General features: G+C 46.9%; 1 long non-coding RNA gene across 1 annotated transcript; it reads right to left on the reverse strand.

The window, feature by feature from the left end:
• Window positions 1-22307: 22307 nt before the first annotated feature.
• On the reverse strand, window positions 22308-108325 carry LOC146858979 (uncharacterized). Its single transcript, XR_014979719.1, has 3 exons — window positions 107449-108325; window positions 40775-40867; window positions 22308-24595 (listed from the first exon to the last, which is right to left on the reverse strand). It is a non-coding gene; the product is annotated as an uncharacterized LOC146858979 (long non-coding RNA).
• Between the last annotated feature and the right edge of the window lie 35854 nt (window positions 108326-144179).

The following is a 144179-nucleotide window of genomic DNA, read 5'->3' on the forward strand; positions in this document are numbered from 1 at the left end:
GAAGTTTAGACTTGCAATTGCCTTTATATCCACTGTGAGGGCTATGCCCAGTTAATTTATTTTATTTTTTACTCTTGGGTCTTGAGAATTGTTGTTCCACTCTAGGATTTCTGTTTTTGCTTGATTTGTTAGGTACCCTGATACCAGTCCATATATTTCCAAAATGTCTTCTATTTTCGGTAGAGAGACTTCTAGATTGCTTGTAAATACCATCAGGTCGTCCGCAAAGAGGGCAACCTTCTTCTCCCATTCCTGATGTCTGAACGGTATTATTCCCTTTCTCTCTTCTTATTAATTCTACTAATGACTCTATGTACAGATCAAACAATAGGGGGGATAACGGGCACCCCTGCCTTGTTCCTCTTTTTATCATTATATTTTCCATTAACATTACGTTCACTAGAACCTTTGCTGAAGGGCTTTTGAATATCTGTTTGATTGCGCTCGAAAAGGTGTCTCCCAAATTAAATTTAGCTAGAGTTGCATTTAAGAAGGGCCAGCTCACCCTAACAAATGCTTTAGCGGCATCCAGAGTTAAAATCGATAGTGGGATTGCGTGGTGTGTTGCAATATCGATTGCAGTAATAAGTTAATGCGTACGTTCTTGTATATACGTACCTCTGATAAAGCCTTTTTGATTTGTGTGTACCACTGAGCCTGCAATCTTTCCGAGTCTTTTCTCTAAAATATGCGTAAAGACCTTGTAGTCAGCATTTAAAAGTGAGATTGGCCTGTAGGATTTGCTTTTAGTAGAGTCTTTCTCGGGTTTGAGTATGACAGTAATGGTTGCATCATTCCAGGAGGCTTGAAGAGTCCCTTTCCCTATAAATACTTCATTTAAGAGTTCTGTCAGGGGGGTGGCCAGTACTTCTCGCAGATATATATATAACTCGTTTGGGAGTGCATCCGGACCTGCCGCCTTACCTTTTTTGATCTCTTCAAGGTTTCTAGGACTTCCTCCCTGCTAATACCTAGATTAAGTTCTGCTCTTTGTTCTTGTGAAGATTCTGAAAGTGTTAGTTTTTCCAGGACAGATTGTATTGGCTCTTCCGTGACCATATTTTCCTCTGAGTACAATTTATTAAAACATTTCACAAACTCCTTCCTGATATCTTCCTCTTCTGTGGTATATTGTTGGTCTTCTTTCTGTATCTTTACTATCCTATTTCGTGTTGCCTCAGTTCTCAATTTCCACGCCAGTAGTTTCCCACATCCTTCCCCGTACTCGTAATGTGATATCTTGCTTGCCTCCCATTTGTCTTTTACTATTGTTTCAAGAAAGTCTGCCATATCATTTTTTAAGGTTCCCTTCTCCTCTATACTGACTTTCTCTTGTTCGGTATTAGAATTCCTGTTAAGTTCTAGCTCCTGGGATGTTATCTCTTTTTTTAGTTCTCGGATCTTATTTTTTTTTTAACTTGTTTTTATATGCTGCGAGACTGACTATTCTTCCCCTGATAAAGGCCTTATAGGCCTCCCAGGCAATTAGTTTCGTTGTCTCTTCTTTGTTTGTTAATGCTTCTATACAGGTTTCGTCTAGAAATATGCCTCTATCTGCTGTCCATCTAGGGGTAGGCGCGAGACTATTTAAATTGAGGTGTAAGATCACTGCGGAGTGGTCTGACAAGTGTGCTGGTACTTGTGCTACCCCTCGCGTAGAGTTTAATAGGCCCCTATCTATTAGGAAGTAGTCTATTCTTGATGCAGGCCCCAATCTCTTGTTTTGTAGCGTGAATTTATTGGTCTTATGACCTTTTACCCTCCATATATCCATGATCCCTAGATCTTTAACACAAAGTTTCACCCACTCCCTCATTTTAGGTAGGTTTGGGCCATTCTTGGTTGGGAACCTGTCTTTCTTCAGATCCAGAATAATATTAAAATCTCCCCCCATTATTACAGGAGCTAGTGCTGATAGGAGTTGCGAATCAATTTTTTTAAGTGGTTCTGGGTCATCCAGATTGGGACCGTAATATCCAACCACTGTATATAAGTTGTTGTGTATCTTCACTTTCACCACCACCCATCTCCCTTTCTTATCTACCTCCGTGGCTTCTATCCTTGCTCCTAGAGATTTCTTAAAAAGTATCACCACCCCTTTCACACAGCACTCTTGGTTTGTACACACCCACATATCCATCCATTTCTGATTTTTAAGAATTTTCTCCCATTCTTCTTTCAATAAATGTGTTTCTTGCAATATCATGATTTCACAGTCCACTATTTTTAAGTATTCCAGTATTTTTGCCCCTCTTTTCCTTATCCTGAGTCCGTTAACGTTCCATGTCATTATTTTAACAGACATTTAGATTAAACCCCTTTTCTGCCCATCCGATTTGGTGAAACCTTCCTATTTTCTTTAAAATTTGTCTGGTCCCCTTCTCCCTCACATTGCTTAGCTGGGACATTTTTATTTCTTTTTTTCCCTATCTTGCTCCCCACCTTGTACATTTTTTTGTTTTTACGGATTTTACTATGTGATTCGCCCCACTCTTTCCCCTCCCAGGAGAAGCCTCCCCTGACTCTTCTTGGGGCATTCCTTAGCCCCTTTTTGAGCTCCTCACTCTTTTGTCGCACCCTTTTTTAATTTAATTTGTCATGCTTGAGCCTTTGATTCCGATTTAATTTGTTCTACGGAGCACTCTACCTCCTTGGGGTCTCTCATGTTGTGCATCTTATTTTGCCACATTATTCTCAATGAGGCTGGAAACCGCATCTGTACTGTTGCTCCTAGTGATTTCAGTTGTTGTATATATTGGCTGAGCTGCCACTGCCTATCCTGCATTGTTTTTGAAATGTCTGATCTAATTCTACATGTCCAGTTGCTTTGGGAGAAGGATCCTGCTTTCAGGACCTCACTTAGAATTCTTTCTTTGAGTGTATAGGTTTTAAAGTTCATGAGGATCTTCCTTGGGTTTTTGTTTCTCCCAAATGGGTCCCGATGAATTCTCTGAATGTCTTCTGCGAGATCAATGAACTTCGTTCAGGGAAGTAACTCTTCTAGTAGCTTGATCGTGAAAGTTTTAATATCTTCCCCTTCCGAACCTTCTGGGACATTGAGAATTCTAAGATTGTTCCTCCTTGCCTGGTTTTCCATTGATTCCATTCTGTCACATATCTCCTTGTCTGTTGATTTAAGCTGGTCTATTTCTTTTCTATTTTCCTCTACCTTTTTGTTGAGTACTCCTACTTCCAATTCCACTGAAGTTACTCTCTCCATGAGCGTATTTATTTTCTGATCCATTACCTTGCATGCTTCCTGAATTTTTATCAGATTTTTCTCTGATATCGCAAAATTGGATCTCATTTCTCTCATCATGGTAGCCATCATTTTTTCCATGCTGTCCGTATTTTCATGTGGAAGTAGGCCGTCATCAGGCACTCTAGCGCTTGTGGCATCCGCAGCTAGCTCTTGTTGGTCCAGTGTCACTAGAGCACTGTACCTGTTGGTGACCGTTGACATTTTTTTTGCTGCCTCCTCTCCTGGAGTTTCTACTTGTCTTTCGGTTTGGTTCTTGTTGTAATACTTCTCTGTCTTCTGTGATTCCTGTATTCTAAAGAAGGACTTTAAGGAGGGTGTTATCTTTTATTTTGTCGAGCCCAATGTTTTTAGTTTGGCCTGACTTGTTCTAGACACAGGGGGCTGTGATTTCCCTGCTTCAGTTTGTCTTTTCTTTTTCTTTGTGCTTTTAGGGACCACAGGGGGAGATGTATCAGAGGCTGATGAGGAAGTTTTAATCTTTCGGGGGTGTGCTCTGCCTCCACTTCTTCTAGCGGAAGATTTTTGCTCCTTAAACAGTAACCTGTGGAGCAGGGACCGGGGCTATTGGTGCCTTGGGTTCCCTGCTCCCTTTAGCGTTTGCCACCTTAACTTCCACTTGCTCCAGCTCTACAACTTGTGGTTCAACCTGATCTGTGTAGTTTGTCGCAAAGACTCTTTTAGTTAGCTTGATTATTTTAATGCCCCGTCTCCCCTCACTGTGTTGTTTAGCCCCCCCCGTTTCACTTACCCGAAGAGATTGATGGTTTCCAACTTTCTCACCTCTACTGCGAGCAGCATGTACTACCGATCCGTCCTCCTCGGTTTGCGGTAGACTCTGTGGGTCGTTCCTTCTTTTTGGTGTGATGTGCAGTCCAGGCGTTTTCCCCCTGTACAATACTCTTGCCGCAGCTTTCCTGTAGGTCCGACACGCCGTGGCCGCCTCAGCCCACACTGAAATCGCGCAACAGCGCGGCACTGCCTCCACCTCCGCTTATCGTCCTCTTTACTTCCATGCGTGTATTCCAGCTCACTGGTGCCTGCTGCCTGCGTTGACCTGGAATGAGTTCCCAGCTCCTGTTCTCTACATGCTCCGCCCCCTGTGCTCCTCTCAGGTAGTTGGCTCCGTTCACCCGTTTTTGTTGAATTGTGCTTCTTTTTTCTTTTCATTTAACCCCTTGCACGCTCATGACGGAGCCGCTCCGTCATGAGCCACGGTTGCCGTGTGCTCATGACGGAACGGTTCCGTCATGTCACGGCCGTTGGCGGCCGCTCCGCGTACGCGGCGCTGTTTCCCCGCCTGTGCGGGGGGACAACGCAAATGGGCGGAGTCATGACGGAACCGTTCCGTCATGAGCACAGCTCAACCGTGGCTCATGACGGAGCGGCTCCGTCATGAGCACAGCGCCACCGCGCTGCCCCCCCGCACCCCCCAGCGCTGCGGCGGAATTCCCGCCGCAGCGAAAGGGTTAATATCAACGAGTGTTCACCTCATCTTCGCAAATCAGGATCTCTATTTTGGTTCTTGTTTAGCTGCTCGATTTTTGTGTTGGTTTCATAAGAGTGCGGAGCTCACGACCGAGCTCTCTAGCCGGCCGCCATCTTCTCCAAGCTCCTCAAGGGTGTATTTTACCTGAGGACGATAAAGCATTCTATAGATAACATGGTTGCATTCTGGGTGGACAGGCTGGTTTTACTGTTCTCACACATTAGTAAAGCTTGTATTGTCTTTTATTTTGTGTCCACTTACATTGAGAAAACCGTAATACTAATAAAAGTTTCTTTCTATAGTGCCTCATAGTGCACTTATGTCATATCTAAGTACTGTAAATAACATGTTAGTATTCCCCAATGTAATAGTACCTCCTTTGCTAACCTAGGAACAATGGAAGATTTGAACTTACTATCTGCAGATCACCACATTATAGCATTTAGAAGACAAATGACTGAGTTATCTTGCGTACGATAATGGTCAAGATATTCTTGTAAATCTAACTTTAATCTAATATCTATAATAATAGCATAGCAGTTTAGATGTTTAATCGATACGGAGAGGCGGAAAAACGCGTGTCTTTGCCTGTTGGAAAACCGTTCTTCAGATCTGTACCTGTCAAAACGGTGAGAAAATGTAAGTTATTTTGTTGAAAGCATCTTTTTCGAAAATACCTGCTGCTGATGTATTTTACTTCTCCAATAAGTGTCATTTAAATAACGGTGTCAAGTGTTTTAAGAAGAATCAAGTGGGCTCCCGTAATGAAATAATAGATTTATTGTAATAACAACCCTAAGGACACATCACATAAACCGTCCGCTTTTCTTCCAGCTCGGCCAGATCTCCTCTCGATTCCACACTCTATAATCCCGAGAAGATCTTGCACGAGCACCAGAACATTGCAACATAGACACCAAAGTAAAATATAACACATCCCCCCTTCCCAAGAACAACCAAAGAAAAACAAAAATAAAATAGGTCAACATATGTATACTAGGCACAATAATAGTCTTTATGCCAATTAGGCTTACAAACAATGCGACCAGATAATCTTCTGATCCCCAGGTTATGCGTGACTGTTGAATCAGTCACAATTATTTTTGTCACATCAGGAAGATTAGAATCATTAGCACTTGGAACACCAACATTGCATTTCTTATTTAACCAGATATTGCGTTCAAGATCATTGCATAAAGTTACTTTCCTTATGTTCCACCTCCGTCCATCACTTAGCCATACACAATTGCCACTATCCTTCAAAACCTCTTTGGGTTTGGACCACCTGGATGAACCCATTTTAGGAATGCCTTCCAGAGAAGTCCTCACCCAGTCTCCAATTTTGAACTCACGAGTACGACCTTTAATTCTGTCATTATGTCTCTGAACATACTTGCATTGGTAGTCATTTACCCTACGCTCCAAAACTTCCCTGGGAACCAACCTCGAGGTTGCACTACGCATCCATGCTGGTGTGACTTTACTACACGCCATTCTGCCCTTGAGAAGACTGAAAGAGGTCTCTTGAGTGGCAGAATGAGGTGTGTTCCTTGACAGAAGATTTACAATCCACACCATCCATTTCAGCCAACTCTATACATTCTTTCAATACTCGGCTGAACCTTTCGACCATTCCATTTTCCCTCGGATTATAAACAGCTGTAGTATTATGTCTTACACCATGCTTCTTAAGATATTCTTGAAATTCATTAGCTAAGAATTGTGGACCATTGTCAGTGGTGATGCTTTCAGGATAACCTTCCCTATGAAAAATTTCCTCACAAAACTTGATGACATTGGATGATTTGATTTCCTTCACAAAAGCTACCTCGGGCCATTTTGTATAATAATCCATTAAAACAAAAGCAAATTTACCAGCTATATTGTTGGCATTAAATGGACCACAAATGTCCATGGCTAATTTTTGCCACGGCTTCTCTGGAAATACAGTGGGAGTAATGGTGGTGTCTTGTGATACATGAGATTTGTCACTACACATGCATGCAGTGCAGTTCCTTACACACCTATCAATATCTTTATCCATGCCAGGCCACCAGAAATCACATCTTGCCCTTCTTTTCATGCTTGACATACCAGAATGTCCTTCATGCAAAAGTTCTAACAATCTAGAGCGTAATCCCAAGGGTACAACTAATTTATCTGTTCTCCTAACAATCCCTGTTTTTGATTCAACAGATAATTCAGACCAGATCATTTTGTATTCCGATAAATCCTCGTCAGTAGATTAATGACGATTAGAATGATCAGCCAAGCATGAAACTACACGTTGTAACACGCGATCAACCAAAGTGGCCTGTTTCCATTCCTCCACACTGATTGCACCGTTGCATGCTTCATCTACCGAGGCTACCAAACACTCCTCATCAAAATCTTCATGCACTACATCATCATTGGAATTTTTAGGTAGAGGTAATCGCGATAAACAGTCTGCATTGACATTTTTGAAGACCAGGTACATACATTACTTGGAAATCATATTCTTGCAATCTGTATAACCATTTTGCGATTCTGGGAGTGGCTTTGCCGGCTCCTTTGGTAGTGCAAATGTCTACTAATGGTTTGTGATCTGTTCTCAATTCAAAATTTGTGCCCCAAATATAGGTTTTAAAGTGATTGATACCCCAGAAATAGGCAAGGACTTCCTTTTCAATAACAGAATAAGTAGCTTCTGCACCTTTTAGCGTACGAGAAGCGAAAGCGCCTACCCATTTACTGTTGTCTTTCCTTTGCATTAAAACAGCTCCCAAACCGTATGCACTGGCATCCACAACTATGATGGATTTGTTGTCGGGATCATAAGGTTTGAGAGCCACAGCTTTGACAATGTCATTCTTTATGCTATCAAAAGCTGATTGACTTTCAGGGTTCCACTTAAAATTGGCACCTTTCTTCATTAAGTCTTAAACAGTGGACCTTTGACGCAAAGTATATCACAAATTTTGAATAATACTCTGCTAGCCCTAGAAAAGAATGTAATTGTTCCTTGTCTGAAGGCGGCGGAGCATTTTTAATGGCGTCAAGTAAATGTTTTTAGGCCTGACCCCTTCTGCAGATAAAGTGTGTCCCAAATAACTAATTTGTGTCACAGCAAATTTACACTTCTCAGCAGAAACGGTCAAACCAGCAAGTTGTAATCTCATCAAAACTTCATTTAAAATAGACCCATGATCTGTTACATTTTCCCCCGACACAACTACATCATCTTGAAAAACAAGCATATTGTCGATACCTTTTAAGAATGCTGCACATAAGTCTTTGAAAGACTCCAGAAGCAGAAGCCAATCCAAAGGGCATTCTTAAAAATTGAAATACACCCTCTGGAGTGATGAATGATGTAAGGTGCCGAGAGTCGGGGTGTAACTTTATTTGATGGTATGCATTAGATAAATCTATTGATGAGAAATATTTGGCATCCTTAACAGAAGCAATCATCTCGTTAATGCGTGGCAAAGGATGGCGATATATCCAGATGTTTTTATTTAGGTCTAAGTCCACACACATGTGCAATTTTCCATTAGGTTTGCGTGCCAAAACCACTGGACTGAGCCATTCCGATGATTCAATAGGTTCAATAATATTTTCTTCGCATAACCTATCCAATTCTTGCTTTAATTGTGGTCTTAAAACGAAAGGTACATTACGAACCTTGTGAACCACCGGGAGGGAATTTGTTTTTAACACAATACGGTGCTCAAATTTATTCAAGCAACCTAATTTTGGACTGAACAGATCAGGATATTTCTTACTCCATTTAGAAACAGTACAGTCTTCTGTTAGAAGAACATGGTTGGGATGATTGGGATCGAGAATTATTCCTAAACTCTTCTGTTCCTTCCATCCCAACAAAGCCCTACCCTTTTCAACCACATATATGTTGGCTTGTGCACTTCTTCCTTTATTTAGAATGTTGCCAACAAAATATCTTAAAACAGGAAGCTTATTCCCACAATACCATATGGGTTCAACATCGGATGGCAAAAGATTACATTTGCCAATGGACCCCCAGATATTTTTGTCAATTATAGTAAACGGCGAACAAGAACCAGCCCATAAGGAGACATTGACCTGGTTGATAGACAAAGTACATTTGGGTGGTTGGTATGTACCGGACACTTCATCAACTTCATTGTCCCAAATGACGAATACTTTGATTTCACAATTTTTTATTTTATTTGTATTTTTTTTATAGCTTTATTCGGTTAAAAATTTTAAAGCCATCAAAGCATACAACGATATTTCATGTTGCAAATAGTTACAGTTACAGTAATCTGAAAAGTCCATTAATACAATACCAAATAAACACAATTAACAATATTTCATAAATAGTAAATAATACAATGTAATTGGCACAAAATCACAATTTCACTATCATTATTACATAAAAGTGATTCACAAGTGTCATTAACTACATTCACAGAACGCTTCCAGAATTCACGATCGCCAGTTCTGCACATTTTAGAAAAATACCCTGTTTTGTTGCATTTAAAGCATGTAATATTGATGGCAGGACACCATGGGGTATCTGCAGAGTGTTTGTTACTATCACACCTGAAGCAAAAACGTTTGTTAGCTGTAAAATGCGTACTTACTTTGGAGAATTTAGTACGTGGATTATTATTCTTTTCATTAACAGAGTTAAACTTTGGTTTAGGTTTGACTACATTGCTATGATTTTTGGGTACATCACCTATAATTCTGGATTTGTGATTCTCTACAGCACATACATCACTAAGGTTTTTGGTGTGTTCATTGTTCAACTCTTTTACATATCGTGAAGTATTTTCAACTCTCCTAGCTACACTTTTTTGTAAGGACGGATCTTTAAGATCTAACAATCTTTCTTGAATTTTGGAATTATTGGTTCTGTTAATGAATTGATCTCTGATCATTTCTTCATGAAGATCTTTAAATTTACATTTCGCAGCTAGTGTCCTTAAGACTGCAACATACTGTTCAACGGTTTCACCTGATAATTGCGCTCTGGAAAAGAATTTGTGTCTTTCGACAACAATGCAGTTTTTTTTACCATAATTCTCCTCTAAAGCTCTTAAGGCTTCTAGATACTCGTCAGTGACAAATTGTTCTGCCTTAGAACTCTCAAAAACGATCTCCTCATCAGTGGAATTACCATCTTCAGCACCTTCAGCATTTTGGGTGGAAGAATTGACTATTACAGGTTTGGGTAAAGTTTTTAAAACTTTCCTTCCTTTGACACCTAAATTATGCTTCAAAAGAGCTAATTTACGCGAGGCCAAAAAGGTCTCGCCACCAATTGCCTCAAGATAGGTTTCAAAAGATTCTTGCCAATCTTCCCATGCCATAGGAGGCATACCAGGGTTTTGTAAAAATTTTGGAGGAGCTAAAACAGAAGTAGTTTCCATAGCTACTAGGTTTAATAACCCGAGGATGAATGTAGGGAAGGTAAAAAAACACAGTTAAAACATTAATATATATATGATTTAGCAGTTATACAATAGCTTGAATGATGACACTTAAAGAAAGAAATACAATAAACTAAAATAAATAAAGTGGTCACCGCTGTCACAAAGTTGTTAGTCACTGTAATGCTGCAATTTGATTATTCTTACAGTCACTGTTAACATAATAAATTAACATTAAAAAAGTAGACACTGTTGTCAGTTAAACGCTGTGCACGTCAGACACACAGCACTGCTCCCTGCTCACATCACATGGCCAGGGTATATCCATCCCTCATGCAGCCCGGGTGCCACACTCCACATATGCACCCACCCACATGACAGGGGACTTACACACACACCGATGTCCAGGGTACGAACACATCATGTGGACACTCTCAGCACAGGTACACAGAACTAACACACATCTGTGGGTACAGTCACCTGTCACACTGGGCTGACCACATAATCAAATGAGGACTGTAGAGGCTACATTCCCAGGAGGGTAAGACAGGCAGAATGTGGCATGCACCATGCAGTGATTGTCACAGTAAACACAATGCAAGTGAGGACGGCAGACATGCACCACAGCATGCTCTGGCTGGGAGACATCAGGCATTCCCCCCCCGGGACCCTCCCTACAGTACATAGCATGTGTGCCACACCTGGACACAATGCCAGAAGTCACAGTCACAAAAAAGGGACACAGTCTGTATCAGTGGACTCTGCACTCACCTGATACCCTGGTCGCCCATACAGCATGGGGTACTGTGGGAGGATCACATCCAGCAAAGCCAGGTTCTCCTCCAGGGTGAAAGGCTGTGACCTCTCCACAGACCTTGACATGGTTCCAGGGAATCAGTAGCAGCAGCTGGGTCGTGGAATACAAAGATGTACAGGCAAGTGCTCCCTCATGGGACCTGGCTGCCTTATATCTGCCTTGCTGGCCTGTTTCATGCACAGGAGTACAGAGTGATTGGTCACTCACATTTGCATCCTATGTTTCCTCCAATCCCTTCAAACCTAGCACAGTCAGTGGGTTCTTATTGTGTTTTTTCTTCAGCATGATGTCAACTCCACAAACACATTGCAACAAAGTAGATTCATTCCAACTGACTTCTGCTGTGCACCTTCCGGAACAAATTCAAACTTTAAACTTGGTCTCCATGACAACCAGCATGCATGTAGGCCTTTATCCTTGTCCCTCATGTGTCCCCTATGTAATTTGGAGCTTCACACACAGGTATGGTGCGTTCCGGGGCCCTAGGGCACCCCAAATGCATATCAACGGCCCGTACAGGCGTGTGTACGGTCCGTACCACTATGGGTGTTCTCGCGTATGCGTACTCATGGTGGTACGGACCGTACACACGCCTGTACGCTCACTATCACTATGAGTACGCATACGCGAGAACACCCATAGTGATAGTGAGCGTACGCACGCGTGTACGGCCCGTCTCACTATGGGTGTTCTCGCGTATGCGTACTCATAGTGATAGTGAGCGTACAGGCGTGTGTACGGTCCGTACCACCATGAGTACGCGTACGCGAGAACACCCATAGTGGTACGGACCGTACACACGCCTGTACGCTCACTATCACTATGAGTACGCATACGCGAGAACACCCATAGTGAGACGGGCCGTACACGCGTGCGTACGCTCACTATCACTATGGGTGTTCTCGCGTATGCGTACTCATAGTGATAGTGAGCGTACAGGCGTGTGTACGGTCCGTACCACCATGAGTACGCATACGCGAGAACACCCATAGTGGTACGGACCGTACACACGCCTGTACGCTCACTATGTGTACGCATACGCGGGAACACCCATAGTGAGACGGGCCGTACACACGTGCGTACGCTCACTATCACTATAGGTGTTCTCGCGTATGCGTACTCATAGTGATAGTGAGCGTACAGGCGTGAGTACGGTCCGTACCACTATGGGTGTTCTCGCGTATGTGTACCCATAGTGGTACGGACCGTACAGACGCCTGTACGCTCACTATCACTATGGGTACACATACGGCAGCACTCCCATAGTGATAGGGAACGTACACAGGCCCTCTTTGCGAAAGTACGTTGCTTTTCACACATCACAGTGGTGACAGGCAGCACACAGGAAGGAATAGGGCTGACATACTTGTCCATGGATGGACATCAAGGCATTGTCTGGGCAGTACTACATGTGTGGGGCACAGGTGTGAAAGGCTGTGATGTGGCACATTACTCCTGAGTCGAGAAGGCACCAGATGTATGATGAGATGTGTACACATGTAATGTGTGACGATGCAATGTGTGCCTGGCATGCCCTTGACTCCTTTGACATGTGTGCATGTCGTACTGCACACTTGGGATGAGCGTCACTGGCATGGCACGGTCAACAACACACGCAAGTGTCCCCTGAGGCCCGGTACAGGGGTTACCACACCAGACATTTATTTATTTTAAGGTTTTTGTAGAGCGCGTAGTAACCCTTGAGCATCCCAGCGCTTGAACCTGACTTCGGGGGGGAACAGCAGCAGGAGGGAAGAGGAATCAGGGAAAGAGAAGAGTTTTCAGTGCCTTCCTGAACTGAAGGAGATTTGGTTCGGTTCTTAGACTCCGAGGGAGGCTGTTCCAATGTTTGGCAATGTGGACCGAGAAGCGGCGTCCTCCAGACCGAGCTTTTTTTACTCTGGGAACCGTGATGAAATTCTCTCCGTTTGATCGAAGAGTTCTTGTCGCTTTGTAGGGGATGATAAAATTATTGAGGATGGGTGGGTCTTTGTTATGGAGAAGTTTGTGGGCCAGACAGAGGGCTTTGAAAGCAACCCTCTCTCTGACTGGGAGCCAGTGAAGGAGCTTCAAAGCTGGCTTTGCCGAAGATCTGGCTGGTGTGTGAGTGAGTAGTCGGGCAGCGGCGTTTTGGATTCTCTGCAGGGTATTAAAAGTAGCTTCCGGGGCACCCAGGTAGATTGCATTGCAGTAATCTAACCTTGCCAGGATGAGGCCCTGGATCAATAGATTCCGGGAAGTGGCGGGAAGCAAAGGGAAGACCTTCCTACATGCCCTGAGGAGACCAAAGCATATTCCTGCTGTCTTTTTGGCCTGAGTTCTGAAGCTCAGATCCTTTTCGAGCCATACGCTCAGGCTCTTGACCTCCTCCTTGGGGGCAGGGGGGTCACCTAAACAGTCGGGCCAGATGTTAGGCGGCAGGGAGGGCTCTTTATGTCCGAGCAGCAGGATATCGGTCTTGGACCCATTCAGTTTCAGCGCTGAGGTGTTCATCCAGCTTTGGATTTCGGTGAGACAGCTGTGGAGATCGGAAGGATCTTGGTGTGGGTGTGAAAGGGTTACCACCAGCTGGGTATCGTCGGCGTAATTGATGATCGTCACGCCGAACGGGGTGACCAATTCCTCCAACGGAGACATGTAAACGTTGAATAACGTAGGGCTAAGAGATGAGCCCTGCGGTACTCCACAGCGGAGGGGGATCGCGGGAGAGTGGCTGTCATTCTCCCAGACTTGGAAAGAGCGACCATCTAGAAAAGACATGAGCCACTTCAAGGCCGTGCCCCTTACTCCAGAATCTCTCAGCCGCTGGATTAAAATCTGGTGATTTACAGTGTCGAAGGCCGCACTGAGGTCCAGGAGGATCACTGCCACTGATCCTCCTGTGTCCAGAATGCTTCTGGCCTTCTCCACTGCCGCCAGGAGGGCGGTGTCAGTGCCCTGGCCGGGGCGGAAACCAGTCTGGGAGTTCCTGAGTATGTTGCTGGGAGTTCCTGAGTATGTTGTTACTTTCAAGAACCCACGGTGCACGATGTGACTATGTCATGTATGTGTGGGGGGTTCCCATTAGGTTGATGTTGGAGCTCCCTCAAAAGCATCAGCTGTTGCAGCAACCAACATGTGTCTGTGTGTAGATTGACATGGCACACTGTTCCGCACACCATGCCACATGTGGTATCGGATGTGAGGTGCGTATGTATGCATGGGACACAGAGTAGCGTAACAAGGACATGTCTGCATCCTCTCTATGAATGTGTGGTGAGTCATGACATGTACACCTTCATGGCAAGGTGTGTGGGCTGTCCTAGTGTACTGTCATGTGACCTGTGGCTCTAGTGTTCCGCTACCAGTCTCTGCAATCGACATCCTACTTCTGCTGATGTGTGGATGTATGTCACTCCTGTGTTGCGTCTGGCTTGTCACTTACACTGGGACACAGCTAATCCCATGCCATGGCATGTGGAGGTTCACAATCTCCGTGTGTAGCTGGGTCTTGGTAGGAGTGTCACCAGGCAGCCATACGTGTCCAGGGCATGTGGCACATAACTGACTCCGTATGTAGCATATGTGTATTGACAGATTAACATGTGCTCAGTACAAATCAATAGTTGTTGTGGTGCACTCACTCTTCCTTCTCACTTCCAAATTACTGCAGAGCGCCGCCTCTTCCCCGACCAATTCCGGACTTGGCTGCCATGCGGGAGAATGACTGTATCCGGTGCTACCGCTTCCCCTAACCGTTGATTCTGGAGTTGACGGCGAGACTGGCACCACACCTGCAACCGCTGCACAGGTATCCTACGGCACAGACACCCAAGCTGAAGGTAATGGCAGCCCTACATTTTCTTGCCACAGGTACCTTTCAAAATACCATAGCTCATGTTGGTGGCATGTCCCAGAGCATGTTCTGCCGTGTGCTGCATGATTTCTTAGAGGCCATGTTGCTTCACCTGGATGACTTCATCCATTTCCCAACCCCTGAAATGTTGACTGGGGTCAAGCGTGGATTCTATGCCCTGGGAGGGATGCCCCATGCCATTGGGTCCATAGATGGGACACATGTGGCTTTGGTACCACCACAGGCACAGGAGGTAGCGTACAGGAATCACAAGCACTACCACTCCATCAATGCCCTTGTGGTGTGTCAGTCCAACATGGTGATTTCACATGTCTGTGCTCGTTTTCCAGGATCAGCACACGATGCCTACATCATGAGGCGTAGCAGGATGCCTGAAATGATGACGCAGCTGCGCAACGAACGAGCATGTGTTGTTGGTGGGTACAGTCTGTCTGTCCTGTATTTTGCGTAGACTTCCTGCACGACCGCTTCTCCTGTCCTACTTATGTCCATGTGCTTTCCATGTAGGGGACGCTGGCTATCCTAACCTGCCATGGCTGATCACACCTCTCCGCAACCCCATCACGCCGGCCCAGCTCCGCTACAACACCGCCCATGGCCGGACAAGGCGAGTGATTGAGAGGACATTTGGCCTCCTGAAGAGCCGATTCCGGTGCCTCCACAAGACCGGCGGCACGCTCCCATATGCCCCGGCGAAGGTCTGCAAAATCTTCATGGTCTGCTGCATGCTGCACAACATGGCAGTTGAGAAAGCTGTGCCACTCATCCTGGATCAAGATGATCAGGACCATCCACCCGTGGAGGACGAAGGGCTTGGCAATGGGGCTAGTGATGTGGAGGACGTGGTTCAGCAAGAGGACATCCGGAGTCGGCTTATGCGGGACTTCTTTGCTTAGTGGTGAGCACCAGTGTCTGTGTGTGCACGCATTGGTCCCCGTGTGGCATGTGTTGCGATGTGTGTGTCCATCTGCATGTATGCCACGCGAGTCAGAGGTGTGTGTGGATGTGTCACTTGAGTGATGGTGGCAGTGATGTGTATTTCCCCAGTCATAATTGTGACCTGGCATGTTGTCATCCTTACATGTGTCGAGTACATGCACATGGAAGTGGCTGTGCTTTTTGTGCCTGACTTCTTGTGCGTCTCTCATCCCCAGGTACTTGCGCATGCCGTCTGCTGGTTGCATTGTTGTGGCACTGCTATTCCTCATGGACACGTCATCGTGTGCTGACTCAGCGTTACACGCACGGACAAGTTTGGAAGTCTCCTTAGGGTAAGGGATGCTTCAGGGGTGTATTGGGTGTGGCAGTTGTTCACGATGTATGCACACTGCCCCTGTCGATGTTTGGTTCCTCTGCAGACATGTCGCATCACCATGGTACACATTACATGCAGCTGGGTACACCTGAATAGATGGTCAGACTTGTTGACAGTCATCAGTGATGGGATTGTGGAATGTGATGATGGCATCAATGTGTGTTACACTGCCCTCGGACACATACGGTTTGCCTTGGCTTGACATGGTGTGGGACTTCCACATCAGCGGATCAATGGTGTATGGCAGTCTCTCCGTGAGCAGCAGGGGGTGTTTAGCTGTTAGCCGACACTTGTGTGCCAGTTCCATGGCTATCACGCATTTGGGCTGCAGAAGGGGGGTGCTAGTGTTGGACCCACATGTTACTCCACATGACCCGTTCATGTGTACTCCGAGTTGCCTCAGCAATCCCGAATACATGACTAATAAAGGTGTCCCTATGCCTCCAAGGTGCCTCTTCTCAGTCAATGCTGGTGTGTTGCCACGGTGCATCCGGCATGTCTGGCATGGTTTTCCGTGATAGTGGCTATGTGTCTATGTGTAGAGTAGCAAGATGCAAGCTGTTTGTGTGGCATTAGTCTCTGTATTGTGCATGATGTCCATGACTGTGTGGGTATTGTGACATGTGCCATCCCCATGCATCCAACGTTGGCCAGGCCACCATTCACTGCATCCACCTGACTCAAGCTTGCAGGACATGGTTCTGCCACCTGTCCACACATACCTGGGTGCCCCCCAGGACACTCCACATGATCCCTGACCTCTGCGCATGGCTGTCGCTGTACTCAATCTGTCTGTCGGCACGGTTGTGCGGCCACCCCCTCAGCTGGTTGGGCCCATCACGGGTGTGTATGGTGCTCCATGTCTGTCTTGCCTACTACAATGTGACCCATGTGTGTCCTGTGCCAGACTCAGGCCCCAGGGTATGGATGGTTGAAGTCAAATGAGAACTCAGGCATAGTTAGACTTTACAAGACACATGTAAGGTAATAATGCAAATGTAGGCATCTTCTCTTTATGGTGTGACTTTTTATTTGGGTTGGGGTGGGGGGGGGGGGTTTGACATGAGGGGCTTTCCGGGTGTGTGGAATCCAAAGTTCACTAGGGGAGTTGGTGTCCTTGCCATTTGAAATCCTCAGAGTCCATGCCACAGTCTTTGTCAACATTGGTCAGACAGTGACCAGCAAGTCCATGTGGCAGAGAATGTCTTTTGCTGCTGTGCTGCTGTTGCTCCAGTGGGCCAGGTCCCAGGCCAGGTGTCCTGGGAGATGGTGCTGTTGCGCCGACCCTCACGGTCTTTTCCGTGGACGACCCGCCCTCCTGCGGGGACCCTCAGAAGCAGGCCGTGACGATGTTTGGGATGCTCCTTCGGATGTCTCCTCCTCCTCCACCTCCTCCCTCCCTGTGGGTGGTGATGTTCTACGCCTGCTGGCACAGGGAGGGTTGCCCATGTTGTCGGCCATCCGACGGAGTGTACTGTGAATTCCCGTGAACACCGTCACGAGCTCAGCCTGTCTGTCCTCCATCCTCCGTTGGTGTTGCAGTAGACAGGCATGTTGCTGGGCCTGCTGGGTCTTGATCCCCTCGAGGATGGACACAACCTGGGCCATGCCCGTGGTGTCCTGCCGGTATGTGTCCAGGATGTTTCGGACATGGGAATATACCGGTTCCCCAGCCAACTGGTCAGGCTGGTGCCTCCGCCGTCCTCCACTCCCACCACCCCTGCCCACTTGCACCTGGCCTGCCCTTGTGGGCACATCGGGTCTCCGGGACCCCTGAGGGGTGGCATTTGCGTTGTCGCCTGCCTCCTCCTGGGTGCCCGGGACACCGTGTCCCTCCTGGCCAGCCAGGCTGCATTGTGGTGGTGGGCCAGGGATCCTGGGTGTCTCCTGGGATGTGGCAGGAGTGGGGGTGGTGGTTGGCCCAGTTGTACCTGACGCAGGTGCTGCAGGTCGTTGGACACCAGAGGGGCCAGGTTGGTCGGGTCGGGTTCGTCCACAGAGTGATGAGAGTCGTCGCTGCCGGTGGCTCCGTCATCCCGCCGAGCCGGGTCCTGTGAGTCTTCCCCCCCAGTGTTGGGGGGTGATCCACGACGTTGACCTGTGTGTGAGAGAGACAATGTTAATTTTGTTCCATGCAACAGCCATGTTTCATTGTTTTCGATGTTGGCACGTTTCCTCTGGGAATTTGGATATGTCTTGCATTCCACTGACAGTGCACTTGTGCATGGGTATGTCCCTTGGCCACAGGTTTTGCGACTTTACCTATGTGTGGCACAGTCTTACTTGCTGCGTCAATTGTGACAGCAGTCAGCAGGGGAGTGGGCAGGTGTGGCGAGCCATGCATTGGCGCCTTCCGTGTAGCACTGTACGTGTGCACATGGAGTGGTTCCACACACTTATATAATGCAGGTAGCTGTCGTTGTGCTCGTGCACAGGTTGTGACATGGCCCTGTGTTTTGCCATGGAGAAGAGGGGGGGTTCTGGCACTGGCCACCGTTGTCTACATGCACGCAGTCCACCTGCTGAGGAGCAGACATCCCCACACCCCACAAGGCTGATTTGCTCTCCCTGTGTGTCCCTTTCTCGCTCCCTCTCTGTCCCCCTCTCCCTCCCTCTGTGTGTCAGCCTCCTCCCTCTGTCCGTCTCCCTGTGTCTCCCTCCCTCTCTGTCCCCCTCCCTCTGTGTGTCACCCTCTGTCACCTCAGCCCAGCTTCCTGGGCACACACTGTTAGCAGATCTTTGAATGGCCCTTGGATTGTTGATGTGAGTTTGTTTCTGATCTCCAGGCACCCATTGGGTGTAGTGTGTGTGTCTGCACTGCTGCTGTGGTGGTGTGTGCTGCCACTCTTTCACAGTGTTGGCTGTTCATTAGCTGCTGTCATGTGCAAGAACGTGCCGTCACCCCCATGTGTTGATGCAAGGCGTCCGCCATTTGCTGGCGAGTCTTTCCTGTGTGGGGACACACTGTTTGTCTGGCTGTGACCTAGGCCATATGGGCAGAGGGCATTGTTGTCTGCTTCTGAGTTGCACTATGTGATTTTTGGGGCCCACACTCCCGCCATCCGGGTTACCGTGTCTTGTGTTGGTGTTTTCTGTGGCCTGTGACTTGACATTGTCCAGCTGGGTGCATGGGGCATGGTGGCGCTAGTGGCATGTGCGTGTTCATGGAGTGTGGTTGAGTCATGCGATAGCTTGGGGTGGTTGCGTGCCTGTTTGTGAGTTTGGTTGTGGATGACGTTCCCCCCATGTGAGGTAGGTTGTTTGTGTACTCACCCGGGTCTCGGAGTCCTTCTAATCCGTCGACTGCCACCACCGGCAGTATGGCCTTCACCCTCTCCTCCCAGGGATGGTAATCTACGCGTCTGCGGGGCGGCCCTCCTCCAGTGACGTTGGCCTGGTTGTGTTCGTCCGTCATTTTGGCTCAGACCCTCCTCCGCAGATCGTACCACCTGGCTTGGCATTCATGCCTGGTCCTTCTGGTGTCCGCAACAGCATTCACAGCATCGACGATGGTCTGCCACATGGATGTTTTTTCTGAAATGCTGGTCTGTCTGACCAATGTTCCAAAGAGGTGTGGCTCAACTCTGAGGATTTCATCGACAAGGACCTCCAACTCTCGGCTAGTGAACTTTGGATTCTTGTTAGTGGGCATGGTGAGGGGTGTGGGTGTGGATGGTGGGGTGGGGGTGTGGATGGTTGTGGGTGTCTGGGTGTGGTTGTGCAGGTGTGTGTGTGAATGTGATGTGGGGGTGTTTGTGAAGCTGTGTGTGTGAAGGTGTGCAAGTGTAAGGTGTGGTAAAGGTTCTAGTATGGTGCTGTAGGTTGTCTGTGGGGTCTGGCAGCAGTGAGTCTGTTGCAAAGGCTCATGGTTTGTGTGTGTGGGCCCTTTTTATTGGTCCATTGGTGGGTGTGGCTGTGTTTGCACTTTGGGTGGGTGTGTTATAAGGAGTGGTTGTGTTTTGGGCCTCTGTTTTGGATTTGGCAGTTGCAGGTCAGTGATTGTGTTGTTTTTGAGCTTGTTGGACATGTTTAGTGGCTTTGTGCCATTCGAATGGTGTATTTTTGTGTTGTTTTGCTTTGTCCTGGTTGTGTACGTGTGTTTTTAGCGTGTGTACGGTGTGTACTTCGGGCATTTTGTTGTACAGTGCTGTCCTTGTGTCTGGCTTGGTACGACTCGTACATGCGCGATGTTGTGTGAAGGTGCTGGTGTTGGGGCCTGGGGTACGCTCCATACGTCCACGGATGAGGGTACGGGTCGTACATACACAGGTCGGGGTACGACTCGAACGTACACGGGTGTACATGCACGGGTGGGGGTACGACTCGTACACGGGTGTACATACACGAGGGGGTACGACACGGACACAGGTGTACATGCACGGGTGGGGGTACGACTCGAACGTACACGGGTGTACATACACGGGGGGGTACGACACGTACACGGGTGTACATGCACGGGTGGGGGTACGACTCGTACACGGGTGTACATACACGGGGGTACGACTCGAACGTACCGGGTGTACATACACGGGGGTGCGACACGTACAGGGGTGTACATACACGGGGGGTACGACACGTACACGGGTGTACATGCACGGGTGGGGGTACGACTCGTACACGGGTGTACATACACGGGGGGGTTACGACACGTACACGGGTGTACATGCACGGGTGGGGGTACGACTCGTACACGGGTGTACATACACGGGGGTACGACTCGAATGTACAGGGGTGTACATACACGGGGGGTGCGACACGTACACGGGTGTACATACACGGGGAGTACGACACGAACGTACACGGATGTACATACAGGGGTGGGGGTACGACTCGAACGTACACGGGTGTACATGCACGGGGGTACGACACGTATACAGGTGTACATGCACGGGTGGGGGTACGACTCGTACACGGGTGTACATACACGGGGGGTACAACTCGAACGTACAGGGGTGTACATACACGGGGGGTGCGACACGTACATGGGTGTACATACACGGGGGGTACGACACGTACACGGGTGTACATACACGGGGGGTACGACACGAACGTACACGGGTGTACATACATGGGTGGGGGTACGACTCGAACGTACACGGGTGTACATGCACGGGGGTACGACTCGTACACGGGTGTACATACACGGGGGGTACGACACGTACACGGGTGTACATGCACGGGTGGGGGTACGACTCATACACGGGTGTACATACACGGGTGGGGGTACGACTCGAACGTACACGGGTGTACATGCACGGGGGGTACGACTCATACACGGGTGTACATACACGGGTGGGGGTACGACTCGAACGTACACGGGTGTACATACACGGGAGGTACGACATGTACACGGGTGTACATACACGGGGGGTACGACTCGAACGTACGGGGGCTGGGGGGGTGTTGGGCGCGTATGTGGACACTTGTCTCCATGGTTGCTATGGGAGTTCGGTGCGGACGGTGTTTTTTCCATTCGGTTGTAACATCGGACGCACGGGATGGATCGTGATTCCGCGGTCGGACTTCACTTTTCACATTTGTACGGTAAATCGTCCGGGGACGTGTCGGACACATTTTCCGACCCGAGGACGTGTGGGGAATGATTCCCAATGCGATTCGTATGGTCTTTTTTCCATGCGAATCGTAATTGGCAGTTTGTACGGCACTTGTACGATTCGTACGGTAAAAAGACCCGATACGACTCGTACGGGCCATTTTTTTACCGGATCGTAATCGGCACCTTAGCGTCTGCGATATCTATGTACAAAGGTAAATGTTTTCGGCCATAATCACACAATGAGCGTGACACAGCTGCGCAAAACACCCATTCCACATAAATGTTTGCCGCTCAAAGCATGAGATATTTGCATCGCAACATGAAAACTCCAGTATTAGGACACATTCTCGGCAACCACAACAACACTAGCATCCCACGATGTAGCATGCGATTTATATTAGATCCGGAGCACAGACGCAGCTGGGACCGTCTTTTCACATCAAATATTCAATCAAATATCTCTTACTGAATTTCCGCCGAACGTTAATCTTCGTCCCAAATAGCTCTTACTGAATTTCCGCCGAACGTTAATCTTCGTCCCAAGGGTTGTACGGGTCCATTTTCAACCTGCTCGTCGCCACTTTTAACAAGATACAAGTGGGCTGCCGTAATGAAATAATAGATTTATTGTCATAACAACCCTAAGGACACATCACATAAACCATCCGCTTTTATTCCAGCTCGGCCAGATCTCCTCTCGATTCCACACTCTAGAATCTCGAGAAGATCTTGCACGAGCACCAGAACATTGCAATATAGACACCAAAGTAAAATATAACAAAGTGGTAAATCATTTTTAGTCAAATAAAACAAATCCCTTCAGGAAAAAGTGATTATTTGTATTCCTCGGTGATTCGGGTTTGTATTTGCCCCCCAGAGCAAATACATGGAGGTCCTGAAAACAAACTAACTGTTTACAAACAGCAGTGCTATGTTATGGGTTTTGGAAAGGACTACTGTTATGCCATCATGGGCAACCCGGAATTACCTTCATGTTATTGTATCTATTCAAGTATTTGATACCCTAGAGTCAGTTGCGGTAATGAAGGGTCGAACATTGGAATGGTTTCTTTTTTTGACTCAACAAGTCAGTTTCGATCCAGCAATCGGTTTCTTTCTTCGATGTACCCTTAGGTTGTGCCCTCTCCCCGCATTATTTAACATCTACATGATTTGCCCCTCTCATCTAATTACGGTCCGTAGCCTTGGGTATCAAGTGTCAAGGCCTAAGGTATCAAATGTATGCAGATAAGACACACATCTTGGTGACCCAGTTTATCTGAGTGTGAGTAAGAGATAACTATTAACATTTGGCAATAGGAAACTGTCATGGAGTCGCCGGTAGACACAACCAGCTGAGGCTGTCAGAATGGTGAGTGTGCTGTTTGATACATGTTTATCTTTTGACTACCAGGCCTTGTCATTTATTAAGGCTGCACTCTGTTATTTTTATGGTCAGACTCAAAGTCAACAGCGCTGCTGTCACCAGACAGTTATGTGAAAATCGACAAGAGAGGGGCTTTGGTTCCACCCACATGTTGGGAGCTAGAAGTACATGTTTTGATAGGGCCAAAGGTGTGTGCTTCCACAAAAACAGTGCTTGCCATCCACACAGCGTTGATCATTTTGTTTTTATATCCAGCTGCTTGTGGTTGAACTTTCGTAGTCACACATGTGACTCTGTTATGCTATTAAAGTGTCTTAAATAGCTAGATAATTTATGGTGTTTTTTCTTTGGCAGCAGCACAGATGGGAAGAGGGCAGTCATTACCTACATGGTTTTTAGGTCGAGCCTAGCGTTGCATAGCATGCGTTGCTCGCTTTGCGAGGCATGCAGTATTGAGTATGGCGTGGAAGCTCCGTCCACTCTCCGCCCATCTTTTGTATTGGCTTAGGTCCTAAATGCTGCCTTCCCATTGGTTTTAGGCTTGTTAGACCCTCCTCCTGACGGCCATGTCGTCATTTGTGTCCTTCCATGGCTACTGGCCCCTTTACTGTCAACACTGTTTTGTTCCCGTGCCTCCCCCGTCCCCTCCCGCAAGCTGTGACTTCTCAACCAATCAACACCCCCCCACGCACTCCTGTTCGTGCCTTTTTGCCCGCCCGCACTCCCATTTCAAATGCAATAAGTCTTGCATAAATGCAAGTCCTATTGCATTGCAAAGACTTGTTTGTAAAGTAGTTTGTGCTGACACAGGATGGTAGAGTGTCTGTGCAAAAGCATGCGCAGTCATTTAAATTTTACATGCACACGATGCCCGGTCGCTAATTACATCATACACATGTGCGCCAGAAGGTTACATTCCTGGGAAAAATATTTTTCTTATTACAGCCAAGAGAGTTGCATCAGAGCCGTGCTATGGGACAGATGCACTGTTGAGTTTTGTGCTTGGGCTAAGGATCGGCTGTTGTCAAAAGCTGACATTGAGAATACTCAGAGTTAACTGAGAGTTCTGACCCACTACGGCAGCCTTCCGGAGGCCTGGCCCAGTCGTGCTGCTCGGTGCCTTCTCATCATCGGATTGGTGAACTTGTGAGTACATCATGGTCTTTTATTATATGTTGTTTATAATGTTTGCAGATATTTCAGGTTTTCTAGCTCCGTGCGCGAGTAGTAAACTCGGTTGAGGGTTTTGCTTTGCTCTCTGGGACTTGTAGTCCCTGCTATATAATAGAATAAACAGCTCATCTCGCCTAATACAAAAGATGAACTGGGTAAGCGGCTCAGATATGGGACCTCAGAAATAAAAACAATCCCCGCTGATCTTTTAAAGCATGGGCTGACAAACACCACATGAAGCAACAATCCAGCTTGCTTGGAACTTAAGTGCCGCCAACACTTCAGCTACCGCGGCTCTTGTCTCACCTCCAACGATGCACATTATTGTTTCTTGGCAGATCTAAAAAAAATAAACACATGCCACTGTCAGGTGAAGCTGTTTCTGGAAAGAATCAGGCTGCGATTATTTACGTGACAGTGAGTCTATCATTTTTGCCATGGTCTCTCCTCTCGGTAATCTTTTGTGATATTTTTCACCTCAGTTGCACACAGATTTGCGGACCTGCACGGTGTTCAGTGAAAAACATAATGTCGCTTACAAAGTTCGAGGTTAGTCGGGCCTAATTTCACAATCTGCTGCTAAATCCATAGTGTCAGACACAGCAGGCAGAGCGTCTCCTGCAGGTAGCCTGTGTGCTAGCCCAGTGATTGTTGTAATCTGAGCCTAGCTGGCCACCGTCGAGCCTCCTGCGCCCCGTTGGGGCCAGGCCTAATGCTGTGCCAGTGCGTCTGGACCAACCACAACCAGACACGCCAATGCGAATCATGAGCCCTGTCTGGATGTCGAAATTATTAAATTAAAGTGCTTAGTGGTGAACATCTTCAAGCTGTTTTTTAGGTCTCGCCTAGGCAGCGCGCATGCGCTGCTCTAGGAGATGACCTTTAGAAATTGGTCAGCTCTTTTCAAGCACTCATGCTTGTGCTGGCATTCACCTTGCGGGAGCGAGCAGCGGCACGCTCGGCCACGCTAATTGAAAACAGATGGCCCGCGCGCCGCTGCTCGCTCCCGCAAGGTGGATGCCAGCACAAGCATGAGTGCTTGAAAAGAGCTGTTTGCATTTGCCTGCTTGCGGCCAAGCTTGTTGTGTCTTATTCTGCGTATTGAGCACTGAGGTGGGGGTTATCGTGCTATGGTATGCAGCAGTGATGACAGCGTATTGGTGTATGTACTAGTGAGGAGTCTCCTACCGTAGAAGGTCCAGAGCAGTAATGACACTGGGCTCAGAACTAATACTTTCATTCTCAGGCTCCTCTAGGAAGTTCGTTCATCATTGTAAATTTGTAATTTTTTCTTGTACATTCCTCACCCTTGCTTGCTGTGCTGGATACTGTGTTTTTGTACCCTACCTTTTTCTAGTCTCCTTTTTATTTTTGTAACGTTCTATTGTGTAACACTTCTCTCATGTAACATAACTGGATCTATTGTACAGCGCTCTGACACCTTTGGGTAGTGTCCATGCTATAAAAAAATGCATTAAATAAATATAATAAATAAATAAGAAACATTGTTCTTCTCTGCCCCATCCTGAACACTGCACTGGCTCTGTGGCTAGCCAGAGCAGGAGCGATAAGCTATCACATACCGACCTCCTTCCAATTCAGGTTACGGTAATCGTCTACTGTGTACTTCATTGAAGAGCCTGAGACTAGTTGTCCATTGTTACTGGGTTAAGGGTTGTACGGGTCCATTTTCAACCTGCTCGTCGCCACTTTTAAGAAGATACAAGTGGGCTGCCGTAATGAAATAATAGATTTATTGTCATAACAACCCTAAGGACATATCACATAAACCATCCGCTTTTATTCCAGCTCGGCCAGATCTCCTCTCAATTCCACACTCTAGAATCTCGAGAAGATCTTGCACGAGCACCAGAACATTGCAATATAGACACCAAAGTAAAATATAACAAAGTGGTAAATCATTTTTAGTCAAATAAAACAAATCCCTTCAGGAAAAAGTGATTATTTGTATTCCTCGGTGATTCGGGTTTGTATTTGCCCCCCTGAGCAAATACATGGAGGTCCTGAAAACAAACTAACTGTTTACAAACAGCAGTGCTATGTTATGGGTTTTGGAAAGGACTACTGTTATGCCATCATGGGCAACCCGGAATTACCTTCATGTTATTGTATCTATTCAAGTATTTGATACCCTAGAGTCAGTTGCGGTAATGAAGGGTCGAACATTGGAATGGTTTCTTTTTTTGACTCAACAAGTCAGTTTCGATCCAGCAATCGGTTTCTTCCTTCGATGTACCCTTAGGTTGTGACCTATCCCCGCATTATTTAACATCTACATGATTTGCCCCTCTCATCTAATTACGGTCCGTAGCCTTGGGTATCAAGTGTCAAGGCCTAAGGTATCAAATGTATGCAGATAAGACACACATCTTGGTGACCCAGTTTATCTGAGTGTGAGTAAGAGAGAACTATTAACATTTGGCAATAGGAAACTGTCATGGAGTCGCCGGTAGACACAACCAGCTGAGGCTGTCAGAATGGTGAGTGTGCTGTTTGATACTTGTTTATCTTTTGACTACCAGGCCTTGTCATTTATTAAGGCTGCACGCTGTTATTTTTATGGTCAGACTCAAAGTCAACAGCGCTGCTGTCACCAGACAGTTATGTGAAAATCGACAAGAGAGGGGCTTTGGTTCCACCCACATGTTGGGAGCTAGAAGTACATGTTTTGATAGGGCCAAAGTTGTGTGCTTCCACAAAAACAGTGCTTGCCATCCACGCAGCGTTGATCATTTTGTTTATATATCCAGCTGCTTGTGGTTGAACTTTCACAGTCACACATGTGACTCTGTTATGCTATTAAAGTGTCTTAAATAGCTAGATAATTTATGGTGTTTTTTCTTTGGCAGCAGCACAGATGGGAAGAGGGCAGTCATTACCTACATGGTTTTTAGGTCGAGCCTAGCGTTGCATAGCATGCGTTGGTCGCTTTGCGAGGCATGCAGTATTGAGTATGGCGTGGAAGCTCCATCCACTCTCCGCCCATCTTTGTATTGGCTTAGGTCCTAAATGCTGCCTTCCCATTGGTTTTAGGCTTGTTAGACCCTCCTCCTGACGGCCATGTCGTCATTTGTGTCCTTCCATGACTACTGGCCCCTTTACTCTCAACACTGTTTAGTTCCGTGATGATCACTGGAGGGGAAGTTCGGTGGCGCGTCATTAATTGACCCAACTCTTATCCCAGGATTGGTTGTTGGGGAATATCTTGCCAGATGTTGATTGGCGGAGAGACTAAGAAAATGCGTTCTCACCTTGGATTGGCTGGGAGAGCTCTTGTCAGTTGCCCATTGGTTGTGAGGCCCGTTAACCAGACTCATGGAAATGTAGTTCAGTGCACTACATCTTCCGTCAGTGGACAGTGTTTGGTGTCATGTGTGTTTAATTCTGCGTGATGTCCTGTTTGAACTGAAAGGCAGCCTGGGCCCAACAAGCTTGCTCTTAGGGATTCTGCGCTCAGGCCAGCAGGTTGCCTCAGAGATCTCTGAGGCTAGTGGTGGTGAGTAGACTCGTCAGTAATGCAAAATCAGTATGAGTCTGCTCCGATTCAGGCCCACAGTGGCCTCTGGAGCACTGACAGTCGCCTGAGAGTCACCCGATCCGTACTTCGCCTGCAGAGTGTTGCGTTCAACTGTTTCCTTCCCTTCCTCCGCCCTATGCAATGCCTTGTGACTGGAAAATGACATATGAACAATTGTTACTTACCTGTAAACAGGTGGTTCTCCAGTATTGGTGTCTTTCATAGATTCACATGCTTGAATATTCCCCGTCGTCGGAGTGGGAGTCCCACGGTAAATAATATAGCAATATATACAGCCATAATATATATATATATATACATAAGTAATCATATAAAACAGAGATATAAGTAAGTAATAACATCAAGAATGTCCCTATATGAAATTTCCATAGAGATACATGGAAAGAGAAAAAAGACATTCGTAGTCTATCTCTGTCATTATGTTAGTCCGAACTCCGGCCAATCAGGCGCCAGCTCCTCTCTAGAACCTTCTCCTCAGAGCTCCTCACCTCAGATTTTCGTAGCACCATAGTGACTCAGAGTGTATGAGGAGAAGAGAGCCTCTGAAGGGAGGAGGGAGGGTCGCATGTGAATCTATGAAAGACACCAATACTGGAGAACCACCTGTTTACAGGTAAGTAACAATTGTTCTTCTCCAGTATTGGGGTGTCTTTCATAGATTCACATGCTTGAATATAGAATAGCTAGCAGTAACAATATCATTGTTTCCATGATCACACAGCTTCGAAATTGTAATGACAATCAATCTTCTTATGCATATGACAGTACTGAATAACTAACAGTATAAATGCATCATTATGTCAATTATAAATGGAAACAATATGGAGGAGGGAAGGAAGAGGCTCATCTTATTTAAAAAGATTGCGAAGCACTGCCTGCCCAACTGCAGCATCCTCCTCGTTTAAAGTTGTCAAGCAATAGTGTCTTGTAAACGTGTGTCTGCTCGACCACGTAGCTGCTCTGCAGCTCTGATGCAAAGGCACTCCAGCAAATAAAGCAGTTGAGGAAGACATTGCTCTGGTGGAGTGAGCCCTCACTGGTGACTGCAATGGCTTGTTTGCCTTTTGATGGCAGAAGACGATGGCAGCTGAAACTTAACGTGCAATAGTTGGTTTCGTCACTGGACGACCTTTGTGAAAGCGTCCATAAACTATGAATAGTTGATCAATCCTTCGTAAAGCAGCCGTTCTGCTGATGTAGAATGTTAAACCTAGTTTCACATCCAGGGAATGTAATCTCTGCTCCGTAGGAGTTTGCGGATAGCAAAGAAAGTTCTTAAAATCACTGGTTCGTTAATATGACAGTCTGAAGGCACCTTCAGCAAGAAATTTGGATCTGTACGCACTACTACAGAATCTGGTTTGAACTGTAGGAAAAAGGTGGATTTATTGTAAATGCATGAATGTCACGGACGCAACGTGAAGACGTTAGCGCCCGAAGAAAAGCCACCTTCCATGTTAGATACTACAACTCGACCTTGTGAATCGGTTCGTACGGTGGTCTCATTAGTTGAGCCAATACGATGTTCAGATGCCACAATGGAGGAGATTTACAAAATAACCCCTAGACGAATTGATGGATAATCCTTGAAGAAACAAAAAGGAAGTTGAACCATCCTGACGGAAACGGAAAATTGCCGCCAGAAAAAACCCCTAAAGGTTGCATGAGAGAAACCCGGAGTTAGCTAAATGCAAGAAGAACGGTAAAAATTGTTCTGGTGTGGAGTGAAAACGGGTGCACCCCATTAGATGCACACCAGTGGGGAACACTTTTCCACTTTAATTTGTACGTTTTCACCGTAGAAGGAGCCCTCGCCTGAGCTAAAATGTCTCTACAGTCCTGTGGAGTATCCAAATGGGCAAATTCACAGTGCTCAGGTTCCAAGCTGATAAGCTCAGTGAGGAGGGATTCGGATGACCAATTTTCCCCTTGTCCATCGTGAGTAGATCTGCACGAGGCTGTAGAATGATTGGTTCGGATTGAGACAATAGGAGTAGTTCTGAGAACCATGCCTGCCGAGGCCAACGGGGGGCTATAGAAGTAGATGGCAAGGTTGCCTCCGCATCTACCACAGAAACTCGAGGTACGAGTGGGATTGGGGGAAGAAAAAACGTAGTCAAACAGATCGTACCAGTCCATCAAAAGGCATTGCCCAGAGATCTTTTGTGGGGAAGCCAGCTTGCGTAATCACGGCATTTCCGGTTCTCTAGTGTGGCAAAGAGATCCAGCTGTGGGCGACCCCATCGTTGAAATATCCTCTCTAGAGTTGGTTGATGCAACTCCCATTCATGGGTCGATGAGGAGGACCCGCTCAGGGAATCCGCCAGGATATTGGATACCCCCGGTCGATTAACTGCTGCATATCGTGATGCGATGGTTGATAGACCAATCCCAAATCGACTGAGCTAGTCGAGACAGTTTCGGAGATTTTATCCTGCCCTGCTTGTTTATATAGTGCATGCAGGTTGTATAGTCTGTCTGTATCAGGACTGATTCTCCTTGGATTAAAGGATGAAAAGCTTTGAGAGCCAGCAATATATAGCCATGAGATCCAACCTGTAGAAGTGCCAGGTTTTTTTTTTTTTTTTTGACATATTGACCATTTTCCTTTTATTGATAAAACCTCCAAATGAGCACCCCATCCTTCCAGAGAGGCGTCTGTTATTGTCATGTCTGGTACCATTGTCAGAAGAGAAATGCCTTCCGTTAGATTTAACAGTTGCGTCCACCACCTTTGCGCCAACTTCATCCGATCTGTGATGTTTACAACATCGTTCAAAGAACCTGTAACCTGGCGTTCTTGGACATCCAGTACTCCTTGGATGGGGCGTGTCTGTAATCTGTAATGAGGGATCAATGCAATGCATGATGACGTCATTTTCAGAAAGGACTTCAATATTCTTACAGAAACGGGTCTTTTTGATCTGATAAGGGTTACCAGTCGGAGAATTTTTTGAAGACGGTCTTGGGAGAGAAGTGCCCTTGCTGACACTGTGTCTAAAGTTGCTCCCAGAAAATCCGTGCGATGAGAAGGCAGTAGATGGGACTTTGTGGTATTTATGGAGAGCCCTAAGGCGCGAAACCACCTCCTGTCAAAGATGTGTGTGTTGTAGAAGTTGAACTTTCGATTGTGATTTTAGGAGATAGTCGTCCAGAAATGGAAAGATCTGAAATCCCTGGAACGTAGGACGCTACCACAGGGGCTAGCACCCTTGTAAACCCTCGAGGGGCCGAGCGCAGTCCGAATGGTAAACTTTGAACTGGAAAATCCCCTCGACCCACTCGAAAACGAAGAAATTTCCGATGTTGTCGTAGTATGGAGATATGTAAATATGCATCTTGGAGGTTGATTGTTTCCATGAAATCTCCTTGTGAAAATAATCGCAAGATCTCTACATGCGTTCGCCTACGAAAAGAATGTTTCTTTAGATACCTGCTGAGAGCCCTCAGATCTAGAATGGGCTTCCATTCCCCCTTCCTTTTGGTGATAAGGAAGAATCGGGAATAAATCCTTTCCCTCTTTTGAAATCTTGGTACTACTCCTATGGCTCCCTTGTGTTATAGAAATTGAACTTGTTGTAACAGTTCTTTGATATGAGCCGGTGGCAGTCCGGTAGGTGGTGTGGGTGGAGGGAATTCGATGAACTCCAAAGTGTGACCTCTTGCTATAATTTCCAAAACCCAACGGTTCCTTGTATGGAGGACCATTGAAAATAGTACCGATAGATTCGATCTCCAATTTTCTGGGACTGATGGAAGTCATGTCTCTTAGGAGTGTAACCCTTGTAAGAGGATTTTCCTCTGTAAGTCTTGGAAGACTGCTGTCGAGAAGTTTGCTGTTGGTTAGAGGAATATCGGTTTGAACCCTGGTTATAAGGTCGATATTGATTGATTCCTCTTCGAAAATAGAGGTGCCGCGTCCGCGTGCACCCCGAAAGGGTTGTTATCAAAATTGCAATGTGCCCAGAGAGCGAGCAGTATCTGTATCTTTCTTTATCGATTGGAGAGCTTCATCCACCTGATCTCCGAATAAAACCTCTTCTTCGTCATATGCCATGGTCTTTGACGGTTCCGGCAGTTGCTCAACTAGTGTTGACATATCCGCCCATACTTGACGGTCCTAACGACCCAGGATGGCCAAAGCATTAGCCGCTCTCACCATGGTGGAAGCCATCGAAGAGAATTTTCACCCTATGGCATCCAAACGACGTCCACCACGATCAGGTGGTGCAGTGATCGTAGATGCAGGGTTTCTAGCCCGGCGTTGCTCTGCCTGTGTGACTACAGAATCTGGCTTCGCTTGACCAGTGAGGCACGCTGGTGCTCCTAATGGTGATTTGTACCTTTTTCTCCAATCTAGGCACCCGTGCTGGAAGACTATGAGGCCTCCATAATCTTTTTGCCTTCCTCCCCAATAAATTCGATTATAGGGATTGTATGTGTTTGTTTAACAGGCTGATCTTTGAAATCGTACAGGAAATAATCCTTCGTTAATTTGAACGTTAGTGCTGTCCTATCCCTTAACTGGTGGAACTTGCATATCAACAGGTGGTGAGTCACCAGGTAGCACCGGAGAGGGAGATGGTGTTTGGGCATGATAGTTATCCCACTCCGCCATACCATCATCATCATCATCAGCATCGCCACCATCATCGAGAATCTCACCATCCTCCCTGTCCTGAGGAATTTCTTCTTCTTCAGTATCATGAGGAGGTACTGTCCGAGTTGAAGAATGTCTCAGCGGTACTGTAGGTATTACCACAGAAAGTATTGGAGCCGGTACCGGTTCCGATATAGTTGTTGGCACCACTGGAGTAAGCGGAACCACAGACACTTGTGGTGATAAAGGAAAAACCGCCGATTATAGTTGTCACAACCGATTCAGCTAAACCTTCTTCTGAATCTTGATCTGAGTCAGTGGTAAAACAATGGTTAAGGAAGGCGGGAATCCTCCACCGATATAACTTCACCCGACCTTTGTCAAGTACTCGGTGGTAATGGTAATAAAGGAACAGCAGCAAAGGACGAAGTAGTCGCTGTATATGTCGAAGAGATTTGGATTTTTAATGACCTCTGTGCAGAAGTCGTCTTTTTTAAACCCTTATTTTTACCGATGAGACTGCAGTCAACGGGCTCTGAGGCATAGAAGGCTATTGAAGAGATCTTTGTAGACGGAATCGTCAACGGAACCATCGTCGACGGAAACCACCATCGAAAGATTCATTGCCGATGGAACCATAGTCGACAGAACCATCGTCGACGGAACCACCGTCGACGGAACCATCGTAGACGGAACCACCGTAGACGGAACCACCGTAGACGGAACCACCGTAGACGGAACCACCGTAGACGGAACCACCGTAGACGGAATCACCGTAGACGGAATCATCGTCGACGGAGCCACCGTCGACGGAGCCACCGTCGACGGAGCCATCGTCGACGGAGCCATCGTCGAACGGAGCCATCGTCGACGGAATCACCGTAGACGGAATCACCGTAGACGGAGCCACCGTAGACGGAGCCACCGTAGACGGAGCCACCGTCGACGGAGCCATCGTCGACGGAGCCATCGTCGACGGAGCCATCGTCGACGGAGCCCTCGTAGACGGAGCCATCGTCAACGGAGCCCTCGTAGACGGAGCCCTCGTAGACGGAGCCCTCGTAGACGGAGCCATCGTAGACGGAGCCATCGTAGACGGAGCCATCGTAGACGGAGCCATCGTAGACGGAGCCATCGTAGACGGAGCAGCCATCTTTGAAAAAACTGGAAAGTTGAAAACCTCACTAGCCTGAGAACTATGTCTCGTGGGCGACACAGCAGTATTCAAAGAAGAAGAAGTGGCAGATGTCATAGTCAGAGACATTTTCTTCTTTTAAGGAAGGAGTAGGTAACTCCTGTACACTACTGCGTTTTGAGGCTGTGTGGGAACGGCCAGAAGTAAAGTTTTCTACCTCAGAAAATTACTTCATATTTATCCTTAAGTCTCTGGAGCCACAACAAGAGACGGCCTTCCCTGTCTTTCAGAGTTTTTGTAGAAAAAATTCTACAGAATTTATATTCACCCACTTCATGGTAGGGTAAAGACAGTAAATACACTTACTGTGTGGATCTTCTGAGAATAACGTAGCTTTCCACAAAAGAACAAGGTCTAAACAAAGACTTCTTACTTGAAGTCATCCTGAAGAGAAAAAACTGAGCAGAGCTCAGGGAGACTCCCTTTCACACGACGTGCGGTAGAAAATCTGAGGTGAGGAGCTCTGAGGAGAAGGTTCTAGAGAGGAGCTGGCGCCTGATTGGCCGGAGTTCGGACTAACATAATGACAGAGATAGACTACGAATGTCTTTTTTCTCTTTCCATGTATCTCTATGGAAATTTCATATAGGGACATTCTTGATGTTATTACTTACTTATATCTCTGTTTTATATGATTACTTATGTATATATATATATATATTATGGCTGTATATATTGCTATATTATTTACCGTGGGACTCCCACTCCGACGACGGGGAATATTCAAGCATGTGAATCTATGAAAGACACCCCAATACTGGAGAACTAAAATTCAACCGTTATGCCATGCGGATAAAAGAATGTTCTTAGATGGCATTCTTTAGTACTGGCTAGGGGGTTGTCTACCCATCGGCATTCATGGTTTGTGGAAAGTGTATATTCGTGCATATCATGCAGCAGTCGTGCCGAGCGCAACAATAATTAACATAGCCGCCAAGTGTTCAGATTTGTGTGATATTTCTATGGTTTCAGTTGGCGTATGAGTGACATTCTACTTACTGTCAAATGTGTGAAACTTGGAGTGACACCTTTTTACGACCAAATCAAAGCTACGACCTGTATCTGAGTGCCTCCCTGTGAGTTTTGATATTGATTCAGATCTACCACACAACAGTGAACATCTGTTTAACACAAGCTAGACCTTTTGGCGTTGCTAATGAGCAAAGGCAGTGATAAAAATATAATTGTAATAACAATTATGTTGTCCATGATTAGAACTGAAAATGTTTCAATTAGGAGAAAACTAGACCATATATTGAACATTACTAGGTATGTGGAAAGGTTTGTGGTCTTTAGAGTCTCGCAGTCACCCTGTTCTCCTGTTCTTAGTAGTTTCTCACTCTGTTAGCCACATTTTCACCTCACTGCTTTCTGAAATGCTCCATCTGCACATCTCACATGTCATTTCTTCCCACGGTCTTTTCACTGTCTTTCTGCCTGTACTTGTGTCACCCTTTTTTCCCTATTCTCGGGCACAAGGCCTCTCTCTGCCCTCATCTATGAATACCGAATTTTCTTTCCCTTAGTTTTGTGCTGTCCGTATTTTGACAGCTGTGAATCACCTTCACACTCCACATGAATTGGGAATGACAATTGGCACTTATGTGACTCTGTATGCCCTATAGAAAGGCTGCGGATTGGATTAGTGTGAAATCAAAACTTTGACCCATCAACAAAGAGTGTGAGAAACTTTCCCTGACTTCAGTCAGACCTCCAGAGCTTTCAATCGCTGCCCGTCATGAACCCCCGAGTATAACTTGAACCTACCCAGACACCTGGAGCATTGGAAAAAAACATAGAAACACTCTATTTGGAAAAAGCATATGCTTTTAGGTAATGTAAATGAAATGAAACCTAAAATGAAAAAGGTGATTGCATCACTTTCATGGATTACCTTGAGGGAAGAGTTTACCATGGTGCTGTGCACTCTGTGGAGACATCAATAATTAGGCGAGCGTGTTGTCTGCATACACTTGTAAGCCACCAATAGGCACTGTGAGAAGCCCTCACTTCCTTGATCACTAACTCCAGAGCTGTCAATCTTGGTCTATCATGCGCCCTCACCTATAACCTAACCTTCCTCATACACACAGAGGAGACTAGGTTCACAGTTCGTGCACAAATACAAGATTTACACGTTGCCTGAAATAAACCGCCAGTAAAAGCATATACACTTAAAAAATGCAAGGCACAGTAAGACGTGAAATGTAAACAGTACTGCATTGCTCACATACATTTTCTGGTTCACATTTTGAGAGGTCAGTCTGGATATCAGCCCCAGCAGGGGGCTGCTGCCATGACTGCCCTGTCTGTCGCAGAGCTTCAGATTGGGACTCTGAGCGGGGGGCTTGTGGCACAGAGCCCTTGGCTGGGCATCGGTACTGCATACACCTTCAAAACGTGCCCTCAAAAGCTGTTGCTTAGTCTGTGTGCCTTGAGAGAGAAGATGCGATGATTCCAGACATATCGATTCATTGCAGCAAGCCGGCTCCAGCACAGGTTTCTACGCCTCTTCTCTGTGCTGCGCTCTCACTGCCCTGGGCCCTGTGCACATTCAGACAACTGATCCAGCTTGAAATCAAAGCGCCTCGAGCAGTGCTCAGAAGAGCTAAAAATGTGTGAGAATGCATTTGAGTATGGGAATGTAGGGGCATGCACTAAAATGCGTTATACCATGGTAGGTAGCAGAACAGAATCGCGGAATCAGGGGTGATGGGGAATGTGGCCCTGAGCTCCCATCAAAAGTGTTGCTTCGCCGAGCAGTATCAAAGCAGATTGGCAAGGGCTCATTCTGTGTGCCTGCAGCGCCCACATGCAGCATGTTGGACAAGGCCAAACGCCGAAGGCCCCTGGGGCAGTTGTGGAAGATTTTTAAATAAAAAGAATTTGCCTGGATTCTTTAACAGTCTATCCTGCAATTATAAAAAAAGATCTCCAGTCATCTTCTGGGACTTCAGTTTTCTGGAAAGTCTTAGACGCTGCCATGGATGGGCTCCAGTGAGTCTGATCAGTCAGCTTACTGTACAGCCCGAGACAACTCTCTTGTGCCCTCACCAATTATCCATGTTGTCTATTTTTGGATTGAGGAAAACTAATAGGTGGTGAGCCTAGTTTGGAATGAACTGCAGCCGGCTATGCACCCAGACTTCGACGTCTCCCCATTACGTCGCTGTGGAGCTCCCCTCGTGGAGGAGGGTTGTTGCTAAAAGGCCACTTTCAGTGGGGGCCAATGACAATAGTAACAATGTAAATGTGGGATGGTGGAAAGGATTGAATGGTTTTGGGTGCATGAGTCGTACTGCTGTGGTCTCATTCTCAGGAGTGACGTAGATGGTTGGTATTTCGCAAAGGGCTACTGGTAATTGCCATGGAGATTGTAGGCACCTTGAAAATGTCATCTTATTAATGTACCATAAAGCCTACCCAGTTGGCAAATGTCTGGAAAACACCCAGCCCCCCCATGTATGTGTATGTCAAAGTACTACACCTTGTGGGAGAAATGTGGTAGGGACAAACCCGCATGCATGCCGTCTGACCAGCAGTGCAGTCTGCAGATGGGTAGCAGGCCTCCACAACCCCAGTGCAGTCCTCCGCTTTATCCCTTGTCAGCTGATGTGTCTCGTGTTGCTGGGGTGGGTGCACCTCCACATAACTGGAAGAAACCAACCTGAGGGTATCATAACAACAACAATTGCTTCCTCCATTAGGCAGACTTCCGATTCTCTTAATTCCCACCAGTGGATTTCCTCAGCACGTCTCTTCCCCACCTCAATCGGCAGAGATGTTCACAGCGTGGTCATCTTGCTCTGAGGCATGACCCGCCTCTGAACCTATTAAGACATCTGACATTCATTTAGTCTTCACCAAATCTCAGCAGTAGATACATTTAATCTCATGTGACAAATAATTTATAATTTAATTTTCCTCTTATTTACTAAACCGAGAAATCAGCCAGTATTCAGTAGCTTATTGTGAAAAAGTGCACGCACTGATTCGGAAATTTGTGGAATCTATTTTTGCATCAATAACTTGAAGTAAATGTTTCCATACTACAGGTGATGTTTGAGAGCATTTGTTCATGTACAGCAATCTTCAGCAAGTATCTGAGACTTACACCGCTGCTTAGAGCCACATTGAACTCTCACCTAATGAAAAACAAGCATTGGCATAGCCAATAGGTCTCGCCTTTGGGACCTTATAAGTATTTAGTTATGCAGCACAATATCCTTGGTGCAAAAACATCAACAATTGCATGGCTAAACACTTATACAGTCCCAAAGGCGAGACCTATTGGCTATGCCAATGCTTGTTCTAACAGAGATGGATGCTTAGCTGGTTACTTTATTTTACCTTAAAAACATCATTCATAATGCTACCACACCATAATGTTTCCGTATCTTCCAAGTACTTTGAATAAAATTAATTATGGTCAGGCAAGCTTTTTCTGAAGCTAATTGTTGTAAAGCCCTAGTTATCTTTAAATCAAGCCATAACCTAGATTAAAATAAGTATACAATGTCCTAAAAATGACAAAGTGCAAAGGGCTCTGTGCATTATAATTATAAATGTGCTGGGGTATTCAACGAGATATTCAAACCAAATACCAAAGTTAGGGACGCAAACAGGAAGTGCACAGTATTTAATCTAAAACGCGTTAAAATCTGTGTTGAGGCTTTAGGAAGGCATTTCGGGCCCCTCGCTGTCGTTAAATCAAATTGGTATTGAACTGAGTATTTACTTGGATGCTGTGCTAGCCTGGCGTCCTCGAGATTCGCACAATGCGGCCGCTTTACCATGCCCCTATTTGTTGACTTTAGCAGAGGTCAGTAAAATAACAGAATCACTTTAGCATTCTCTAGTTTCCAGTCCAGAGAAAATTTTTCCTCAAACACCCGGAGACAATAATATTTTTTTAAAATCTTGTATTTTCAGTGATATGACCACCGAAGGCCCTGCTTTTATATTAAAAACAGAGCTTTGGACTATACCACTTCCCGCTGGAAGGCAACATTTCTCTCCATGTGGTCCCATACCTGGCGTGTCGCACAGTTTGGTGCTTACTTTCTCTCTATGTAAAACAACAGTAGATGTTTCAGCACCCAGGCTAATGTGCTGCACAGCTAAATACATAGAAGGTCCCAAAGGCAAGAGCGATTGCATTGCAAATGCTTGTTTAGATCTGGCTTGACATTCCAACTGTCACCTGACCTTTTAACCTACACCAATATTATTCTATATTTTTTATGCTTCCAAAGAAATATATATCCAATTCCATGCTGTCTGCTTATAATGCTTCACTTTACCATACAACATTATTTTAAAGCCAGACCTATTGGCATTGTCAATGCTTGTTTATAATTTGTTCAGAATGTTCTCCATTGCTATACACGTCCATTTGAGTCTGTTGATATATACAGTAGTCTTCTATAGGCAGCTTTTTTTCAGTTACCTATTTGAATACCGCCAAGAGCAATAGTATGTGGTTTTAGGAAGCCGGAACATCTGTCAGGGCATTTACACCAAGGAGATTGCTTATATGGAAATCTGCTCAGAGTCCAATATATTTGAGTATTTATTTTATTTTATACAGTGGCATAGCAAATGGGAAAATGGGGGGGGGGGGAGGGCGATCCGCCCCAGGTGGCACTAGTGTTGGAGGCATCACCCCCACCATCCACTCCCCCAATTATGTGCTCTTAATCTGATCCTAAATTCGCTCCTCTTCCTTAAAAGAGTAACACTTTTGGTAGTGAAATATTAATCGTAACAGCTGTTGCACTTTGGAATGCTCTGCCTTTTTGTTGCCAGCAGGTCAGGTCATAGAGATTAACTAAAGCAGCTGTATAAAGAATGAAAACAAAATGTTGCTGGTCTTTCTTTTGCTTCAGCTATTCTAGCTGTACCATGAGAGATATTTACAACAGCTTGATTACCTATCGCACTCCTTAGGTAATTATAGAAAAGTTTTTTTTTGCATGTTTTTACGCATTTTGAGCTGCTACACCTTAATTTTTTTAAACGGACTTGTATTAAACTAACCTCTTTCTGCAACAAATATCTAAAAGCCTATTATAAGGAATAAAGTACCATCAGCTGTGCATGACAGGCATATTGCCAGTCAGCTCTGAGTTCCATAAACTTATAAAGGAACTCGGCCTTCTGCCTCATTCCTCTGTAAGCTCATGGAACTCCTGGGTGATTTGAAATATCCTTATAATGTTTGAGAGGGGGTACCTTATCCCATATATAATTAGATTTTCTCACATTTTCGAGGTTATGACTGTGTGGGAGTAAAACCTGCCCCCAAGGTAATTTTCCCTATTCACATTTCACCAAGCAAAACATGCCAAATGTGATTGAGAAACAACTGGTATCCCTCGTTCAAGGTGCAAACGCTTCAAATGAAGTGGTTTTGCTGCACCGGGGAAACAACAAAATTACCACATCATTCTAGGGAACCGGGAATGAGAAGCAATACAACCCGCCACTTTTTCCCAGTGTTATTGTGAAGCTGGTCACATCCTACTTGCTGGCCTAAATTAAATCCTGCAGTTTGTTTGATCCTTGTTGATCAGGCGTCCAGTCCAGTGGGGTACCAACACCTCGCTGCCCCCAGAGAAAGATTACTCTCTTGAGGCTGCTGACTATTAACTTTTTCTGTCCCCTGCCTTTTTACCTTCTTTGTCGCTTCCAAGCTCACTATTACGCCCTGCTCCACCTGGGCTGTACACCGGTCCTGGTTAGAAAGTGTTTGGGGTGTCGTTCCTTAGAAACACTCAATATGTTGACCCTTAGGGCCCACCGCTTTTGTATGCCCATTGCTGCATTGTATGCCCATTGCCATGCATGTGCCTGTGTGAACCACTAGGTTTGGCCCAACTTTTCCTTATGTGGCTTTTTAGTTATTCCCAATTCGACCATTCGGCCATCATCACAGCACAAAACCAAGTCTTAGTTCTTTTCCAAAAGATCCCCAAATTTCATTCTACTTATAAGCCCCGTGTTCTAGGAAGAGCCAAAATCTTGTGAGATTTTAGTCTCCTTCAAGATTCGGCGGCCATCTTGGGTGTGGTAGTATAAATGCCACGCCCTCACTTGAAACCACACTGGGCTCCAATAATCTTACCAAGCAGCGGTGCAGGCTCCTGTTTCCTTCCCTGCCTACCTTTCTCGAGCCGGTAAGTCCCGCGTGTCTGCCTCGTTTTCACTCCTTCCAGTGAGTACTCCTCTTTGGCACAGTTGATGCCACCTGCGGCATCTGAAAGACAAAAAGAACAAATTACACGGGTTACTACTTTTCAACCTAAAAGGTCAGTGCACTGAATTTAACGGGACGCAACAGTTTATATTTAAACAATAAATGCGCAGCAAAGTATCACAGCAATCTGCATTCAAGACTTCCTTTAACGCATTACTTTCAAGTTGCATCGATAACCCAAGACTCAGTTCCCAAGATTTTGTATCTAAGTTGGCTGCAATTTAAGACGCTCAGTTCCAAAAAACCATTACTCTTGGTAAAGCTTTGCAACAAAAATAATCTAGCACAGGGTAAGAACTCTTAGTCTGCTCAGGTGATGACCGGCGTTACTGGGGGCTCTAGGAACTTTAAACTAGTTGTGAGCTTCAATATGGTGAGTATATTTAAGGGGCTAACATATTAATGATGTACCTCCCGTGACTAGCGTTGAATGATCGAATTGCTTCTAAATTATGTTTCTGCTCTCATAGGAAACGAAAGCTGCAACGAAGCACAGAGCTTTCGTGCAGGTCAAGTACGAACTGCAAAGGGAACCTGAAGGTCTTGCTACCCTGTCCATCCCGTCCACTTCTCCTACCCCATTTCCCCCTGGGAACAGTCGCCAGCCCTTGTGAACCGACACGTGTTGAGGGTTGTTCTTGGAGGGCTTGGGTGAATCATTATCGCTCCTGCGGATTCCTGCTCTTCAGGTGAGTGGAGTCTTGACACTCATGAGCCACACACTCCATGTCGATCCATTCTTTTTTGTACCATGAAGACAGGTTGTGTCTCATAGTGATCTGGTCCCTTCCTCTCCCACAGATCACAACACAAACAACAGGGTTCTTTATCTCCATCCATCTAGGTTTGCCACTTACCAGCAGAGTCACCAAGCAGATGTCACGTGTAACCCCTTTTCCCTACACACACCTTCGCTTGATAAGGTTCAGTCAAAGGAAAATGGAGATCTTCGTAGTGCTGGCAGACACAGGGTGGCCTTATTGGATCCAGCAATTAACTATAAACGTAAACAAGAACATAGTGCCTCCTCCTGGATTGTCTGGCCCAGGAACTGGCACATCCCTAAACAGGCACAGTGTTTGAAAATCTCTCTCCCTGTTACAGATAAGGATTACTAAAGTGTAGGAAATTCATCAAAATAAAGTGAGCAACTAATGAGAGGGCCATTTAGATAGCTGCAATCTGTAGGCATTCACTCTGCAGATTGAATCCCCTCCATCACTTACTACACTGCCCCTCATAGTCCTTACACATTCTAAATCTCAGTTACTTCATTACCAAGATGCACATTGGCAAGTGCGCCTCCTCCCTCCTAGGAGGTCTCCATTTTTCTCACTATAGGAATGCAAATACAGTAGGTTCCAAGGTAAAATCCCTCCTGCATCCCAAGGGTCCCACAGGCTCACACCTCTTAGAGGTGCAACCTCCACCTGCGTGAAATGAAGAAGTCCTTGCTTCTGACCCAGGCTGTGTGCTAGGAGTGAATGAGACCCTTCACCTGGCTAGAAGTCTAGAGACCAATCATAGGCCTCTCACTCGCCATTGATGGCCCTATCGCTGACCTGACTCCCGTCACCCTTGTGCTGGTCTGAAGGGATGCTTGTGGATCTGGTTCCATTAACCTACTTGTCTCCAGAGCCAGGGTGGCCCAGTGGACTCTACCCGCTGGCATCTCAGGACAACATAATGCTAGCCTCCTCAGCCCTTTGGTCACAGAGGGCCTTATCCATTTTGTCCCCTGAGGATCCATTTCAGACATGGAAACTCCAGCTGGAACTCTCCAATCCTGCCACTCTTGTGAAGGTGGAGCCTGGCCGGAGGCCTGTACTTGCTGCTGCGGACAAGCCAATGCCTCAGTGACCTCCTCGGACACCTCACTGCTTCTCATTGTAACTGATTAAATTCCCTCAGAATTAACCTACACATGCGCTTGACCAATGTGTGCAAAAACCCTCTGTCATGCACATAGCCCACAGCAACGCCCTGCCCATGGTCTGAATATCTGCACTCCTGCAGCCTATTTCCCTCATGAGGTCCTGTCTCATCACATGCTCGCATAGTCTTGTAGGAATGTTGTCCTCAAACCTCCTTCTCTTGCCCTATTCCCATGCACCTACATTATTTGTTACACTATTTACCCATGTGGAGTTCCTTTGCTATCTTGTAACAATGTTTCAGATTTTTACTTTTACCCTCCTGCACCAATTTCTCATACACCATGATTCTCTGAAATTAACTAAAACATTAATCAATGGCTGATCAGTTTGTTGCAACTAAACCAGGCAAATCTGAGTTCAAGGGACTAAGGCTCAAGTTGCGTAAAAAGGAATACCTTCAATCAAACCCAAAAGTGACAGTTATCTACCTCTGGAAGTGATGTCACACCTAGGTTACATGACTATGGTCTGAGGTCATGTGACTTGGGGCTATGATGTCACTGTATTCAGTTGACTGGGCCGTGATGTCTCCAGCAAATTCTGCTGATCTTGTGAGTTGTAACAGCTGTAGACTGGAACATGACCCCAAGCTTTGCACAACACTGTAGCTTACGCCTCTTGGGGTCGCATCTGCTGAGTACAGTTTGCAGGATTTCATACCAGCCGTATATGAGAAAGTGTAGGGAGAGCTGCTGTAGGTGTATGCAGGCATAAAGCTGCCTTAAGGCCTAGAGCACCAGACAACGGTGCAGCCACAGCACTATCTGGGCTATTACAGGGTACATTGTATTGGTCCTTATATGAGTCCTCCAGCGCTTTGCACTGTAAGTGTGGTGGAAGGAACTGAGTCTCACAGGTTGTAAATATGTGTCTGAACATGCACAGGCTTGTTTTGCTAGTGGTACACCATTCTATTACATGGGGATAGCTAGGTGAGGCTTGCCAAATACGCTTGTTTACACTGGTATGTGTGCGTGTATTCCCCTTCCAACTCTTGTGTGTCTGTGTGAGTAAGCAAATCTGACAGCATCAGCTGTGGTGCTTTTATTAGTTTGATGAGACTCAGAACTCGTCTCTGAAAGGGTGGGGGGAGGGCTATTAGGGTAGAGTGAGTCCGAAGTTCGACTCTAGCACTCTCTTTCGAGCACAAAGGGTCTCATTACATATGCAACTGGCTGCTGTCTGATAAGACAAGGAATATGGGACAGAAATTCAGAAATAGAGAGTAAATGAAAAGCTTTTCAAAGATACACAGCTAATAGAGGCAGCCTCTTTTGTTGCAGATAGACTGCATAAATTGAGACCCTCAGATGAGGTGATTCTGTCTCATTGAGACATGCTGTACCTACAATATAGGCTTCGAGCACCACCTATCTATTAGATTGGTTCCTCATACAGTCCTTCGGCTTTGGAAGTGATTCTGTGAAGGACATAGCTCGTCCCAGCATTCAAAAAGGTGATTCTGTGAAGGACATAGCTCGTCCCAGCATTCAAAAAGGTGATTCTGTGAAGGACATAGCTCGTCCCAGCATTTAAAGAAATTAGATGCAAATCAGATGCACTTGAAATGCACTCAGAGGAGGGGTGAGGGAAGCCCTTTTGTTGGAGAGGGGGCACATACATTAAGACCATGGGACATCATGATTATAAGGAGACCCCTTTTGTTGCAGACAGACCACATAAATTAAGACCCTGGAATAAGGTGAATAAGGTGATTCTAAGGGAGCAGTTTTGTTGCAAAAATGTCTGCATAAATGTAGGCCTTCATGCTGACTATCACGGACACTGAAAGTTAACATATTCAAAAATACAAGTTTGAGACAGCAAACCCTTGGGAGACCACAGGACTATGGCGAAAGCTGACAGAGAGACCTATCCTTAAGACACAATCTCTAGAGACAGCCCTCGCCCCTGATGTTTCTCAAGATATAGATGTGCAATCAACGTGTCTGGTGATCAATGGAGGTAAATTCTAGATTATATCTTTACTATTTAAAAAAAAATAGTTGTATTGAGCTCAAAAGTTTCTGTTTTTGACAGAGCATTATGTTTGAAAAGCTGCTAGCCCTCTGAATGATCCTGTGAAGTTTTGAAAATGTGCATGTTATCTTAATTATTTAATGTTAAAAATGGACAGAGTATTTGTTTTACATTTCCTTGTCCTGAAAGAAAAAACAAAAAAAGTCGTCACCAAGTGGTTATGACAGATTGGAGAGGAGCCAGCTTTTTAGGTCTCGCCTACGCAGAGCATGCGCGCTGTCTCTTCGAGACATGCTGTATCTTCGAGACATGCTGTATCTAAAATATGGGCTTCGAGCACGGCCTAGCTATTTGATTGGTTCCTCTTACTGTCCTTTGTAAATTCCGGCTTTGGTTTGGTGAATACACTTACTAGTCCATCTTTGACTTTTGTAACCTCCCATGAGGACTGCCCCTTTTGCGTGTGCTCTTACTCTTATTTAAGATTCTCTGAGAGCACTCTAATTTTTGTTTTTGTTTCTTGCCAGGTGCTCATTTTCGTTCCCAGACAACAACTCGCTTTATGCTCGTTTTGTTTAGTATTTACTTTTTTTTTTTTTCAACCATTGCCGGGTTCCGTCTCTATTTTGAGTCTACCATTGTTAATTTTATTGTTACAATCAAGACTCTAACCTGGATCCCCAATCCCAAAGTCAGCAGCTCTTTATGTTACGTCACATCCTCTCAGTCCGCTAACCTAAAAAGTAAATGTTTTGTTTTAATGACAGATTGCCTTTAGTGTCATAACAACATCATTTTGGGGATGAGCTTGTTTCAGGTTACTTTTCTTGGTTTGGGCTAATTGTGGGCTTGTTTTTACGAACTCTAGTGCTTGTTAATATATGCCATGACCACAAACCCAGCTCCCAAAGTGGCCAAGCTGACAGCGGACTGCCTGGTCTGCATTTTTCCTACCTAAATGCAAAAGAACTACTTACTGCAGCCATCGTCACCAAAGTGACACTATTTGTGGAGGGGCTGAGCAAGTACCACAACAAGGGCACTCTAGTGCGACTTGTATAAAAGTCAAAAAGAATAATTGTGCCAAGGTCAAAGGTAAGTACCAGCGATTGTCCATTGCCATGTGGGCCCCTCCCTCTCTCTCAATCTTTCTCCTTAAGAATAATTTTCCTTTTGTAAGACGTCATGCTTTGGCACTCATAAGGCTCATTGATAACTTTAGTTGCGGCGCTGATTCGGGGATCTGATGATCTGAATAAAAAATAAAAGTGACATTATCCCCCTGCCCCATCCATACCCTTCCTGTTGCTTGTTACATTTGAGTTCACTCAGGTGTGCTTGGGCAGGGTGTAATTTCTCCACTGGTGTGCTCAACCCCCTTCCTCTGGGCTGCTTTACACCGCCTCTGCTGCAAGGCTGCTTTTTCTTAGGTGAGAGGCAGGCACACTGCAGGTCTCTCAGAGGCCACTGCTTGAGTCCCACTCTGAGAAGTTGGGGAGGGGGCATGCCTTGCTGAGCAGAGAGCAGATCAAGTGGTTTTTGGTGTGATAGCACCCAAGATAATGGGCTGCATGGCTAAAAACATATACGGTGCCAAACGCGAGTCCTATTGGCTGAGTCAAAGCTTGTTACTTTTGCTTGAGAGGTCAGTATGTTTCATTTCAGTGAGTGTGGCATTGTGGAGTGCGGATAATGTATTCTAGAAATGTTGCAGAAAGTGGCATGGTCGGTTGATCGTACTAATTGAGACCAACCTATTGTGCAGCACATTAGATGTTAAGGCCCGTTTTTTCTATTTCTGTGAATGCAAAGGAACACTGCAGTTTAAAAAAAATTAGCTTGTCTCATGGCACCTGCATTATGCCTTTATTGTACTTTCATTGCTCGTCATCTTTGATTCGGGAGCTTTCTGATGAGGTGAAGTATTCCATTATTGATACTCGCGCTTTAGACGTGCTGAGACTGTCGCTATTTTCAAATTGCATAGTGATGCAGAAAATGTAAAGGTTTTATGTGCGCACCTGTTTGTTAGGCCTCTGCGGCTATTGTGTTATACCAATATTGGGGGTTTTCAGTAAAATACAATGCTAAAACACAGTACTTCATGCCAAAATGTAGGCCACAAATTGTATACTAACATTCTGCTACAACCTAGATGTTTGAAGCTTGACTTCATGAAATTGGGGTGTGAAAGTAGCATCTGGTGTATCATTAGGAACTGTTAAGGTCTATTTTGTCTAACTAGGTCTGCATTAGATTTTACCTTGTCCAGTATTTTGTAAAGCGCAAACAATTACCCGAAGATTTCAAGGCTCCGGGGGCCGTCGGGAAAATTAAGCGAGATATTGCCAGAGTCACATGGTGCTGGGCTGATCTGCCGCCGGTACCGGGGATCGAACCGTGAGCCCATGGGTTCCGGAGTCAGTTGCCCTGGCAGCTACGCCACACCTTGCTTGTAAAGAAATGCTGTAGCTTTCAAAGAATAGCGTGTGTTGAGGCATTTGTATTCAGCTTTATTGTTTCGGTTTTTCTTAAATGTTCTTCCTCAGTAGCATAGTTTGACTATATGTGGTTACAAACTACAAATTTGGGTAAAATACGACAAACCAGGGGGCGTGGCTTGGAGCGCAAGGAAGATGACGGTGTGAGCCTGCAGCTTTGTCTTGAAGGAACGCTTGATTTACCATCACCCAGTCTGAGTAGAAGAAAATACAGTTAGCCCAGACGAGTAATGGCATATGGAAGAGAGGAAGCGAGATGACAACAGACAAAACGGTTGCTTCAACACCCTTATAACAGAACGAAGATACTGGCATTTTGGGACCCCACGCCGCATGGTTAGACTGCATGGTTAGGCCGCCGTAAAGACCCCAGCTGGGCTTCCGAAGCTGAAACCCTGCACCAGACTGTTGCAAAAAGGGCGTAAATGCAGTGGATGAAGATATTCCACAGAACAAGAATCAAGTAAGGTACCTACTGCCTTCCTCTACTCTGGAGATCAAGGAGTGTGTGAAAAGCTTGAAGTCGAACACAGGTGCTTGACCCTAACATGGCGGCCATTTCTCATTATTCTCATGCGCTAAATGCACTGGGGCAGATCCGCACCTGAGACAGGGATCTGCTGTTGGTGCATGGATCACAACTACTACTTGCAACCTCTATTCTGTGGATCAAGAGATGAGTGGATGCCTCAGAGAGTGAATACATGCGAGGTGCCTGACATCAACCTGGCGGCTTAATACGTCCTACCACTGATCATTCTCCATTCTTCATAGCTGATGAAAATAGGGTCTTATATCTGCACGCTCTGGAATCGCTTTACCCCTGATACAGGTGATGTGTGCGCCGTTTTGCCCACAAATGAGACATGTGAAAATGAGGGCATACATTTCCGACAGAGCGTAATGCAAATAGGCTAAGGAATCAACTCACATGCCTGACTTAATGATGATGGTGGAGTAAGTCTATGTAACGCTATGTAAATGCGGCATTCATAGATCAGGTTTCTATAAACCCTGATGTGCACTCGGCCCTGAGCTAGGTCTCAAGTAAAGTCTAGGTCTCATTTAAAAAACGCGATACCAAAGGGGATGATGGAGGGAACGTTTGAGCAAATCAAACACTCTCCCCCAATCAACTGATCTGAACAGTCCAGCCCGAACTGCCAAGCCATGTCTTCCCTGGACCGGAAACAAGCATCCTGGAACCGGTTTCGGGTTCATAACCCTCATCAGCCTGGCTATCTTGAATCCAGTGGCAAAGTGAGCAAGGGACCCACGTCTGGGCATACCCTGCCAACTTAGGGTGAACAAAGCGATACCAAAGGGAACGATGGACAGAGCGCTTGAGCAAATCAAACACTCACCCCCAGTCAACTGATCTGGGTTTAATCCATCATCATTCTTTAGCTCACTCCACCACCCCAGTTCAGACATGGCCATATGCAAATCAGTCTGACCCTGGGCCTCATGGGAACAGTCCAGCCTGAACTGCCAAGCCATGTCTTCCCTGGACCGGAAACAAGCATCCTGGGACCGGTTTCCAGTTCATAACCCTCATCAGCTAGGCTATCTTGAATCCAGTGGAAAAGTGAGCGAGGGACCCACGTCTGGGCATACCCTGCCAACTTAGGGCGAACAAAGCGATACCCAAAGGGGATAATGGACAGAGCGTTTGAGCAAATCAAACACTCACCCCCAGTCAACTGATCTGGGTTTAATCCATCATCATTCTTTAGCTCACTCCACCACCCCAGTTCAGACATGGCCATATGCACATCAGTCTGATCCTGTGTCTCATGGGAACAGTCCAGCCCGAACTGCCAAGCCTTGTCTTCCCTGGACCAGAAACAAGCATCCCATGAGGCACAGGGTCAAGACTGATTTGCATATGGCTGGGTTCAAACTGGAATGGCATGGTGAGCACAAAAACGATGGATTTAGGACCAGATCTCTGTACTGGGGTGAATGTATGACATTGTTCTGCATTCTGTCCATCAACTGTTGTTTTTGCATTTGTTACCCCGAGTGGGACGGGTATGCTCAGACATGAGTCCCGTGCTCTCCATGCCACTGGAATCAAGCTATTCTGGCTGAAGAGGGGTGAAACCCCGAAACCGGTCCTAGGATGCTTGGTTCCAGTCCACAGAGGACCTGGCTTGGCAGTTTGGGCTGGACTGTTCCCATGAGGCACAGGGTAAAGACTGATTTGCATATGGCTGGGTTCAAACTGGAATAGCATGGTGAGTAAAAAAACAATGAATTTAGGCCCAGATCTCTGTACTGGGGTGAATGTATGACATTGTTCTGCATTCTGTCCATCAACTGTAATTTTGCATTTGTCACCCCGAGTGGGACGGGTATGCTCAGACATGAGTCCCGTGCTCTCCATGCCACTGGAATCAAGCTATCCTGGCTGAAGAGGGGTGAAACCCCGAAATCAGTCCTAGGATGCTTGGTTCCAGTCCTCAGAGGACCTGGCTTGGCAGTTTGGGCTGGACTGTTCCCATGAGGCACAGGGTAAAGACTGATTTGCATATGGCTGGGTTCAAACTGGAATGGCATGGTGAGTAAAAAACCAATGGATTTAGGCCCAGATCTCTGTACTTGGGTGAATGTATGACATTGTGCTGCATTCTGTCCATCAACTGTTGTTTTCGGATTTGTCACCCTGAGTGGGACAGGTATGCTCAGAGGGACGGGTATGCTCAGACGTGAGTCCCGTGCTCTCCATGCCACTGGAATTAAGCTATCCTGGCTGAAGAGGAGTGAAACCCCGAAACCAGTCCTAGGATGCTTAGTTCAAGTCTAGGGAGGACCTGGCTTGGCAGTTCGGGCTGGACTGTTCCCATGAGGCACAGGGTCAAGACTGATTTGCATATGGCTGTGTTCAAACTGGAATGGCATGGTGAGCAAAAAAATGATGGATTTAGGCCCAGATCTCTATACTGGGGTCAGTGTATGACATTGTTCTGCATTCTGTCCATCAACTGTTGTTTTTGCATTTGTCACCCCGAGTGGGACGGGTATGCTCAGATGTGAGTCCCATGCTCTCCATGCCACTGGAATCAAGCTATCCTGGCTGAAGAGGGGTGAAACCCCGAAACCGGTCCTAGGATACTTGGTTCCAGTCCAGGGAGGACCTTGCTTGGCAGTTCGGGCTGGACTGTTCCCATGAGGCACAGGGTCAATACTGATTTGCAAATGTCTGGGTTCAAACTGGAATGGCATGGTGAGTAAAAAAACTATGGATTTAGGCCCAGATCTCTGTACTGGTGCGAATGTTTGACATTGTTCTGCATTCTGTCCATCAACTGTTGTTTTTGCATTTGTCACCCCGGGAGGGACGGATATGCTCAGACGTGAGTCCCGTGCTCTCCATGCCACTGGAATCAAGCTATCCTGGCTGAAGAGGGGTGAAACCCCGAAACCGGTCCTAGGATACTTGGTTCCAGTCCAGGGAGGACCTTGCTTGGCAGTTCGGGCAGGACTATTCCCATGAGGCACAGGGTCAAGACTGATTTGCATATGGCTGGGTTCAAACTGGAATGGCATGGTGAGCGAAAATACGATGGATTTAGCCCCAGATCTCTGTACTGGGGCGAATGTTTGACATTGTTCTGCATTCTGTCCATCAACTGTTGTTTTTGCATTTGTCACCCCGGGAGGGACGGATATGCTCAGACGTGAGTCCCGTGCTCTCCATGCCACTGGAATCAAGCTATCCTGGCTGAAGAGGGGTGAAACCCTGAAACCGGTCCTAGGACGCTTAGTTCCAGTCCAGGGAGGACCTTGCTTGGCAGTTCGGGCTGGACTATTCCCATGAGGCACAGGGTCAATACTGATTTGCAAATGTCTGGGTTCAAACTGGAATGGCATGGTGAGTAAAAAAACTATGGATTTAGGCCCAGATCTCTGTACTGGGGTGAATGTATGACATCGTTCTGCATTCTGTCCATCAACTGTTGTTTTCTCATTTAAAAAATGACATCCCTGTTTCAGAATGCTTCAAAAATATAGCACGCCCTGCACCAATTGCTGCCGTCAGGCCTTTGCCTTCTTACACCTGATCTAAACATCATACTCAGGAGTTCAAGGCCGTGTTGGGGTAGTAAGTGACATTTTAATCCTTGCATCGCTATGTCTATAAGTAACACTCACGTTTATACGAAACTACCGCCCCAGGAAAAGTGTCTACTTAACGATGGCTGAAAAAGAAAACAAAACAAATCTCAACAGAGTAAAAGCCAACCCGCTGACTCTGGACTCACTGGTCAAAAGTAAGCAGGATATTAACACTACGATGGAAACAATTTTAGTGAAACTTGCAGAGGTTCACAACCTGGCAAATTCCACCAAGGAAATCACTGATTCTATGCAAACTGAGATCTCCACAATCCACAAAGACATCAGAGAAACCAAAAGAGGATCTTAGAGGCAGAAAACAGAATAAGCCAACTAGAATACGGATCGTCAAGTACAAATGAGACAGTAACGAAACTTGAATCTGTCTCAAATGCATTCTCCAAATAACTAGACAAATTGGAGGATAGGAATAGAAAATGAAATCTACGCATATTTGGTATGCCGGAGGGCATTGAAGATGAGGCCGGTTCATGCATTATCTTTCTAGAGAAATGATTACCCCAAGTTACAAAGCTGAACTTCGACAAACCGTTGGAACTCAACAGAGCCCAGACCTCCCGCCAGAAGAATGGTGAACCACATACACCCTAGGCCAATTGTATGCCAACTGCTAAGATATTAGCACGTTGAGCTTATCCTGACATGCCGTGACATTTCTCGGAGGCGACTGGGATTACTTGGACCTCTGCTCTCCTCTCTTGCATTTCACCACGACTCGCGGCCCCCGCTTCGCGGGTGCCGCTCGAGGTACTGGGATTTTGTTGCTTGCTCCCGGGGTGACAGCGGCGATTGGTTCCTGCGCCGTCTGCCGTGACTCCAATCCACCGAGGGGCTGCTGCTGGATAATTGACTTCTGGGTGTGCTCGGGACTGCGAGGACCAGGGTGCTGAGCGAGACGCAGAACAGCCGCACCTGGTCCTCTTCCCGACTCCTCCCCCTTTACCTTTAACTGCTGGTGCAGCCTTCGCCTTGCGGGTTCTGCCGTGACATTTCTCGGAGGCGACTGGGATTACTTGGACCTCTGCTCTCCTCTCTTGCATTTCACCACGACTCGCGGCCCCCGCTTCGCGGGTGCCGCTCGAGGTACTGGGATTTTGTTGTTTGCTCCCGGGGTGACAGCGGCGATTGGTTCCTGCGCCGTCTGCCGTGACTCCAATCCACCGAGGGGCTGCTGCTGGATAATTGACTTCTGGGTGTGCTCGGGACTGCGAGGACCAGGGTGCTGAGCGAGACGCAGAACAGCCGCACCTGGTCCTCTTCCCGACTCCTCCCCCTTTACCTTTAACTGCTGGTGCAGCCTTCGCCTTGCGGGTTCTGCCGTGACATTTCTCGGAGGCGACTGGGATTACTTGGACCTCTGCTCTCCTCTCTTGCATTTCACCACGACTCGCGGCCCCCGCTTCGCGGGAGCCGCTCGAGGTACTGGGATTTTGTTGTTTGCTCCCGGGGTGACAGCGGCGATTGGTTCCTGCGCCGTCTGCCGTGACTCCAATCCACCGAGGGGCTGCTGCTGGATAATTGACTTCTGGGTGTGCTCGGGACTGCGAGGACCAGGGTGCTGAGCGAGACGCAGAACAGCCGCACCTGGTCCTCTTCCCGACTCCTCCCCCAATTCCACGTTGCCACACCTTAAAATTGGCCCGACGCCCATACGCGCTAGCGGGACGCGCGCGGGTCTTAGCACGGGGCTAAGACCGGGCAAAGAGCGGGCCCTCTGAGGCCCTCAGAGACACGAGGAGACCGGACTGGGGGAATCCCCTTCATTTCCCAGCAAACGTGAATTGTGTGTGTGATAATTGTAGCATTTACCATGGCCGAGACTGTACCTACCAACGCACCCACAACTAATGGTGCCCCAACCAAAGGTACACTGGTCGACTATTACAAAAAGGTTGCTGCGGCTACGGACAAGGAGACCACGCTCGCTGAACGAAGGGCTGAGCGACGTCGCTCTATAGAGTGTATTAAAAATAGGATACCATTGGATAATATGTCTCCTCCGACTCCCATTGTGCTAAGTTCTCCTACTCTTACGCAGGAGGCATTAGCTATTGATAATGTTCCTGTGCTGCTTAGAGCCATTGATCCTACATCTGACAAACTTAACTGTTCGCTTGGTTCCACTGATCTGCTCCCTTCTAGTATTTTTATTAAGGAAACAGATATTGTTACCATTCCCTCTCAACCTAAGGCTAAGGCCCCCAACAAGAAGGTGGGGAGGGTGGTGGTGCCCAAAGCTCCAAGGCCCCCTCCCTCTAAAAGAAGAAAGAGGCTAGGTGATTTGCCAAAAGATAAGATTCATCACTCTGACTTTGGCAAAGGACCCACTCAAACTCCAGTAACAACATCTCTGACAAAGGTTCCATCCACGATACCAATAATACACGCCATGGCCACAATATCTCCTACCTCTTTGGCATCCCCCCCTTCTGATCTGACTTGTCCTCCGTTGCCCCTACCCAATGTAGGTCCGATGCCACCATATCTTGAGGGCATCGAGCAATTGATAAGGTCATTTGTCCTACCCATTATCGAAAGATTAAAAAATATAGAGCAACGCCTAGGGGATCTAGAATCTTCAATTATAAAACATCCGGGGGCACGCAAAGATCCTGTTCAACCAGTTCTGCCCCCCCCTGTGGTACCAGCTTTACCTCCTATCTACACCAGGAAAAACGACATGGGTAGTCCTAATTGCCAGTATATGGCCAAGCCCTCTCACATAGTAGCCCATCAATGCCATGGACAAAGCGATGCGGGCGAACTGATAAAGGAAGCAACGGACCCTATCATAGAAACGATTCCAAATGAGAGGGGCGGGAATCAGCATTTAGCTAGGGTAAGAGACCGACCTAGCCACCAAGTCGATCTACCTCCAGAGGCGGTCCCATATGTGGTAGTGCTCACAGAAGTCCCGCCTCTGGAAAAGGGCAAAACTGAAGGCTTCTACGAACTCAAAAATAAAACCATGCACTGGCTTATGTCAAACAGACCCTTCCCTTTTAACATCAATGGGGAGATATTACATGTCCGGAGACTTCCTTGGTTAGGGCGTAGAAGCAAGGACCTCGAAGGGGATGTAATTATTATTAACTTTAGAGACCCCAGAGCAGTCAATCACATCTTAGACTACCCCTTGGGTAACACCTGTGGGTCCATAAATCCCCGTGAATTGTCATACTTCTACCCAAGACCTTTAGTCTCTTATAATGTATACCCCAGGGCCCTAGTACAAATGTCGACACACCCCCGCACATTTTCTGCAATCTCTGTTCCCCCTGCTAAATACTGTAATACCTATGCATCCACCTCTGCGGCTCATGGAAATGCATCAGAATGGGTTACGGTGCCCCCTGGGAGTCACAGATATGGTCCAAGGAAGGTGAACCATAGGCCACCATTTACTCCCCTTGAAGTCGCAAATAGATTCGGGGCCTTATCAGGAGTCGATGATTGCGACTGACATAGGAGTTTTCCCGACCATGGGCCTAGCACCTTGGTATACCAGGCTGAGGACACGGATCTGATTCTTCAATTGCAGATTTCTTGCCCACAATATCCCACCACTCCTGGGCTACCTCTGCCCCTACCTGAGACTCATACAGCGCCCCATGAATGCGCTCCCGCGGTCGCAGATGAAACAGCTATAAATCCCTACCGCCCCGTACATAGGGCGGAGAGGGTAAAGGCGCAGGGTGGTGGTTTGTCAAGACAGATCAATCTGACACAGGGTTCCTTATCTAAGGTACGAGATGATGCAGGGGTTTGTGCCCTTTTAAGGCCGGTAGAAAGCACTCTGTATGAGATTGCAACGACCGCAGATAGGGCTTTGAGGTCATTGGAAATACTATCATGGAACGTGGCTGGGCTGCCTAACAAGTTGGATAGTAGTGAATGGGAAACTTTTATCAAAGAATATGATATATGCATGTTCCAAGAGACGTGGGCCAGAGAAAACCATTGTTACCCTGGGTTTGCAACTTTCAACGTCCCAGCCAGATGGGGAGGGAAGGGACGCCCATCTGGAGGTTTATCAATATGGATCGCTTGCCATCTAGGCTGTATGGCTGAGATGGTAGAAACAAATTCATCTGACATCCTGTGTGTGGTCTTGCGTTGGCCCACTGGGATGGGCCTGACCTTGGTAAATATATATTCCAGACCGGTCGGAGTTGCGGCCACCTCAAGGACAATGGAGGACTTAGTGACTTTTCTTGATTCTCTCACTGGTTCAGAAACACTCCTGGTTGGAGGTGATTTTAACATCCAGTTTGAACCATTCCCGATTTACCTAGATGGGCTTAGTAGTGAGGAGGATGATCTCTGGGAAATCCCAAGCATTGCAGGTCCGCCAGCTAGGTCATCATCACCTCTCCTACTGCAAGTTTTAACATTGACTCTGGCAAACTCACTTAGAGCATGCAACGGCAGGTTCCAAGGGGACATACCGCCGCAACCAACTTTTAACAGACTAGGCCAGGAGTCCCGGATAGATTATATAATGATCAAACTCCAGGATTGGAAACTGGTTCTAGATTTTAAAATAGCCCCCAGGTTAGACAGCGACCACAATGCCCTAATCCTTTCACTAGCCGCTGACGGATTTCTTAATGGCGCTGCTCCAGGAAACAGACTATCTGCCCCCAGTCTTACCTTATCCAGTAATAGGCGAAGAATAAGGTGGGACAAACTGCTAGAGAAACCCGACTTGCATAAGGACCATATATGAGCTAGTGGCATCAGCCCTTGAAAAAGTGGAAAGACTCCTCCCTCAATTGTCCTCGCCAGATGGGTGCTTCCCCCTCGAGGACATTCACCAGACCCTTTGCGACAACCTTGCTGAGGTATTGAACCCTGTGGTCCGGGACAGGAAAGTGAGGAGAGAAAGAGCCTCATGGTTCAATGCCAGTTGCAGGGGAGCTAAGAAAGATCTCCTTCGAGAGTTTAAAAACAAGGAGGCCCCCTCGGTAATTAGGGAAAAGAGGGTTGCTTACAAGCTCCTCCTTGAAAACGCTAAAATCGACTGGGACTGGGAGAATTGGGCAGAAATAACAACTGCACTTAAAACCAGAGACTCAAGGAAATTCTGGCATATAGTCAAACACGGCTCAGCCGAGCCTGTTATGGCTATAGAGGGCAATATTGCGCCCGAAGTTTGGGAGGAACATTTCTCATCGCTTTATAGTAGGGCTGGGCTAGACCAAATAGGAATCCAGGCCGGGACCCCAGTCGCCCTAATCATTGATAATCCCTCTGAGATGGAAGATTTTAACTTGGAGGAACTGGAAATGGCAATCACTCGCCTTTCCACAGGAAAAGCGCCAGGTCTTGACAAGCTCCCAGGTGATCTCCTAAAGCATGAGGTTGGAATTTGGGCACCATACCTCTTGGTATTGTTTAATGCCATTATCCATGGGATGGCGGTCCCTCCAACTTGGCTCGGGGCGGAGATTTTGCCCATTTTTAAAAGGGGCTCACCTCTGCTCCCTGCTAATTACAGACCGATCAGTTTGATAGACATCCCACAGAAGCTTTTCGCGAGGCTTCTGTTGGATCGTCTCTTGGACTGGATCGAAGAGAGGGACATCCTGAGCCCCTTTCAGGCTGGGTTTCGTCAGAAGACCTCCACCATAGACCAGGTCTTTAGGCTGTCCCTTTTACACTGGAAAACAATACAGCTGGAGGGTGGCAGTCTCTATACTGTATTTGTGGACTTAAGGGCAGCCTTTGACCTGGTTCCACGCGGTAAGCTCTGGGAAGTGTTGGCGAATGTTGGGGTGCCAGCTGATCTTTTGACCATGATCATCCGCCTCCACACAAACACCTATGCTCGTGTGAGGTGTGGTAGACAGGGTGCTCTGTCAAATAAGTTTCCTGTTGACAGAGGGGTAAGACAGGGGTGCGTACTCGCACCAACCCTGTTCTGCCTCTTTGTCAACGGTGTTATTGATCACCTCAACGGGGTCCCCAATTCGGATGTCCCGAAGCTGGCGGGAAGAAGGGTCCCGGCAATCATGTTTGCGGATGATACCCTCCTTCTCTCCAAGTCGCCGATGGGAATCCAGCGTGTGTTGGATGGATTTGGGGACTTTTGTAGAGAGCATGGACTGGAGATAAATACTCTAAAGACTAAATTCATGGCCTTCAATCCGCCACCCAGGTTCCACCGCATCCCACGTATAGGGAACAACTTACTTGAACGAGTTAACACCTTTGAATACCTTGGTGTTACCCTTAATGAGGAATTGGGGTGGGGTCCGCACCAGGAGAAAGTAAGGATGAAACTAGTGCAACATACCGGTGGAATACTAAGGATGATAGGGAAGAATAGGTCGACCCTCAAACCTATAGGCCCACCCCTCCATATTTATAGGGTGCAAGCCAGAGGAGCTGTCACATATGGTAGTGAATTATGGGGTCACAAAGTCTTGGATAGTCTGACAAAGGAGGAGAACAGATTCCTTAGGTGTCTAGTAGCTCTTCCTCCGAGTACACCCCTAGTGCCTCTAAGACTCGACCTAGGCATTAGACCCCTGGAAGAAGAGTTGGCACTTCGCCCCGTGATCTATTGGCGTAGATTGTGGGCGGTGCCTGAACTGATTCATTATAGACAGGGCTTGCAGGAAGTTCTTAGCTTTCCAAACTCGGGGAACATTGCCTGGCTTAAATTTGTAAGGAAGAGTCTGGTGAGCCTAGGTCTAGATGCACTTTGGAACGACCCTCGGAACGCTTGTTCCAAGCTTCCTAAAAAAGTTCTAACCAAATTGTATTATGATTCCAAGGCTCCCTCACTTCGACCTTCAAAATCTTTAGGGTCATTAACACACCAATTCCTTTACATGAAGACTACTTACAGCTTTGAATCAACCCTTGACAATGTTTACCCTGTAATAATCAGGAAGCTTTATTTGCAATGGAGGCACGGGTCCTTGCCAATTCGTGCTTTCACTAGCCTTTGGTCTGTGTCGACACCCAGTATTTGCCCGGCATGCAGAGCAAGCGATGAAACTGAGCTGCACCTTATATTCTTTTGTCCGGGCTATACTGAGGCGCGCAGAAAATGGATCATTCCCGCTTGCAGGAATCTGGGTTTTACCAGGTGCCACGAAGCCTTTAGAATTCTTAAGAGTGAAATGGCTGTTCACATTGTGTTTGCGGTGGCCAAATTTCTGGGGGCTTTATGGCACAAACGGAAACGGTACTTAAAAATGTCACTATGATTCATTTTGCACTGTGTTAAAAGGCACATGATTCTATGTAACCAGCAGGTATCTAGCCGTGCGGCTGCACCAATTTTTAATCATTTTTATGTATGGCTTTTAAATGTGCTTTTTATTCATTTTATGTACTTTTATGGAGATTCTCCGAAATAAAGTTTTTCTTGACTTGACTTGGCTTATCCTATCCTCCATGAGGTAAAACAACCACTTCATACGGGGCAACAACAAAAATGATATTGCACAAGATTATTTAAAATCTACAGTGGATACTAGGAAAAGCTTTCTTGCCCTTCGCCCCAGTAGGAAAGCATTGGGGTACCAGTTCTCCTTTGCAGGCCCAGCAAAATAAAATGGTAATACAAGGCACTCCACATCTCTTCTCGGATGTAGAAGCTCTCAAGAAATTTCTGGATAATATCGATGGCCTCCGTACCAAGTGACCCTGCCATTAAATCTAAACGCTGATCTTCTGATGTTATGCCCCCATGAGGGCACTAATCCTGACTTAGGGATCCTAAACACCCTCTACTCCTTTTTCCTTGTCATTGCCTATACAGACACGTACGTTCTAAACACGCCAAGATGGCCGATCCGTTACTCCATCACATTCGGCCTTCCTAGAACGTCATGTGACATACTGAGCCTGCAGCTGAAACCGATTGGCTTACCCCACCCCACCCCTGCTGGAGACCTGGCAGGTATAAGAGTGACCCTACCTCGTAGCCAGTCACCATCCCGGATCCAGCGGTGTGGGGTAGGTCTACCACTCGGCTTCTACCTGAACCAGGTGAGTATATGGAATGCTTCCAAAAACTCCTCCGATCTGCAGCGACAGCAGAGATAAGCGGCTGGGGTTAAGATTGTTCTGCTCTAGTAAAGAGTTGCTATGTACCTACCTCGTGTGAGCATAATGTCTGCCTACCCGACTGCGGTTCCGTGATTATGGCTGCACTTCTGTAACTCCAGAGTGCAAACCCATATCTGTTCTCCTGTCAGTTTGCAGGGATTTGTAGCCGTTTTTATAGAGAGCCGGGTTAATGAGAGGCATTAAATCTACAGTGGCAGGACGGGTGCTCTATTAGACGCACCACCCTCCCCTGCCCAGTACCACTGTCTGGCCCCTGTATTAAGGGGCATTTTTTGATGCCTTTGAAAGCAGTTTTTAAACGAACCTGTAAAACCCTGTGAGTCTCACTTATATTAAAATAAATATATATTTTTCCATCTGCCCATAAGACACAAATCTTCAATGTGTCCAGAGCCCGCTGCAAACTGATGAGGCACGATCTAATTAGTGATCAGGTGAGTTCTATGACATTCGACGTTTGCTGCTAATGCAATAATAACAGCCAGTTCATCACCTCTGTTTTTAGCTTGAGTCACGCGCTTGTTATCAAACACCCCACTTGGTTAGCACATATTATGTGTAATATCAGCAGGCACTTTGCTCACCATAGCAGTCACCATTGATTTTTATCATAATCAAGGTTTATTTCAGAGTACCTGTGTCTGATCATGATTGTATTTAAGGCATACCATGTTCTTGAGTATCTTTTATCTCCCCTGCAGGTTGCCCACTGAACCCACGGGCACCTATCCCGTTTATCCACAGAGTGGTAGCTAGGTTCTCACCTTACCACTGGGTGTAAATAGTTTCACTTTAAGGTCCTGAAGAATCGCCACTGATCCTCCGGAGAAATAGGCGAGAAACATGTCGACCCACCAGGAGTAGAGCACCCATATCCTGACCCATTATAGTCAGATAGTCGCCTCTCCTTTTTCATTTTAATCAGACAGGGGCCCTTCTAGAATAAAGTTTTTGTATAGGACTCCTGACCTGTTTTAACTATCACATTCACTACTACATCTACACACACTAGGGCCCTCACACCCAAACCTAACGGCGAAGGAACAAAAGATCTCCGATAAAGAGCCCCTTTATGGGTGCCCGTCGGGTATTGCAGCGCCGACCCGACGAGGAGCTGGCCCATATGATGAAGCATGACACCTAGCTTGCTGGGTGTGTGAGGGCACTAGTTCCGAAAGGAGGGATTCCTCTCCTCCTACTACATGTACTACAGGACAGCCTGCCATCGTGAAAACAACAAGTTCTCTGACTGAGATTTTAGACCCACCAAGAAACTACGTACCCATCTTCTCTTGACTGCCTAGGCCATGTACGTTGGCCCTTTCCAAAAGCCCATTGTCCTCCATTTTTGAGTAATAGTTAAGTCCACAAAGTCACATTTTCGAATCCCTACAACAACGAATACAAGAAATTATTCCCTATTGTGCTGTTATCCGCAAATATATTTGAAAGCTCTCTGTGACAACACGACGATCTGGTTATAGCTACTCAAGATTCAGAGAGGTGTTAAGGTACCCTAGCTGTAATGGTGGGGTCGTCACTGTTCTCTAATGTCTATTAGACTATATGCCAATGAAATCTTTAATTGATATGACTCTAAAAACCAATCTTTATGTTGGTCCTATTAAGGAATGTTCTCATATACTCATCTTAGAAGTAGCAGCTCCAGAAATGTTTTGAAACTTTAATTAGTACATGCGCTAAATAGGCATAACTACTATACATGTTTCCATTATGAATAATAATTAGACGTTTTAGTAATGCTTAAAAGAACATAGGTTAACAGGGACTGATCGCCCTAGCAATTGTTCCTGTTCTCATTCTGCCCTTGTTCTTATTTGTTCCTCCATGTCTCTCATGTTGATTATAATTATAGACAAGCATCCATGACGGATGGGTCTCTATTTAGTTGTGAAAAAGCTTAGCTTTGCAGTTACGCTAGACCCCTCAATTTAGAATTGCGTCCACTAGAGGAATGCACCTTCCTGCTATCGCCATGTCTACTGTTCTCATGGGGAGGAGAGAGGGTGGTATTAGGGGGAGGGCGGGAAGACAAGGGTTTTTGTTTTTATTTACCTGGCTTAATTTTTTCTTCAATTAAATCTTGTTTTTTTTCCCACTGGAACACATGTTCTTTACATCCAATCAAGGACTAATCTCATTATGAGGGATCTCTTTTATCAATACTTTCAGGTACACAAACCCTGCATACGACGCCCAATAGTTAAGGTTCAGAGGTTGTCAGTGGTTTATTTCTTGCTACATTGGGTTTCTCGTTTGCACACTAAACATTTCAAACCGTTGAGAATGATGGTCAACGAATCTGCTCAGCTACAAACATGATACATCAGTCCCAACAAACTTATAAAATAATGTCACTGAATGTTAAGGGCCTTAACATCCCAACTAAAAGAAAAAAGTTTCTTTTTTTTTTTTAAAACATATTTTATTTATCAAGAACACGTATCATGCAGGTCTCTGTAACCCAGAGAGTACTGCCAAATCATTGTCACATTGCAACATCTTGAAATTTTTCCTTTTTATACTAAAATAATGCTGGGCATTTCAAACCAAATAAAGCCCTACTAACTCTAAAATTCCCCCCTAACCCCCGGGTCCCACCCCCCGACCGCTAACCTGCCCATGGGTGGCAATGAAATATTCTAATCTTCCTACATTCGCCCAGCTGACCCACCGTCGTCATTGCTTCACTCGGGGGACCTTCCACCACGGACCACTCACACCCGCTGTTCGTCCCGCCCAACCGCCGGTGGTTCCAGAAATATCCCTCAGTAGTCAGCCCATAGCTTCCAGATTTTATAGTGCTTGCGGGTGCACTCACTAGCCACAAACACCGGGAGCTCTAGACCCATATTAAAATCCATACCCCTCTTCCATACAGTGACTGAAGGGGCAGCCGGCGCCTTCCAGGCCCTGGCCACATCTCTTTTAGCCAGTGTCAGACCCAATAACAACAAATGCCTCTGATAAATGTTACCCCCAACAGCGTCCATCACGTGGAGAAGAACCAACCTAGGCTCCAATGGTATGTCCCACCCCACCACTTCCGCGAGGCACCCAAGGACCCCCCTCCAAAAGCGGGAAAGGCCCTGGCAAGACCACACCGTGTGTAGGACATTTTCCTCCGCATGTCCACAGCGGAGACACTCCGGGGAGGCGATCAGACCCGCCCGCCAAAGCCGCTGCCTGGTATAATATACCCTGTGAAAAAATGTAAATTGTATCAGGCGGAGACGCATCGCAACTGCTGCCCCACAGGGCGACGCCAGCGCCTCCATCCAGTCTGTTAAAAGAAAAAAGATTTTTGATTACATACATAAACAAAAAGCGGACATCACTCTTCTACAAAAAACAAAATTAGACGCCAACATTGCTAACTCTCTTACAGGTAATCAATTTACAGATGTAGCCTGCTCAGCAGCTGTGACGAATAAAAACAGGGTGCTGACAGTGATAGCAAGGAATGCCCGGACAGGTTGAATCTCCTACCCCAGCTGTCAAATAAGGTAGATGGGTTATAGAAAAATAAAAATTCTGTCTTCTCTATAGCAAACATCTATGCACTCACGAATGATGAACCTGAATTTTGGGATGATCTAGAAGCTTCCATTAAGTTGATTCCAGACACCGCTACTTTGATAATTGACGGTGATTTCAATCTCCCCCTAGACCCCAACCTAGACAGGAAGTCCACATGTCAATTCAGGTCGAACAAAGCACATAAAGCCCTGAAGAACCTCTGTAGCAAATATAACATGGTAGACACTTGGAGACTGCAGAATCCAACAGAAAGAGACTACAAGTTTTACTCTTTTCTCCACAATTCATATTCCTGTATCGACTACTTCTTAATCTCATGCAATTAAACTAGCAGGATAGATCAAACAACAATAGAGCCGAGGGTGGTCTCTGTCTACTCCTGCATTACATTAACTATCTCAGACTCAACCCCTATGGAGATTTATCGGTGATGTCCTCAAAATTAGGGGAGTAGTAATACAAATTAAATTAAATATGAATAAAGAAACAAATGCAAAACTACTGACCTCAGAGAAGGATATCTTTAAATTGGAGAAGTAGCATGTATTAAAAAATTACACCCAGATCTTAAATAAAATATTAAACAAAAAGTATGAATACAATAAAATAATCAGCACTAGGGCAGGGGTGTGGATAAACAAACAGAAAAGTCTACATCTATGTAAAGCCAACAAAGCCGGGAAGTCGCAAGCTTCCTCTCTAAAATTCAAAATTCAAAAGTATGCCATTAATGCCATCAAGGATGATGCAGGTAAAGTCCACACTAAGTCAGACAAGATAGCCGTTACATTTAAAGAATTTTACCAAAAACATTATGAATCTAATCCCAATCTGAACGGTCTGAATAACAAGAAATATCTAGATGGGATATCACTCAACACTCTAACTGACCAAGAAATGATCTCCATTAACGGCCCTATTACTTTTCAAGAAACAGATACAGCCATTACAAAACTCAAAGTTGGCAAGGCCCCAGGCCCTGTTGGTTACAACGCCCCTTTTTTAAAAACATTAAAAAACATTTGCTAACCAACTAAGACATTCACTGCTAAATCTATTCGGGCAGTTTGCATCCTCTGGACAAATAACAGGTACACTGACAGAAGCCATCGTAACAGTTATACCTAAAGAAGGTAAAGGCCCTCTCCTCACTAAAAACTATAGGCCGATCTCCCTAATAAATCTGGACTGTAAATTATACACCATGATTTTATCTAACCGGGTACAAAAACAGGCCCCAGGCCCTGATGGTTACAATGCCACCTTTTTTAAAACATTTGCTGACCAACTAAGACATCCACTACTAAATCTATACGGGTAGTTTGCATCCTCTGGACAAATAACAGGTACACTGACAGAAGCCATCGTAACAGTTATACCCATAGAAGCTAAACACCCTCTCCTCACTAAAAACCATAGGCCGAGCTCCCTAATAAATCTGGACTGTAAATTATACACCATGATTTTATCTAACCGGGTACAAAAAAAACTGCAAAACTTATCCATCCATCCCAAGTAGGCTCCCTCAAACAGACTTTCTAGCGATAATACCAGAATGTTCTGCCACGCAATTGAAAAGGCAAAACTGACCAATACTCCGACAGTTACACTGGATGCAGAAAAAGCATTCAATAAGGTAAACTGGGTTTTCCTACGTATGAGATACCTTAACACGTATGATCAGGGCTCTATACCACGATCCGAAAGCTAAAGTCAGAGCAGGGGGGGCTATTTCCTTGTCCCTCTCCTTAAAACAGGGGACCAAACTAGGATGTCCTCTATCCCCGTCACTTTTCTTGTTAGCGATAGAACCGTTCCATCTGCATTTGAGAGAAAACCATGGCATAATATGCATACATTTTGACAGTACAATCTTCAAAGTGGCGGCTTATACAGATGACGTACAGGTTGTCTCTAAAGATGCTGACCCGTCTATCTCGTCCTTTATGAATTCGATACAAGAATTTGCTGAAGTCTCAGGCTATACATTAAACAAAGATAAGACAAAAGTCAAGTTACTTAATAACCATGGGGGCAAGAAAATAGTAATAGACGCCGGTCTGTCGTGGCAACCAGGTACGATTAAATACTTTGGTCTGGAATTCCCTAATGACCTTATCATTACCCTAGAAGAGAATGAAAATATTGTTTATAAAAAAATCACTCTAATATTGAATTGATGGTCACCAAAATTTCTATTATGATGGGGTAGGGTAGAAACAATTAAAATGATGATTACCCCGCTTATCAACTACCTTATTAGTATGCTTCCAATGATTCTATCAGAAGGCATCCTCAAGAAAATAGACAAGGCCTCAATAACCTTTTATGGCAAGGGAAGAAATCAAGATTAGAGAAACTCAAACTGGCCAAAAGCAAAGGAGGGGTTGGCCTACCAAACTTTAAAATCTACCAAACGGCTTTTCTACATAAACAAGGTGCGGCGTGGATCGTCGAAATCCCAGTCTATCGACCTCTGCGACTGGATGTAGGAAGAAAACCTTATTAAGGACATCCCCCTTCCAGCCTTTATGACAATCCACACCTCGATTCTACTTCACTCCAAATATATCATTCAAAACACAAAGCAAGAACTTTCCTTCTTAGATGTACACTCCAATATTAAGTTAGGCTCCTCAAACATGGCAGGGATATGGTACAACCCCAAAATAAAAATAGATGGCCAACTAATAGTTTGGCAAGACTGGTCACAAAGAAGCATAACCTTGATCAAAGATCTATATGACAACGCCTCACCTAAGACCTTCTCCAATCTAAAAATAGAGAGAAGGCTGCCTGAAATAGCCATATTAATTCCTGAAACTTAAATTCCAGATTTCTGAACTGCCCATAAAACCGATCTGTCCTTTACTACCCCGCAAACTATCCCAATTTACTAAGTTTGGACATATGGTATCATCATCATCAAAAAACTTTTATTTCGGTACACAATGACCATAAAAAGTGTGCACATAGCATAAAGAACACATGTGAAAAACCACAATCAACTTAATTAATTCAATCAGTGCATTCTGGAATTCATACGTAGAATACCTAGATAGCACAGGGAGACAGAACATTAAAAATAGTTCATAAAATCAAGAAAAGTTAAAACAGTAAATAAAAAAGTAAAAAAGATTAAAAACTAGCATTGAGTTACCACCACTATTAATACACAGTAATAGTCCAATCGATATTAATAACCAGCAATATTGATTGATTGATTGATAGGCTTTATTTCGATATATGAATATCATAAAAGCTTTACAACAAGTAAAAATAGTCACAGTTATTACAATATATACAAAAGAGAAATAAAAACAGTGACATGATCCAATAAAATACAGTTAAGAATAGAATTAAATTGAGACTGACAGCCTTTTTACACGAATCAACCAAGACCACTTTAGAAATTTTGACACCCCACAAACCACCAAGGTGGATGTGTCGGACAATAAGATGCGTAGGGCCACAATGTGCTGGCGAGTACCTAAAAGTCTACACAGTGGTTTGAGCCAGCGCATCCTAGGTGTACAATAATCTGGGCATTCAAAAAGAATATGTGCCACCGTCTCGACCCGCGTGGGACAAAGGGCACTGAAGGAGGAGGACTGGAGGGATGATTTCCACCGGGCTGTTAGGTCGCCTACAGGTAAAGTCCCCACTCTAAACTTGAAGTACAAGGCCCGGTCAAAGGGAATGAGAATCATGTCGAGATATGGTTCATAGGCCACCACGTCTTTAATCTTCAAAAAGGCTGCGGTGGAATTGCAATGACGTGGATCGACAGTGAGCTTATAGGAGACCCATTCCCAATACAATTTCTTTATCGTGGCTTTAGGTGGGGCAGATCGAGTGACCCAAGCTTCACCAAGACCCAGCTCCCCTAAGAGGCATTTAACGTCCCTTAACCATTTGATCCTATGCCAGCCCCCCATTGCCATAACCTCGGACAGTGCCTCAGAGTAAGAGAATAATTCTGGCACCCTCCACAACCGGGCCCACAGGAGCAAGGGACGAAGTCGTGCTTGGTCTGCAATCGATCTGCAGCCTAGATCCAACAGCACAGGAACTGTGGGCGTGCTCAAAGGGAGAGCCATCAGGTCTTTCAGAAATTTGCTCTCAGATTTTTCTAGTACTTCCAGGTTACATGTACCCCACAACTCCGCCCCGTATAAAGCAGTGCTAACCCCTCTGGCTTTATAAATCTCCACAACTGGGGCGATAGGTTTAGTTGTGGAAGAACGTTGTTTTCTAAGCAAAACACCACCCACCCTTTTGTGGGTGAAGAGCATTTTATGGATGTGCGGGGTCCAGTTCAGTGAATCGCTAAGGCGGATTCCCAGGTAGTCAAACTCTGATACCCTTTCTAAAGGAACAGAGTTCAAGGCCGGGGGACGCCCTAATTTCTTAGGAGGATTCATGATCAAGAATTTAGTCTTGTCGACATTGATCACCAACCCCCTAAGGGAACAAAACTCCTGGAAGCGGTTTAGAAGTTTTTGAAGGCCCTGGGGGGTCTTTGAAATGAGGAGGGTATCATCTGCAAAGAGCAGTGTTGGAATCCGTTTGCCCGCCAGGGAAGGTACGTCTGCGGGTTCTTTTAGTAGATACTCAACCACCTCATTCACATAAAGGGAGAATAGGGTGGGAGCTAGCACACATCCCTGGCGGACACCCCTCCTCACTGGAATCCTGTCAGTTTTCTCCCCATTCATACCCCATCGCACCTGCGCATAGTTGCCTGCGTGTAATTTCATCAGGAGCGATAGGATATAAGGGGCAACCCCAGGCCCTGCAAGACCCTACACAGTTCCTCTCTAGGTACCAGGTCAAAGGCAGTCTTAAGGTCAATAAAGGCCAAGTAAAGACTGCCCTTGCCCAGCATGACCACCTTCCAATACAGGAGGGCCAATCTGAAGGCCTGCTCAGAGGTCCCAGTTCCAGAGCGGAATCCAGCCTGGAGATCTGACAGAATGTTGTTGTCATCCAGCCATTGGAGCACCCTCCCCAGAATCAACTTCCCTACCACCTTTTGGGATGAGTCAATAAGGCTTATGGGCCGATAGTTGGCGGGGTTGTCTCGACATCCCTTCTTAAATATAGGGACAACCTCTGCCCCCTTCCATGATTCAGGTACAGGGCCCCCCCCAAAAATAGCGTTAAGTAGGGTGGAAACCAGCTTCCCCCATTCCTTAGGCTTGGCATGTAGCAGGTCACCGGGTATCCCATCAGGCCCAGCAGCTTTTAGGGGTACCAGGGACTTGATTACGACCTCCGCTTCTCTGGCGGTAAAAGCATCACCCTCACTGACCCTTGTGTAGTCGGCCAGAGGAAAGGAGTCGATAAAAATCCCCTCAGGAGGAGTATAGAGGGACAGGGAATGGTTGAACCAGTTCTGGGTTGGGATGTTGCATGTCAGCAAAGTGCCGACAGGCCTGTCCCTAGATCTTACCAGACTCCAAAATCCCCTAGCATCCCTGCCCAAACTTGCCTCCAAAAGGTCCGCCCAGAACTTTTCCTCCCACTCTCTTTTTGCTACTTTTATAGTCTGGGAGTAGTCTTTCCTTGCGAGCCTAATTGCAGCTTGAGATTTAGCTTTTTTTTTTAAATTTCTTTTTATTTGCATTTTAACAACAGTACAAACACAATACACTGCAGAATGTATAGAATCCAGTATAGACGAGACCGTCACCTCCATATACAACGATGTCCATAATGCCAATAGGTATCCACACAATAGTGCCAGAGCGAGACACAAGAGCAGAATCTCCCCTCGTCTCAGCCCCCAATACACCCCCAACATCTCCCACATCTTCAGCGTCAGCCGCTGCAACCCCTCAGCAATCTCGGCATCTGTCTCCCCCCGGTCATCCGGCTCGAGGGTCAGCGCCCTACAACGGATCGAGCGGTGTTTGAAGCAACCACTGTGAGAAAGGGCCCCATATGTCCCGCGGGCGCGTGCGTGGTGGCAGGAGCTCCCAGAAGAGGGTGAGCTGCGTCTGGCAGTATACAGCACTCTTAAGCCACTCCCTGATAGTAGGCGTTGTGGTAGCCCCCCAGTGTATCGCAACCTGGCGCTTAGCAAGTAGGAGGAGCATGGCCGGCAGTCGGCGATGTTTAGGCTTGACCATATGTAGGATCCCCAGCAGTGCAGTCTGAGGGGTACATGGAATCGGAAGCTCCGTAATGAGACACACCAGCCGCAGCACCTCTTCCCAAAAGAGGGCGATCATGGGACACTCCCACGCCATATGCAAGAAGTCAGCGCCACGCGCAGTGCATTTCCAACAATTGTCCGTGTCTCGTAAGCCAATACGATGAAGTCTGCGTGGGGTGCGATATATCATATGTATGTACTTGAAATGGATAAGCCGGAGTCTGTAGTTAGGGGATAATGTCTCAAGCATTCTGCAGCATAGGTCCCAGTGGGCATCGAGAATTTCAGTTCCCAACGCAGCGCTCCACAGATCGCGCGCCGCCGGGGTCACCACCGGATGATCGCTTTGCATGCGGCTATATAGACGAGAAATCAGCTTGCGCCCCGATTCCACCTTCAGGACATTTTCCAGAGCCATCAGACTGGGCGGCGGCTCCGGGAATGTCGGGAACAGTGCTCTACATGTGTGGCGAAGCTGGTGATGAAGCAGGGCGTCTAGCGCCGTCGGGGCCTCCGCAGCGCACATCTGCGGTAACGTGATGAAGACACCATCAGGAAAGACGTCTCCCGCCGTATGGAGACCCCGAGACGCTGCGCGCTCTCCCGTTTTCATGCTCTGTAGCGGGGGCCACATGGGGTTCCCGCGCAGAGGGATTGCCGACGTATAGAGAAGATCTAACTTGGCCCGGCGGCGCAGTCCGTCCCAGGCCCACTGAAGCGCACGCACCGTATCGATTTCGTTCCGCCTGCTCTTGTGTGGTGCATATAGGGCAGTGCGGAGCGGGAGCGGGCCAACCATGTCCGCCTCTATCGCCACATGTGGCTGATACGGCGTGGGGTGTACCCAATAGTGCAGGAATTGCGCCTGCGCACAATACGCATATAGCGCGAAGTCTGGCGCCGCCATACCTCCCTGTCTTTGTGGGAGGGTGAGCGTCTCCCATGCTACCCTCGGCTGTCTACCCCCCCACACCAGTTCGATCATGAGCGATCGTATCTTGTTCAAGAAGTGTTTAGGCAAGGGGAGGGGGATATTAACAAAGAGGTAGAGGAGCTTGGGCAGTATGACCATTTTGGTCACAGCTATCTTACCCGCCAGGGACAGGGGCAGGTGTTTCCATCGGCCTACCCTTTCCTCTATCCACTGCACAGCCCTCCCGTAGTTCTCCGTCCACAGTTCCTGCATGTCCGTGCTAACCCATACGCCCAGGTAACGCACCGGCCCGTCCGCCCACTTCAGCGGGCAATCCGGCGTGAAGCGGGATGTCGCCTCCGTTAAGGGCAGGAGGACCGACTTCTCCCAATTAATAGTCACCCCTGAAAGCAGACCATACCTCATCAGTTCACTCGTCATTGGGGAGAGGTTAACCTGCGGGTCAGTCACATAAAGGGTGATGTCATCCGCGTACAGTGAAATGGTCAGCGCACGGGATGAAAATCCAATTCCCCTGTTCGCATGTTGTTGCCTGATCCGGGCTGCCAAGGGCTCGGTTGCAATCGCGAATAGTAGGGGCGACAGAGGGCAACCCTGTCTCGTGCCCCTACCGATGCCAAAGGGCTCGGAGACCAGCCCGTTCACCCTCACACGGGCAGTGATGTTGGTATAGAGCAGGCGAATATATCGGATGAACGCGACGCTTACTCCCATTCGCTGCAGCAGGGTGAACAGAAACGCCCATTCCAGGGAATCGAACGCTTTCGTGGCGTCCAATAGTACCACTGCGGCCTTGACATGAGGAGCCAAGTAGTGTAACACTCCGAACAGGGTCCGTAAGTTGTGGGTCGTGGAACGGCCCGGCACGAACCCCGATTGATCTGGGCGGATCATTAGTGGCATCACCGGTTGTAATCGCAAAGCGAGCATTTTCGCAAATATCTTTGCGTCTGTATTTATAAGGGACAACGGCCGATAAGAGTCACAGCTCTGGGCGGCCTTCTCGGGTTTTAAGAGGGCAATAATGAGGGCCTCTCTCATGGACGCGGGGAGTATCCCAGACTCAGCCGCCTCATCGTATACAGCCAGCAGCCGGGGGGCGAGGATGTCAGCGTATTCCTTGTAGAACTGTGCCGGAAGAGCGTCCGGTCCAGGCGCCTTGCCAGGGGCCAAGGACCCCAACGCCTCCTTCACATCGTCAATGTCAAAGGGGCGATCGAAATAACCTTGTTGATGCGCATTAAACCAGATCAACTGAACCGTGTCTAAGTAATCAGCAACGTCTGCCGCGGCAGTCCCACCCCTGGAGCGGTATAACTTTTTATAGAAGGACCTGAACGTATCCAGTATCTCTGGAGGGGAGTGCACGGTGTCGCCCTGCGCCGTTTCTATAGAAGGAATGTAAGAGGAACCTCTTTGCGAGCGCAGCAGCCGGGCCAATGTTCTACCCGGGCGATCCCCTTCGCCATATCTGCGCGCCGTTGCGTGTCTGTGTAGAAATTTAAGCTCCCTGTCCGCCTCCGCCTGGTATTCCGTTAGGGCGGCGCGTGTTTCCGCTAAAGTGGCCGCTGAGGGGTGCGAGCTATATTGTACTTCTAGATTATGTAAGCGGTCCTCCAGTCTCTGGAGTGTATTTCTAATGGACTTCAGCACTCTAGCCTGTCCCGCAATGCAATGGCCCCGGATTACCACCTTGAACGCGTCCCATAGGGTGCCAACCGACGCCACTGAGTTTGTGTTGAGTTCAAAGTAATCAAGTATATGTTGGTGTACCTCCTCGCGGAATACCGGATCTAGCAGGGCCTGCGCAGGTAGCTGCCACGTGAATGGGGCGATGTATGGTTTGGGGACCCGTAGCACCAGTTCAACCGGACAGTGGTCCGATAGAGTACGCGCTCTGTGTTGCACGTCAGACGTCCAGGCTTGAATATGTGGAGTTGTTAGCCAAAAATCTAATCTAGACCACGCCTTTCTGTGTGGGGTGAAGCATGTGCCCTCACGCTCGCCGGGGTGCAGGATTCTCCACGAGTCCAACAGGTTATATTCTTCCATTAGACCTCGAAGAAGATTTGCTGTTTGCGGATGATGCGTGCGCGCCGCACCTTCCCTGTCATTTTCCAGCGAGAGTACGGCATTGAAGTCCCCTCCCCATATGTACTCCCCCGCGCCAAGGGATTGTGCCTTTAGCCAGACTGTCCGGAAAAAATCTGGGTCATCCGTGTTGGGACCGTAAGTGTTAATTAGGATTATCTGTTTATGGAACAATTTCCCCAGTATGATTAAATATCTGCCCTCCGAGTCGGCAGTTACTTTAAAGGTTTGCCATGGTAACCCTTTGCGTATTAAAGTGGCCACCCCACGAGAGTAACTGGAGCATCCAGACGTGTGTACCTCACCCCACCTAGCATGTCGCAATCGGTCTCCCGCTTTCTGTAACAGGTGGGTCTCTTGTAGAAGACATATGTCGATGTGGTGTCTGGCCAAGTGCGCATGCGTCAACCTAATCTTGCGATGGTCATTAAGACCACGTATGTTCCAAGTCAGACAGCGTAACTCGGTCAATGGAGCAGTGGATAATAGTCCCTACGCAGCAGTGTGCCAATGTGCGGGGCTAGGGGCAGGGCGAGCAGCCGGGTATCCAGTGTACCAGTCCCGACACTTAGCAAGAGAGCGTGGATGTGTAGAGGCAACACCGAGTCGTCCATCAAAAGTGTATGACATTTCTGCAGGTTAATAACAACAAACAAAACAGTCCCCCCCACCCAACCTCCCACTCCAACCCCCCAATTAGGTTGAGATGCCTTACCCCTCCCCAATTTAACCCATAAAGAAGTCAGTTTCACGGGAATCATCCCTTCGAGGGCGTGGGGTTACCTGCACACTCCCCCATCGGTGAACAATAGGGTGGCCGAACATTCCACCTACCAAAGCCCCGAGCAGATCATACACAACAGGCAACGACTTATGCATCACCCTCAGTAGTAACGGTGTCACCCGTGGAATCTATGTCCAAACATGAGTCTGTGGGATCCCAGATGCAGCTAGTCTGTTCTACCGCCACCACCCACCACAGGCAGCAAGATATAAACATTCAAGTAAGTTATGGGTACTCATCCGCAGATTGACCTGACGCCATGCTGCACAGTAGTATAACAGGGGTCACAGAAAAGTCCGGCAGTTCATTCCACGTCGCTCAGCTGGTCCACCGGGGAGGTCGCACGACTTGCGCGCTGTTCCCCAGTCGTTCGCTCCGCTCTCCTGGCAAATTTCAGCGCCTCCTTCGCCTCCGTGAAGATCAGCTGCTTCCCTTTGTGGTGAATTTTTAACTTGGCAGGGTACAACATGGCATATTTGGTCCCCACTTTTTGAAAGAGTTTTTTGGCAGGTATGAATTCGCGCCTCGCTGCCTGCACCGCCTGTGTGAAATCGGGATATAGGGAAATGGCCATGTTCTGGAAAGTGAGGGCTCCCTTTTCCCGGGATAGCCGTAGTATAGTGTCTCGGTCACAGTAATTGAGAACGCGAGCCAGGATCGGTCTCGGTGGTGCCCCAGGCACCGGGCGAGGACCAAGTGTTCGATGTGCACGCTCAATCAAGAACATTGCCGACAGTTCTGCCCCAAATAAATCGCGGAACATGCCTTCCACAAATTGCTCCATGTTGCCGATATTTGTGGACTCCGCAATTCCGAGAATGCGCACGTTGTTTCTGCGAGAGCGGGCTTCCAAATCCTCATTGCGCCCACGTATTACATCCAAGACTTTGTCCATGTGCAGCAAACGTTCCCGGGTTTCCCCCAGGCCTTCCTCGCAGTCCGCAATACGCGTCTCAGCCGCCGTTAGCCGTTCCCCATGTTGATCGACTGTGCGCGACAGGCCCTCCATTCGCTGTGCCATTGTGTCAAGTTTGGAGTCAATTTCCCTCAAACAGCTCTTTAGTTCACGGAACATACCCTTTATGTCGTCTTCTTGTGAGGGCTCCATCTGTGTCTCAGGGACCACTGTCTGCGATGCCGGCCCCATTTCCACGTTACGGGCGGATTTTCGCTCGAACTGTAGCCGCGGCTGTTTATTGTCCGGCTTGCCCATGATCCCGCAGGGGAGATCAGCCAGGGGGATCCGATGTTGGGGGCGATCACAGGCAAACACACCTCGCAGTCAAGTGCCGCTTCCTCGGGAGGTCTCCCCTTGCAATTCCCAGGCCAGCGGCCGCGACGATCGGCCCACCGCGCCGACAGAGAAGGACTAGGCCAGCCCCACCCCACGGAGAGCGCGGCTCAGGGCCGCTGCGTGGACAGGCAGATACGTCGACTCAAGGTATTAGAGGGAGCGGCCCATCACCCTCGCCCAGCCCTACAGCCGGGTCGCCAAGTCTCCCCGTCCAGTGGCGTGCGCCAACTCCACTTGGGCGCAAGGTACAAGGAGAGTGCCGCCCTCAGTGGTACACCTATATCCGGCCGCGTCGCCACCAGGCCTGTCGCGAGTGTTCCTCCGGCAGCAGTAGGCAACAGCCCCAACCCCAAACAGGGCCGGGAGAGCGAAGAACAGGCGACCTCCTCCAGCAGCCAGGCCAGCGCCGATCACTCAGGCTCCCCGGAGCGCGGTCCACACCGCGGCGGCGGCGCCAGCCGCGGCAGCACTAGCAGGCGGCTCCGCAGCGCTCAGGTCCTACCGGAGTCATCGTGGTGTCCTCGGGTCTCGAATTACTTCCAGGAGTGGTCCGCACGCAATCTCCCCAGGCTCCCGATGCGGCTCACCGGCCCCACGGGCCCCGATCTCAGCAGCGCCGCAGGTCCTCTCCGCCTGGTCTCCCCACGTGTCCGAGCGAGGGCCCAAGCCGGGGACTCGCGCTGCAGCGATAGCCGACCCTCGGCTCGCGGGGTTTCCGGCAGCACAGCGCAGGGCCAGCGCGGCTGCAATACTGCACCGATTTCCTCCGCGGGAACTGCCGCCAGGTCCCCAGGACGTCAACACCACGTTCCAACCGCTCTGGCTGCCCGGGCAATGAGGCAAACACGGATGGGTTGACGGATGATGTGTTCGGCCGGCAGAGCCCCGTTAAACGGCGGCCATCTTGCGGCTCGGCTCGGCCACGCCCCGCTTGAGATTTAGCTTTAACAGCACCTACCAATACTTTTTTCTTTTCCCTGCATTTTTTGGTAAACCATCCCTGCACTTTAGGCGGCTTCTTCCTATTACCAGCGCAGGGAGCCATGCTTGGGACAATGAAGAGATTGCTCAGGGCCCTGGTTAAGTTGCAAAAAGTCATAGTGACTTCCTCAGGCAAATGGGTCAGCGAGTCCAGCTTACACTGTGCTGCAGCTAGGAGCACCCCTATAGCTGCCACTTTCTCTTCTGCCATGGTGAGCTTAGCCCACTTCAATTGTCTGCCGCAGTTAGATGGGTAAACTTCGTGGGTGTTTGGTGCTATGCGGGATAGAGTTCTTCCTTGATCATTAAGCCACTGGGGAGAGAGGGCAAGTGAGAGGAGATTGTGATCACTCTCAGTTGTCGGTACAACCTCCATATCCCTCAGGATACTCCATGAACTGGCGTCAAGAAGAATATAATCTATTCTTGACGTGTGGTTCGGCCTGTTATAGGTATGGGCTCCTGCTGAATCAGACTTTGTCCTCCCATTGACAGCCCTAAGGTCAAGTTCCAAGTTTAGGGAATTAATCTGTACCGCCACTTGGGTCCACCTCCTAATGGGGGGCAAGGCTAGGGCAGGAATCCCTCTCCTGGAGTCCTCCTCATCAATACCCAATATATCGTCCAGACCCAGGGGTTCAAACATACAATTCAGGTCTCCCGCCACCAGGACGCGAGATTTGTTGGGACGCTGCCTAAGCGAGCCTTCTAATAGAGCTATTATGGGAGATTGTAAACCTCCCTTCGTGCCTCTAGCATAGATATTAAAGATGTCCAAAATCAGGCCACCCCGTGCACCCTTTATTGAGATGTTAAGAAGATCGGGTGAATTGATGCGATGCTGAACCACCTGACAATCAAGTGAGACAGCAACCCATATGAGAAGACCACCCGAGGGGCGTCCCTTTCCTGAAGAGGGGGCTACAGCGGGAACAAAATAAGATGAATAACCTACCTTGTGGCAGGGCTCTCCACACCATGTTTCTTGGAAAATGTAAATAGAGTAACCCTCCACAAGGGCATTCCAGTCAGGTAGGCCCAGCTTCCTCGAGATGCCCGCAACGTTCCAGCTCAAAATCTTAAGGTCTGGATCCGCCGCAGCCGGCTCCCTGCGGGGCTCGGGGCTAGGTGTCCCCTCCATCTGATCTATTAGCCCTAGTCCACTGCCCCCACATTGGCCGCCTACAGGCAGGTCAATAACCTACACTAGGTGGGTGGCTTCATCTGGTGGTGAAGGAGGGATGGTATTACTTTTACCCAACTCGTATGACTCAGGGGCGTAACCTAGACTTAGGAACCCGGTGGCCACCCAAGGACAGGTATCAGTTCAATATCCAGGCAACCTCCCATGATATCCAGGCCAGGCTACTGGTTGGTAGAATGGGGGGGAGAAAGGGTTCTCAAGGTAAGAAAAATTGTTACTCCAGCCCCCACTTAAATGGGTACCATTATAGTTTGCTACAGGCCTTGGGTAGAAATAGGTTAAATCTACCACACCGATGCCAGCTCCCCCAGTACCATGTTTCTGGTTGCAAATCGTTTGGGCGACCCTACTGTCTTTGAAATTTACCACCACAGTCTCCATCTAGGTGCTTATGTCAATAACCTACCCATCCTACCCTTCTCACTCCTAGGATCAGCCCATCTAGATCCCTAGGTAGAGGTCTGTTAATCTTTAACCAGTGCAGGGTTTTGTTTTTTAGTGCCTGATGGGATTCATAGTGATCATCCTTCAGACAGGGTACGTTTGTGAGTATGACGACATACGGGTGGCACTCTGGGGGCAAATTCACAGGTGGAATTTTTAGGGCCGCTTTGGGGGGCGGTGCTTCTAGCTGGGACGCTTTTGGGAGATTAATACTATTTCTACTCGGATGGGCTTGTTCAGCGCCATTGCCATTCGCAGTTCCCTTCGGTTTTACAGGACCCTTCCTACCGGGTAACTCAGCCCGAGTAGGCTTCTTGACCGGGGCAGTACGAGGCTTGGGTATATTCAGTTGTGCTAAGACAACTGGAGCAGCCAGCCCTGCTTGACTAGCACTACCTAAAGGAACCGCAACATGGACAGCAGGGGCATTTGCCACTGCCATCACATTTGCAGTACGTGCCGTATTAGAAGCAGTAGGAGTGGCCTGTGGGGATACGGGAATCACCCGAGCGCCAGTTTCCCCTCCCTGTCCATCCTCCCTGATTCTGGAATGCAATTTAATGAGGGATTTTAGAGAAAAGAAGTTGTCCAGAGTTGCCTGCTCAAACCTATCCAGCCTTTCTCCCAACCCTTTAACTCTCTCTACAACCGGGGACAGCAGTGATATCATTAGTTCCTCTATTTGTACAATTGTAAGAGGATCATTAGATGGAGCTACAAGGCAGTCTGATGTTAAATCTGCACATATTTTCTCCACTATATAGCCAGAATGCTCTCCCCCCTTACCCCTCCCGGGGTTTTTCGTGCCCAGCCCCTCGCCCGCACCCGCTTTAGTTCCACCTGCCCTGATACCCTGCTTCCTCGGTCTCTTATAGAGTTTTGGAAAGCTGCCTTTCCTCGGGCTAGCAATCCTTTTCCTTTTGGTATGAGCTGAACTCTTAGAGGCCGACGGAGGCAAGTCAGGTGGCTCGGAGATACTGTTTCGAGTAATAAGAGTAATGGGGCAGGGTGTAGTTACAATAAACTCGGAACTGATACCATCAGTAGGAGTAGATATGGATATGGCAGCCAGGCTCTCCAGCCTATCTACACTAGCCCTCAGAGACGCAACCCGTGAATGCTCTAGTGGGGGGGAGATAGTTAACAGGGGGCCGGAGTTACATACAGGCGAGGGAACAAGCGCCAAGGAGCCCAGTGAGGACCTTTTGGGCGGAGGGTGTTCATGGGAAAGGCGCCGCTCTGTCATTTCAATTTCCTTCTCTATGACAGTAGCTACCCGTGTTATGAACTGGTCCATAGTGCCTATGATACGACTGGTTCCCCCGCCCCCCCCCCCCCTCTCAGGCTCCTTCCTGAACGGGTAAACATTAACACGAGCTACACTAGAGGCCAGATGTTAACAATAATAATATGCCCCTCTGTACCTACAAAAGCAAACAATGATGTCAGGGGAGAGGCCCAGCCCAGCCTTGGCCAGCCCCGGACGGCCACAGATGGTCCCGCCCTTGTCCCGGGCTTCTCCCGGGACGCTCCCGCGCAGCGGGTGACTGGTACTGCTAAACACACGCGGGGGCGTAGCAAGCAGGGAGAGCGGGCCAGGTGTAGCAGGTTGGCCAGGCAGGGACTCCTGGGAAACGGAGTCCCTGCAACTCCGCTCGCAGCCCTGCTACTGTCCCTCAGCAAGCCCCAACAGACCTCCAGATGACAGCACAAAGTCCGGGACCCCCACTTGCAGGTTTCCTCAACGAAGCGGGACCCGCGCAGCGGGTCCGGCGAGGTGTAGCGTGGCGTGCAGAGCTGCAGAAGGGTCCAGGAGAAACAACCACCAGGCGAGGTCAGTTCACAAAGGTTAGTTAATTAAACAAAATTTCTACGCTTGTGCCACATAGCTGTTAAAAATTGGGAGACAGCAAATACAATACATTCGGATGTGTCAGACTTCAGTATTCTTAGCGCTTGCATACAATAACGAAACCCCATATTTTTGCATAGGGGTATCAAAATTATATAAGCTACTCCTGAACCACGTAAGATCCATACGGAAAACGAGAGGAAATAGGAAACAGAACCCAACTCTAAGGCAATCGCTTTTGACTGGAAACACATACTCATGATGCCCTTCAGGAACAAAATCTCTCCTGCACTCTCCCAAACAAAATATATGATTATTAATAGGGCCCATTGGACGCCATCCAGATTACCTAAGATTAACCTTATTCAGTCACCACTTTGTTGGAACTGTAATTCACAGGAATGCAACTTAGCGCACATCTATTTCAATGCCCGATGCTACAATCCTTTTGGGATAGGATCTTTGAATGTATTGGACACACCTTACTCATCAACCCGACCAAAGAGTTCTCGTACATCCTGCTGGGATCCCTAGATCCACAAGTACGGAATGATAATGACCACGACTTGCTTGACTTGATGCTTACATTGGCGTGCAAAATAATCCTGTGCAATTGAAGAACTTCAAAATAATTTCGTTCAAAATATGGCAAGAATGGCTAACCTTTCTGAGAGGTGCATACAACATATCACTACAACTCTCTCCATGATGCCCATCCAGCAAAAAATTGTGGGATTCTGTGGACTCCTCCTCTTTTGTCTTTAAACCACCTTGAGTATTTAAATATACACTCCATGCGTAGCGCTCCACACTTACTACACATTGGGTGACAAATGATACTCATCATAAGACCCGTTACAGATTCCTCCTAATGTCTCCCCTGGACGTCATAATGTTTAATTGGCTGTTCTTTTCTCTTTTATTTTCTCTTATACCTTTTTTTATAACTTACTCTTCTCTATGATAGGCTTTTGTTGCTCTACCTATGCCTAAGCCAGGAAAATACAGCACCTTACAAGATGTAGGGCTCTAAGTCCACTGTTAATATATAATATTTGATCTGGTGTCCAGCACTTGATAAATCTATCAATGCTGTAAATGTCATTTACGATTAATGCACTCAGAATCAATGTCAGTTGTTATATGGCATGATTTCTTTGACGACATACCTAGCTATTGTTAGATGTAACACCCTATGCTTTCTGTTTTTTACTCTGTGCACAATTTTCATTTTTCGTTATGCATTTTCAAAAACCTAATAAAAAGACAAAACATTAAAGTTGGAAACTGTGTGAATGATATAATTTACACTATTTTACATTTTATGCCAGGCTGTTTTGCTTCAATTGTGAGTTTTCAATTTACACTGTTGGAAATTTTAAGCCAGGCCTAGTTAGTGAGCAGTGCCTGACATTCTGCTTTAATGAGCTTGATCGTGGTGATTGTGTCTTAATTGCGATTCTGTAGTAGATTGATTGAGGAGGGCGCAATGTTACAAAACTTTAAATGTGAAGAAATACTAAAATTAAATTCAGTGTATATAGGCTATAAATTGCACTTTTTTGCATTGTATGCCAGCCTGTTTTGTTTGGTTTATGAGTTTTTAACTCTCATTTGGCTCAGACATATAGGTTCTGCAGAGCTGGTTTTAAACAATGGGAACTGGTAGCTCTGAAGTGTATCTTATCTATTCCTGCATTGCTGTTATTCAAAAATAAAAAAAAGTTGTTTATAGGATTAGCGCTTCCTGTGGGCTGACTTTAGAGCAGTGCAAGCCGCGCAGCCGCACGGGGGGGGGGTGGACCTGGATATGGCGGGGGTGGGGGGTTTGTGTTTTCCAATCACTGATGATTTAAAAGCACTTACTGAATTCCTTGTGCTTCCAGCTTTCAGGCAGCAATAAAAATGTCAAGATAACTCTTGTGATTAATTTCCCTGCTAGAGAGATCAACATTTTGTCTAGTGGCAATTTGACTCGCCATGAAGTAGCGCAGAGGGTTAATATGCCTGCTGCAAAGAACAGATCTGTATTTTATGTGGATATCTGAGTGGATTAGTAAAACTAACCTTTACCAGCATTTTGAAACAAATTTAATGTATATGAGAGAGGAGCTATGGAGAGATGAATGGCTTTTTTGCCTGGTGGTAGTGAGGGAATCCAAGGAGAAGGTCATGGGCGGTGCCAAAAAAGATTGTCGCACCCGAAGCCACCTGTTCCAAAGCCGGCCCTGCCTGTGAAGCGATTGTGTTGCTGTGTTTTTATATTTCAAGAAGTGGACTGAGAAAAGAATGTGAAACGGTTGGATGAGAGGCAATATATAGAAAACAAATATTTAAACACATTTAAATATGCGAGACATGAACAGATACTGATCTTAACAGAGACAGAGACCCCGCTCCTTTCAATTCAGATGGACACTCAAGATGTGGCCATGATTCCCCATTGATGTCCTTAATATAGGCTGCCCTCCTTCCCGGTATAGCCAACTTTGATCCGACACTCTTTATTTGATTATTATACTTCACACCGAAGACACTTTCCTGACTTCATACCCCTGCGCAAGGCTATACATTCAGCATTGCCGCATTAATCGAATTTCTCTATTTCCGGTCTTGGCAACTACCACGCTGGAAAGATTTGCACCTACTTTTGGACCATATCTTGGACTGCCTTTTTTATTTTCTATGTGCTCTACCATGAGTTCAGAATTAATATACTAGGAGTCATCGTTGGTTTTTCACTCTTGTTGGATAAATTGCGTCATTGGATTTGCCGTTCTATACATCATACTGCGCTAAAGAAGCCCATGTTGGGGCAAAACGCGTTGGCTGTTTACACTGTGTGAAGCACAACAGAGAATAAAAGACATCTAAAATTTCATCTATTCGTATCTGTTCATGTCTCACATATTTAAATGTGTTTAAATATTTGTTTTCTATATATTGCCTCATCCAACCGTTTCAAGTTTAGTTATTTGTGGTCTATAGGCAGCAGATCACTTGAGGTGGGCAATACAATCTACCCTAGTGACTATTCTGGTGGTGCACTCTTCTATGACCCAGCTGCTTCCTATTCCTATTCCTGAGAAAAGAATGTGTTCATATTTCATTGATGAGCAGGACCTGCAAGCCGTTTATAATATACAACTATCACGAGGCTTCACAGCTTGGTAATAAATTCAGATGCTAAACACAGTACCACTAATGCAGGTCATTTAATTTATAAATATAAATTGATATGTTGCTTGAGCCTGTATTGTTTATGGTGGTCAGTTGGTCTGGGCACAATGTATCCAATGATCTGTACTCAACCTATGAGTCACAGGTTCAAAGCTCTGATGAGCCAGTTAGCTCTTCATCCTTCAGAGGTCGATAAAAGATGACAGTTGAGTTTTGCAACAATAAGCTTCTGCTATCCACAAAGATGCAAATGCCCTTGTTATATTGCCTTTTAAAAGGGTTTTAGAAATTGCAGCATGATACATGCAAGTGTTTGGGATGTCATCTTTTAATCATACGTTTTCTGTTTGTTTGTACAGCATATTCCACAGATATCATGGGACGATCAAGACCTTGCTACCTATTTACAAAGTACACATATATTTACGCCTGTCCAGTTCTGAATCCAGTACACCCTCACCCTCATTTTTACACCACCACAAGCTCACCTCTCTTTCACACTCTTGCATGTTATTGTTCAATCCTGCTTTCTCTCTTTATCACCGTCTTACCCATTTGTCTCCCAATCGTCCTGCACTTGTTTACAGGATAACAGCTCGAGCCAGGCTGTGATACACTGGGTGAGGAGCTATGTGGAATTGCAGGCACAAAGAAAGATGATGAGGCTTCTATTGATTTAAACATAATTTATATATAACCTGCCTCCCACAAAACAATAACATAAGTCTTAAGAATGTCGATCCACGAAGTAAGTTGAAGAGTTTATTATGCTGGAAGCACCAAAGGAAAAGGGAGAAAGACAGCTTTCACACCTTCCCTGCTTCACCGGCTCCTTGGACTAACTGTCCTTACAATCTAGAATTTAACGGATAGCTAGGGAACCACAAGAGAACAGAATGTGAAGGAGCGCATGCAATCATAGGCAGAACATAACACATCTTCCCCCGAACAAAATATACAAAGGAGAAAACAATAATAATACAAGGAATACAAGAAAAAAACAAAAAAACAACAAATGAGTGATGCAAAGGAAAGCAAAGCTATACAGAATAAACGTATACATTGTAAAATAATGCAAAGCTTAACAGTATCAAGATCACACTCATAGTCCGAAAGCCAAATGGGTTTACTTCTTACACGTTTGCCTACATCAAGGGATTTGTTACTGTTCACCTCAGGAAAAGTATTGCTGCAACAACCACTTTCTTCTGAAAGTTTATTACTGCTTGAATCAGATAACGTGTTTGTTATATCCTCAGTATCGCATTTACATGTAATCAGCCTAGGTCCTCCTAGCTGCTCAGCCAGAGTGAGAGATGGTAACGGAATGTTGGTGTGACTGTGATGCGTGGAATGCCTGGGTGCCTGAGTGGATGAGTGGTGATAATTAGAGATGGGCTGAGCAGCTAGGCAGGCTGCTCCTGGTGGGGCTGGTACTTGACCAGAGCTGGCTGTACTAAGAAAGATGTTAACTGGACATGGAACCAATAAAGAAGACTTGGAAATACTACAAGGCTACTTGTGTCTCTATGTAAAGGATACAACAGTGTTGGTGCGACCACTTCCACCTGAAACATTTCCACCTTCATTTTCATTCAAAACGACATCCTCAATGCCCTGTGTTACCACACTTGCACCACTACTATCATCCGTACTGTTCTTGACCTAATGCTTTCACAAACATCATCAAATAAATCAAACTTCTTAAAGAATTTATCCTCCATAGCTAAGTCTTGATTGACTACAGCAATTCATTTAAGGTTCCAGACTTTGCTTAATAAACAGCATTGCGTAAAACCTCAACAAAGGATAAAGGCTCTGAAAAATGACCCTCCTCCCTTTTTGACTTTGCTAGGATTCCTCTTTAATGTCCTTGGAGTTGGTTCTAAGATCATACTGTTTCTTATATTTTAAGTGAGTATCGACAATTCTCTTCCTGATATTTTCCATGGATATATCTTGGTTAATGGGATGCAGAAGCCAATCAGGATTGGCTTTCATCCTCGCTTCTCTGCCTCTCATGACAACAAAAGGAGAAACCCCTAAAGCATCGTGCATAGAAGTCCTATAGGCCCATACCGCTCTGACAACATGAATTTCCCAAATTTCATTGTTTTTCATGGATAATTGAATGGCATTCTTAATCACTCTATTGAAGCGTTCTATCATGCCATTACCGCTGGGGTTCTAAAGGGACGTGGTCTTGTGTCTGATCCCAACCTTAGCAAAGCAATCTTGTGCCTTACCAGAAACAAATTGCACACCATTGTCGCTAATTATCAATTTGGGAACATCCTTGTTAAGAAAAATTCATCTAAAAACTCCAAAAGAGCATTGGAGTCTACCCTATCAGCAATTTTGATGACATGCCATCTGGAAAACATATCAATTAAGGCAATGATAAATGTATGATTCTCTCCAATGGGTCCTGTAATGTCAATGGCCAAAGTCTCACAGGGACCAAATGGAACAATAGGTTCACACATAGAAGGTTTAAGAGTTCTTAAGGATTTATCGGAATTGGCGCAAGCGACACAATCCCTCACTAATCTCTCTACAAAAAGATCAAGTCCAGGCCACCTCAATAACTGTTTGACTTTCTGTTTAGTTCTAACAATACCCAAGTGCCCCATATGACATAAGTAAACCATTTTCTTTAAAAGACTCTTGGGGGGAATTACTCTATCTCCTCTTTTGGTTATGTTGTCCTCCACAGACAATTCACTCTTCACTTCCCAGAACTGTCTTAGCTTCACAGAAAGACCTGACTTGCTAGGCGAGCCATTCTTAATGTATTCTCCCAATTTGACTAAAACCCTGTCACGAGAACATTCTTCAATCCACTCTCCCTTCTTGATGCATGTGACCCCCTGATCAAAAATATATGCAATACTGAAATCCTCCCACTCAGACACATCTTAATCAATTTCTAAAGGCATCCTAGAAAGGAAATCAGTGGTAACGTTGCTTTGAACCAGGAAAATATTCAACGGTGTAAATAAAATCTTGAAGTCTCATAGACATTCTGGCTATCCTAGCCGATACTCTAAGCATGCCCTCAGTGTTTAGTAATTTGACAAGAGGTTTATGATCAGACCTCACCACACATGCTTTGTCCCACACGAATGGCCTGAAACGTTCAAGGGCCCAAACACATGTCTCTTTAAATCAACACACCACCTCAGCCCTTATTGCTGGCATCCACCGTGACATGTTATCAAGTTCAGGGTCAACATTTCTTAATGCAGGGGCAATAGTATGTCCTTTTTGATTTTTTCAAATTCTAGTTGGCACCTGGAAGACCAATAAAATTTATATTTTTGTTTTAACAGTTGCCTCACATTATAGATTTTACTAGAGAAACCCTTGACGAACTTAGAATAAAACTCTGTGAGTCCCAAAAAGGATCTTAATTCCTCCTTGTTAGATGGTGTAGGAGCTTTAATGATGGCATCAATCAATTCAGGTTTGGGTGAGATACCTTCCGCACTGAAAACATGTCCTAAATAAGAGACAGATGTTCTTGCAAATTTGCACTTAAAAAACTCGACAGTGAGATTCCTATCATTTAAAATCTCTAAAACAGAATTTAACACAGAATTATGTTCTTCCTTAGATTTACCGTAGACTAAAATATTGTCTTGAAAACATTTGACGTTTTTTAATTTTCCAAAGAGGTGATGCATCAGTCTTTGAAGCAACCCATTGGGGTGATGAATGCAGTGTACTTTTTTCAATCCTCTTGCAATGAAATCTGATGATATAGCGCTGACAGATCAAGGTAAGTGAACCATTTGGCACCATTCACAGAGGCAAACATTTCTGAGATTTTGGGCAATGGAAATTTGTCGATGACAATGTTGTTATTAAGATAGCGCAAGGCAATGCATAACCTAATTTTGCCATTGCTCCGTCTGGCAATAACCACCGGAGATAATCACTCTGCTGCATCTATCTCTTCAATGATGCCTGCTTGTAATAATTTGTCCAATTCCATTTGTACCTCATCCTTCAACAAGAACGGAATGTTTCTAACCTTATGGACTTTGGGTTGAACAGTGTCCTTAAGGATGATACAATGCTCAAAATTAGTAAGGTTACCAATTTTTCCCGAAAAAACTTTGGGAAATTTCTCAAGCATGACTTTCCCTATTCTCTCACCATCATCAATGATCATGGCAGGTTCAGCAGAATTAGGATTTAGAATCATCCCTTGATCATGCCAACCTATTACTGAAGGGCCTTTTTTTGCAATATACAAATGACCTTGACTTTCCCTATCCTTGAACTTGAAAAGTAAAGGGCTGTAACCCAGCATATCAATCTTTTCGCCAGAGAAACTCTCTGGTCTAATGTTAGTAGGGAATAATTTTTCACCAATGTGTTCCACAGACCAATTTCTCCACACATCCTCATTAATAATAGTATAGGGTGAACCTGAATCGGCATAAAAATTGATTTGAACACCCCCAATTTTCATTGAACACATAGGGTTCTTCCTAACATTTTCACCATCATTAACCATTAATAAAAATGAGTCCTTTGTATGGAAGACTCTATTGACCTGTTCTTCGGTATAGAAATCGTCACTTTCCTCAACATACTTTACCTTTGAAGTCTTCTTTGACTTACATACCTTGGTATAATGTCCAATTTTACCACAGGAAGAACATTTACCTTTAAGAGCAAGGCAAGATTTACTATGTGCTAAATGTGTTTCACTGTTACAACGATAACATCTGAAAATCTCTTTCTTTTTGTTCGGTTGGAACTTAACATTTTTCCCAGGTTTCTCTTTGTCATTAGTTTTATCATTAGGGACATAACTCTTTTCCTTGTTACTTTGAATTTTGCTTACAGCATCATCCTGTTTATTAGAAGTCTCACCCTTATCCTCCTTTAAACTACGACTTCACATTTCGGCTTTACGTACAATGGCTAGAATGTCAGATAAATTGGCGTCACCATTAATCCAGAGCCTATCTAGGATAACTTCGTCATGCACGTGCATTACAACTTGGTCCCTGATAAATTGCTCTTGTAAACCTTCAAATTTGCAATCAAGAGACAGTTTGCATAAAGCTGCTACGTACTCATCCACACTTTCATTAGCATTTTGTTTCCTTTTGAAAAATTTGTATCTGACAATACCAATGCATACATTAGGTGCAAAATACTTGTCAAAAACAGCCATGGCAGCATCGAACACATTAACATCGCCAACACCTACAACACTAGGTAGTTGTTCAAAATCCTTCAAGCCCATGGGACCCATGGAATGTAAGAATATGTGTTTCTTATGTTCTGGTTTCATTTTGCCATCTAAATCAATGGTGTCTTGGTAATTTTGAAAATATGACTTCCGATCAGGCCATTTCATGCATGGTTCCTCCCCTGCTGGCCAAAATGCTTGAGGTGGAGTTAATGAGTAATTTTGTGTACTCATTATTGCAACTGCTTACAAATTGCAAAGAAGGAATATAAACCAATTAGACACGAAATAAGACAAAGAAAGTTAATGGTAAAAATAGAGTAACCTTTTGTGGATAAGTAGTGAGTAAAAGCTGTAGCAATATACACGCTATTTGAATAAGGTCATAGGATACCATAAAACTGTGTACAGAAAGAAGAGAGAGAGATATGGGGAGGGGAAAGGAAAGAGATACACAGAAGAGCAGCAATATACGTTACGTCACGATGTGTCCCTGTAACATGGGGACATTAAAACAATGTTCCAAAGGCTTGCGAAGTAGTCCAGTAGTAGTAGCAAAGTTCCTTGCGGGAGCAGAGTGAAGTGCGTAGAGCAGACACTCGTAGAAAAAAAATGTTCCTCGAAGCAGTGCTGCTCGCTGACCGATCACTCGTAGAAGTGTTCCAAAATAGAAAGGAAGCGATGCTAGGATACACGCCGTAACAGTGTGACTCCTAGGTCTGATGTTCCAATACGTGGCGTTGCTAGGATACCTGGCGTGAATCTAGCGACGATGACGTTGACAGGAAGCGGAATTCCTCCTACGTAGAACGTTGTGCGTGGAGTTGTGTGTGATCGACATGTCAGCAAGACATACCACCAGAGCATTGATGGAGTGGTAGTGCTTCCTGTTACGGTATGCCTGCTCATGTGCCTGTGGTGGTATCAGGGCCACATGTGTCCCATCAATAGATCCGATGATGTTCGACATTACACAATGTACTGAGGTGTGTGCTGGTTGGGCATGGAAACATATGTCACCTACATGACCATCACCTCACATCTCAGTTCCACATGTCCACATGAGTCCCATGTAGTGCAATGGCCAATCATCTGGCTGTGTCACCCAACCTATGTACTGCTGCAACATTCCAAACACACACCACAGTGACAAGTGAGGCCTGATGTCTCCCAGGCTTCACAGATCTTTGCCATGAGGAAAACTCAGGGTCCCTGTATTGTATGTATGTATGTATGTATGTATTTTCATTTATAAAGCGCACTGTAACCCTGCGGGCATCCTGGCGCTAACGACACAGTGGAGAGACAAGGCAACAAAAAAGGCCCATAGAAATTAAGCTCTGGGAAAGAGCCAGGTCTTAATCTGCTTACGAAACAATGTCAGTTCCTGAACCTGCCTTAGCTGTAGAGGAAGCCTATTCCACAGATGGGCAGCTGCAACACTAAAAGCACGACCCCCCAAGGTGGATCTCGTCATCTTAGGAATCCTGGCCAACCTGGCTGCCGAGGATCGCAAATTGCACGTAGGGACGTACCAGCTAAATAGATGTTGCAGCGGTCCAGGGCCAAGCCCATGAAGAGCTTTAAAAACTAAGCACAGAGATTTGAACAAAATTCTCTGTTGCACAGGGAGCCAATGTAGCTCTGATAATGCCTTGGTGCTTGATGCTGTGCGCGGTCTCAGAAGGGCAAGCTTAGCAGCTGCTACCTGGATACGTTGAAGTCGCCGGATCAGGTAGACAGGAGACTCAAGCAGCAGGGCATTACAGTAGTCCAGGCGAGCAAGAATAGTACAGCGTACCACTGTTCCTCTGACATTGCCACATCGACACAGCAATGGACATGGCATAGCACGTACACACCACAAGGCAAGCGTAAGTCCCACGGGTAGTGGCCACTGTTGTTCCTGCCAGCCCTACATGTACTTCTCTTAGACACACACCCCATCAAGGTTGATGCATATACCACATGGATGTGGAGACTGTCACCCATTGGGCACATTTGATCAGACACATCTGAGACACAACATGCACACACACTGTGGGTGCACATCAGTATTGTGGCTACAGGTCTCACTGTGACGTACATGCCATCACCCCTAGGACTCAGGGTGTATGTGACATGTCCTAAACATATCCAACCTGAAACTATGTCCGTGACTCATGCCCATTACTGTACAATTGCACATCACAGTGGTAATGTGCACAACACACAAAGGATTCTGCCCCCATGTACACGTGCACAGCCTGGGAGTGGCTGCACAAAGTTCCACCCAACAAACTATAAGTGCCCCCCCCCCCCCCAAACACCCAGGGAATGCAGCCTTACATGCCATGGGACTCTGTGTGGCCAATGCTGTAGTGTGGGGTGTGCACAGGTGTCCCTGGCCAGTAAATGTGTGTTGCATCCGTATAATAGTCACACCAATGAGGTCCGACGCGAGTGACAATGCATACGCATTGCACGGTTCATGACCGAACCGTGCGTACGCTTTGTCATTTAATGCAATGAGGTCCGACGCGGTTGGCTATCATGCATACGCGTTGGACAGGTATGGTCCGAGACAGGCGTACGCCTTGGCCATTGAATCGTATGGAGACGGGTGCATGTGTATATTCAAAATACGTGTTGTACAGTCAGTTGAATGAGCCGGGCGCACCCATTGGCTCCGGACTGTCATGGAGACGGATGCGGATTCAAAACTTGTACGAGTTGTGCACTGGAAATTCAGTTGGATGCCTACAACAATGTTGCAATTTCAAGTGTTCCATGAAGGTGAAGATTTGAACGATGCGGAAGGCGTGTACGAGTCGCACATTTAAATGGATTGGCCAGATTTATAGAATGCAACCGTTTTGGACCTATCACTTGGAACACATGGCACAGAGTCTGCCTCTGCAGCACAGATATAAGGCTGGCTGGCCCTCCAGGGAGCTCACTTGCCTGCACTACATACTACTGGACCACATCCCAGCTACCACTGCTGCTGTCTCTGCATCCTCTGGCTCCTGCTATGGCACGTACTCTGGAGAGGGCCCCAGCCTTCACTGAGGAGGAGAACCAGGCCCTGCTGGACGGGCTCCTTCCAGAGTACAGCAAGCTCTATGGGAAACCCGGGGAGCAGGTGAGTGTGCAGTCCACTGCCTTCCTAATTATGCATGTTGTCTGACTAGCAGTACTAGCAGTGTGTACACCAGTGGCAAGCATTCTCTCTGACTCCTTTCATCCCCCAAAGTGTTTAGGTACATGTAATGAATAGGTTTCCTGCTGCTATAGTGCATTAGTGCAAGCTTAAACTATCCTGGCATTGTTAACATGTCAGACATGCAGGTGAATTTTCCATCCCCATGGTTGCACTATCTGTGTAATTCATTTCCCTTTGTGATGATGACATGTATATCCAAATGTGTGCTGCACAAATCTGGGGCATGTGTGTTAATGTACTTTTCAATTTGTCATCCTCACAGGTTGATGCCCACCAGAAGCAGGAGATCTGGCTGACCATCGCCGGGCTGTTCGTTTGTTGGGGGTCTACAAGCGACGGATCCGCAACTGCCAGAAGAGGTGGCAGGACCTTCGGGGCTGGACCCGGAGGATAGCTAGAGTCCAGCTGAAGCTGTCACCTCCATGCAGGAGGGGCGGACACCGGACCCTGACTCCCCACATGCTCCGGATACTGGCGGTGGTCTTCCCAGACCTGGATAGGCAGCTGAAGGCCAGACAGCAGCAGGAAGGGGGTACGTCCATGCCTGATCTGTGTACTATGTCTGACATGCTAATAGCAGTCTTTTGGCCTAGTCACACTTCCACATTACGTAGGTCTTGTAGTCCAATACTCATGTCCCTCAATTGTGTGATGCACCCTCCTCATCTGTTCCACAGGTGTGGCCCCTACAGTCTGTTGCTTGTGTCACTAGGGCACTGTGTCCCCGCAGTCAGCTATGCTTCAGCTACCGGTCAGCATCTGTTCCCGTGACTCTGTTGTGTGTTTCATGGGTGGGTCAATTGTTTACACAATGCCTGAGATCTAACATGTGATCTGTGTGTGCCCTTGAGACGTGTTCCAATAGCTGGTCTGACTCGCAACATGTGGCTGGGGTATTCCAAACAAACCCATGCAGCAGGGGACTCCAATTTTTGGGCCTCAGGAGTATGTATATCAAGTATGTCACACTTGCTTAGCCACCTGACTACTGTCCAGGGCCTAACCTTGTTTCACGTAGACCTGGCCAGTCATGCCTCCTCAAGGGCATTTAGAAACACTCTGTAATCCCACTCCTGTGTATGAAATTGCAGGTTGTGCTTAGTGACATGTGCCCTCAGGTGTCTACCTCTGTGTCATTAGGGTGTGGCTTGTTGTTACGTACAACTGGGGTGTCCATGATTCAGAGGGTCAGCATGACATCTGAGATGTGACTGTGAGAGGCAACACCTGTGTGACATATAGGTGTGTGATCATCTGACAGCGCACAATGGTGTATGCAACTGTGTCCTTCATGCAGATGGGTTACATGCATGGCAGACTGTGATGTGTTAATGTCCAGGGATTTGTGTTTGCAGAGACTCATATGTCTGATTTGCATGATGTGGGGTCTTCTGGGTCCTGGATATGTTGTTTGCATGGAATGGGCAAGTGCGCCGGTCATCTGCAGAGTTAGCTTTACCCCTGAGCTAGGAATGTGAGTCAGTGCATATTGATGTTGTCTGGATGCCCTGCCCCTGTGACAGGAGACAGTGTTGACTGACTTTCAGAGCATCCCAGTGCCATGGCATTTAACTTGCTATGAGTGATCCTGCATTGTGTTCAAGTGTGCACCATGCACCCCATTGTGGCATTGCCCATCAGGACATGAGAACATCATAGTGTGTGTTGCTGGCATGCATCACAAGCATGTGTAATGAGTCTCTGCTCATCCCTCCATCCGGACACCTGTATCGAGTCAGTAGCAAGAGATGTGCTGTGTGTATAGTGACATACTGCTACATGTTCACTTGCATGTACAACTAATGTGTGGGTGGTGCATGTTGGCACATTGGGGTGTTAGCATCCAACATGCAACAGACATATGTGTGAAAGTCAAGGAGGGATATGTGTGCCATGGTTGATGTTGAGAATGACAATTGGCCTAGTCTAAACAGTGTTGGCACTTTGAGCTGTGTTCAGCTGATGATGCCAGGGCTTGCCCTGTGATGTGATGTACTCACTGTGGTGTGTGCAGTTGGTGCAGGTGACTGATGTTGTTCTCTTACTTCCTATTCCTATCCAGATACATCCACGGCCACAGGAGGGGACAGCTCATGGACCAGGAGGAGCCACAGAGCCTTACAGGGACAGAAGGAGAGGAGTCGGGTGGACCCAGTGGCATGGAGGGCGAGTGGAGCCACACAGAGGAGTCGTCAGCACCATCCCCCCAGCTGAGGGCCACAGCAGCTCTGAGGATGACTCCCTTGTGGAGGCGGGTGTCAGCAGCCACCAAACCCAAGCTAGTGAAGCTGTCCCCGCCACCACCACCACCACCCTCCCATCGGCTCTCATCCCAGAGATCCCTGTAGGCTCCCGTGTTCGTGAGCATGTCTCCTTTGTGCCAGGAACTGCATCCCCCTGCCCCTGTGTCCCCTGCTGCCCTGAGTGAGGAGTCTGTGGACTTAGACAGATCCATGTAGGGCAGACGTCGATGCTGAAGGTCCTCCATGCTCACACAGATCTGTTGACACAACTGGTGTCCTTCATGGAGGGCATTTCCTCGGGCATGTCTGCCCTACAGAGGACCAATCAGTCCGTGGCCTACTCCCTGATGGCAGCAGTGTCCCTCCTCCAACAGTCCCGCACACCTCCTACCCCTGCACCACCCACGATTCCTAGCAGCCTACCTGGCCCAAGCACACAAACACCCAAACCAAGGTCTAGACGTGCACACAAGCAAGCACAGGGGACTGATACCACACTCACAGGGGCTGGTTTGCAGACACACACACAGTCATCCACAATCACTCCGCAGTCCTTCGAGACCTCTCCCTCCCAGCCCCCTTCCCTTGCATCACCTGCAACCCCATCTCCCCAGAAGCTCTTCCTCTGTGACCTTGGCCTCTTCCCCACCGACCCAGCAGATCCTGATTACAAGGGGAAGAGGAAGTCCCCACACACAGAGGGGAGTGCCCCTCACACCTGAACACCCTCCTCCAGGCACAGTCAGACAGAGACCCCCACCCGCAAGTCCCCCCGGTGCCAGAAGAGCAAGACTCCCCCGCCACCACGCAGCTCCAAGGCAAAGTCTCCGTCCTCCATCCCCCAGGCCACCACTCCAGAGGTTCCCCCGCCACTCCCTGCCCCGGGTTCCCCCACCCACAGATACACCATCCCCAAAATGCTACGGCCATCCCCCCTAGCACTTGCTCCTCCACACCTGGTCAGTCTGTTGGTGCCACTGATGTGGGGACTGTGTCCCCCCCGCCCTGCCGACCACACCTGCACCCCATTCCGCTCCCATGGATGTAGGCACTGCATTGGAGTCCACGACCACCCCGTCTGACTTGGGCAATGCAGTGGTGACCCAATCCACTCCATCTGACCTGCCCACTGGAGTTGTGCCGGCACCCACCCCATCTAACTTGTGCCCCACAGTTGTGACAGCACCCACCATTTCAGTCAGCTCCACTGCAGTTGCAAGTGTCTCGCCTGCATCCACCACCTCTTCACTGCCTCCTTCTGCTACGCCCTGATCCTGTCCCTGCGGTGCCTGGCCTTCCCCCATGTATGCCCCTCCGAGGGAATGACCCCGGTCCTTAGCAGTGCAGGCAAGCAAGGTGTGACAGTTGTCACTCTAGTTCACTCCTTGGCATTTGGACATGGACTGGCCATTGGCCTTTTGTTTGAACAGACGTTTAACTTTTAATATGCTGAATAAAGCTTTTTTCTTTATCCCTGTGAACTAGATTTAGCTGTACATTATGTTGATGATGTTTAACATGCCCTTGCACCTGTGATGCTTGGTTTCCAATGTTGAATACTGATGTGTTGCTGTGAGGTACTCCCTGTGGTCCGTGAGATATGTATCCTATTCTGGTGGGTATCCATGTCATCCTTTGCAGCTACCTGGGTGTGTCAGGATCAACTATTTGTAGACATCTCTGTGAACATTTCATTTGCATGGTCACATCTCTGGCTTGCACCCATGCGCATATGATGTGCTTCCCATTGTCCAATTTGTCACTTCCACAGACTTTGTGCTCATCAACACTGGACCTACAGGTGTGGGCATCATTGGCATAGGAGCAACTCGGTCCAACTTGCTAGACATATGTTTTGGGTATGTTCCGATGACTTAGGGGAGACTCCCGTACCCAGGCTGTTGTGACCAGAGCCTTCATTGTGTGGTAACTGATGGCTGACTGACCAAGTGTTCTGCAGACATGAATGAGACGTGCGGTGAATATATTTGGCACAGCTGGGCTTCCACAGGAGTTGGGTCCCCTCAAGTAAGTGTGTTGTCCAGTGACATGGCCTGGGCCCATGGTGTGTGTTGTATGAGCAGGTGTGTGTGTCCACATCCCTTTTCATACACAGACAGTGTTCCCTTGATATGTTCCTGTTGTTGATGCTTGCTGAGTGGTACTGGGTTCATCCCACTACTTTTCCAATGGGCTACCAGATGTGTAGGTGCATGACACACTACTGTTAATTGGTGTATCATCATTGGGATTTGTTAGTTCTGAGTGGTGATGATGTTGTCAGACACAGATGGGACACAGTCAGGGTTCCCTAAGGCACCTGTTTATTTGCTAAATCATGTAGTTGTCCCTAGGTGGTACCTTTCAGTGATTGAGACATTTGTATGTGTGTGTGACTGCTCCCACTTGTCGGGTTCATGGCTGCAATGCTGGCAGGTGTCAGCATGTGTGCCTTGTGGTTCTCCTTGGCTTCTGCATTGTCCTGGGACTGTGGCAGGGATTCTGAAGGTTACGTGAGCTTTGAGGTCATGGTCATGTACCGCATACTGTGCAGTATGTCTGTCATTCCCCAGGGTTGTAAACTATCCTTGTGTGATGTGTCTGTGCACCTTAGTTCCTCCCAACATTCCTGTGTTTGTCATGGGTGCATGTGCAATGTCACCTGTCCATGTGGGCTTCACAGATACACATTGTTGCAGCTCAGGGTGTATGGTGTTGAGGGTGAACTGATGTAAATGTTTGCATGGATGGTTCCCTAGCTCCCGTTTGTCCATGGATGAGGGGCCATGCTGAGTCATTTGTGTTTGTGTATGTGTGATGTACATTTGTGGCACAGGACACATGTCTGGGTTTCCCAGTTTGTACGACATCTGCCTTTGTCATCACAGTGGAGGTGTCATGCATGCTTGTGTCACCCCAATGTCTGGTCCCTGTGGGTAGTGCTGTTGTGTGTCAGTCTCTTGCTGTGTTAGTTGGTGTTCATTCCAGCTTGTGTCACATGTGTCTGTTGTGCTCCCTCTCATCTCCCAATGCCTGATTGCCCACTGAGGGTGTCCCAATGATGGTTTACTTTTCTATGGCACTGTCCACATCTGTGTCCCTGTGGTTCAGCCCCCCTCATGTGTTGTGTAGTTGCCTGGGGATACTGTGACACACACATGCTGTGTCAGATGTGCAGTGTGAGGTTGCCTGTTTGGGTTTGTGCATCTGCACCAGTGCATTGGTATTGCTGTTGTGGGCCTTTGTCTGGATGCTGTTTCTGTGATTTTGCCTGCTGTCCCTGTGAGTCATATCACATCATTGTGCACATTCATCCTGGTTGTTAGGTGCCATTGCTGGCATGGAATGTGATTTTGTGAGCTGACACCTACAGTCTACACATGTTGGTTTGATTAGTGTGTCTATTTTCGAGATGTGTGCATGCTTGGTGATGATCACTTCTGCTCTTGTGTCATTGTACACTGTATGCATTGTCAGCCCCCATGTGTGGTGCTAGTCTGCACATGGCCGAGAGTGTGTTATGTTTTCACAGCACTATTAGCCTCACCACATCTCTGTGGGAATGGTACACAACCACTAGTTTGCCCCAGAAGTGTTTAATGTGTTGGGAGCAGGGATCATACATGCTGTTTGTTATTTGCAGCTTTGACCATGATGAAACTTACCTTTTGGTCACTGTGATGAGGGGGGTTTAGTCCCCATCGCCGCAATGCTCAACTTCTGCTGCATTTTGGAAGCCCCCACTTAACTTCTGTTCTACACAGTGAAGGGGTGTTCTTTTTACATTGCCACAGTGCTACAGTGATGCTTGCCTTGAGTATGTCACACTCATGGGTTGGTCACACATGTGCTGTTAGTTACATTGTATGTTCGAAGTCATAATCACTGTTGTGGGCATTTGTCACAGACTACACACTGTTGTCATGATGTTAGGGGGGGGTGTATTTTGCTGACATACCTGATGTTGGAGTATGCTGGATGTGTGGCGCATCACCCATCCTATGGCTGGGGGTGGCAAGGGTGAGGGGCAACATAAGCCCTATGGCTGGGGGTGGCAGTAGTGATGGGCAACAGGTCCTCTATGTCTGGGGGTGGCAGTAGTGATGGGCAACATAAGCCCAATTGCTGGGGGTGGCAGTAGTGATGGGCAACATAGTCCCTATGGGTGTGGGTGGCAGTAGTAATGGGCAACATGAGCCCTATGGGTGTGGGTGGCAGGGGTGATGGGCAACATGAGCCCTATGGCTGGGGGTGGCAACAGGTCTCCTATGAACGGGGGTGGCAGTAGTACTGGGCAACATAAGCCCTATGGGTGGGGGTGGCAGTAGTGATGGGCAACAGGTTCCCTATGTCTGGGGGTGGCAGTAGTGATGAGCAACATAAGCCCTATGACTGGGGGTGGCAGTAGTGATGGGCAACAGGTCCCCAATGGGTGGGGGTGTTAGTGGTGCTGGCCATGCAACTCCTATGGTGGGCTGTTGTTAGTGGCCAGCATGTGGATCCCCTGTGTGTGTGTGCCATTTTGCAGGTACGTGTCGTTTGTTTATGTGGGAGGTGTCTGACTTACCGGCGTCGGCGTCGGTTCCTGAGCCGGTCATAGATGTAGAGAACTGGTATGACCTGCACGATGGGATTCATGATGTGTTCATGTCGTACACGCTGCTTGTTGCTCCGTCTCGTACCCGCTGCAAGCTGGTCCGTCTCGTAGCCGTGGATTGAGTTATGGCGCGAATCGTAGCTGATATGCTTGTTTTCCGGATGCTGTGACGTCCCGTACGTGGCGACCCATCCGGCGCGTAGGAAGTACGCATCGTACTTGTCATGCCGGAAACTGCTATGGATACTGCTTCCGGGCGACTCGGTTCAGCGTTAGGAGTTACGGCTCGAGGAATGGAGCTTGACTCACAGCCTACGTGTCGGTCCTGTTTTTGGCAGTTATGCGCATCGTACTTACTCTACAGGACGGACCGGCTACGGGTACGTGTCCGTCGGAATGGTATTCATGGGGTGAGGGGTAATTAATTATGTTGATTATGGAAGTACATTTTTTTTAAATTTAGATGTGGGTTGTGAATTGTGTGGTGTTGTAGGGTGGGAAATATAAAAAAGTAAATTTATGTAATAATTAATGTTTATGTTTCTAAATAATTTCTAATTCAAATATTTATTTGTTAGCTAATTATTTTTAAATGTATTTCATATAATATTTGTAGGTATTTGTCATATGCATTTTACCATTATATGTTTTTTTCATTTTTTCATATTAAAAATGTGTATTTTAATTTTTAACATATTTACATATTTATTTATTTATTATATGTTTTGAAAATATTTTTGTTGTTAATATTTTGTTTGTCTTTAATTTTGAACTGACTGGAGTGAGAATATTAATTGTTACCCTTCCGCAATCCAACAGTTTCCCTACTGTTGCACTGACTGGAGTGGGAATAGTAAATTTTATCCCGCCGTTACAACGATCGCGTTGTTACACGGTAGTACCATTTCAACGCAAGTCGTTACAACGACTTGCTGTAGGGGTGCTCTAAACTAAGGAATAGTATTATTTACTGTTCCAACACCTTCCCTGCTGTTGTACACATTGGAGTTGGAATAGTAAATTATACTATTCCTAAGTCCAGCACGCCCCTACAGCAAGTCGTTGTAACGGCTTGCGTTGTAATGGTACTGCGATGTAACAACGCGGTCGTTGTAATGACCGCGTTGTAATCGCATGCGTTGTAAACGCATGCGATGTAAACGCCTATATTCCGCCACTATCCAACACTTTCCCTACTGTTGCACTCACTGGAATGGGAATAGTAGTTTTCACCCCTCCGCTATCCTACACTTTCCCTACTGTTACAATTATTGGAGTGGGAATAGTAATTTTTATCCCTCCGCTATCCAACACTTTTGCACTTATTGGAGTGGGAATAGTAATTTGTACTCCTCCGCTATCCAACACTTTCCCTATTGTTGCACTCACTGGAGTGGGAATAGTAATATGTACCCCTCCGCTATTTAACACTTTCCCTACTGTTGCACTGACTGGAGTGGGAATAGTAAATTTTACCCCTCCGCTATCCAACACTTTTTCTACTGTTGCACTGACTGGAGTGGTAAATTAAAGTTTAAAGATTTTTAAATAGTTTAATGTTTTAATTTAAAATAGAATGTTTTTTTAATAGAATGTGTTATTGGTGTATATATATATATATATATATATATATATATATATATATATATATATGTAAATTGTTACATAATTTTAAAATTATAAAATACAATTAATAGTTTATTAATTGTTTTAAAGTAAATATATATATATTAATTATTATGTATGTGTTTAACTTTTTTAATTAAGTTTATTTATTATATTTGTTCAAATGTATATAAAATCTACTTTTTTAAATGAATTTTATAATGTAATATATTTAATATATTTAATATGTATTTTTTTTATTTTATATATATATATATATATATATATATATATATATATATATATATATATATATATATATATATATATATATATATATATATATATCCTTGAAAAACGGAGTTCCAACTGTGCTCTCAGGTCAGGGAAAAAGACACCACACCATCCAAGTTGCTTCAAGGGGGTTTATTGCTTCATAAACCCAACGTGACGCGTTTCACCCTCTACGGGCTTGCTCACACACCGTTATGCTACCGGACCATCGTATACATACTAAATTTGTATAGGCATCGACATTGAAAGAGGACTTTTGCAAGGGTTATTCAGCGCCATATTGGAACAGTAAATATTTGCACAAATGACAGTATTTTGTAGGCGCCATTATATAACAGTAACACGACTCGTGTATTGAGTCCAAACATACTCTTTGCTTGTTTGCAAATGGACACTCGTGGACTGTGTCAAGACATGCTTTGTAATTTAAACTTAGACACTCAAATACTATGGAAAATTGACTCATTTGTAGATGGAAAAGACTGAAACTCGCTCCTATAGAGATAAGGTTATTCAGCGCCATTTTGGAACAGTAATTGTTTGAACAAATGAAAGCATTTCGTAGGCGCCATAATACAACAGTAAAACGACTCGTCTGTTGTGTCCAAACATGCTTTTTCTTGTATGCAAATGGACACTCGTGGACTGTGTCAAGAGGTGCTTTATAATTAATGCATAGACACTCAAATCCTGGGAAAATTAACTCGTTTGTAGATGGAAAAGACTGTATCTCGCTCCTAGTGAGAACAGATGTCGTCCACTACAATAATGCGGTGCCGTGAGATGAGGCTGAAGGGCGCTTAATTGCTCTTTGTGTAGTACAGTGTCATCAATCGCTCCCAGTGAGCTTAGTTCTAGGGCGTTGAATGAGCACTGGTATAGCCTAAGGGGCATCACAGGGACTATCTTTGCGCAATATGGTAGATTTTATGGTAGATTTACGCAATTGTTCTCTTTGTATACATCTAATCACGCATCATGGTATCGTACGTTAAATGGGAGCAAGTATGTGTGTGCCCTCTATCTGTATTACTCATTACTGGTGCACCCTATTCCCCGTTTGCTTCCAAGCATGTTGCAAGGCAATCATAAGGGCAGGCATGACAGGCTGTTGCTTTTAACACCAGTTAGACCCAAGACACCAGAGTCAAAGCCAACACTTCAACATACATGTGGTTTGTAGATCAACATAGTTAATTGTCTCAACCAACATGCTTGGAAGCAAACGGGGAATAGGGTGCACCAGTAATGAGTAATACAGATAGAGGGCACACACATACTTGCTCCCATTTAACGTACGATACCATGATGCGTGATTAGATGTATACAAAGAGAACAATTGCGTAAATCTACCATAAAATCTACCATATTGCGCAAAGATAGTCCCTGTGATGCCCCTTAGGCTATACCAGTGCTCATTCAACGCCCTAGAACTAAGCTCACTGGGAGCGATTGATGACACTGTACTACACAAAGAGCAATTAAGCGCCCTTCAGCCTCATCTCACGGCACCGCATTATTGTAGTGGACGACATCTGTTCTCACTAGGAGCGAGATACAGTCTTTTCCATCTACAAACGAGTTAATTTTCCCAGGATTTGAGTGTCTATGCATTAATTATAAAGCACCTCTTGACACAGTCCACGAGTGTCCATTTGCATACAAGAAAAAGCATGTTTGGACACAACAGACGAGTCGTTTTACTGTTGTATTATGGCGCCTACGAAATGCTTTCATTTGTTCAAACAATTACTGTTCCAAAATGGCGCTGAATAACCTTATCTCTATAGGAGCGAGTTTCAGTCTTTTCCATCTACAAATGAGTCAATTTTCCATAGTATTTGAGTGTCTAAGTTTAAATTACAAAGCATGTCTTGACACAGTCCACGAGTGTCCATTTGCAAACAAGCAAAGAGTATGTTTGGACTCAATACACGAGTCGTGTTACTGTTATATAATGGCGCCTACAAAATACTGTCATTTGTGCAAATATTTACTGTTCCAATATGGCGCTGAATAACCCTTGCAAAAGTCCTCTTTCAATGTCGATGCCTATACAAATTTAGTATGTATACGATGGTCCGGTAGCATAACGGTGTGTGAGCAAGCCCGTAGAGGGTGAAACGCGTCACGTTGGGTTTATGAAGCAATAAACCCCCTTGAAGCAACTTGGATGGTGTGGTGTCTTTTTCCCTGACCTGAGAGCACAGTTGGAACTCCGTTTTTCAAGGATTTAAATTACCGGGTTACTCCACCGGCGCTGTGCCACCCCTCGGAGGGCTACGTTTTCCGACAGGAGTGCATCTTCACAGAAAGAAATATATATATATATATATATATATCCAAACCACTCTCCCTCCAAAGTTGAAGAAAGCAGAGCACACACGGGTTATCAGATCATCCGCTCTTTATTCATTGCCATCGGCATGACGCGTTTCGTTTTTTAAACTTCTTCAGATGCCGCCAAAATTTTAAATGGTTGTCCAGCCCACTTTTATAGCGAAAGCCCCTCTTCGATTGGCTGAGGTGACGCTATATATATATATCGATATTTTGTGCAACTATATTTTTACCAGTGATTTAATTGTACTTGCCTGTTTAAGTATAGGGAGTCGATATTTTTGCATTCTATATTTTTTCATCGATATTTTTTACATCTATATTTTTTACATCAATATTCTCTCAGTGAACCGTCTACAGCGTCGCAAGCCCACGCTGATCTTGAAAGAACCCTAGGCAGACTGGTGGGTTTTGTAGAATTGTGCTTGTATGAAAATTACTTCGACATGGCCTTAAAAGTTATTTACCACATCAGCTTGTGTAAGTATTTCACATCCGGAAAGTGTGTGAGAAGTAAGACTATTTAGATTCTACATTATGAAAATCACTTTTATGGTATCTTGAATCTAAAGGGCATTTTCTGAAGGGGGTTTAGTCACTAAGTACATGTGAAGACATTGCAATCACATCTACAACCCACAGTATGTTCATTCTTGTGAAATGTATCTTAAAATGCGTCGGTGGAATGAGTGCATCGTAGACATTGCTCCGAAAGTGAAATGTCCATGCTGTAAACTATTCTGTAATACACAAAACTGATTTACACTGCCCCAAATGGCAATGGAGGGTCTGATTCCGTGCTTCCCCAAAGTGGACTGTTTAGGATGTGGCCGCTGCAAAGTGAAACACAGTCTGCTCAAAGTGCCATATTTCATGTATTTGTCAAGTCTGTAACCTTTTTCCAGGGCAACTTGCACCTCAGCGGTACACTATGTCCCTGTGATTGACCTTTCCTTGTCTGAGTGTCTAAAGTCAGTAGTCTGTTTACTTTCTGCGCACGTGCAACACAGAGAAAACATTATCTTACCCTCAACTCTGCGTGGCATAAAAAGGGAAATAAAGCCTCCTGGGAGGGTAAACTTGGCATTTAATCAGACCATAGTCTTTGTCTACGCTTGAATTCTGTTTTTGACCAAATTAACGTATTTCTCAGAGGTAAGCAGGAAGCGTCAGGGTTTCTGGAAAGGTAAACCAACGAGACCACAAAGCAAAAATATATTGATGATTACTACGCTCACAAGGATATTCAGTTGAGACCCGAATACATTGAAGTTAACCTCGCCATATTCCAGCTCGTTAAACTTTGCCTGTATTCTCTCTGGGGAAAATATGGCCAACGAACAAACTAGTCAGACTACAATCATCACAGATCCTGACAAACTGTGTAAAGTCTCTTTTCGGGTTATGTCATGAAGTGTCCAGCTGTGGGTTTACATGACAAAACCACTACTTTGTGTTGTAAATGCACAATAGAGCACCAAACAGCATGTAACAATATAAACATCTTCATAGCATATTTCACAACTGCTCATGCTTATTTGGAGCTTTACATATGCTGGATAAACTTCAGGACAGGTGTCTGTTTCACCAAACAGACTATTATTCTTGTGAGCAATCCTGGGGTTGAAGACGTACAGCTTGGGGATGTTTTAGAGAATCCATCAGTGAGTTAGATCATGATGAACTCATAGTTTAATATGTGTCAAGAGTTCCTCATTTTCCACATCCAAAAATGTATTCTGTATGAAAATCAAATGTATCATGCTAAATGTTAACAACATCAAAATCAATTTTGACAGTCTTAAGGATCTGCTGAACCAATGTTCTGCTGCAATTGACTGCGAAAATTAAAAATATAATATGGTAGAACAGCCTTGCATCGTCTGGGAAATAAAATGGTGGGAAAATACAACTATGCCTTTGTATAAAACCTTGAGTATTGTTTGATAAACTGACGCTGATGAGCGACTGCAAAACACTGCTTTGCGGGTATTGAGGATGATATGCTCCTTGACTCAGCTATGGACACCAGACTGCAGCGCACATTCTCTTGCATTTTAGCCTATCTGTTCAACTTGCGGAAAAATACATATTATAAAGAAACATTTCGAAAATGCTCCTAGTGTTTTAACCCAAACTCCAACCAACACTGTTTGCTAGCAAGATCTTTACACAGTACTATCCTGAAAGTTACCACATATAAAAGTTTAGAAGGGATTCTGACAATTTTCATCAATGATTTTCTACTACAAAGCCGAGTAAACCTGGTAATTGAAGATGGACTTATCAGAAAAGCTTGGGACACTCCAATGACCCAGTATTTTTTTTTAAAAACCCTGTGACAAGAAGCAGATAGCTGTTAGAGCCAGGGCCACTGGAATTAAGCAGCAGGGGAGGACAAAATTATGCAGCAGGAGTGATTCAATTATGCGTCAAGAAAATCAAATTATGTGGCATAATGTGGCACATTTTCTCTTAATATTATTTAATTATTTTGGCATTCCCATACAGTTTCTGGACAAAGGTTTTACCTCATTAGTACCACTTTGACACTTAAATACAGAAATAAGCATCAGAAAGGTGACCAATCAACCTTTATGAAGGACCTTCTATTACGCGGCAACACATGTTGCTGCATTTTTAGTTAGGTAATCAAAAAGGGGGGGGCACTGTTCCGTAGTGAGTGTTGCGGAGAGTCAACCTACACTACAAAGGTTAAGAGGGAGAGAGGTGGAGGAGGGGACAGAGAGAGGTACTAGGTCAGGGACTTGGTGATCGAGGTGGGGAGAGACACAAATTGTCTCTTGTTGCCCTCACACATCCCGGGGGATGTCACGCTTCATCATAGGGCGGTTGCTCCTCGTCGGGCCGGCGGTGCAATGCCCTGTGGGTCCCCCGAAGGGGCTCTTTGGTGGAGATCTTTTTAGAGAACTGCTGATGGGTGCATGTAGGTGTGTGGGTAAACGTCCTCTGTGAGAGGTGAAGGTTGTGCGTGCAGTGTGTGTTAAAACTGCCTACGGGTTACCAAAAGAGAGTTTTAATGATGAGGTACCCTTGGCAGGATAAAAAACGAGGAGCAACCGCCCGATGATGAAGCATGACATCCCCCGGGATATGTAAGGACAACAAGAGACAATTTGTGTCTCTCCCCACCTCGATCACTAAGTCCCTGACCTAGTACCTCTCTCTGTCCCCTCCTCCACCTCTCTCCCTCTTAACCTTTATAGACATTGCATCCTAGAAAAGAATGAGAAAGTTAAATTCCTCTACGTAGGCTGGCCAGTAGTAGGTTCAGACAAGTACGACAGAGTCAAAGCCCTCCCTCACCCCAGATTCAATTGTGTCCAAAATTTCCAAGAGGATTGGAAAATTTCTATGTGGCCCCTCAGACCTATATTATTTCTACAATTTTCGGTAATAATAACATTAACAGCTGGAAATCCAGATGACAGTCTTCCAAATACCCAACTACCTAATGTATTTTGGAACCTGCTCACTTTGCCTTTCTTCCCACAGCTATCACCCGAAAGGAGCGCTGAGGATCTACCTCTGGAATCTAAAAAAGATGTTATTCAAAATGAGGGTGTGACTGCTTCTTCAGACACTGTCCAGCAAGACAGAATTTTTAAGTACTTATGTTTATAGTTATGTTTCAGTTAGAATTTTACTTTTTCATTTCTGTAGTAAATTTAATTTTCACCGCTTTTTGGCATCTTTTAGAACATCTTATTTTACAGGTTAAATACGCATGCTTTAATGTGAATAAATGATGCAGACCTCATAATCAAATTTAACATTTTTATTTTACTCATATAACATTGTACAAAAGTTCGCCTTACATGGCTATACACTTTTGGACAAACTGTGTAGTCTGTTTAGCTGTGCCTATTGTGGAGCATGTTTTCATTCACATATTTAATAAACAGAATGTTGTTTTTCACAAGGATGTTCGAATATAGTTTAAAAAAAATTCTAAACATATCCTATAACATTTTGCTAATTAAATATATGGAATACAAACTGCTTGTGATGGGGGGAGTAAGACAGTATCTTGGACCTGTATTTTGTTATATTCTTTCCTTTTTGCAACTTTTTTAAAGATGTGATTATAGGTTTTTGTATAGATGTTGTGCGCGGGAAACGCTACAGGGCTATGAGTTTCTTCCATGTAGTGTGAATCTATGTTAAAAACAAGAGTGAGCAGCCTTTGTATCCTGACTTCTATGAGTCGTGTGACAATGGGAAATGCATCTAAAATAGTTCTTGGAGTTATGTTTCCTTAAGAAATCATGAATTTGAAGTGTGTCTATTTCTTTTTTTTTAACAATATTTTAAAAGATAACCAAACAAAATCTGTCTGGCGGGATCAATTTAGATGACATTCTGAAACACAGAGAACCATAAAACCATATTCACATTCACTGCCAGGTATTTTCTCAAAATGTACTTCAGCTTTTAGATTTCCATTTTAGATCAAGTTATAGTAGTAGCTTTCTTCCATATTGGGATTCATATCAACTGCAAACAATGTTTACTTCTTCTCATGTCCTTCTCATGGCATGAAAACTCTAGCGTCCCACAGGTGCTTTCTTGTTATTGCAACCAATTCTAGATATTCCCTAACAAAATTCCCATCTTCAAAGCTGGGTGTGTACAGTTTTGCAGGAATCACAGCCTTTTTGTGGAACAGCACTCTAAAGGTGATGTTGTTATTTTTAGGTCTCGACTAGCGCAGCGCGCATGCGGAGAGGGCCTCTTGTAATCACTCCTGACATTTAGAAAGCTTTCAGAAAGCTTGTGCGTCTGGTTGTGAAATCCTATTGGCCTTGCGTGCGGCTTTCAAAAAATGAAAGCACACAATTGGCCAAATGCAGGTGCATGTCCCACCACCTTGTTTACTGGTCACTCCCACAGTGTTTGCTGTCGGGAACGAGCAGGGGCAGCAGCATTTCTCTTATCCCACAGCGTTTTGCCTGCGGGAGCGAGCAGTGACGCTTTCACTTTCGTGGTCACGCGGCTGCGCTTGTTAAGTTTTTATTAATGCTTAGTGCAGCTTCACGTCTGCAGCGCTTCTTCAGGCAGTGCTTCTTTTCACAGCATGGATGGCAGCCGCACGTCTTTAATTTTTTCGGCACTGCACCCATTGCCTCTTACACTTATATCACTTAAGGTCTCTGCCGCTGGGCTTTAAAGTCGCTGCCGGAAACACCCCTGCCCCCCGCCCCTGCCCCCCAGATCAGGCTATCGAAAATAGCAGTGAGCTCAAGCAAGCAGAGCAGTGAAGATTCAAGCAGACCATAGAAACAGAAACTAGCCCAGCTCACCAGCTGCTGCAGACAGAATGATTTGATGGCCATGCTAAAACTTCATTTTTCCACTTCCAAAAGCTACTTGGCTGCGCGGCCGCGCTTGTTCTGTTTGTATTAGTGCGGCTTCACGTCCGCAGCGCTTCTTCACATAGCATGAATGGCAGCCGCACGTCTTTCATTTTTTCGGCACTGCACCCATAGCCTCTTACACTTATGTCACTTAAGGTCTCTGCAGCTGGGCTTTAAAGTCGCTGCCGCAAACACCCCCGCCGCCGCCCCTGCCCCCCAGAGCAGGCTTCCGAAAATAGCAGTGAGCTCAAGCAAGCAGAGCAGTGTAAATTCAAGCAGACCATTGACACAGAAACTAGCTCAGCTCACCAGCTGTTGCAGACAGAATGATTTGGTGGCCATGCTAAAACTTCATTTTTCCACTTCCAAAAGCTACTAAATGTAATGCAAAATTAACGTTTATAAAAATACTTTTTAAATAATAATTTACAAAGTGCTACGTTTGTGAATATACAACAAACATTTAAATAAATGAACCTTACAAAAATAGTTAAATGCATTTAGAAAACTGATAAAAAAAATCCTCCGTGTTAGTAAATAATTATATATTAAATTAATGGTTAAACTCATTACCTTCTCTGTCAGCAAGCTCCCGTGCAACCGCTTGTCTCTTTTCTATGTCTACAGCTCTTCGTAGGATGGAAACGGGTGTTTCCTCCTCTCGGACGCAGATTTACCCGGGGCTTAAATGGTAAGAGTTGTGTAGTATAGGTTACCTTGGGGAGCAATATTGCCTGAGTGGTGGGCCGGTAGACAAGAGGCGCCCTCACTGTAACCAAACTTCCTATAGCCCTGTGATGGGATCCTGGAGTGTACCTTGGGCAATGAGAGGTAGCACCTCAATCTAGCCACTACGTACTTTGATACTGGTTCCGTGGCTACACACTGAGGCCACTGGAAGTTTGCAGGAGCCTGTGTACGATTTGTAAAAGACAAGCCTGCTCATACACTGCCGACTTCTGCAGCTATATCTGCGGACCTGGGGGTATAAATAAACAGCGACGTCAGTGCACGTGGCTAACGGCGCGGACGAAGCAACTGAGTGTACGTGTCCCTTATTGTCTGCCGCCGTATAGGTAGGGCTGCCCTGCATCTACCACATTAGTAGTCGGCTACTACCCCCAGCCTCAATCCCAGGGACCCCCATTTGTGCCCCACTACACTGGCGACGAGGGAAGTGTGAAGAACTCGCACGCTCGCAAACGCCAGCCTACCCCAACGCAGGTCGGCGTTGGTGGCCGGTGCGAAGGCGCGAGACGGAGAGTGGCGTCCCCCGCTGCTGGTACGAGGCAATCAGTGTCCCGAGGCTGGTGAGGGACTTAGAGCGCAGTAAGGTTACCGCGAGTGTGTGGCAGGCAGCTGCGGCGCTGTCAAGGGCCATGTGTGCAGTCTCACGTTGGTGCGGCCTTTGAGTGGTGCGTGTCCGGTCCTCTCATCGGCGCGCATGCGCAGCAGACAGGAGACGCGGCTGGAGCGCTCGGTGAGCGCACAGAAGCACCAGCTGGCGCGACGGGCCTAGAGAGGAGCCAGGGGGAAGCACGTGGCCTTAACTGAGAAGGGAGGCTGCTACCCGGGGAACAGAGTGCAAATCTCCACGAACCTGTTTCGGGCACGGCCCAAAAGACAACGTAGAGAGGCTGGCAGCATCGGCATAAGAGATAAGGGCCCAGAAGGAAGACAGCTGCTGTTGAAGGCGCCAAGGGGGACGGTGCGAAGGCTGACCTGCCTAGACATTAGCTTACTTGTGACGCAGAGGCCACCATGGCCACGCAACAGGCAGCGGCTGTGCCCCAGGACGGGTGAGCGGCAGGGGTGAAACCAGAGCATATGGCAGCGAAGGCCCTCCCGGAATTCAGCCAGCTTGCAGACCCAGCAATAGCGGCACTGCAGTTTGCGGAAACGGATAGTCCAGCTGGAGAACTACTTCGTGGCCACCAGGGAAACAGATAATGCCGTGGAACGCTCCACCATACTCTTGATGGGGGGAGATGAGCTCTATGACCTCTTCCAAGACCTACCTGACACAGGAGACGGCAATGGCTATGAGAAGGCGGTCAGGGCCCTCAACCGGCATTTTGATCCACATGTCAATACGGATTTCGAACACTTCAAGCTGCACCAGGCCAAGCAGAAGGGGGCGAGTCGATTGATATATTCTTTGTGCATCTGAGGAAGCTGGCGAGTACCTGTGTAGGAATTGACCGGCAGTTTGAGACGTGGGCGCAGCTCATCGAGGGGTGCAAATCACTAGAGTTGCCAAGCTGATAATAAGACAGCCCGGAATATCATTAGACGATATCTTGGTTCTGGGGAGATCGCACAAGCTGGCAGATGTCAGGGCCAGAGAGATGGAGGTGGCGTTGGCCAAGAGGTCTACGAATACTCAACCTCTATATCCGACACCCATCAAGGAGGAAAGAGTGGATGCCATCAGGAAGACGTACAACAGAGGAACAGGCCTCAGCACAAGCACCGAATAGCGACAGACCAAGCAAGGGTGCAGGAACTGTGGGTTTGTGACTCATGCCCAGAGGGGATGCCCGGCGTAGGGGCGTCGGTGTCTCAAGTGCAACAAATATGGACATTTTGCAAAGATGTGCCAGAGTACGGCAAGATCCGGCGCAAGCCGGCCTAAAGGCCCAAGATTCCATAGGAGTGCCAAGGCTATCCAGGAAGTGGAGGAGCTAGATAGTAGGTGCCAGAAACTCACAGTAGCCGAATAAGAGGACGATGACAATGTCTTTGTAGTGTCGAACATTCGGGGAGTCAACACCACCAGAAGACCGCCTCCACTATGTCAGATATGGATAGGAAACAATTGCATTCAAACGCTAATTGACACTGGGGCTTCAGTGAACATCCTGGACGCGGCGCAGTACAATGAGCTATGACCCAAACCTCGTTTGATGCCCACTGCAGCGAAAATACTCACCTATGGAAGACATACACCAATCCCACTCCAAGGGGTAATTGACGTTGAAGTCAAACACCGGGACAGAGCAACGCCCACGAGATTCTATGTTACCTGTGACAGGGCAGAGTCGCTGTTGAGTTGCCACACCGCTGAGGATCTGGGGCTAGTAATGTTTGCGAGGCACATACATCAGTCGCAGGCAGAAGTTGTGCTAGCGAAGTTTCCCGAACTTTTCCGAGGACTAGGATGTCTGAAGGGAGTGGAGGTCCAGCTCCACATTGATAAAACCGTCAAGCCAGGCGCCCTCCGACACCGCCGAGTGCCGTTTCATCTCCGCCCACTGGTGGAAGCTGAAATGGAGCACCTAGAGAAAGAGGGAGTGATTGAAAAAGTGTCAAGACTGACGCTGTGGGTATCGGCGTTGGTGATAGCACCAAAGCCCAAACAGCCTGGGGCCATCAGACTATGTGTGGACATGAGGCTACCCAACAAGGCGATCTGCAGAGAAAGGCACATCACTCCGACCATAGATGAAATCGTGGCGGACATTAACGGGGCGCAAGGGTTCTTTAAAGTGGACCTGAACTCAGGATACCATCAGCTGGTGTTAGCGGAGAAGAGTCGATACCTAACAACTTTCTCGACACATGTAGGGCTACGCCGGTTCAAACGCCTGAGTTTTGGAGTACCCTCAGCAGCAGACGTGTTCCAGGATGCGGTGCAAGAAGCCTTGTCCACAAGAACAGCATCAGGGTCTCGACCAGCACCAATGACACTCTCAGCACCGCCGAACACATGCATTTCCAGATCCACACAGACCCCAACTCCACCTTCAGAGGCACCCTCGTCTACAGACCCCCCGGACCCTGACCCCAGTTCAGTGACTCCATCGCCGACTTCATCAGCACACATGCCATGACCTCCACCGACTACATCCTCCTCGGAGACCTGAACTTTCACCTTGAGAACAACAACGACAGCAACTCAACAACCATGATCGATAACCTCGCCAACCTCGGACTGAGGCAACTCGTCACAACGCCTACCCACTCCGCCCGCCACACGCTCGACCCCGTCTTCTCCTCAAGCCCCCACGTCTCCTTCAGCCACACCACCGAACTCCTCTGGACCGACCACCGCTGCATCCACTTCACCTTCCAGAAACCCACCACACACCACCACACACCACCGCACCCAACAGATCCCTTGCCGCTGCTGGAGAAAAATCACCGAAGACCAACTACACGCAAACCTCGCTCTCAGCCCACCCACCGAACCCTTCAACACAGACGACGCTGCCCACAGCCTCAGACGCTGGATCGACGACAGCGCCAAAACCCTCGCCCCGCTGAAGAAACCCCCCCACAGAGACACCAGCAAGAGGGCCAGCTGGTTCACCACAGAACTCCTAGCCTCCAAGCGAGCCTGCCGTAAACTAGAGAAAAAATGGCACAGCAAACAGACCCCGGACAGCCTCGTAGCCCACAAGGACGCCACCCGCAACCACCATCACCTCATCAGGACTGCCAAGAGGACCTCCTTCAAAGACCACCTTGACAACAACGCACACAATAGCAAGGAGCTCTTCAACATCGTGAAGGAACTCTCCAACCCCAGCTCCAACACTAACGACATCCCGCCGTCGCAAGCCCTATGCGACTCCCTCACCACTTTTTTCCACCGCAAGATAGCAGACATCCACAACAGCTTCAACACCCGGACAGCCCCAACAGACAGCAACAAAACAGACTCTCCACACATCATCGACCATGACCCCCTGCTAGCCTGGGCCACGTGAGCATTGATGGTACTGGATTGTACTCCTGAGGCACAGCCGGGAGCATTGTTTTTAAAAAGTTAGCGCTGTAATCTTATCTTGTGTGTAAAAACTTTCACTGTGAAACCTACCTTTTTTACCCAATTGCACGTAGACTGGGGGCTTCATTTCACACCCTCACCGCCTAGCAGCAGAGCTAATCGCTGCAGCGGGAAACGCCCAAGTAATTGTCGCCAGCAGCGAGTGAGCCGGTCCTGTGGCCACGCCCACTCGCACGAGGCCACGCCCACTCCGCCTACAAAAACATGTGCACCTCACGTACGCGCAGCGGACGGGCGCAGCGGGCGCGCCTAAGGCAAGCCCGTCTGGGCCCGTCCGGGCCCAGCCGGACCCAGGCCCAGGAACTCTGCCGGATTTGGAGCCTGGGCGTCTGGTGTACACAAGTGACATGCTTCGGGCTCTCCACCTGGAAAAAAATCAGGAATGTCGCTACATCCATGATGAAGGCAAACCGTATATCAACTGTGCACGCTGTAACCCAGTCGCCCAGACTCCGGTAAAGCCTGAACTACAGATGGGCCTTCTTAACTGCCGTTCCCTCCCCAAGCATGCGCACGAAACCAACTTGCTGATTCAAGATCATGGACTGGACGTATTGTTTCTCACAGAAACCTGGCTTTCTGCCAGCTCAGATTTTGATATTGTCAATACCCTTCCCCCAGGTTATCTTATCCAAACCCTGCATAGACCTAAAGGGAGAGGAGGGGGACTGGCAATAATCCACAAAGAACACCTAGTTTGCAGAACCAGCAATGCTAACATTGAAGACTGCGAAAGCTGCCATTTTGCTCTCCAAACCTCCCCGGCACACTCCATAACAGGACTGCTGATCTATCGACCTCCGGGTACACCAGGGAAACTCATTAACGCTCTCACCGAAACGGTGGCACAACTAGCTTCTTCCGCCTCTAACTTCCTCTTAGTGGGCGACCTCAATCTCCACCTCACAGACCCCACAGATTCCATAGCACTTGACTTCTTGCATGACCTGAGGTCATTTAACATTCGGCTGGTCAATAATGGACCCACCCACGACAAGGGACATCTCCTGGACCCCGTCCTGACTAATATCGCGGACATTACTACTGGTTCCCCCCTTCCTCTTCCATGGACAGATCATTTCCTAATCCCTATCTCCTGTCATCTATTCACAGCCCCCTCCCAACCCTCCAAAACTCGGGTCACCGATCGTCGCTGGCACAAGCTTGTTCCAGAGGAATGGGCCACTACCCTTTTAAATTCCTGACCCACTCTCTTCGCCGATCCTGTCATTGCCGATGAACAGTTTAATTTCTGGGTCACATCTTCATTGGATCAACTTCTCCCCAAAACTACTACTCTTAAACATACCAAACGGGTGACCCCCGCTCCCTGGTATACTACGGAGCTTAAGTCCCTACGACAGGAATGTAAAAAAACGGAACGTTCCTGGAGGAAGGATAAGTCTAAGGAAAAAAAGGACGCGTACCACACCGCACTACAAACTTATAAAATTACCCTTCGAAAGACCAAAAGTCTATTCTTCCAAGAAAGAATAGAAAATTCCGCGTGCTCAAGCAAGGAATCTTTTATTATTCTAAAAGAACTCCTTAAAGTCCCTGACCCCGGACCCAGAAATCCACCAGACCCCAAGGCAGACGAGGAAAAATGCCATAAACTAGCTAACTTCTTCAAGGATAAGATCCAGAAAATCCTCGACTCAATTCCAACTACTAACTCGAGCGAGGAAAAAGAGATCAATAACACTCCTATTTCACCCTGTCTCACCTCTTGGGGACAAGTGACTGCCGAGGATGTCGAAAGCACGCTTAATAACATCAAAAGCGGTTCCCCCAGGGACCCCGCACCGTTACGTATCCTCAAGAGAGTAGCACCCACGATCACCCCCCCCCTTACCCAGCTTATCAACGCTTCGCTACAACAGGGAGTCGTCCCCTCCAGCTGGAAGGCGGCAGTTGTCAAGGCGTTATTGAAAAAACCTCCCTTGACCCTGCGGATTTGGCCAATTACAGACCAATTTCCCTCCTCCCAGGACCCAGTAAGGTCGCCGAAAAGCTGGTGAACAGAAAACTTTCACAATTTCTGGAAACTAATGATCGGCTGAAAAGCTCGCAGACGGGATTCCGCCCAGGGCAGGGCACCGACATCGCCCTCCTTGCGGCGGTGGAGGAGGCCAGAGCACTTCTTGACGCTGGAGGATCAGTGGCAGTGATCCTCCTCGACCTCAGTGCGGCCTTCGACACCGCCAATCACCAACTCCTTATCCACCGACTCAGGAGTGTCAGTGTAGAAGGAAAAGCACTACACTGGCTATCGTCCTTTCTGGGTCATCGGTCCTTTCAGATCTGGGAGAACAACACCCGCTCCTCCGAAATTCCCCTCCAATGTGGTGTACCTCAGGGCTCCTCCCTGAGTCCCACATTGTTTAATATCTACATGTCCCCATTGGAGGAGGTTGTCATCCCGTTCGGAGTGAGTATCGTCAGCTACGCCGACGACACTCAACTAGTGGTATCCCTATCTCACCCAAGCCAACAACCTGCGGACCTTTACAACTGTCTTACGCAGATACAAGGATGGATGAACCGGTCCTATCTGAAACTCAACGGTTCAAAGACTGACATTCTCCTCCTGGGTCAGAAGGGACTCTCCCTGTCACAGAACATCTGGCCACGCTGTTTAGGCCCGCCTCCTGACCCGAAACCCGTGGTTAAGAGCCTGGGCGTCTGGCTCGACAAAGATCTATCGTTTGCAACACAGGCAAAAAAAGTAGCCGGGACTTGCTTCGGGCTCCTCAAATCAATCCGAAAGATCTTGCCCTTACTTCCTCCTACCGCAAAAAAATTGTTGATCCAAGGCCTAATATTATCCAGGATCGACTACAGTAATTCCATCTATCTGGGCGCTCCTGAGGCAACCCTGAACAGGCTACAGAGGATCCGAAATGCGGCTGCCCGGATCCTCACCAACACTCCTGCCAGAGCCTCAGCCAAACCAGCTCTGAAGCTCCTCCATTGACTCCCGGTTAGAGAACGAGTGAAGTTCAAAGCCCTCTGCCTGGCTCACAGACTGTTGCAAAACAAAGGTCCCCCGATCCTAGGAAAATGTATCAATCCTTATAAAGCCCCAAGATCCCTTCGATCCGATCAGGAACACCTCATCATCACTCCCAGAGTTAAGAAGGCACGTACTGGTGGAAGACGCTTCTCGGTTCATACCGCATGCCTCTGGAACGCCTTACCCCGCGACCTGAGAACAGAACCTAACTATCTGCGTTTCAGAAAGCGACTGAAAACCCACCTCTTCCCTTAACTCCTAACCTCCCCCCCTTGCCCCCACTACCCCCAGGTGTACTGATCTTAGCGCTGGGATACTCACGGGTGACTACGCGCTCTATAAAAAAATTAATAATAATAATAATGATGACACCATCAAGACCATGAGCACAATCCACTCCGGCTCCCTGTCAGACCCATGCCCGCACCACATCTTCAACAAAGCCAGCAGCTCCATCGCACCCCACCTGCGCAACGTCATCAATCTCTCCCTTGAGACCGCGACCTTCCCAAAGAGCTGGAAACACGCCGAGATCAACGCCCTAGTCAAAAAACCCAAGGCAGACCCTAGAGACCTCAAGAACGTCCGGCCCATCTCTCTGCTCCCGTTCCCAGCCAAGGTCATCGAAAAGATCGTCAACAGACAGCTAACCCGATACCTCGAAGAAAACAGAATCCTGAACCCTTCCCAGTCAGGGTTCCGCAACAACCACAGCACCGAGACCGCCCTCATCGCCGCCACCGACAACATCAGGACCCTGCTGGACAATGGTGAGACCGCAGCCCTCATCCTCATGGGCCTCGCCGCTGCCTTCGACACTGTCTGCCACCGCGCATGCCTCCACGCCGCAGGGATCCGAGACAAAGCCCTGGAATGGACCACCTCCTTCCTCTCCGGCAGAACCCAGAGCATCTGCCTCCCCCCATTCCGATCCGAAGCCTCCGAGATCATCTGCGGCGTACCCCAGGGATCTTCCCTCAGCCCAACACTGTTCAACATTTACATGGCCCCGCTCACACACGTCGCCCAACAGCACGACCTCAACATAATCTCCTACTCCGACGACACTCAACTGACCCTCTCCCTCACCAAGGACCCCATCACCGCCAAAGCCGACCTCCACGAAGGAATGAAGGCCGTCGCCCACTGGATGAAGATCAGCCGACTGAAGTTGAACACAGACAAAATGGAGATCCTCATCCTCGGCTCCAAACCTTCAGCCTGGGACGACTCCTGGTGACCGACGGCACTGGGGGCAGCCCCGACACCCACCGACCACGCACGCAACCTGGGAATCATCCTCGACTCAACGCTCTCCATGACCAAGCAAGTCAACGTCGTCTCCTCCTCCTGTTTCAACACCCTCCGCATGGTCCACAAGATCTACAGGTGGATCCCAACAGATACAAGAAGAACAGTCACCCAGGCCCTCGTCAGCAGCAGACTCGACTACGGAAATGCCCTCTACATGGGAGTCCCAACCAAGCTCATCAAACGACTGCAACGCATCGAAAACGCCTCGGCACGACTGATCCTCGATGTACCACGCCACGGCCACATCACCCCCCACCTGCACAGGCTCCCCGTCAACAAGAGGAAATCCTTCAAGCTCCTCATCCACGCACACAAGGCACTCCACAAGACCGGCCCAGCCTACCTCAACAGACGACTCTCCTTCTACATCCCCAACCGCCAGCACCGCTCCGCCGACCTCACACTCGCCACCGTCCCGCACATCTGAAAAACAACCACCGGCGGGAGATCCTTCTCCCACCTCGCCGCCAAGACCTGGAGCACCCTCCCACTGAGCCTATAACAGACCCAAGACCTGCTGACCTTCAGGAGGCCACTCAAGACCTGGCTGTTCGATCAGTAGCGCCCCCCCCCCCCAGCACCTTGAGACCCTCACAGGTATGTAGTGCACTCTACAAATGTTTGATTGATTGATTGATTGTCAGGATTCGTTGGTGTGATAAATGTCAGCGACCACATTCTCATTTTCTCCAAATCACTCAAGGAGCACCACGTTCGCCTACGAGCCACCCTCAAGAGGCTCTTGGAACAGGGCCTGACGCTACACAGGGCGAAGTGTGACTTCTATGTCAACAAGGTTGAATTCTTCGGATACCGGTTTTCTGCAGGTCGATCCCTCAAAGGTGGAAGCCATCAGGGCCTAGGCAATCCCCCAAACACAATCCAAGGTCCGAAGCTTCTTGGGCATGGCCAATTATTGCAGCCGCTTCATTCCACACCTAGCAATGCTATCCGAACCACTCCAGAAGTTGACGAAAAAGGATGTGCCATGGCAGTGGACTGATGGGGAAGCACGGGCCTTCAATGACATCAAAAGTGCATTGCTAAAAGGAGCTACTGTGGCGTATTTCCAACCGGGGATAGCAACAGAGCTAATAGTGGATGCTAGCCCAGTAGGATTCGGAGCAGTGCTACTCCAGAAGAACACACAAGAGGAATGGATGCCAATTGCCTATGCCACAAGGGTGCTCACGGCTGTGGAGATGAGATATGCTCAGATCGAGCGAGAGGCGCTGGCAATACAATAGGCATGCCAGCACTTTGACATTTACTTGTTTGGGCACACGTTCACGGTGGTCACGGATCACAAGCCTTTGGTACCGCTAGTCACTGGCACGGCCCGCAATGGTCCTCCCCGGATAGAACGCTGGGCTGTCCAAACACAACATTACCGATTTGAAGTGGTGTATCGCCCCGGAGCGAACACTACCTGTCATGACACCCAATCGCTCTTCATGCCGGAAACAAGGGAGAGGTGGACGAAGGAACAAAGTCATTCGTGTGACAGATTGTGGAGTAGGTGTGTCCCCAGGCGTTATCATTGGAAGAAATTCAGGAAACCACCAGACAAGACGAGTGCTTACAGGCCGTGAAGCGGACGCTCCATGACCATCAGTGGAAGTGGTTCCTGCAGGGGTCTGGTCATCGAACGGAAAAGGAAAAGGAATATCGGAAGAGCATGTGGAGGTGCTGAGAAGAACTAAGCAAGGCCGGCAATGCTATAATTCTCAGGGGCACCCAACTGGTGATACCAGCAAAACTCCGGAAAAGAACAGTGGACATGGCCCACCAGGGCCACCAAGGCGTAGAGAAAACCAAGGCCGGGTTGATGGGCCAAGGTGTGGTTGCCAGGAGTGGACCATTTGGTCGAAGAAAAGGTGCGAGGATGCCATGCCTGTTTGATAACAGGAGCCAATACATCCGTGGCTCCCATCATCACGGAGGTGCCCAGCCAGACGCCGTGGCCTCAGGTGAGCTTGGATTTTGGAAGTTTTCCCGATGGAAGGCACACCGTAGTAATGGTCGACAGTCATTTCAAGTTTCCAGTGGTAGAGGTGGTGATGTCCACTGCGTTTGATTGCATTTGGCCGGTGCTGGAGAGGGTGTTTGCACTCCTGGGGTTGCCTGAAGAAATACGCACAGACAATCGACCGCCGTTTCAGGGACAAGACTTCAAAGAGTATCTGAGCCAGCACGACAGCAAGCATCACCGAGTAGCACCCCAGTGGCCACAGCCTAACAGTGAGGTAGAAAGATTTATGAGGACCCTGAATAAGGCACTGAGGATTGGAGTAGAACAGGGTGACAACCTGGAGAGTTGCCTGCACCAGTTCCTAAAAGCATACCGACAAACACCCCACTGCACCACCCGGTGTGCTCCCAGTGACTTACTCATGAAGCGGGTGGTGCGAGATAGCATTCCCACAGGCGACCAATGGACTCCTGCTGTACTGTACACAGAGTATTCCCAAGCACGGCGACAACGTAACAATGACCGAGCCAGTCAGAAAAGGGGAGCCCGACCGTCAGCCATCAGAGAGGGGGACCATGTAGTGGTGAAGGACCGACATCCCGGGTCAATGTTTCGCGCGTCATTCGAACGGGAGCTGTGGGAGGTGGTGCAGGTCAAAGGGACCATGACCACGGCGAGAAGAGGGGCCCAGCAGATAGCTTTCAACGCATCGTGGTTCAAGAAAGCCCGATAACCAGGTGAGCAACTGACAGAATCTGAGCCCGCCGGTTGGAGTGAAGGTGAAGATCTATAGCCGGAAGAGAACACCGGAGCTGAGGATGCTCGGGTGGACGAACAAGCGGAGAGCCTTGGGGAACAGGCGGTGTATAACACAGTGCCCGCAGATCCAAGGGAAGAAGCATCAGGGAGCTACTGAGGCAGTCAGCATTATGGACTGAGAGACAACCCCACACCCAGTACTCGACTGCGAGACTTCCTGTGCTGAAGAAGACCGAGAGAGTGAGCAGCTGGAAGATGGATGCTTTCTACAACGAACTGTTATAAATGTTCATGTTATGTTAAATTGATTGGTACCCTCACATATTCCGTGGGAGAGATGGGATGTAGTGAGCCACCCGGCCACTGCAATACAATGTTGCACCCGCAACTCCCTGGCCGGGCTGGGACCAGGAGGTATAAATAAACGGCGATGTCAGCGTACGTGGCTGACGGCGCGGATGAATCAACTGAGTGTACGTGTCCCTTATTGTCTGCTGCCTTATAGTTAGGCCTGCCCTGCATCTGCCACATTAGTAGTCGGCTACTGCCCCCAGCCGCAATCCCAGAGACGCCCATATGTGCCCCACTACACTGGCTTTAACTCTGTGTTGTGTGTGCTACTGTCACTGGTTCTGAAGCTACCCTTGAGCAGACTGAAACAAACTAATATACATGCATGCAAACAGAGGCAGCACACATGATATAGATACACGCATACATACATAAAAATATAAATATATACAAATATATTTATTAAGCCTCTAACACATACATAGGTACATCCAGAAACATATCATACACACATATACACTCTCACACACACACACCTATATACACGTCTCATATATGCACACTCACACATTGGCACACGCAAGATAAGCATACGCTAGCTGGTATAGGCTCACAGAGGCACGCACACAAATGATCTTCCGCTAGGCATAAATGAACACAGACGTTCTGTTAAAATATCAAATTTACTTTTTGATCTGGAAACAAGATGCCTGCTTCCCAAAAGCCCGGGTTTCTCTTCTGAGGCACAAACGGCACTGGGTTCTAAAAGTTTGTTGATGTTACTTGTTGCAGGTCTGTAGTGCATCATCTCCTGATGATGCTGGGCACACTTCTCACTTGGTTCCAGGGACTGAAGCCGCCCACGGACAACAGGAGTGCGAGCTCTCCGCACTAGAAGTCCACATACATGACTCGCGCTTCCAATCCACCCAGCCCACAGTGTCTATCCTTCCATGCTTCTCACACCACCTCTTCCAGTCAGTGTACCCCTAGATACCCACACTCTGTACACACCAGTGCCCCAGCTCCTCACACTCAAAACCCCAGTGCGTTTTATATAGACCCGGTCAAGCTCACATCAATCTCTTAGGCAAGGAGGAATAATTCACAGAGAACATGAATTTTTATTGTAGCAGGAGCATCGGAAGCACAAGGGGCTGTTTTTAAAACAGCGTCATGCGAGGGTTCGGTTATTATACAGTTTATGCATTAACATGATGTATCATGACCCTTTTGAAAGCACCAGGTGAAAAACGAAGGACATTAAGTATTATGTTATTTAATTGTCTATTCCATACTTTAGCCATTTGTATAGCTACATAGTACCCTCAAAATCTGGCATCTGTTAATTCACCTCTAATAACCTTTTGCTACACAAATTATAATTCACATACTATTTCCCAACCTCTTCCCTCCCGTTGTTTATATATCCCCGCTGCCCAAAACAAAAAAAAACCTATAACAACCATTTAGAACAGGCAGGCAAAAGTTGCCAACTTTCCCCCCAAAAAGCACTAAGCATTTTTTTTATAAAAATTCTTTTAATAAGTTTATTCAATTATACATAAACTCATCTTAATTATAGACAAAGTAACAAAAATGATTATAACACTTTTTTTATGATAACGTTGCAAGATGCTGCAGTCAAGCCACACTACTCTACAACATAGCTTAAACAGAATAGCAAAGCCAATATCTCTGGCTTAGCACTTATGAGGTCCCAAAGGCGAGACCTATTGGCTTTGCCAATGCTTGTTAATAGAAAGGAGTAAACACAAGGAGATGATGGATGGAGTGCTGAAACTTTTCAAACATTCATCGCCAGTCATAGATCTGGGTTGAATCCATCATCATTCTTTAGCTCACTTTGCCACCCCAGTTCAGACACAGCTATATTCAAATCAGTCTTGACCCTGTGCCTCATGGGAACAGTCCAGCCCGAACTGCCAAGCCATGTCTTCCCTGGACCGGAAACAAGCATCCTGGGACCGGTTTCGGGCTAACAGCCCTCATCAGCCAGGCTAGCTTGAATCCAGTGGCAAAGTGAACAAGGGACCCATGTCTGGGCATTCCCTGCCAACTTAGGGCGAACAAAGCAAACACAAGGAAATGATGGACGGAGTGCTGAAACTTTTCAAACACTCACCCCCAGTCAAGGAACTGGGTTGAATCCATCATCATTCTTTAGCTCACTTTGCCACCCCAGTTCAGACACAGCTATATGCAAATCAGTCTTGACCCTGTGCCTCATGAGAACAGTCCAGCCCGAACTGCCAAGCCATGTCTTCCCTGCACCGGAAACAATCATCCTGGGACCGGTTTTGGGCTAACAATCCTCTTCAGCCAGGCTAGCTTGAATCCAGTGGCAAAGTGAGCAAGGGACCCACGTCTGGGCATTCCCTGCCAACTTAGGGCGAACAAAGCAAGCACAAGGAGATGATGGATGGAGTGCTGGAACTTTTCAAACACTCACCCCCAGTCACAGATCTGGGTTGAATCCATCATCATTCTTTAGCTCACTTTGCCACCCCAGTTCATACACAGCTATATGCAAATCAGTCTTGACCCTGTGCCTCATGGGAACACTCCAGCCCGAACTGCCAAGCCATGTCTTCTCTGGACCGGAAACAAGCATCCTGGCACTGGTTTTGGGCTAACAGCCCTCATCAGCCAGGCTAGCTTGAATCCAGTGGCAAAGTGAGCAAGGGACCCACGTCTGGGCATTCCCTGCCAACTTAGGGCGAACAAAGCAAACACAAGGAGATGATGCACGGAGTGCTGAAACGTTTCAAACCCTCATCCCCAGTCACAGATCTGCGTTGAATCCATCATCATTCTTCATCTCACTTTGACACCCCAGTTCAGAAACAGCTATATGCAAATCAGTCTTGACCCTGCGCCTCATGGGAGCAGTCCAGCCTGAACTGCCAAGCCATGTCTTCCCTGGGCTGGAAACAAGCATCCTGGGACCGGTTTCGGGCTAACAGCACTCTTCAGCCAGGCTAGCTTGAATCCAGTGGCAAAGTGAGCAAGGGACCCACGTCCGGTTCTAGGATGCTTGTTTCCAGTCCAGGGAGGACCTGGCTTGACAGTTCGGGCTGGACTGTTCCCATGAGGCACAGGGTCAAGATCTATTTGCATATGGCTGGGTTCAAACTGTAATGGCATGGTGAGCAAATAAAACAATGGATTTAGGCCCAGATCTCTGTACTGGGGTGAATGTATGACATTGTTCTGCATTCTTTCCATCAAGTGTTGTTTTTGCATATGTTAATAGAAAGGGTTTGAAGTTTACAGTCCACTAAAAGCTGTTTTATTGACAAGCTCTTTAATAGTAAGTTTGGTAGTTTTCCTCAGATTAAGTTTTGCTGTTTGGCTAAACTTATCCCCTTTCACTTCCTTCTAGTACCTGTGTCTTGCCTATAGACAAGTACCACTCTCTCTTGGTGCTGCTTGTTCATTTGTTCAGTGGCTGCCAACATCACGTACCCCACCCCACCACATCTTCTGCGATGTTTGCAGCAGCAACTTTAACGTGGGGATTTTCAATTTCATAACCTCTTAGTTAGAAAGGCATATCTCTTCTAAAGAAATTACAAAGTAAACCTCCTAGTCCTGCAGGTTCATAACAGGGGTCTTTTGAATGAGCGGGGGTCCGGTGTATCTAGCCTGGTGACTGTAATATTCCCTGCACAGTGTGAGGTTGCCATATATTTACTTGAACACCATCTGCACATATTTAATATTTGCTGCCTTGCTACGGCCTTGAAACGAGGCTTGACAATCACTTTTGCATGAGGGAGCGTGGTCAACCACACAGTAAAATGACCGCACTGTGATGAGCTCTGTGATGAGCTCCAGCTGACTGCTCTGTGATACCCGTCTCTCTCCCGAAGACCTTGGGGCAGGAGGCCGCCGCAGCTTCCCACTATGCTTCTGGGACCCTAGAGAGTGGAACATAGCACCGACTGAGTAGAGTAGAGCACTGCGGCTTGAAAGCCAGCAGACGTAGATGAACTTCCAAGATGGCAGCCACTGTGTCTATTCTTGAGGAAGTGGGCTGTGCCCATCAAACAGTGAGTGAGCTGAGACAGCGTACCTCGGGGGCACCAGTGGGATGCTGCCAACTTCCAACCTCACAGGGCGAAGAGCCTGCCACCAGCGTACCCTACCGTGTAGAGGCTTCTGGCGCTCAATGCGCTAGCTGTACTGGGACGGCGGCTCTGACTACCGCTGCATGTCAAGGGAGTGGAGGGGACGCACTCCCACGCTGTTAAGGCTTCTGTTCCCTAGCTCCCTTGCTTCTTTGCTGTGAGGAATGCTCCTGTGGCACGGTGGCCCAGTGCCAATTCGGGTGGCTGCCCTTTCACCCTTCTCTACATTGACCTGAACTCACATGCTGCCGGTTGCCTAAAGAGATGGAGCCCTGCTAGGCCCAGGCGCCCAATGGATGGTGGGGGCTGTAGCCTCATGGTCGCAGCAGACTGGTTAGAGGGTATAGGCGCAAACTGACAGCAACATGGCTGCTAAACCTTCCCCCACATCTGTGCGGAAGAAATGTATTAGTGCCCTGAAAAGCTACACTTCTCCTAGCTGCTGCCCCCAGCCACAGAGGGGCACGTCACGCCTATGAGGAGGGACATTAATGGAATGTACAACTTCATCTGGGTGACACCTGTACCTGGCATGCCCCTGAGATTCGCAGAAGTGAGGGGACTGCTGATTCTTGGAGAACTGCATCACCGACCCCCCTAGGACTACTACCAAGGAGCGGCCCTGATCTGATCTGCAACTGCAGCGTCTTGCCACCTCTACCTCACTGGGGCGTCTGTGGGTCCCTTCCTACGACAGATGGTGTTCCACCATCAAACATATAAGTGATAACGCTGCCCCCAGGCCTTAATCATGATAGGAACGCACAAGACTACCAAAAAGATTGGGGGTGAGCAGACTCATCTACCATGACTCTGCCCCAGCTGCGCCTTCTACTGGTAAACAAAGCGCAGAAGTCTCAGTTGTGTCACTGACCCACTTCGTAGATGCCATTAACAAATCATGCAAAGTCCTGGAACATAAAATGTACATGTTTGTGTGGCCCTTTACCCCAGACTACTTCGAAATGACCGTTGCAAACTGGTCAACAAAGTCAAAATCCATGAGGACTTACCTGCTGATGTTAAACCAGCTATAGCCATGATGCCGGGGCAGCTGACAGACCTGCACAGGGTGGACATACTGGATCACTGTGCTGAAGATGCTGAGGTGGGCAGCCACAGGACAATATCCGGATTGTGGCCATGTCTGAGGAGCTGGTTGGTACGAACATGATAACCTCCCTCAAGAAATGGCTGGTGAGTGAGGTGGCTCCTGAGTCCTTGTATAATTTCTTTGCCTTAGAAAGAGCACACAATGTTCTCACATGCCCCCCCAACCTCTTCTGGGGACACAGCCTCAGCCAGCGGTCTCATGCACTACCAAGTCATAGACCTCATCTTGCAGCATTGACGTGCTACAGGCCACTTCCGTACACTGTGGCCATCTTCCCAGACTATAGTCTGGAGGTTCAACGCCATCTGGCTTCTCTCCATGTGAAGAAAACGGTACGAGAAGCGGAACTTCGGTTCACACTGCTATTCCCTAACATATCTTGACATAACGTGTGTTTGTAAAGCACACGTTCACCCAGAAGGGTATCTTAGCACTGAATATCAGAAGTTTATTGTTGACCAACTCAATGGAACTCATTTTTTTTTTGCCTCAGAAGGGTGAACGGCTAAGATGACCCACGAGTATTTGAACTTGTGATCATGGGGTCAAACAGAGGCCCCTACAGAGGACCTCCCTGCCAGCTCAAAATCACAGTGGATGACCAGGCTCTATTCTTCCTCTCTCCTGATGGTGCTTGGGACAGGCTTAAACAACAGCATACATGGACACAAGATGCACCTTAGAAGCGCTCTGCACCGCTCAAGGACAGGATAAGGAGACACTGAGAGAGAAACAAACCCCAATGTCCCTCCCAGCATCAAATAGAAAAGGAGAAGGTGGAAGCACTACAAATTGCAAACTCATTTAGACTCCTGTGACGAAGAAAGTCCAGCAATAGGAATTTGGAGATGCCCACGGACAGCACAGGCTCAGAGGGCACACTGGTGGAGTCCCAGTTGCCTCCCTGCATAACGCCTCAGACTGCAGATCAACTCCCCTAATAGTCATGCACCCTCACATCCGTCTTGTGAATGAATGTTCGATTATGGCTTTCTGTTTTCCACCGCTTACTTGTTAAGTTATCCAGTTTTGAACAGAGTTCCATTCCACTGCCAACCTGGGTTGGGGGAGATTTTCCTTTTCCTTTTATCTTTATCTTTGTTTTCCTTGCACAACATTTCCACTTCAGGGTTCAACTTAATGGCTTGCCAATATTACTGAGCAGTTTCTGTGCTCCAAATGTCGGGCAAACACCACTGCTGACAGTGAATCACTGGTACTGCGGGGTAATTACAATAGTGTAGAGGACATACACCTTGCTAGATTTATACCACCTCTGGCAGATATGCCTATTATAAAATTGGCAGTGGGATTTAGAGAATTAATCAATCAATCAATCAATCAAGTGTCTTGTAAAGCGTGACTGCTCACCCATAAGGGTCTCAAGGTACTGAATCGGCTGGGAACTGGGGCCTGGCAAATGCTTGGAGATTACGTCATTGGATGAGCCGGGAATATTACTTTACACGCCGCTCCATGGCTAGCATATCCAGCTGGACAAAATCCTGTGCTCCACCAACCTCCTGCATGATGTGATCCATATTGAATACCTAGCTTGCACTGAGTTGCACCATAACCCCTTGCTCGGGCAGATGACAAGGGTCGAATGCTGGTGCCCATCCCCACATGGCAACTTCTTCCCTTCCAACTAGAGGTACCGACCTTTAGGTAACCTCTGGGTGACACCATCAGGAGTCATTTACAAGCTAACAAAGGCACGACCTGATACTCCAACAAGGAATGGGAGGTGTTTAAAGTCTTTATAAAGGGGTTCTGTATAGGTCAGGCTACAGGGGTGCAGAAAGGGCTAAAAAAATAATTAATTGAGAGCTCCAGTCATGTGCTAGAATAGGCCCTCCCCATGGACCCTTAGGCTAAACCCAGACTTACAGTAGCAGGAGAGAAACATGCCACAACACTAAAACGGCTGCCTGCACTACAGACTCGACACTACATGCCTCTCAATCATACAGAGAGTGTCAGGACGGGTTGACTGTTGACAAGCCTTATCCAGCCTGCTGACTGTGGTCGCCCAGTTACCGGTGTTAAAAAAGCGGAAGGTGAAGTAGAGTTCACAAAGAAAGTCATTCACAAGGTCTTTGTCAATCACTGTAGAAAACTCTATTGTGCTAAGCCACGGGTACCCAAGGAATAGGGCACCGTTACTGCACTTGGGGACTCTGGAAGGCAAGTCCCTGTGAAGGCCCATCACGGAACAAAAAATCAAGGAGACCAAAGCAGATATGGCACATGGTAGAGCTCCGGGTATCGATGGGCTGCCAGACACATTCTATCGGAGCTACTCCGCAACCCTTGCACCAAATTGACTTCAATGTATGTGAGAACTTTGAAGAGTGGTACCTTGCCGGACACCACAAAGGAAGCACTCATAGTGTTGATCCCCAAACCTTGGACACAAGCTCTTGATGTATCTGCCTGTCAGCCTCTCTCTGTGATGAATCTAGAGCACAAGATTTTCAGCAAAGCATTAGCCACCCGGCTACTGCCACATCTTAATACATTGGTCCATCATGACCACAATGTCTTCATTCCTCATCGTAGTACCTCCCTCAATACCTGGCACCTGAGGAGGGTTCTGGTTGATACCCCACCGCAGCACCGAACCACGGTGATGATACTATGTATGGACATTTGTAAAACATTTGATATGCTGGACTGGACATACCTGAGCACGGTAATGCACCACATGAACCTGGGATTAGTATGGGATAAAAGGGTGGCTCCATTATACTCTGGTACTTGAGCATGTGTCCGTTAAGGATGGTGCATTACAGAAGCGTTTGAGGTGCACACAGGGATGAGTCATGAAGGCCCCCTGTCCCAGCTTCCTTTTGCATTGGTGGTGGAACCTTTGTGTGTGTGATGAGAGAATTGAAATGGGATGGGGCAGGCATCGGGTCTCACTGGAGGTAATGAGACACCTGAAAAAAAGGAGGCGGCTAGGGGCCATGCACTTTGAACTGTACTTCTTGTCCACCCTGTTAGAATGGCTGGCGAGATGGCTGTCCAGACGCCAATTGGCAGAGCTGGGAGAGGTGGGAGACCCATGTTGCAGGGGCACCCTTGTGGCACTTCTACTGGGAGTATGACTGAAAGCAGTATAGGGCACTGGGCTGCTCGGCCTTGCACTCCGATGCTGCAACACATTGTTCTGACGGACGTGACTGTATGTACCCTCACCTCCATTTGTAGGTATACCCACGCCTGATGTACCCCTTTTTTTTTTTACAGAACGCATGCTACGGGAATAGAATGCTGTAGGTTTTGAAACAATGGGAGACTGCGACGTGGAAGACAGGGCTCGTGGCCTTGATGGTCTAGTCAGGGAAGAGGGCTAACAACCAACAGAATTCCTGACATATGCCATCCTATCAAGGTCCATATGCCTTCTCTGGCCGATGGGCACAGCAGAGCCCCCTCACACATGATCTGTTGCAGATTTTGCTGACTTTTGGTGGTGGCCGCCAACTTGTGTCCTGGACTACCGAACCACCTCATCCTTGACCATGGACAATATACCTGCGTTGCAAAACCAATGGGAAACTGATCTGGGCAGAAATTTTAGGGGCAAGGAATGGGAGGAAGCCATGGAGATGGTGCATAGAGTGTCCCAAAACACGTGCCATAAGTATACACAATTCAACTTTTTACATCATACCTACCTCACCCCACACAGGTTGAACATCATGAAGCAAATGGGCTCCATATGCTGTCCTCGCTGTGCCCAGACAGATGCAAACTTCTTTCGCATGGTACTACATGTTATGGGGTTGCCCTATAGTGACGAGATTCTGTACCAGGGTGGTTAGAGACCTTATGCTAAACAGACATGACTTACACACTCTAGAGATTTGTATTCTGGGCAGCTACACAAGGCGGACAAGCAAAAAAGTGGGCAACAGATTCTTCTACCTGTATCGATAACACAACTGCTCCTTGCCATGGGCTCACAAACATCTATCGGTTGCCAGTGGCTAGATTATACATTTACACAACTTGCTGGAATTACAAGAAGACCACATCCCTCAGTGCAAACACGTTCTCCTTAGCGGAGTGTAAGTGTTTACTTGAGTTATGTGCTAAAATTTATACTGGGCGTTAACAGCTATTAATTACCCTTCTCATTATACACCTTTGGCAAGGCAGAACACATTGCTGCTGTGAAACGACCTCATCAAAGGGCAAGAGGGCCTTAAAAGTGACACATAAATGTAGCAATAAATGTATACAATATGTGTACTGTTTCACTATTTCTAGACAGTATGACGTAGGCAGAGTAAATATGGGCTTCATTTGTGAGTAGCTTAAAAAATATGCATCCTCTTTACTGGGCTTTCATTGAGTGAAATAAACGCAATGAGGATTTTTCACAAAGATCCTCTCGTTGAACCTCGTGTGGAACTTTGCAGTCAGCTCTCAGCACTGCGAAGTGCCCTGGGAGGAAAGGCCCTCGGCCTCGTCTTCTTCTGTGGTTACTATGGCAACCATCATACAATGCCAGTGCCCTACTTTTGTCCAGACTAGTGCTCTTGAACTGATAACAGTGATTGCAATGCCAAAAAAATGCACATCAATAAAGGTGCATCATTAACTTACAATGTGATCCTATTACGAAATCTGTGGGTATATTGTGTGGATTAATTGTATATAGGCCACATGCTTCTGGGAAGTTAGAAGTTGCCAAGCCAGCCCAATATAAAACTCAAATAAAGAAATAAAAGCATTTGCTCCTTCTATGTTTGCTGCAGAATGTAGCACACATAAAGCAAAAACAAGGAGAAATAAAAGTATTTCTACTTGTTGCGCCATCTAACGTTTCATGGCGTTGGTTTTTGGTGCTCCCTCAGATTTACACATCCTTGTAAATCTGGAACAGCATAAAAAAGAAAGGGGTGTTGCAGGGGAATGCCCACAGCACACCCATTTCACACCTCTTTCACGCAGACAACCGCATTAAATGAGACGATATTTACAAAGCGGTCTTAAGCCCAAAAAAATGGAAAAATACCACTTTGTAAATATAGAGCAGGGCACTGCACCACAGGAACGTCGGTAAAAGTGATGTTTCTGTGGCACAATCCCCTTGTAAATATGCCCCAGAGACTCAGCGAGAGATGTCACAGAGACATATCATGACAGTGAAATAAAGCAATGACAGAGGAAACAGCAGATGTATAGGGCTGGCTGGCTGGCTGGCTGGATGTGGGCAAGCCACTGAAATTCGAGCCAGGCTGGAGTCAGATGCCTAGATCTGGCTCAGCTCGAAGTCCTCTTGGACCCTCAAGCCCAAAACGAGGCCATCTTTAATGTGGTTTCTGCGTTCCTTCCAGGATCTAACCCTTGGTGCCAAAAATTCAAACAAAAAACATTATATAAAATAAAATAAATTAATTAATAGCTGATATAAAACAGGAGAGGGGTATAGCTACCCATTTAGAGGCTGAATGACAGTGAGAAATCAGAAACCCTAGTATTTTTTCGTGCTTGATCAAATTGTGTGATCCTAGGCAAATATTTTATTTCACCCTGCTTTATTTTTCCTTATTGTATTCGAGAGCACTTTGAAAAATACATGAGCTCATGGTGTATGTTATACACGCACCTCCCTTGTGTCTTGATTTTAATGGCCTATAAAGTTGCTGCATGTAAGCATCTACACCACGCTCAGGGTGCACATGAAAACTGACTTTCCTCGCTAATGACATTTCTGTCATGGCGGGAAATTGGGGGACATTAATATTTTTAAGTTCGTATTTAAATACGGTCAATGCAGTGATATAATTTGTTGGATACCGTTTTATGAATATAGAAGAGTCTTTATCATATTTCTACATGGCATTTGTTGCACAGTTTACATGCCAATTATTTGCATGGCTCAGCCAACTCATGAAGGCTCTGAGAGTCCAGCCAGATCTTCGGCTTGCCTCGGCTCTCTCTGTTAACTTGTTGGATCAGGCACCTCTAATACACAGCTAGACGTCTGTTTCCTCTGTCTCTCTCTAGCTTTATTCCCTGGTTCTCTATATGTTTCCCTCTTTCACTGTCCCTATCTTTTAGGTCTGCCCCTAGTTTCCTCTCTTTCTGCGACTCTCCTCTCTCAATGTCTGTTTTTCATGAATTGTTAGAAACTGAGGATCATCAGCACAGGTGAATTATTAGATTGGGAAGCCATATCAGCAAAGTGAGTCTGTTTTTATGCCCACTGATGTTTTTTAGCTCGAGCCTAGCGCAGCGCACATGCGTTGCTCTAGGAAAACGACCTCTTGGAATCACTCTGGACTTATCACATTTTTTCTATTGGGCTCTGTGTGCGTGTTTCTAAAAAGACAGCACGCAATTGGGCAAAGGCAGGTGCATGTCCCACCTTTCCCAGGAAATGTATCCGCCCACGGCCTAAGGCTTGCGGTTACAAGCAGGGGCGCCGTTCGCCGCGCTGCCGTGCTCTCTCGCCCCTGCTTCTCTCTCGTGCCATTCCTTTTAACCAACCCTCCCTTCACATGCCACTTGCACACGCACAGCCCTGCCAATGCTCTGTTTTCACTGAGAAACTTGTGGCATCACTGTCATGCTAGGCCCATTGCTGTTGACTTGTAGAAGGAGGAAGGCAGCAGAATCGTATTTTGACAGTGGCGGCCGAGGCAGAGGTAGTGAGGCCTCTGCTTACACACACGGCTCCTGATTTTCTCTACTGTGCTCGCTTTCTGATTTGGTACTGGCATTATATAATGCAATCTTAACTTTAAGGCAAGCACCCTTTTAATTTTATGTTTGACCTCACAACCGCAAGTTCGAACCCCAGCACGTCTGCTCAGCCTTTCATCCTACTAGAGGCCGACAAACTAATTAACATTCATTTGGTTGGCAATAGACATCTGTTACTCTGCACCAAGATACAGCATACTCCAGCCCCGCCTTCACTTGCACACTGGGATAACTCACTTTCGCCTCCTTTCAATCTGGCTCCTGATTTTCTCGACTGTGCTCGCTTTCTGATTTTGTACTGGCATTATATAATGCAATCTTAACTTTAAGGCAAGCACCCTATTAATCTTATGTTTGACCTCACAACCGCAGGTTCGAACCCCAACGCGTCTGCTCAGCCTTTGATCCTATTAGAGGCCGACAAACTAATTAACATTCATTTGGTTGGCAATAAACATCTGTTACTCGGCACCTAGATGCAGCATACTCCAGCCCCGCCTTCACTTGCACACTGGGATAACTCACTATCGCCTCCTTTCAATTTGGCTCCTGATTTTCTATACTGTGCTGCATTCTGATTTGGTACTGATTTGGTACTGGCATTATATAATAGGAGCCAGCAGCTGCGGCGCGCAGGCTGCCATCTGTTTTGGGTCAGGTTTCATTTCCAGAGCTTGCCGCTTTCATTAGAAGGCGCGTACCCTCCACACCACCTCCACAAGAGTGCGTTTTCATTTTCTCTAAAACACAAAGAAACAGAAACGAAATCAAGTACGGTGACATCTTACTTTTCAGCGGAATCCTCAGCACCGTCTAATGAGCGGGCCTTAGCCAACAAGCCTACCCTGGAAGGCAACAAGTAGCTGCTACAGTAGTTAAAGCTCCTTAAACACCACTCATGTCTTGGGGAGGCAGGGAATGATCCTCGTGGGGTTTCAGTAAATAGCTACATTGTGATGCTTCACCATTTGTTGACCGGATGATCATGCTTCTGGTTAAATTAAACAGAAGAACATTAGCAATCAGCATTTTACCCTAACTGTTGTGGAGAAAACCCAAACATCTACAGCAGGTAGGCACAGCGTAACTCTACAGAGTGCATCTTTTTGCTCCCCCACCTCAGAAATCTGCAAGCACTTCTCCTTTCATTCCTTTTTATTGTTTGCATTATGTAGCGCGAATGAAGGTATCAAAGCACTTTACATAAGTACCAGTTCCATTACAGAAATCTACCCGGTGGGTGATAATGTGCTGCATGGCTAAACACTTATAAGGTCCCAAAGGCAAAAACTATTGGCTATGCCAATGCTTGTTTTATTATTTATTAGCCTGTGAGGATTCATCAGCACGGGTAATGAGCATCTTGACAAGTTGACAGCTTGCAGCAGAAGAGAAATAAAAATTATCTTCTACAAAAGACGGAGCTAACCCCTCTCTCTCGCTGTGAACTCTGGCAGTTTCTCCAGGCGTTTCTCTACCTATCCCTATCTTTCATTCTTTCTCTTGCTGTTTCTCTCTCTGTCTGTTCTCTCTGCCGTGAGTCCACGATCGCCGGCCCGAGCTGTTCTTAGTGTCTCAAACCCTCAGTCACTTACAGTGCTCTGAATGGCCTGGACCCTAGAACTGCATAGTTATGGATTATCAGCGCTTTATTTTCGTGCTCCTCCCACATCGACAAGCTTGATCTTTCTTAATGATGCCTGCTGTGCCAAGAGGCCGGCCTGATCCGCGAGGACAGGGGTGTTTTTTGGGCGCTTGCTCTCCCAGCATCTGCAGGGACAGTAGACATTGTTTGAAACCGATTTCTTGACGTGGCCTGTGATTATAAACTGTTCCTAACATTTGCGCTGTGATTTGAATTGTGATTTTACTCATTTTATTTGAACTTTTCTATATGTTATTGTGTGTTTCTTTGTAAAAGTGCTGTGAATTTCTTTTTTCTGTCTGAGGATGCCCTTGTTGCTGTTTTTTTGGAGCTGAGATGAAAGCTATGAGTCCCCAGGAGTGAGATTTGGCGGGAGGGTTCGAGCAAACTTCCTGGTGCACAACTGTGTTAAAGCCAGTTGGACTGCTAAAAATGGCACAGGGTGAGACCTTGTTCCAAGAAGTGCTACTTACACCCAGTGCGGGAGACTACTCTTTAAGATGCGTGATTCACGCCAAATGAGTGAGACCAAGGGTTGAGTCTCACGCCCAAAGAGTGAGAGTGAGCCTCCTACTTAATAACTTGCATTCAAGGAGTGAAACTTACACTCAGTGAATTCGACCGTGCCCCAGGTGAAGACCTTACACCAAATGAGGGAGGCTGTTTTTCAAGAAGTTTTTATCAGTTGTGAATGAGATCACTTCCTCTGGGTTCCACAATGCACATCGGATCATTTCATTGAGCTCCGAACCGCCTCACAATTTCCTGAAAGATTTGGAACTCAGAGAAATGGACACTGAGACGGGGAATGTGTGGCTCAATAGATCCGCATATCCATTCTCTCTCCCCGCAGATACATCAGGTTTCCACCCAAACACCAATCTGCTCTTACAGATATCCTAAAGTAGGGACCCTGGCACTACCCAATGATTGATGTGACTTGGTTGTGTGAGCGAATCAGAATAGGTTTGCTTCTGATCCATGGGGCAAAGGCTAATAGGGCTCTGTGAACTGCTTCCAGTTCGAGGAATTGATGCATTCCTTGGCTGACCAAAGGCCCTGAAACAATTGGCATTCCATTGTTACACCCCATCCAAGCCTGCTAATATCCATTGTGATTGTCAGATGTAGGGGTGGAGACCTCAATATTTCTTTGTTCAGATTGTTGGCAGTGCAGCCACCATTGTAGTTTCTGTGATACAGTCTCGTATCTCTGCCAGGTCAGATCCCAGAATGCCAGAAGATGGCAAACCAGATAAAATAGAGATTGGGGCAGCCCAAGGAACCAGATGTAAGGCTGCTGCCATGTTCTCCTGTACGGACAGCCTTTCCCTTGCCAGGGCTTCTTGGGAGTCCACAAGGTTACTCAGACGCCACATCAGTTTTTCTTGACGCGAGGGAAGGAAAAAGACCTTCCCTATATTGGTCTTGAACAACGCCCCTATGTATTGAAGTGCCTGGGACTGCACCAGATGTGAATTAGTTCAATTGAGAAGGAAACAGTGGCTTTCAAGACAGTCACACACCAGAAGGTCCATTTCTTGACCCTTACAAAAAGAAGAGGTAAATATTAGCCAGTCATCTAGGTAAGGGAAAACCAACAAACCTAGGGAATACATGCTGCCAACCAACGGTGCTAGAACCTTTGTAAAAACCCTCAAAGCAGGGAAAAGGCCAGTAGGATGCACACAAAACTGCTAATGTTGGCCAATAGCATGAACCCTCAGCATTTTTTCAGACCTAGGATTCATAGGTGTTAGAAATTGGGTCTCTAGTTGGCAGAGGTATGCACCGTGTCCAAGTAGGGACCAAAATCCTAGTCAAGGCAAGTCACATTCCCAAATGTTCCTGTGCTCACCTAGCAGCTTGGCACAGAGCAGGAAGGCTTTACTTAGAAGGCAATGTGTAAAGTATTTGTGTGATAACTCATACAACAACAGGGACAAGGGCTTGACAGCATGGCCGCATAGACGTGCTCTGAGAGAGCTCTGTGCGGTGTACTGCAATAAATAAGATCCTACTAAATCCTGGCTCTCAAAACTTGCACAAAATGATCTCCGAGGACCCATGAGACTCTTCGCCGCCACGGGCTTCAGAAATCGCGCGCAAATCCCCCTGATAATGAAAACGAAGTCCTGACTTGGGCGAGACGCCAGCGCCATCTTTGATTCGGCCCGACGAGATCGGAGGAGATGCCGGGCCCAAGACTTTCCCGATCCATGCTGGGGAAGGGACAACAGGTTGCAGCCCCACGAAAAGAGAAGGTGACCGTGTGGAGAATGCCGAGCTGAGAATTGATCAGGCGTCTGCTGCGGAGCGGCCCCGGGCCAGCGTTCAGGCCCTCGAAGTCACCCGTAACCACCGAGGGGCTGGAAAGCCAGTTGGGCCCCCACTGAGACAGCACTGATGTTTGCCATCCCCTGCGGGGACTGGATCGCGCTGGGGACAGCTGAGTGACGGCGGGCCATTGAAGGTGAGAGCAGCTGCGGGGGCCCTGGGTGAGTCTGGTCAGCCCTTGACTGGATACCCCCTTCCCCTTTTGCTGGGGGGTGACCGGCACGTGGCTGATCAGCAGCACATACTCACTGCTGCGGCAACTGATGAGTCGGTGGTTTTGTTGGGAAAGACAGCACTAGGGTTAAAGGACCCCCAGAGGAGGAGGAAAGCCCGAGCCCTGCTGTGAAAAGAGCAGAGAAGATTTGTGGGGGTTTCCCCTTGGAAGCCTTCGCTAAGGAACCACGGATCCAGATCGGATCTGATAGGCAGAGAGTCGGACGTCTGGCAAGGTGGAGTGACTCCGATCCAAATACGCGCAGCCCGAACTGAGACTGGCAACCTATATTAAATAAGGCTGAGAAGAGATCCCCACGCGTATGAGGGGGCCGCATTCTTGGTAGGATCGCGGATGCTGCGGAGAGCCACTTTTGGTATTCCCCCGACAAGGAGTGGCATATAGGGCGTACTCCGATATCATTAACTGGGCAGTATGGGGAAGGACAAAACAGCAAAATCACAATCCAATAAAATATTAAATTATTCCCAGCCTATATCCCATGTTCCTGAAGATAACAACGAAAACCAAGCAATGGACAAGGGAACACTGGAGGGAGCTGCCAAGGATGCACCGACATTGATGGATGTTATACGTGCCGTTCAGTCAACTAAGGATGCGATGATTTAATAAATTGATGCTGTGGCCATAGATGTTAATCTCCTGAGATGTTACCTTAGTGTGACAGTCACAGAAAAAGATGCTGAAGCATTAAAAGAAGAAGTCAAGAACCTTAGTGCCATGGTGGTGGAACTGAAACGTCAGGTGATCAAACTCGATGACCGAGCGGAAGACTCCGAAGGTCGGTCATGAAGGGGGAATCTACAATTTCTGGGATTCCCTGAAAAAGTGGAGGGCCCCGCAGTAGAACTGTTTTTGGAGGACTAGATCATTCGGGAAATGGCTCCGTAGCAGTTATTGAAGTTCTTCAGTGTTGAGAGAGCACACCAAGCGCTGGCAGCCCCCCGAGACCTCGAGCACCCCCTCAGGCTATCATCGCGAAGTTATTCAATTTCAGGGACAGGGACCGTTTGTCCCAGCTCTCTCGCAGCGGAAGACGGTTCTTCTTTGAGGGACATTCCAAAACAGTGTATCGGGGTTACATACAACGGGTTCAGGAACAGAGGAAGACCGTCATTGCAATTAAACGGCAGCTTCGAGACTTAAACTTAAAATATAGCCGTATGTTCCCGGCGAAGCTACTGGTGGAGAGTGAGGGTCGCGCGCTGTTCTTTTTCTTGATGGAGGAAGCGAGAGACTGGTTGGATGCCAGGGCCCCGGAGAGGAGATGTTTGGTCCCTTCCACGAGCTACGCCCGGACACCTTCCTCGCAGTCCTCAGTGAGGGGTCGCAGACAGCCTATGCTACATAAGCAGCAAAAGAGAACAATGAGTTTGGGCCGCCTCACGGTCCGCTGGGACGGAACACTGCAAGCCTCAGATTCGGAGGTGGTCCCAGACTCGGTGGAAAAAACACCAGACATTGAACAGGAAGACGGAGGACCAGGCAGTGGACATGAATGATCTTTGCGAGCTGAACACTAAATGCTGAACTGTACAGATAAGTTGGCCCATTGTAATTTGTAGGAAGAGGTCCTGAGAAATTGTTTTGAATCCCACTCTGGGGGTTCCTGGGAGACTTATACTCCGTAATGTGGGGGTAGTTCCTTGACCTCGTAACTGTGGGTTTTTCTGTTTCTCCTTAATTTTATCTAAAGGTATAGGTTGAGAGCCATGCCAATATATAAATGTTTTGGGAAAATGGGCAGCCGCCGGACTAGCGGCGCCCCCACTCGAGACCAGGTCCGCATGGGAAGCTTGAGAGCAATCTCGCGCCCCGACGCCACCTGCTCTCTTGCACAGCGTTTACTTAGATATAACCATTGACATTTCAGATACGACTAGATCGGGTCAAGACCCTGGATCTGGCGTGCAGACATTGAGGTGCTTGTGGGAGAGGGGGGGAAGGGGAGGTTTGGGACGGTGTGTATTGTTTCTTATAGGGATCACTAGATGCATATACAGATCTATACTACTGCCCATGGGAGGGGGGGAGTGGGGAAATGTTTGGTTCCTAAAAGTATGTTTGTTTGTTGGGGATTTTTTGAGGTCACGAAGGATCATGCCATGACACACAGATTTTGGAGTACATGAGAGAGAGACACTGATGGGGAGGGACATACGTCGGACACTTAACACTACATCATAATGACGGTACAAATGTTAAAGTTTCTTACCTGGAACGTCTGAGGGTTGGCAGCCCTAGACAAACTTCGTAGAATATATACCTTCCTGAAGAGATATAAAATAGCAATCGTGGGACTACAAGAAACACACATATGGGGGAACACAATAGCGTGCCTACGTAAAAGGTGGAGGGGACAGATTTATGCCACATCGTATTCTGGTTGTGCACGCGGGGCACTGGTGTGAGTGGCACCGGGGGTCCCTTTCCAGCACATTCAACATGTTCTGGACCCTGATGGGCGGTATGTTATCCTGTTTGGAAGGTGGGAAGGTAGAGAACTCTGCATTATTAAAGTCTATGCCCCCAATTTGGATTGCCCTGACTTTTACCCATCTGTCTTGAAAGCGGCGACACCCTGCATGGGTGCTGAGATCCTCCTTTTTGGAGATTTCAATTGTATATTTGATGGGAAATTAGATAGGGAGCCCCCTAAAGAGCACACTAAATCCCGTAGGGTGAACTCCCCTCACGGGTATACTTAAGGGTATGCAGTTGAGAGATGAATGGAGAGTGCGCAACCCCACTAAAAGAAAGTTCTCTTGCTTTACTCCCGCAGCCAACACCTTTTCCCAAATTGACCATTGTTGCCTCTCGGCTGGCCTTTCTACCACAACAGATGCCATTTCCTATCTACCACGTTATTTGTCTGTCCATGCGCCGTTATTGCTGAATGTCTTCAGCGGACCGGGGCGACCGTCCATTCCGCTTTGGCGGCTCCGAGCGGAGGCCCTTAAGGACCCCCATACGTACAAATGGTGGCATAGTCCCTCCGACATCATTTTGATGAAAACTGGGGATCCACGACCACCAGATCCACTGAATGGGAGGCTATGAAAGTTGTTATTATGGGGGTCTGCATGAGGACTACCTATGGGGTCCAACACCAACTCAATGCAGACATTGATACCTTAGAAAAACGATTAAAGACCTTAGAGAGCACGCTATATAAGACTCTGACCGATATGGCCGAGTGGACGTGGGTTAAAAGGGAGCTACTTGAGACTTGGTCACGATTGGAGAAGCATAAATATACCACTTACAGGCAAAGACTATATATTGAGGGGGACAGGTCGGGAGCGCTCTTGGCCCGATTGATTCATATGGAGACAGAACAGGTACCGGTGCTACAAGTTCGTAATGATAAAGGGGACGTGGTGCATACACAAGCCGCGATTCTCAAAGAATTAGCGACTCATTTGCAACAGACATGCATAACGGCTGCCCCAGTCCGATCACAGACACTACAGGACGATCTTAATGCAATAACTCTGCCTACCCCTGAAGAGGCAGATGCTGAGGCCCTAGGGGAGCCACTTACTAGGGAGGAAGTTCTTGTGGTAATTAAGAAGCTGAAGCCTTGGAAGCAAGGGCCTCCCAAATGAGTTTTATAAAATGTTTGCACCTCAGCTGGTGGATCATCTCCTTGAAGTGTTTAACGAGGCTCTCGTTAGGAGGGCACTTCCTAATACCATGATGGAAGCACTAGTATCCATGGCTCTTAAGCCAGACGAGATCCCTTGTCCCCGGGCTCTTATAGGCCCATATCTCTTTTGAATATTGATGAGAAAATATTGAGTGGGGTGCTGGCGGCACGAATCCTCCCATACATGACCCGACTGATCCACCCTGGTCGGAACACCACACATAATTTACAACGGCTCACGCATGTCTGGCATGCGCCAAACTTACAGGAAACGGACTGGGCCCTGTGTCTTCTAGATATTCACAAGCACTGAAACTTTTCAGACACTCACCCCCAGTCACAGATCTGGGTTGAATTCATCATCATTCTTTAGCTTACTTCACCACCTCAGTTCAGACCCAGCTATATGCAAATCAGTCTTGACCCTGTGCCTCATGGGTGCAGTCCAGCCCGAACTGCCAACCCAGGTCTTCCCTGAACCGGAAACAAGCATCCTGGGACCGGTTTCTGGGTAACACCCTTCATCAGCCAGGCTAGCTTGAATCCAGTGGCAAAGTGAGCAACGGACCCACGTCTGGGCATACCCTGCCAACTTATGGTGAACAAAGCAAACACAAGGAGATGATGGACGGAGCACTGAAACTTTTCAGACACTCACCCCCAGTCACAGATTTGGGTTGAATCCATCATTATTCTTTAGCTCACTTCACAACCTCAGTTCAGACACAGCTATATGCAAATCAGTCTTGACCCTGTACCTCATGGGTATAGTCAAGCCCAAACTGCCAAGCCAGGAATTCCCTGAACCACTGGATTCAAGCTAGCCTGGCTGAAGAGGGCTGTTAGCCCGAAGCTGGTCCCAAGATGCTGGTTTCCGGTCCAGGGTAGACATGGCTTGGCAGTTCGGGCTGGACTGTTTAATGAGGCACAGGATCAAGACTAATTTGCATATAGCTATGTCTGAACTGGGGTGCCAAAGTGAGCTAAAGAACGATGATGGATTCAACCCAGATCTGTGACTGGGGAAGAGTGGTTGAAAAGTTTCTGCACTCCGTCCATCATCTCCTTGTGTTTTCTTTGTTAGCTCTAAGCTGGAAGGGTATTCCCAGACGTGGGTCCCTTGCTCACTTTGCCACTGGATTCAAGCTAGCCTGGCTGAAGAGGGCTGTTAGCCCGAAACCAGTCCCAGGATGCTTGTTTCCGGTCCAGGGCAGACATGGCTTGGCAGTTCGGGCTGGACTGAATCAGAATCAGAACAAAGCTTTATTTCGATTGTAACAAAACAATCATAAAAAGCACAGATAAAAAGCGTTAATAAAATCAATATAAAATACATCACATGTTCTTAAAAAAAACATTAAAAACCAATTAATAATACATACTAAAAAAAAAGCAGACATCCTGATTCTACATAACAATACTCTTTCTCTGGTTAAAAATTATTTTAAAAAACATGTTCATTGTCCAGGAGCTGAAGTTTCATAAAAGCAGGACGACATTGTCTCAGCCCCTATTTCCGTAGAATTGGTAAGATCCAGACCTTTCTTGTCTCCCCGTATAGTTTTCAAAATAAAACCATGTGTATAGGTGATTGGGACGACCGATTGTCACATGGGCAAGGTTGTAACTCGTTAGCCCAATCATTCAATGTGGGAAAGGAGACAAGCCTATGTATTGTACCTATTCTGAATCTTGTTAGTGGAAACCTGTCGTAGACCCCCGGCACAAAAGCTAGGTATGGCTGCAAGCTGGAAGTTGTAAGAACCAACTGATGCTGCATCACGCTGGGCTTAATCATTTCCCTTGATAGTCTTTGGGTCTCCAGGTATGAGAGTACATATTTTCTTAGCTTTTTCCTGGTAATCAAGGTAATAATGTCGGGGTTAGTAAAATATTCTTGTTTACCCATATCTTTCGTGAAATCTTGGATAAACTTAACCCAAGGTATACTTTGTATACCATCCAGGCTGAGACTATCCTGTAATAACTCTCTATTGAGGGTCGTCTCATCACACAACCAGATCCTGTGCCACAAAAGAATAGGCTCTACTTTAATGAGGGCTGATATATGTGGAAGACCCAGTTCAGCATGTGAAACATAAGTGGGGGTACTAGAGGGGACCGATAAATCGTACTTTAAAAAATAGTTTTCAACTAATTGAGTCAGGTTAGTGTTCACAAAGCTCCAAATACCCGCCCCATAGGTCGCAGTTGGTACACACTTAGCTTTATACATTTTTAAACGATCTAGAGGTGGTTTACGTCCCAATTTTTTTGCGAAGCTGGCCAAAGCGGACATAGTTCTAACTAGTGCCAGCTTCTTTGCTTCGACAGCCTTAGCCCAGGTATCGTTATTACTAAATAGGATACCTAGATAAGAGAAGCTCTTGGTGATAGTGATCTGATTTCCCTCCACCAAGATATCCCTACGCTTTTTAATACCATGACCACATCTCATTATAAATGTTTTTGAGATATTAATTCTGAGGTCAAGATCCTTCATAAAATTGTAGAAATTATTTAAAGTCTTCTGCAGGCCATTCTGGGTACGTGACAAGATCACAGCATCGTCTGCGTAAAACAATGCTGGGATTGGGCGAATGCCTATCTGTGGAAAGTCACTGACATCTTTGAGGAGAGCCTACCCTAACCCGTTGATATAAAGATTGAAGAGAAAGGGGGCTAGGACACAGCCTTGCCTAACCCCCCTACCTATCGGGAAAGCAGCAGTACGTTCTCCTCAGAATCCAAATCGCACGCTTGATTTGGCTCCATTATAAAGGAGGCGGATAAAGTTAATAATATTTCTATCGACCCCCAGCTGTGACATGATCTCCCAGAGCTTTGAGTGCCTTACGCAGTCAAAAGCTGCCGAGTGATCTACAAAGGCCAAATATAGATTGCCCTTTTTAGCCCTGGTATACTTTCCCATCAATATCACTAGGTTTAGGCTCTGTTCCACGGTCCCTAGGCCTTCTCGGAAACTGTATTGAAGATCTGATAAAATTCGGTTTTCCTCAGCTCAGAGCTGCAGGTGCTCTAAGATGATGCGTCCCACGACCTTGGCCATAGAGTCCAATAGAGAAATAGGCCTATAACAGAGTGGATCCTGTCGATCCCCCTTTTAAAATATGGGGACAATTGCGGATTCCACCCAAGTTGGTGGAAAAGCGGCCTTACAACTGGCGTTGATTATTTGAATTATTATTGGAACCTATAAAGTGACGTTGGACTTGTACCGGTCCACAGGAATCCCCTCTGGCCCGGAGGCCTTCCCACCTGCACTTGCGGAAAGAGCCCTACTCACTTCGTCAATATTGAAATCTAGGTTAGAAAGCTGATTAATCAGTCCTAAATTTTCACTAACTTGACCAATACCAGTACTTGCCCCGTTGTATATTTTGGAAAAATGATCAATCCATTGACCCTCTGAGATAGCTACTTCAATAGTTGGACCCCCACCCTGGGTCAGCAACGGTGTTTTAACCGCTTTCCAGAATGCGGCACTATCTTTTGAGTGTGCAGCTTCGGAAAGCATCTCTCATGCCTCTTTTCTGAGAGCATTCTTCCTTTCTTGAAGAGCCAGTCTGTATTTCTTCCTCGCCTGTCTGATATTAGTGATGTTCCTTGGTACATTGTGCAGTTCTTGTTTCAAATGGGAATGTGCCAGAGAGCAATTTAAATCAAACCATCGCTGGATGGCAGGCTTTTTGCCCCCACGTTTGAACATTATGTCCCAAACCACAGTTGCCAAGTTTTGAAATGAGGACAGTATGCTCTTAGGGGATGCTAATTCGTTCAGACAGATGTCAATGTCCTTACTACACCTTGTGATTATTGTTTTATTAACTACCTCGGGGTCCATCATGTTCCAACGGAGTGTATAACCATTTGTTGTATCTAGTTTTAAGTGTACCAGGGCATCAGCTATCTCCTGGTTCTTTCTTCCCCGGCCAGTCACAACAAGAGTCAACGTGATACATAGAGGGAAGTGATCCCTCAGAGAAATTGTATCAACTTTAAAAGTAAGCAATCTAGGGCCAAAACTGTTCGACAACAAGATATAGTCTATTGTGGAGCAGTGGCCCCCACCATTGTAGGTCTGCAGCATTGGGACAGATCTTGTACATAGATCATTGGCAAAGCCTAGGTTGAAAACTAGTTCGTTAAAAAAATCACCTGTACCCTGATGGCAAAAGTGTGTATTATGTGTGCCTTCTAACTCATTAAGACCACATATCCTTTCGTCCTCAAAGGGGCACAGGACACAGTTAAAATCCCCACATACAATGAGCATATTTTCAAGGCCCTTTACATTACACATAGTATTTAGCTCTTTACAGAGTGTGTGAACCACTTTGGAGGTGCTATCAGGTAAAATATTATTAGAAAAATTAACCAGAGTTATTGAGTTGGAAGCAGATGAATACAAGATTAAAAATTGGTAATAGGGGGACGCCAATTGATAGACAGTTCTAACAAAATTTAGCTTGTAGCTTACATATATACAGAGACCACCTTTAGCTCTGCCGTGAGACCCCCCTATCGCTTGGGTATCAAATGTTCTATAACCATTCAAATGGATTGGTTACTTTGACCAAGTCTCTTGTAGGCAAATAATGTACTGTTTTAAAACATATTCAGACCACAAGGGATTGTTAATCTTGGAGCGCAAACCAGCTATATTCCAGGATACAATGCTACGCCCAGGATTCATATTATCATTGGAAGAACTAGCTAACCCCAAATCGGTCACATTAACAGCAACATTGCCTCCCACGTGCCCTATACTGGGGCGTGAGTTAGTTGAGGATTGCGGTAGTGTATGTTCCCAAGGAAATAAGCCATTTGAAGTACCCTCGTCCACAATAGTATGCATCGGTGGGAAGCCCAGGGGGACAGTTGGTGCCCCAAAGGAAGACACATTATCATGTAATTCAGCCGCTGTGCCTTGTTCATGGGGTATAAAGATTTGGACTTCTACTGTACTGTTGTATAAGGCCTATTTATATGGGTTCTCACCCTGTATCCCGACTGCCTAACTTGCCCACCAATAGCACTAATATACTTCCTAGAGTGTGATTGTCAATCAATATCATCCAACGTGCGGAAGACATCAAAACGATTACTGGTTGGGAAAGAGTATCTAGTGCAGTTATCATTGTGGGCGCCTTCTCCCTAGAAGAAAGCCATGGGTTAGCCGATAGAGCCTGCGAAGAAGGAGGGTAAAAGTGCCCTAAGGTTAGTATAGCGGGCTCATCCGGTCTAAATGGCCCATAGCCAGCCCTTTCCAGAATTAAATT

The sequence above is a fragment of the Triturus cristatus genome, chromosome 3_2 (assembly GCF_964204655.1).
Source record: "Triturus cristatus chromosome 3_2, aTriCri1.1, whole genome shotgun sequence".
Lineage (NCBI taxonomy): Eukaryota > Metazoa > Chordata > Amphibia > Caudata > Salamandridae > Triturus > Triturus cristatus.